The following is a 141,709-nucleotide window of genomic DNA, read 5'->3' as shown; positions in this document are numbered from 1 at the left end:
AATTAAAAAGAGCAATCTCATTATTCCTTCATTAAGTTGATACTTCACTAGCAGATATCCTATCCAGAGGCTAAGGACAGGTTCAGGATGTTTGGGTGTTTGCTGCACACAGCAGGTATGGTGAAAAATTGCAGGAAGGGACAGATTTCCACTATTATTTGCATGAAAAAGCACTCTCTGATTTCACTCCTAAATGGCCTAGCTCTAATTTTATTATAGGAACATAGGAACATGTTCCTATAATAAAATCCTTTTATTATAGGAACATCGTGCCTGCTCCGCCATTTGATCAGATCATGGCTGATCTGTGATCTAACTCCATATACCTGCCTTTGGCCCATATCCCTTAATACCTTTGGTTGCCAAAAAGCTATCTATCTATCTATCTCATGCCCTCTTGTTCTGGATTCCGCCAGCGGAGGAAATAGTTTTTGTATCTACCCTATCGAATCCCTTTATCATTTCAAAGATCTCAATTAATTCAGCCCTCAACCATCTAAACTCAAGGGAATACAAGCCAATTTTATGCAACCTGTTCTTAACCCTTTAAGCCCCGGTATCGTTCTGGTGACTCTACAATGTACCGGCTCTAAAGCCAATATATTTTTCCTGAGGTGTGGTGCCCAAAACTGAAGCCAGTACTCCAGATGGCGTTTGACCAAGGCTCTGTACAACTGAATGACTTCCTCACTGGGACACAAGAAGCCAATGGAGCTTGGCATGGGCAGGGGTAATGGTTGTGTAGGAGATTTTGTGGATGAGGGCTCTGGCCAAAGAGTTGAAGTTTATCAAGGATACAGGTGGCAAGTCCAACAAGAGAGATTTTGAGAAATCAATTGAGGTAGTGGAATCATGGATAAAGGTTTCGGCAGCAGTGGAGCAGTGAGCAGGCAACATTTTGCAGATGGAAGGTGGCAATTTTGGTGATGGTCTTAATACTGGGTTTAAAGGTCAGCTCAGGATCGAACAGAATGCTAAAATTGCAAACCACTCTGTTCACCCTAGGCGGGCAGCTAGGGAGGGTGATTGAGTCAGACCATAAAGGTGCTGCCGAGAACAAAACAAAACGGTTCCAATACTGTCAATGTTGAGCTGCAGGAAACCATGACTCATCAGGATCAGAAAAGCAGTCTGATAGTTGAGCAACATTCCTGGTGGTGGCAGAGGTAGAGCTAGATGTCAGCTGCACACATGCAAGCTGATGATATCACTGAGGGGCAACATGTAGATGATAAGTGGGCACCAAGGGTGGCGCCTGAGACATGGAGAAGACGACCATGGGAGAAGAAACTGTGAGAGACTAGTGATTACAATGGGACAAGACAGAATTAGAAGTGTGCAAGAGTACTTCCCCAAGGTGACAATAGAGGAAAGGTGATTGAAGAAAATGGAGTAATCAGTACTAAAGGTACCACAACGTAACCGGATTTTGTTTTGGTGAGATATGCAGAAAAGCACATCACCATATTTAAGAGTCTTCAAGCTATCTGTGGGTGGGAGTTTGTTTGCCCCATACAGGGGGATCATTTTAACTTTTGGCGATGGCGTAAACAGGAGTTAACATTTTGAAAATTGTGTGGAATGTATAATGAGTGGCCGATTTGTATTTGCCGATTTCACCCCACTGCCAAAAATTAAAATTGCTTCCATGCTCTGAAAGGAGGAGGTGGAGCACCAGTGGGGTTTAAGGAAGGAATTACTGAGCACAAGGCCCAGATTGCTGAAGGCACCACCAATAGTTGGGCAGAGGGTGGGGTTAAACACAAGAGACCAAAGTCGTAGGAACATAGAATTCAGCAGAGGGGTTGCAGGAACTTCCAAAAGTAGGGAGGAGTTAGGCCATGAAGGGATTTAAACACAAGAATGCTAATTTTACATCAGAGGACCAGGAGCCAAAGTGGATCAGCAAGGACAGGAGCAACGGGTGAGCAGACTTGATGCAGGATAGGATACAGGCAGCAGAGTTCTGGATGGGGTAATGCTTATGGAGGATGGGGAAGCTGACCAGTAGAGCATGGAGGTGAGGAAGGCATGGATGAGAGTTTCAGCAGAAGATGGGCTGAGGTAGGAGTGGAAGCACATGTGACAGAGGTCTTTGTGATGGAGAAGATATGGGGTCGAAAGTTCTGTTCAGGGTTGAATAGGTCACCAAGGTTGCAAACTTTGCTGCAGGAGTTCCTCAGGGCAGTGTCCTAGGCCCAACCATCTTCAGCTGCTTCATCAATGACCGTCCCTCCATCATAAGGTCAGAAATGGGGATGTTCGCTGATGATTGCACAGTGTTCAGTTCCATTTGCAACCCTTCAAATAACGAAGCAGTCCGAGCCCGCATGCAGCAAGACCTGGACGACATCCAGACTTGGGCTGATAAGTGGCAAGTAACATTCACACCAGACAAGTGTCAGGCAATGACCATCTCCAACAAGAGAGAGTCTAACCACCTCCCCTTGACATTCAACGACATTACCATCGCCGAATCCCCCACAATCAACATCCTGGGGGTCACCATTGACCAGAAAATTAACTGGACCAGCCATATAAATACTGTGGCTACGAGAGCAGGCCAGAGGCTGGGTATTCTGCAGCGAGTGACTCACCTCCTGACTCCCCAAAGCCTTTCCACCATCTACAAGGCACAAGTCAGGATTGTGATGGAATACTCTCCACTTGCCTGGATGAGTGCAGCTCCAATGACACTCAAGAAGCTCGACACCATCCAAGATAAAACAGCCCGCTTGATTGGCACCCCATCCACCACCCTAAACATTCACTCCCTTCACTACCGGCGCACAGAGGCTGCAGTGTGTACCATCTACAGGATGCACTGCAGCAACTCGCCAAGGCTACTTCGACAGCACCTCCCAAACCCACGACCTCTACCACCTGGAAGGACATGGGCATCAGGTACATGGGAACAACACAATCTGCACCTTCCCCTCCAAGTCACACACCATCCTGACTTGGAAATATATCGCCGTTCCTTCATTGTCGCTGGGTCAAAATCCTGGAACTCCGTTCCTAACAGCACTGTGAGAGAACCTTCACCACACGGACTGCAGCGGTTCAAGAAGGCGGCTCACCACCACCTTCTCAAGGGCAATTAGGGATGGGCAATAAATGCTGGCCTCGCCAGCGACTCCCACATCCCATGAACGAATAAAAAAAAAGTCTGGTTCAAACCGAGCGTGGTCGGGCATGAGTTTATAGTGGGGGCCGAAGACGATGGTTTTGGTGGTTCCCGATGCTTAACTGGAGCAATTTGCGACTTATCGAAGACTAGATGTAAATTAAATTTAAAGTCAGCAATTAAGTTGGATTGAGTTTTTTTTAAAAGTGTGACACACTTTACGTCTCAAAGAACAGCGCGGGAGACCCCCCCCCCCTCCTCCCTCCCCCTCACTCCCTCCCCCCCGTTCTCTCTCCACCCCCTCCCCTCTCCCCCCCCCCCTCTCTCTCTCTCTCCCCCCTCTCTCTCTCTCTCCCTCTCTCTCCCCCCCCCTCCCCTCTCTCTCTCCCCCCCCTCTCCCCCTCCCCTCCCCTCTCTCTCTCTCCCCCCCCCTCCCCTCCCCCCCCCCCCTCTCCCCCCCCCCTCCCCTCCCTCCCCTCCCCCCCCCCCCCCCCTCCCCTCCCCCCCGCTCTCACCTCTCGGAGAACCTCAGGAGCTCTGTTTTCAGCTGCCTCTCGATGCCCGTCCTCTTGCGGCTCAGGTACATGGGGGAGAGGGCGATGTGCCTCTTGTAGGTGTCCACCACCAAGCACGAGTACGGGCTCTTGATGAGGGAACAGGCATCGAGAAAGGAGAGCTGACGGCCGAGCCCCGGAGCAGCGGCCGGCAGCGAGGGTCGGCGGGTCAGAGCGGCGGACTCGGACTCGGACTCTGGGACCGGGTTCGCCATGTTGCAGGGCCTCCCGTAAAGCAGCACGGGCAGAAACGTGTTGTCGCAAACCTGCCGCCGCCCCCTGCCGGTGGAGTGCGGGAGTGAGCCCCCGCCCCCTGCCGGTCGAGTGCGGGAGTGAGCCCCCGCCCCCTGCCGGTCGAGTGCGGGAGTGAGCCCCCGCCCCCTGCCGGTCGAGTGCGGGAGTGAGCCCCCGCCCCCTGCCGGTCGAGTGCGGGAGTGAGCCCCCGCCCCCTGCCGGTCGAGTGCGGGAGTGAGCCCCCGCCCCCTGCCGGTCGAGTGCGGGAGTGAGCCCCCGCCCCCTGCCGGTCGAGTGCGGGAGTGAGCCCCCGCCCCCTGCCGGTCGAGTGCGGGAGTGAGCCCCCGCCCCCTGCCGGTCGAGTGCGGGAGTGAGCCCCCGCCCCCTGCCGGTCGAGTGCGGGAGTGAGCCCCCGCCCCCTGCCGGTCGAGTGCGGGAGTGAGCCCCCGCCCCCTGCCGGTCGAGTGCGGGAGTGAGCCCCCGCCCCCTGCCGGTCGAGTGCGGGAGTGAGCCCCCGCCCCCTGCCGGTCGAGTGCGGGAGTGAGCCCCCGCCCCCTGCCGGTCGAGTGCGGGAGTGAGCCCCCGCCCCCTGCCGGTCGAGTGCGGGAGTGAGCCCCCGCCCCCTGCCGGTCGAGTGCGGGAGTGAGCCCCCGCCCCCTGCCGGTCGAGTGCGGGAGTGAGCCCCCGCCCCCTGCCGGTCGAGTGCGGGAGTGAGCCCCCGCCCCCTGCCGGTCGAGTGGGGGAGTGAGCCCCCGCCCCCTGCCGGTCGAGTGCGGGAGTGAGCCCCCGCCCCCTGCCGGTCGAGTGCGGGAGTGAGCCCCCGCCCCCTGCCGGTCGAGTGCGGGAGTGAGCCCCCGCCCCCTGCCGGTCGTGTGCGGGAGTGAGCCCCCGCCCCCTGCCGGTCGAGTGCGGGAGTGAGCCCCCGCCCCCTGCCGGTCGAGTGCGGGAGTGAGCCCCCGCCCCCTGCCGGTCGAGTGCGGGAGTGAGCCCCCGCCCCCTGCCGGTCGAGTGCGTGAGTGAGCCCCCGCCCCCTGCCGGTCGAGTGCGTGAGTGAGCCCCCGCCCCCTGCCGGTCGAGTGCGGGAGTGAGCCCCCGCCCCCTGCCGGTCGAGTGCGGGAGTGAGCCCCCGCCCCCTGCCGGTCGAGTGCGGGAGTGAGCCCCCGCCCCCTGCCGGTCGAGTGCGGGAGTGAGCCCCCGCCCCCTGCCGGTCGAGTGGGGGAGTGAGCCCCCGCCCCCTGCCGGTCGAGTGGGGGAGTGAGCCCCCGCCCCCTGCCGGTCGAGTGCGGGAGTGAGCCCCCGCCCCCTGCCGGTCGAGTGCGGGAGTGAGCCCCCGCCCCCTGCCGGTCGAGTGCGGGAGTGAGCCCCCGCCCCCTGCCGGTCGAGTGGGGGAGTGAGCCCCCGCCCCCTGCCGGTCGAGTGCGGGAGTGAGCCCCCGCCCCCTGCCGGTCGAGTGCGGGAGTGAGCCCCCGCCCCCTGCCGGTCGAGTGCGGGAGTGAGCCCCCGCCCCCTGCCGGTCGAGTGCGGGAGTGAGCCCCCGCCCCCTGCCGGTCGAGTGCGGGAGTGAGCCCCCGCCCCCTGCCGGTCGAGTGCGGGAGTGAGCCCCCGCCCCCTGCCGGTCGAGTGCGGGCGTGAGCCGCCGCCCCCTGCCGGTCGTGTGCGGGAGTGAGCCCCCGCCCCCTGCCGGTCGAGTGCGGGAGTGAGCCCCCGCCCCCTGCCGGTGGAGGGCGGGAGTGAGCCCCCGCCCCCTGTCGGTCGTGTGCGGGAGTGAGCCCCCGCCGCCTGCCGGTCGTGTGCGGGAGTGAGACCCCGCCCCCTGCCGGTGGAGTGCGGGAGTTAGCCCCGGCCCCCTGCCGGTCGTGTGCGGGAGTGAGCCCCCGCCCCCTGCCGGTGGAGTGCGGGAGTGAGCCCCCGCCCCCTGCCGGTGGAGTGCGGGAGTGAGCCCCCGCCCCCTGCCGGTGGAGTGCGGGAGTGAGCCCCCGCCCCCTGCCGGTGGAGTGCGGGAGTGAGCCCCCGCCCCCTGCCGGTGGAGTGCGGGAGTGAGCCCCCGCCCCCTGCCGGTCGTGTGGGGGAGTGAGCCCCCTGCCGGTGGAGTGCGGGAGTGAGCCCCCGCCCCCTGCCGGTCGTGTGCGGGAGTGAGCCCCCGCCCCCTGCCGGTGGAGTGCGGGAGTGAGCCCCCGCCCCCTGCCGGTCGAGTGCGGGAGTGAGCCCCCGCCCCCTGCCGGTGGAGTGCCGGGGTGAGCCCCCGCCCCCTGCCGGTCGAGTGCGGGAGTGAGCCCCCGCCCCCTGCCGGTGGAGTGCGGGAGTGAGCCCCCGCCCCCTGCCGGTCGTGTGGGGGAGTGAGCCCCCGCCCCCTGCCGGTGGAGTGCGGGAGTGAGCCCCCGCCCCCTGCCGGTCGTGTGGGGGAGTGAGCCCCCACCCCCTGCCGGTGGAGTGCGGGAGTGAGCCCCCGCCCCCTGTCGGTCGTGTGCGGGAGTGAGCCCCCGCCGCATGCCGGTCGTGTGCGGGAGTGAGCCCCCTGCCGGTGGAGTGCGGGAGTGAGCCCCCGCCCCCTGCCGGTCGAGTGCGTGAGTGAGCCCCCGCCCCCTGCCGGTCGTGTGCGGGAGTGAGCCGCCGCCCCCTGCCGGTCGTGTGCGGGAGTGAGCCCCCGCCCCCTGCCGGTCGAGTGCGGGAGTGAGCCCCCGCCCCCTGCCGGTCGAGTGCGGGAGTGAGCCCCCGCCCCCTGTCGGTCGTGTGCGGGAGTGAGCCCCCGCCCCCTGCCGGTCGTGTGCGGGAGTGAGCCCCCGCCCCCTGCCGGTCGAGTGCGGGAGTGAGCCCCCGCCCCCTGCCGGTCGAGTGGGGGAGTGAGCCCCCGCCCCCTGCCGGTCGAGTGGGGGAGTGAGCCCCCGCCCCCTGCCGGTCGAGTGGGGGAGTGAGCCCCCGCCCCCTGCCGGTCGAGTGGGGGAGTGAGCCCCCGCCCCCTGCCGGTCGAGTGGGGGAGTGAGCCCCCGCCCCCTGCCGGTCGTGTGCGGGAGTGAGCCCCCGCCCCCTGCCGGTCGTGTGCGGGAGTGAGCCCCCGCCCGCTGCCGGTGGAGTGCGGGAGTGAGCCCCCGCCCCCTGCCGGTCGAGTGCGTGAGTGAGCCCCCGCCCCCTGCCGGTCGAGTGGGGGAGTGAGCCCCCGCCCCCTGCCGGTCGTGTGCGGGAGTGAGCCCCCGCCCCCTGCCGGTCGAGTGCGGGAGTGAGCCCCCGCCCCCTGCCGGTCGAGTGCGGGAGTGAGCCCCCGCCCCCTGCCGGTCGAGTGCGGGAGTGAGCCCCCGCCCCCTGCCGGTCGTGTGCGGGAGTGAGCCCCCGCCCCCTGCCGGTCGTGTGCGGGAGTGAGCCCCCGCCCCCTGCCGGTGGAGTGCGGGAGTGAGCCCCCGCCCCCTGCCGGTCGAGTGCGGGAGTGAGCCCCCGCCCCCTGTCGGTCGTGTGCGGGAGTGAGCCCCCGCCCCCTGCCGGTCGTGTGCGGGACTGAGCCCCCTGCCGGTGGAGTGCGGGAGTGAGCCCCCGCCCCCTGCCGGTCGAGTGCGGGAGTGAGCCCCCGCCCACTGCCGGTCGCGTGCGGGAGTGAGCCCCCGCCCCCTGCCGGTCGAGTGCGGGAGTGAGCCCCCGCCCCCTGCCGGTCGAGTGCGGGAGTGAGCCCCCGCCCCCTGCCGGTCGAGTGCGGGAGTGAGCCCCCGCCCCCTGCCGGTGGAGTGCGGGAGTGAGCCCCCGCCCCCTGCCGGTCGTGTGCGGGAGTGAGCCCCCGCCCCCTGTCGGTCGTGTGCGGGAGTGAGCCCCAGCCCCCTGCCGGTCGTGTGCGGGAGTGAGCCCCCGCCCCCTGCCGGTGGAGTGCGGGAGTGAGCCCCCGCCCGCTGCCGGTGGAGTGCGGGAGTGAGCCCCCGCCCCCTGCCGGTCGAGTGCGTGAGTGAGCCCCCGCCCCCTGCCGGTCGAGTGGGGGAGTGAGCACCCGCCCCCTGCCGGTCGTGTGCGGGAGTGAGCCCCCGCCCCCTGCCGGTCGAGTGCGGGAGTGAGCCCCCGCCCCCTGCCGGTCGAGTGCGGGAGTGAGCCCCCTCCCCCTGCCGGTCGAGTGCGGGAGTGAGCCCCCGCCCCCTGCCGGTCGTGTGCGGGATTGAGCCCCCGCCCCCTGCCGGTCGTGTGCGGGAGTGAGCCCCCGCCCCCTGCCGGTCGTGTGCGGGAGTGAGCCCCCGCCCCCTGCCGGTCGTGTGCGGGAGTGAGCCCCCTGCCGGTGGAGTGCGGGAGTGAGCCCCCGCCCCCTGCCGGTCGAGTGCGGGAGTGAGCCCCCGCCCCCTGTCGGTCGTGTGCGGGAGTGAGCCCCCGCCCCCTGCCGGTCGTGTGCGGGAGTGAGCCCCCTGCCGGTGGAGTGCGGGAGTGAGCCCCCGCCCCCTGCCGGTCGAGTGCGTGAGTGAGCCCCCGCCCCCTGCCGGTCGTGTGCGGGAGTGAGCCCCCGCCCACTGCCGGTCGAGTGCGGGAGTGAGCCCCCGCCCACTGCCGGTCGAGTGCGGGAGTGAGCCCCCGCCCCCTGCCGGTCGATTGCGGGAGTGAGCCCCCGCCCCCTGCCGGTCGAGTGCGGGAGTGAGCCCCCGCCCCCTGCCGGTGGAGTGCGGGAGTGAGCCCCCGCCCCCTGCCGGTCGTGTGTGGGAGTGAGCCCCCGCCCCCTGTCGGTCGTGTGCGGGAGTGAGCCCCCGCCCCCTGTCGGTCGTGTGCGGGAGTGAGCCCCAGCCCCCTGCCGGTCGTGTGCGGGAGTGAGCCCCCGCCCCCTGCCGGTGGAGTGCGGGAGTGAGCCCCCGCCCCCTGCCGGTGGAGTGCCGGGGTGAGCCCCCGCCCCCTGCCGGTCGAGTGCGGGAGTGAGCCCCCGCCCCCTGCCGGTGGAGTGCCGGGGTGAGCCCCCGCCCCCTGCCGGTCGAGTGCGGGAGTGAGCCCCCGCCCCCTGCCGGTCGAGTGCGGGAGTGAGCCCCCGCCCCCTGCCGGTCGAGTGCGGGAGTGAGCCCCCGCCCCCTGCCGGTCGAGTGCGGGAGTGAGCCCCCGCCCCCTGCCGGTCGAGTGCGGGAGTGAGCCCCCGCCCCCTGCCGGTCGAGTGCGGGAGTGAGCCCCCGCGCCCTGCCGGTCGAGTGCGGGAGTGAACCCCCGCCCCCTGCCGGTCGAGTGCGGGAGTGAGCCCCCGCCCCCTGCCGGTCGAGTGCGGGAGTGAGCCCCCGCCCCCTGCCGGTCGAGTGCGGGAGTGAGCCCCCGCCCCCTGCCGCAGAAGTGCGGGAGTGAGCCCCCGCCCCCTGCCGGTCGAGTGCGGGAGTGAGCCCCCGCCCCCTGCCGGTCGAGTGCGGGAGTGAGCCCCCGCCCCCTGCCGGTCGAGTGCGGGAGTGAGCCCCCGCCCCCTGCCGGTCGTGTGCGGGAGTGAGCCCCCGCCCCCTGCCGGTCGAGTGCGGGAGTGAGCCCCCGCCCCCTGCCGGTCGAGTGGGGGAGTGAGCCCCCGCCCCCTGCCGGTCGAGTGGGGGAGTGAGCCCCCGCCCCCTGCCGGTCGAGTGGGGGAGTGAGCCCCCGCCCCCTGCCGGTCGAGTGCGGGAGTGAGCCCCCGCCCCCTGCCGGTCGAGTGCGGGAGTGAGCCCCCGCCCCCTGCCGGTCGAGTGCGGGAGTGAGCCCCCGCCCCCTGCCGGTCGAGTGGGGGAGTGAGCCCCCGCCCCCTGCCGGTCGAGTGCGGGAGTGAGCCCCCGCCCCCTGCCGGTCGAGTGCGGGAGTGAGCCCCCGCCCCCTGCCGGTCGAGTGCGGGAGTGAGCCCCCGCCCCCTGCCGGTCGAGTGCGGGAGTGAGCCCCCGCCCCCTGCCGGTCGAGTGCGGGAGTGAGCCCCCGCCCCCTGCCGGTCGAGTGCGGGAGTGAGCCCCCGCCCCCTGCCGGTCGAGTGCGGGAGTGAGCCCCCGCCCCCTGCCGGTCGAGTGCGGGAGTGAGCCCCCGCCCCCTGCCGGTCGAGTGCGGGAGTGAGCCCCCGCCCCCTGCCGGTCGAGTGCGGGAGTGAGCCCCCGCCCCCTGCCGGTCGAGTGCGGGAGTGAGCCCCCGCCCCCTGCCGGTCGAGTGCGGGAGTGAGCCCCCGCCCCCTGCCGGTCGAGTGCGGGAGTGAGCCCCCGCCCCCTGCCGGTCGAGTGCGGGAGTGAGCCCCCGCCCCCTGCCGGTCGAGTGCGGGAGTGAGCCCCCGCCCCCTGCCGGTCGAGTGCGGGAGTGAGCCCCCGCAACCCTCCCGGTCGAGTGGGGGAGTGAGCCCCCGCCCCCTGCCGGTCGAGTGCGGGAGTGAGCCCCCGCCCCCTGCCGGTCGAGTGGGGGAGTGAGCCCCCGCCCCCTGCCGGTCGAGTGCGGGAGTGAGCCCCCGCCCCCTGCCGGTCGAGTGCGGGAGTGAGCCCCCGCCCCCTGCCGGTCGAGTGCGGGAGTGAGCCCCCGCCCCCTGCCGGTCGAGTGCGGGAGTGAGCCCCCGCCCCCTGCCGGTCGAGTGCGGGAGTGAGCCCCCGCCCCCTGCCGGTCGTGTGCGGGAGTGAGCCCCCGCCCCCTGCCGGTCGAGTGCGGGAGTGAGCCCCCGCCCCCTGCCGGTCGAGTGCGGGAGTGAGCCCCCGCCCCCTGCCGGTCGAGTGCGGGAGTGAGCCGCCGCCCCCTGCCGGTCGTGTGCGGGAGTGAGCCCCCGCACCCTGCCGGTCGAGTGCGGGAGTGAGCCCCCGCCGCCTGCCGGTCGTGTGCGGGAGTGAGACCCCGCCCCCTGCCGGTGGAGTGCGGGAGTTAGCCCCGGCCCCCTGCCGGTCGTATGCGGGAGTGAGCCCCCGCCCCCTGCCGGTGGAGTGCGGGAGTGAGCCCCGCCCCCTGCCGGTGGAGTGCGGGAGTGAGCCCCCGCCCCCTGCCGGTGGAGTGCGGGAGTGAGCCCCCGCCCCCTGCCGGTCGTGTGGGGGAGTGAGCCCCCTGCCGGTGGAGTGCGGGAGTGAGCCCCCGCCCCCTGCCGGTCGTGTGCGGGAATGAGCCCCCGCCCCCTGCCGGTGGAGTGCGGGAGTGAGCCCCCTGCCGGTGGAGTGCGGGAGTGAGCCCCCGCCCCCTGCCGGTCGAGTGCGTGAGTGAGCCCCCGCCCCCTGCCGGTCGTGTGCGGGAGTGAGCCCCCGCCCCCTGCCGGTCGAGTGCGGGAGTGAGCCCCCGCCCCCTGCCGGTCGAGTGCGGGAGTGAGCCCCCGCCCCCTGCCGGTCGTGTGCGGGAGTGAGCCCCCGCCCCCTGCCGGTCGAGTGCGGGAGTGAGCCCCCGCCCCCTGCCGGTCGAGTGCGGGAGTGAGCCCCCGCCCCCTGCCGGTCGAGTGCGGGAGTGAGCCCCCGCCCTCTGCCGGTCGAGTGCGTGAGTGAGCCCCCGCCCCCTGCCGGTCGAGTGCGGGAGTGAGCCCCCGCCCCCTGCCGGTCGAGTGCGTGAGTGAGCCCCCGCCCCCTGCCGGTCGAGTGCGGGAGTGAGCCCCCGCCCCCTGCCGGTCGAGTGCGGGAGTGAGCCCCCGCCCCCTGCCGGTCGAGTGCGGGAGTGAGCCCCCGCCCCCTGCCGGTCGAGTGCGGGAGTGAGCCCCCGCCCCCTGCCGGTCGAGTGCGGGAGTGAGCCCCCGCCCCCTGCCGGTCGAGTGCGGGAGTGAGCCCCCGCCCCCTGCCGGTCGAGTGCGGGAGTGAGCCCCCGCCCCCTGCCGGTCGAGTGCGGGAGTGAGCCCCCGCCCCCTGCCGGTCGAGTGGGGGAGTGAGCCCCCGCCCCCTGCCGGTCGAGTGCGGGAGTGAGCCCCCGCCCCCTGCCGGTCGAGTGCGGGAGTGAGCCCCCGCCCCCTGCCGGTCGAGTGCGGGAGTGAGCCCCCGCCCCCTGCCGGTCGAGTGCGGGAGTGAGCCCCCGCCCCCTGCCGGTCGAGTGCGGGAGTGAGCCCCCGCCCCCTGCCGGTCGAGTGCGGGAGTGAGCCCCCGCCCCCTGCCGGTCGTGTGCGGGAGTGAGCCCCCGCCCCCTGCCGGTCGTGTGCGGGAGTGAGCCCCCGCCCCCTGCCGGTCGAGTGCGGGAGTGAGCCCCCGCCCCCTGCCGGTCGAGTGGGGGAGTGAGCCCCCGCCCCCTGCCGGTCGAGTGCGGGAGTGAGCCCCCGCCCCCTGCCGGTCGAGTGCGGGAGTGAGCCCCCGCCCCCTGCCGGTCGAGTGCGGGAGTGAGCCCCCGCCCCCTGCCGGTCGAGTGCGGGAGTGAGCCCCCGCCCCCTGCCGGTCGAGTGCGGGAGTGAGCCCCCGCCCCCTGCCGGTCGAGTGCGGGCGTGAGCCGCCGCCCCCTGCCGGTCGTGTGCGGGAGTGAGCCCCCGCCCCCTGCCGGTCGAGTGCGGGAGTGAGCCCCCGCCCCCTGCCGGTGGAGTGCGGGAGTGAGCCCCCGCCCCCTGTCGGTCGTGTGCGGGAGTGAGCCCCCGCCGCCTGCCGGTCGTGTGCGGGAGTGAGACCCCGCCCCCTGCCGGTGGAGTGCGGGAGTTAGCCCCGGCCCCCTGCCGGTCGTATGCGGGAGTGAGCCCCCGCCCCCTGCCGGTGGAGTGCGGGAGTGAGCCCCCGCCCCCTGCCGGTGGAGTGCGGGAGTGAGCCCCCGCCCCCTGCCGGTGGAGTGCGGGAGTGAGCCCCCGCCCCCTGCCGGTGGAGTGCGGGAGTGAGCCCCCGCCCCCTGCCGGTCGTGTGGGGGAGTGAGCCCCCTGCCGGTGGAGTGCGGGAGTGAGCCCCCGCCCCCTGCCGGTCGTGTGCGGGAGTGAGCCCCCGCCCCCTGCCGGTGGAGTGCGGGAGTGAGCCCCCGCCCCCTGCCGGTCGAGTGCGGGAGTGAGCCCCCGCCCCCTGCCGGTGGAGTGCCGGGGTGAGCCCCCGCCCCCTGCCGGTCGAGTGCGGGAGTGAGCCCCCGCCCCCTGCCGGTGGAGTGCGGGAGTGAGCCCCCGCCCCCTGCCGGTCGAGTGCGGGAGTGAGCCCCCGCCCCCTGCCGGTCGAGTGCGGGAGTGAGCCCCCGCCCTCTGCCGGTCGAGTGCGTGAGTGAGCCCCCGCCCCCTGCCGGTCGAGTGCGGGAGTGAGCCCCCGCCCCCTGCCGGTCGAGTGCGTGAGTGAGCCCCCGCCCCCTGCCGGTCGAGTGCGGGAGTGAGCCCCCGCCCCCTGCCGGTCGAGTGCGGGAGTGAGCCCCCGCCCCCTGCCGGTCGAGTGCGGGAGTGAGCCCCCGCCCCCTGCCGGTCGAGTGCGGGAGTGAGCCCCCGCCCCCTGCCGGTCGAGTGCGGGAGTGAGCCCCCGCCCCCTGCCGGTCGAGTGCGGGAGTGAGCCCCCGCCCCCCTGCCGGTCGAGTGCGGGAGTGAGCCCCCGCCCCCTGCCGGTCGAGTGGGGGAGTGAGCCCCCGCCCCCTGCCGGTCGAGTGCGGGAGTGAGCCCCCGCCCCCTGCCGGTCGAGTGCGGGAGTGAGCCCCCGCCCCCTGCCGGTCGAGTGCGGGAGTGAGCCCCCGCCCCCTGCCGGTCGAGTGCGGGAGTGAGCCCCCGCCCCCTGCCGGTCGAGTGCGGGAGTGAGCCCCCGCCCCCTGCCGGTCGAGTGCGGGAGTGAGCCCCCGCCCCCTGCCGGTCGAGTGCGGGAGTGAGCCCCCGCCCCCTGCCGGTCGTGTGCGGGAGTGAGCCCCCGCCCCCTGCCGGTCGAGTGCGGGAGTGAGCCCCCGCCCCCTGCCGGTCGAGTGGGGGAGTGAGCCCCCGCCCCCTGCCGGTCGAGTGCGGGAGTGAGCCCCCGCCCCCTGCCGGTCGAGTGCGGGAGTGAGCCCCCGCCCCCTGCCGGTCGAGTGCGGGAGTGAGCCCCCGCCCCCTGCCGGTCGAGTGCGGGAGTGAGCCCCCGCCCCCTGCCGGTCGAGTGCGGGAGTGAGCCCCCGCCCCCTGCCGGTCGAGTGCGGGAGTGAGCCCCCGCCCCCTGCCGGTCGAGTGCGGGAGTGAGCCCCCGCCCCCTGCCGGTCGAGTGCGGGCGTGAGCCGCCGCCCCCTGCCGGTCGTGTGCGGGAGTGAGCCCCCGCCCCCTGCCGGTCGAGTGCGGGAGTGAGCCCCCGCCCCCTGCCGGTGGAGTGCGGGAGTGAGCCCCCGCCCCCTGTCGGTCGTGTGCGGGAGTGAGCCCCCGCCGCCTGCCGGTCGTGTGCGGGAGTGAGACCCCGCCCCCTGCCGGTGGAGTGCGGGAGTTAGCCCCGGCCCCCTGCCGGTCGTATGCGGGAGTGAGCCCCCGCCCCCTGCCGGTGGAGTGCGGGAGTGAGCCCCCGCCCCCTGCCGGTGGAGTGCGGGAGTGAGCCCCCGCCCCCTGCCGGTGGAGTGCGGGAGTGAGCCCCCGCCCCCTGCCGGTGGAGTGCGGGAGTGAGCCCCCGCCCCCTGCCGGTCGTGTGGGGGAGTGAGCCCCCTGCCGGTGGAGTGCGGGAGTGAGCCCCCGCCCCCTGCCGGTCGTGTGCGGGAGTGAGCCCCCGCCCCCTGCCGGTGGAGTGCGGGAGTGAGCCCCCGCCCCCTGCCGGTCGAGTGCGGGAGTGAGCCCCCGCCCCCTGCCGGTGGAATGCCGGGGTGAGCCCCCGCCCCCTGCCGGTCGAGTGCGGGAGTGAGCCCCCGCCCCCTGCCGGTGGAGTGCGGGAGTGAGCCCCCGCCCTCTGCCGGTCGTGTGGGGGAGTGAGCCCCCGCCCCCTGCCGGTGGAGTGCGGGAGTGAGCCCCCGCCCCCTGCCGGTCGTGTGGGGGAGTGAGCCCCCACCCCCTGCCGGTGGAGTGCGGGAGTGAGCCCCCGCCCCCTGTCGGTCGTGTGCGGGAGTGAGCCCCCGCCGCCTGCCGGTCGTGTGCGGGAGTGAGCCCCCTGCCGGTGGAGTGCGGGAGTGAGCCCCCGCCCCCTGCCGGTCGAGTGCGTGAGTGAGCCCCCGCCCCCTGCCGGTCGTGTGCGGGAGTGAGCCGCCGCCCCCTGCCGGTCGTGTGCGGGAGTGAGCCCCCGCCCCCTGCCGGTCGAGTGCGGGAGTGAGCCCCCGCCCCCTGCCGGTCGAGTGCGGGAGTGAGCCCCCGCCCCCTGTCGGTCGTGTGCGGGAGTGAGCCCCCGCCCCCTGCCGGTCGTGTGCGGGAGTGAGCCCCCGCCCCCTGCCGGTCGAGTGCGGGAGTGAGCCCCCGCCCCCTGCCGGTCGAGTGGGGGAGTGAGCCCCCGCCCCCTGCCGGTCGAGTGGGGGAGTGAGCCCCCGCCCCCTGCCGGTCGAGTGGGGGAGTGAGCCCCCGCCCCCTGCCGGTCGAGTGGGGGAGTGAGCCCCCGCCCCCTGCCGGTCGAGTGGGGGAGTGAGCCCCCGCCCCCTGCCGGTCGTGTGCGGGAGTGAGCCCCCGCCCCCTGCCGGTCGTGTGCGGGAGTGAGCCCCCGCCCGCTGCCGGTGGAGTGCGGGAGTGAGCCCCCGCCCCCTGCCGGTCGAGTGCGTGAGTGAGCCCCCGCCCCCTGCCGGTCGAGTGGGGGAGTGAGCCCCCGCCCCCTGCCGGTCGTGTGCGGGAGTGAGCCCCCGCCCCCTGCCGGTCGAGTGCGGGAGTGAGCCCCCGCCCCCTGCCGGTCGAGTGCGGGAGTGAGCCCCCGCCCCCTGCCGGTCGTGTGCGGGAGTGAGCCCCTGCCCCCTGCCGGTCGTGTGCGGGAGTGAGCCCCCGCCCCCTGCCGGTGGAGTGCGGGAGTGAGCCCCCGCCCCCTGCCGGTCGAGTGCGGGAGTGAGCCCCCGCCCCTGTCGGTCGTGTGCGGGAGTGAGCCCCCGCCCCCTGCCGGTCGTGTGCGGGACTGAGCCCCCTGCCGGTGGAGTGCGGGAGTGAGCCCCCGCCCCCTGCCGGTCGAGTGCGGGAGTGAGCCCCCGCCCACTGCCGGTCGCGTGCGGGAGTGAGCCCCCGCCCCCTGCCGGTCGAGTGCGGGAGTGAGCCCCCGCCCCCTGCCGGTCGAGTGCGGGAGTGAGCCCCCGCCCCCTGCCGGTCGAGTGCGGGAGTGAGCCCCCGCCCCCTGCCGGTGGAGTGCGGGAGTGAGCCCCCGCCCCCTGCCGGTCGTGTGCGGGAGTGAGCCCCCGCCCCCTGTCGGTCGTGTGCGGGAGTGAGCCCCAGCCCCCTGCCGGTCGTGTGCGGGAGTGAGCCCCCGCCCCCTGCCGGTGGAGTGCGGGAGTGAGCCCCCGCCCGCTGCCGGTGGAGTGCGGGAGTGAGCCCCCGCCCCCTGCCGGTCGAGTGCGTGAGTGAGCCCCCGCCCCCTGCCGGTCGAGTGGGGGAGTTGGGAGTGAGCCCCCGCCCCCTGCCGGTCGTGTGCGGGAGTGAGCCCCCGCCCCTGCCGGTCGAGTGCGGGAGTGAGCCCCCGCCCCCTGCCGGTCGAGTGCGGGAGTGAGCCCCCTCCCCTGCCGGTCGAGTGCGGGAGTGAGCCCCCGCCCCCTGCCGGTCGTGTGCGGGAGTGAGCCCCCGCCCCCTGCCGGTCGTGTGCGGGAGTGAGCCCCCGCCCCTGCCGGTCGTGTGCGGGAGTGAGCCCCCGCCCCTGCCGGTCGTGTGCGGGAGTGAGCCCCCTAGTGAGCCCCCGCCCCCTGCCGGTCGAGTGCGGGAGTGAGCCCCCGCCCCCTGTCGGTCGTGTGCGGGAGTGAGCCCCCGCCCCCTGCCGGTCGTGTGCGGGAGTGAGCCCCCTGCCGGTGGAGTGCGGGAGTGAGCCCCCGCCCCCTGCCGGTCGAGTGCGTGAGTGAGCCCCCGCCCCCTGCCGGTCGTGTGCGGGAGTGAGCCCCCGCCCACTGTCGGTCGAGTGCGGGAGTGAGCCCCCGCCCACTGCCGGTCGAGTGCGGGAGTGAGCCCCCGCCCCCTGCCGGTCGAGTGCGGGAGTGAGCCCCCGCCCCCTGCCGGTCGAGTGCGGGAGTGAGCCCCCGCCCCCTGCCGGTGGAGTGCGGGAGTGAGCCCCCGCCCCCTGCGGTCGTGTGTGGGAGTGAGCCCCCGCCCCCTGTCGGTCGTGTGCGGGAGTGAGCCCCCGCCCCCTGTCGGTCGTGTGCGGGAGTGAGCCCCAGCCCCCTGCCGGTCGTGTGCGGGAGTGAGCCCCCGCCCCCTGCCGGTGGAGTGCGGGAGTGAGCCCCCGCCCCCTGCCGGTGGAGTGCCGGGGTGAGCCCCCGCCCCCTGCCGGTCGAGTGCGGGAGTGAGCCCCCGCCCCCTGCCGGTGGAGTGCCGGGGTGAGCCCCCGCCCCCTGCCGGTCGAGTGCGGGAGTGAGCCCCCGCCCCCTGCCGGTCGAGTGCGGGAGTGAGCCCCCGCCCCCTGCCGGTCGAGTGCGGGAGTGAGCCCCCGCCCCCTGCCGGTCGAGTGCGGGAGTGAGCCCCCGCCCCCTGCCGGTCGAGTGCGGGAGTGAGCCCCCGCCCCCTGCCGGTCGAGTGCGGGAGTGAGCCCCCGCGCCCTGCCGGTCGAGTGCGGGAGTGAGCCCCCGCCCCCTGCCGGTCGAGTGCGGGAGTGAGCCCCCGCCCCCTGCCGGTCGAGTGCGGGAGTGAGCCCCCGCCCCCTGCCGCTGGAGTGCGGGAGTGAGCCCCCGCCCCCTGCCGGTCGAGTGCGGGAGTGAGCCCCCGCCCCCTGTCGGTCGTGTGCGGGAGTGAGCCCCCGCCCCCTGCCGGTCGTGTGCGGGAGTGAGCCCCCTGCCGGTGGAGTGCGGGAGTGAGCCCCCGCCCCCTGCCGGTCGAGTGCGTGAGTGAGCCCCCGCCCCCTGCCGGTCGTGTGCGGGAGTGAGCCCCCGCCCACTGCCGGTCGAGTGCGGGAGTGAGCCCCCGCCCACTGCCGGTCGAGTGCGGGAGTGAGCCCCCGTCCCCTGCCGGTCGAGTGCGGGAGTGAGCCCCCGCCCCCTGCCGGTCGAGTGCGGGAGTGAGCCCCCGCCCCCTGCCGGTGGAGTGCGGGAGTGAGCCCCCGCCCCCTGCCGGTCGTGTGTGGGAGTGAGCCCCCGCCCCCTGTCGGTCGTGTGCGGGAGTGAGCCCCCGCCCCCTGTCGGTCGTGTGCGGGAGTGAGCCCCAGCCCCCTGCCGGTCGTGTGCGGGAGTGAGCCCCCGCCCCCTGCCGGTGGAGTGCGGGAGTGAGCCCCCGCCCCCTGCCGGTGGAGTGCCGGGGTGAGCCCCCGCCCCCTGCCGGTCGAGTGCGGGAGTGAGCCCCCGCCCCCTGCCGGTGGAGTGCCGGGGTGAGCCCCCGCCCCCTGCCGGTCGAGTGCGGGAGTGAGCCCCCGCCCCCTGCCGGTCGAGTGCGGGAGTGAGCCCCCGCCCCCTGCCGGTCGAGTGCGGGAGTGAGCCCCCGCCCCCTGCCGGTCGAGTGCGGGAGTGAGCCCCCGCCCCCTGCCGGTCGATGTGCGGGAGTGAGCCCCGCCCCCTGCCGGTCGAGTGCGGGAGTGAGCCCCCGCGCCCTGCCGGTCGAGTGCGGGAGTGAGCCCCCGCCCCCTGCCGGTCGAGTGCGGGAGTGAGCCCCCGCCCCCTGCCGGTCGAGTGCGGGAGTGAGCCCCCGCCCCCTGCCGCTGGAGTGCGGGAGTGAGCCCCCGCCCCCTGCCGGTCGAGTGCGGGAGTGAGGCCCCGCCCCCTGCCGGTCGAGTGCGGGAGTGAGCCCCCGCCCCCTGCCGGTCGAGTGCGGGAATGAGCCCCCGCCCCCTGCCGGTCGTGTGCGGGAGTGAGCCCCCGCCCCCTGCCGGTCGAGTGCGGGAGTGAGCCCCCGCCCCCTGCCGGTCGAGTGCGGGAGTGAGCCCCCGCCCCCTGCCGGTCGAGTGGGGGAGTGAGCCCCCGCCCCCTGCGGTCGAGTGGGGGAGTGAGCCCCCGCCCCCTGCCGGTCGAGTGGGGGAGTGAGCCCCCGCCCCCTGCCGGTCGAGTGCGGGAGTGAGCCCCCGCCCCCTGCCGGTCGAGTGCGGGAGTGAGCCCCCGCCCCCTGCCGGTCGAGTGGGGGAGTGAGCCCCCGCCCCCTGCCGGTCGAGTGCGGGAGTGAGCCCCCGCCCCCTGCCGGTCGAGTGCGGGAGTGAGCCCCCGCCCCCTGCCGGTCGAGTGCGGGAGTGAGCCCCGCCCCCTGCCGGTCGAGTGCGGGAGTGAGCCCCCGCCCCCTGCCGGTCGAGTGCGGGAGTGAGCCCCCGCCCCCTGCCGGTCGAGTGCGGGAGTGAGCCCCCGCCCCCTGCCGGTCGAGTGCGGGAGTGAGCCCCCCGCCCCCTGCCGGTCGAGTGCGGGAGTGAGCCCCCGCCCCCTGCCGGTCGAGTGGGGGAGTGAGCCCCCGCCCCCTGCCGGTCGAGTGCGGGAGTGAGCCCCCGCCCCCTGCCGGTCGAGTGCGGGAGTGAGCCCCCGCCCCCTGCCGGTCGAGTGCGGGAGTGAGCCCCCGCCCCCTGCCGGTCGAGTGCGGGAGTGAGCCCCCGCCCCCTGCCGGTCGAGTGCGGGAGTGAGCCCCCGCCCCCTGCCGGTCGAGTGCGGGAGTGAGCCCCCGCCCCCTGCCGGTCGAGTGCGGGAGTGAGCCCCCGCAACCCTGCCGGTCGAGTGGGGGAGTGAGCCCCCGCCCCCTGCCGGTCGAGTGCGGGAGTGAGCCCCCGCCCCCTGCCGGTCGAGTGGGGGAGTGAGCCCCCGCCCCCTGCCGGTCGAGTGCGGGAGTGAGCCCCCGCCCCCTGCCGGTCGAGTGCGGGAGTGAGCCCCCGCCCCCTGCCGGTCGAGTGCGGGAGTGAGCCCCCGCCCCCTGCCGGTCGAGTGCGGGAGTGAGCCCCCGCCCCCTGCCGGTCGTGTGCGGGAGTGAGCCCCCGCCCCCTGCCGGTCGAGTGCGGGAGTGAGCCCCCGCCCCCTGCCGGTCGAGTGCGGGAGTGAGCCCCCGCCCCCTGCCGGTCGAGTGCGGGAGTGAGCCGCCGCCCCCTGCCGGTCGTGTGCGGGAGTGAGCCCCCGCACCCTGCCGGTCGAGTGCGGGAGTGAGCCCCCGCCCCCTGCCGGTCGAGTGCGGGAGTGAGCCCCCGCCCCTGCCGGTCGAGTGCGGGAGTGAGCCCCCGCGCCCTGCCGGTCGAGTGCGGGAGTGAGCCCCCGCCCCCTGCCGGTCGAGTGCGGGAGTGAGCCCCCGCCCCCTGCCGGTCGAGTGCGGGAGTGAGCCCCCGCCCCCTGCCGCTGGAGTGCGGGAGTGAGCCCCCGCCCCCTGCCGGTCGAGTGCGGGAGTGAGCCCCCGCCCCCTGCCGGTCGAGTGCGGGAGTGAGCCCCCGCCCCCCTGCCGGTCGAGTGCGGGAATGAGCCCCCGCCCCCTGCCGGTCGTGTGCGGGAGTGAGCCCCCGCCCCCTGCCGGTCGAGTGCGGGAGTGAGCCCCCGCCCCCTGCCGGTCGAGTGCGGGAGTGAGCCCCCGCCCCCTGCCGGTCGAGTGGGGGAGTGAGCCCCCGCCCCCCTGCCGGTCGAGTGGGGGAGTGAGCCCCCGCCCCCTGCCGGTCGAGTGGGGGAGTGAGCCCCCGCCCCCTGCCGGTCGAGTGCGGGAGTGAGCCCCCGCCCCCTGCCGGTCGAGTGCGGGAGTGAGCCCCCGCCCCCTGCCGGTCGAGTGGGGGAGTGAGCCCCCGCCCCCTGCCGGTCGAGTGCGGGAGTGAGCCCCCGCCCCCTGCCGGTCGAGTGCGGGAGTGAGCCCCCGCCCCCTGCCGGTCGAGTGCGGGAGTGAGCCCCCGCCCCCTGCCGGTCGAGTGCGGGAGTGAGCCCCCGCCCCCTGCCGGTCGAGTGCGGGAGTGAGCCCCCGCCCCCTGCCGGTCGAGTGCGGGAGTGAGCCCCCGCCCCCTGCCGGTCGAGTGCGGGAGTGAGCCCCCGCCCCCTGCCGGTCGAGTGCGGGAGTGAGCCCCCGCCCCCTGCCGGTCGAGTGGGGGGAGTGAGCCCCCGCCCCTGCCGGTCGAGTGCGGGAGTGAGCCCCCGCCCCCTGCCGGTCGAGTGCGGGAGTGAGCCCCCGCCCCCTGCCGGTCGAGTGCGGGAGTGAGCCCCCGCCCCCTGCCGGTCGAGTGCGGGAGTGAGCCCCCGCCCCCTGCCGGTCGAGTGCGGGAGTGAGCCCCCGCCCCCTGCCGGTCGAGTGCGGGAGTGAGCCCCCGCCCCCTGCCGGTCGAGTGCGGGAGTGAGCCCCCGCAACCCTGCCGGTCGAGTGGGGGAGTGAGCCCCCGCCCCCTGCCGGTCGAGTGCGGGAGTGAGCCCCCGCCCCCTGCCGGTCGAGTGGGGGAGTGAGCCCCCGCCCCCTGCCGGTCGAGTGCGGGAGTGAGCCCCCGCCCCCTGCCGGTCGAGTGCGGGAGTGAGCCCCCGCCCCCTGCCGGTCGAGTGCGGGAGTGAGCCCCCGCCCCCTGCCGGTCGAGTGCGGGAGTGAGCCCCCGCCCCCTGCCGGTCGTGTGCGGGAGTGAGCCCCCGCCCCCTGCCGGTCGAGTGCGGGGAGTGAGCCCCCGCCCCCTGCCGGTCGAGTGCGGGAGTGAGCCCCCGCCCCCTGCCGGTCGAGTGCGGGAGTGAGCCGCCGCCCCTGCCGGTCGTGTGCGGGAGTGAGCCCCCGCACCCTGCCGGTCGAGTGCGGGAGTGAGCCCCCGCCGCCTGCCGGTCGTGTGCTGGGAGTGAGACCCCGCCCCCTGCCGGTGGAGTGCGGGAGTTAGCCCCGGCCCCCTGCCGGTCGTATGCGGGAGTGAGCCCCCGCCCCCTGCCGGTGGAGTGCAGCCCCCGCCCCCTGCCGGTGGAGTGCGGGAGTGAGCCCCTGCCCCCTGCCGGTCGTGTGGGGGAGTGAGCCCCCTGCCGGTGGAGTGCGGGAGTGAGCCCCCGCCCCCTGCCGGTCGTGTGCGGGAGTGAGCCCCCGCCCCCTGCCGGTGGAGTGCGGGAGTGAGCCCCCTGCCGGTGGAGTGCGGGAGTGAGCCCCCGCCCCCTGCCGGTCGAGTGCGTGAGTGAGCCCCCGCCCCCTGCCGGTCGTGTGTGGGAGTGAGCCCCCGCCCCCTGCCGGTCGAGTGCGGGAGTGAGCCCCCGCCCCCTGCCGGTCGAGTGCGGGAGTGAGCCCCCGCCCCCTGCCGGTCGAGTGCGGGAGTGAGCCCCCGCCCCCTGCCGGTCGAGTGCGGGAGTGAGCACCCGCCCCCTGCCGGTGGAGTGCGGGAGTGAGCCCCCGCCCCCTGTCGGTCGTGTGCGGGAGTGAGCCCCCGCCCCCTGCCGGTCGTGTGCGGGAGTGAGCCCCCGCCCCCTGCCGGTCGAGTGCGGGAGTGAGCCCCCGCCCCCTGCCGGTCGTGTGCGGGAGTGAGCCCCCGCCCCCTGCCGGTCGAGTGCGTGAGTGAGCCCCCGCCCCCTGCCGGTCGTGTGCGGGAGTGAGCCCCCGCCCCCTGCCGGTCGAGTGCGGGAGTGAGCCCCCGCCCCCTGCCGGTCGAGTGCGGGAGTGAGCCCCCGCCCCCTGCCGGTCGAGTGCGGGAGTGAGCCCCCGCCCCCTGCCGGTCGAGTGGGGGAGTGAGCCCCCGCCCCCTGCCGGTCGAGTGGTGGAAGTGAGCCCCCGCCCCCTGCCGGTCCAGTGCGGGAGTGAGCCCCCGCCCCCTGCCGGTCGAGTGCGTGAGTGAGCCCCCGCCCCCTGCCGGTCGAGTGGGGGAGTGAGCCCCCGCCCCCTGCCGGTCGTGTGCGGGAGTGAGCCCCCGCCCCCTGCCGGTCGAGTGCGGGAGTGAGCCCCCGCCCCCTGCCGGTCGAGTGCGGGAGTGAGCCCCCGCCCCCTGCCGGTCGAGTGCGGGAGTGAGCCCCCGCCCCCTGCCGGTCGTGTGCGGGAGTGAGCCCCCGCCCCCTGCCGGTCGTGTGCGGGAGTGAGATCCCGCCCCCTGCCGGTCGTGTGCGGGAGTGAGCCCCCGCCCCCTGCCGGTCGTGTGCGGGAGTGAGCCCCCTGCCGGTGGAGTGCGGGAGTGAGCCCCCGCCCCCTGCCGGTCGAGTGCGGGAGTGAGCCCCCGCCCCCTGTCGGTCGTGTGCGGGAGTGAGCCCCCGCCCCCTGCCGGTCGTGTGCGGGAGTGAGCCCCCTGCCGGTGGAGTGCAGGACTGAGCCCCCGCCCCCTGCCGGTCGAGTGCGTGAGTGAGCCCCCGCCCCCTGCCGGTCGTGTGCGGGAGTGAGCCCCCGCCCACTGCCGGTCGAGTGCGGGAGTGAGCCCCCGCCCACTGCCGGTCGAGTGCGGGAGTGAGCCCCCGCCCCCTGCCGGTCGAGTGCGGGAGTGAGCCCCCGCCCCCTGCCGGTCGAGTGCGGGAGTGAGCCCCCGCCCCCTGCCGGTCGAGTGCGGGAGTGAGCCCCCGCCCCCTGCCGGTGGAGTGCGGGAGTGAGCCCCCGCCCCCTGCCGGTCGAGTGCGGGAGTGAGCCCCCGCCCCCTGCCGGTCGTGTGCGGGAGTGAGCCCCCGCCCCCTGTCGGTCGTGTGCGGGAGTGAGCCCCAGCCCCCTGCCGGTCGTGTGCGGGAGTGAGCCCCCGCCCCCTGCCGGTGGAGTGCGGGAGTGAGCCCCCGCCCGCTGCCGGTGGAGTGCGGGAGTGAGCCCCCGCCCCCTGCCGGTCGAGTGCGTGAGTGAGCCCCCGCCCCCTGCCGGTCGAGTGGGGGAGTGAGCCCCCGCCCCCTGCCGGTCGTGTGCGGGAGTGAGCCCCCGCCCCCTGCCGGTCGAGTGCGGGAGTGAGCCCCCGCCCCCTGCCGGTCGAGTGCGGGAGTGAGCCCCCTCCCCCTGCCGGTCGAGTGCGGGAGTGAGCCCCCGCCCCCTGCCGGTCGTGTGCGGGAGTGAGCCCCCGCCCCCTGCCGGTCGTGTGCGGGAGTGAGCCCCCGCCCCCTGCCGGTCGTGTGCGGGAGTGAGCCCCCTGCCGGTGGAGTGCGGGAGTGAGCCCCCGCCCCCTGCCGGTCGTGTGCGGGAGTGAGCCCCCGCCCCCTGCCGGTCGAGTGCGTGAGTGAGCCCCCGCCCCCTGCCGGTCGTGTGCGGGAGTGAGCCCCCGCCCCCTGCCGGTCGAGTGCGGGAGTGAGCCCCCGCCCCCTGCCGGTCGAGTGCGGGAGTGAGCCCCCGCCCCCTGCCGGTCGAGTGCGGGAGTGAGCCCCCGCCCCCTGCCGGTCGAGTGGGGGAGTGAGCCCCCGCCCCCTGCCGGTCGAGTGGGGGAGTGAGCCCCCGCCCCCTGCCGGTCGAGTGCGGGAGTGAGCCCCCGCCCCCTGCCGGTCGAGTGCGTGAGTGAGCCCCCGCCCCCTGCCGGTCGAGTGGGGGAGTGAGCCCCCGCCCCCTGCCGGTCGTGTGCGGGAGTGAGCCCCCGCCCCCTGCCGGTCGAGTGCGGGAGTGAGCCCCCGCCCCCTGCCGGTCGAGTGCGGGAGTGAGCCCCCGCCCCCTGCCGGTCGAGTGCGGGAGTGAGCCCCCGCCCCCTGCCGGTCGTGTGCGGGAGTGAGCCCCCGCCCCCTGCCGGTCGTGTGCGGGAGTGAGCCCCCGCCCCCTGCCGGTCGTGTGCGGGAGTGAGCCCCCGCCCCCTGCCGGTCGTGTGCGGGAGTGAGCCCCCTGCCGGTGGAGTGCGGGAGTGAGCCCCCGCCCCCTGCCGGTCGAGTGAGGGAGTGAGCCCCCGCCCCCTGTCGGTCGTGTGCGGGAGTGAGCCCCCGCCCCCTGCCGGTCGTGTGCGGGAGTGAGCCCCCTGCCGGTGGAGTGCGGGAGTGAGCCCCCGCCCCCTGCCGGTCGAGTGCGTGAGTGAGCCCCCGCCCCCTGCCGGTCGTGTGCGGGAGTGAGCCCCCGCCCACTGCCGGTCGAGTGCGGGAGTGAGCCCCCGCCCCCTGCCGGTCGAGTGCGGGAGTGAGCCCCCGCCCCCTGCCGGTCGAGTGCGGGAGTGAGCCCCCGCCCCCTGCCGGTGGAGTGCGGGAGTGAGCCCCCGCCCCCTGCCGGTCGTGTGCGGGAGTGAGCCCCCGCCCCCTGTCGGTCGTGTGCGGGAGTGAGCCCCAGCCCCCTGCCGGTCGTGTGCGGGAGTGAGCCCCCGCCCCCTGCCGGTGGAGTGCGGGAGTGAGCCCCCGCCCCCTGCCGGTGGAGTGCGGGAGTGAGCCCCCGCCCGCTGCCGGTCGAGTGCGTGAGTGAGCCCCCGCCCCCTGCCGGTCGAGTGCGTGAGTGAGCCCCCGCCCCCTGCCGGTCGAGTGGGGGAGTGAGCCCCCGCCCCCTGCCGGTCGTGTGCGGGAGTGAGCCCCCGCCCCCTGCCGGTCGAGTGCGGGAGTGAGCCCCCGCCCCCTGCCGGTCGAGTGCGGGAGTGAGCCCCCTCCCCCTGCCGGTCGAGTGCGGGAGTGAGCCCCCGCCCCCTGCCGGTCGTGTGCGGGAGTGAGCCCCCGCCCCCTGCCGGTCGTGTGCGGGAGTGAGCCCCCGCCCCCTGCCGGTCGTGTGCGGGAGTGAGCCCCCTGCCGGTGGAGTGCGGGGGTGAGCCCCCGCCCCCTGCCGGTCGAGTGCGGGAGTGAGCCCCCGCCCCCTGTCGGTCGTGTGCGGGAGTGAGCCCCCGCCCCCTGCCGGTCGTGTGCGGGAGTGAGCCCCCTGCCGGTGGAGTGCGGGAGTGAGCCCCCCGCCCCCTGCCGGTCGAGTGCGTGAGTGAGCCCCCGCCCCCTGCCGGTCGTGTGCGGGAGTGAGCCCCCGCCCACTGCCGGTCGTGTGCGGGAGTGAGCCCCCGCCCCCTGCCGGTCGAGGTGCGGGAGTGAGCCCCCGCCCCCTGCCGGTCGAGTGCGGGAGTGAGCCCCCGGCCCTGCCGGTCGAGTGCGGGGAGTGAGCCCCCGCCCCCTGCCGGTGGAGTGCGGGAGTGAGCCCCCGCCCCCTGCCGGTCGTGTGCGGGAGTGAGCCCCCGCCCCCTGTCGGTCGTGTGCGGGAGTGAGCCCCAGCCCCCTGCCGGTCGTGTGCGGGAGTGAGCCCCCGCCCCCTGCCGGTCGAGTGTGCGTGAGTGAGCCCCCGCCCCCTGCCGGTCGAGTGGGGGAGTGAGCCCCCGCCCCCTGCCGGTCGTGTGCGGGAGTGAGCCCCCGCCCCCTGCCGGTCGAGTGCGGGAGTGAGCCCCCGCCCCCTGCCGGTCGAGTGCGGGAGTGAGCCCCCGCCCCCTGCCGGTCGAGTGCGGGAGTGAGCCCCCTCCCCCTGCCGGTCGAGTGCGGGAGTGAGCCCCCGCCCCCTGCCGGTCGTGTGCGGGAGTGAGCCCCCGCCCCCTGCCGGTCGTGTGCGGGAGTGAGCCCCTGCCCCCTGCCGGTCGTGTGCGGGAGTGAGCCCCCTGCCGGTGGAGTGCGGGAGTGAGCCCCCGCCCCCTGCCGGTCGAAGTGCGGGAGTGAGCCCCCGCCCCTGTCGTCGGTCGTGTGCGGGAGTGAGCCCCCGCCCCCTGCCGGTCGTGTGCGGGAGTGAGCCCCCTGCCGGTGGAGTGCGGGAGTGAGCCCCCGCCCCCTGCCGGTCGAGTGCGTGAATGAGCCCCCGCCCCCTGCCGGTCGTGTGCGGGAGTGAGCCCCCGCCCACTGCCGGTCGAGTGCGGGAGTGAGCCCCCGCCCCCTGCCGGTCGAAGTGCGGGAGTGAGCCCCCGCCCCCTGCCGGTCGAGTGCGGGAGTGAGCCCCCGCCCCCTGCCGGTCGAGTGCGGGAGTGAGCCCCCGCCCCCTGCCGGTCGTGTGCGGGAGTGAGCCCCCGCCCCCTGCCGGTCGTGTGCGGGAGTGAGCCCCCGCCCCCCTGTCGGTCGTGTGCGGGAGTGAGCCCCAGCCCCCTGCCGGTCGTGTGCGGGAGTGAGCCCCCGCCCCCTGCCGGTGGAGTGCGGGAGTGAGCCCCCGCCCCCTGCCGGTGGAGTGCCGGGGTGAGCCCCCGCCCCCTGCCGGTCGAGTGCGGGAGTGAGCCCCCGCCCCCTGCCGGTCGAGGTGCGGGAGTGAGCCCCCGCCCCTGCCGGTCGAGTGCGGGAGTGAGCCCCCGCCCCCTGCCGGTCGAGTGCGGGAGTGAGCCCCCGCCCCCTGCCGGTCGAGTGCGGGAGTGAGCCCCCGCCCCCTGCCGGTCGAGTGCGGGAGTGAGCCCCCGCGCCCTGCCGGTGGAGTGCGGGAGTGAGCCCCCGCCCCCTGCCGGTCGAGTGCGGGAGTGAGCCCCCGCCCCCTGCCGGTCGAGTGCGGGAGTGAGCCCCCGCCCCCTGCCGGTCGAGTGCGGGAGTGAGCCCCCGCCCCCTGCCGCTGGAGTGCGGGAGTGAGCCCCCGCCCCCTGCCGGTCGAGTGCGGGAGTGAGCCCCCGCCCCCTGCCGGTCGAGTGCGGGAGTGAGCCCCCGCCCCCTGCCGGTCGAGTGCGGGAGTGAGCCCCCGCCCCCTGCCGGTCGTGTGCGGGAGTGAGCCCCCGCCCCCTGCCGGTCGAGTGCGGGAGTGAGCCCCCGCCCCCTGCCGGTCGAGTGGGGGAGTGAGCCCCCGCCCCCTGCCGGTCGAGTGGGGGAGTGAGCCCCCGCCCCCTGCCGGTCGAGTGGGGGAGTGAGCCCCCGCCCCCTGCCGGTCGAGTGGGGGAGTGAGCCCCCGCCCCCTGCCGGTCGAGTGGGGGAGTGAGCCCCCGCCCCCTGCCGGTCGAGTGGGGGAGTGAGCCCCCGCCCCCTGCCGGTCGTGTGCGGGAGTGAGCCCCCGCCCCCTGCCGGTGGAGTGCGGGAGTGAGCCCCCGCCCCCTGCCGGTCGAGTGCGGGAGTGAGCCCCCGGCCCCTGCCGGTCGAGTGGGGGAGTGAGCCCCCGCCCCCTGCCGGTCGAGTGGGGGAGTGAGCCCCCGCCCCCTGCCGGTCGAGTGGGGGAGTGAGCCCCCGCCCCGCTGCCGGTCGTGTGCGGGAGCGAGCCCCCGCCCGCTGCCGGTGGAGTGCGGGAGTGAGCCCCCGGCCCTGCCGGTCGAGTGCGTGAGTGAGCCCCCGCCCCCTGCCGGTCGAGTGGGGGAGTGAGCCCCCGACCCTGCCGGTCGTGTGCGGGAGTGAGCCCCCGCCCCCTGCCGGTCGAGTGCGGGAGTAGGCCCCCGCCCCCTGCCGGTCGAGTGCGGGAGTGAGCCCCCGCCCCCTGCCAGTCGAGTGCGGGAGTGAGCCCCCGCCCCCTGCCGGTGGAGTGCGGGAGTGAGCCCCCGCCCCCTGCCGGTGGAGTGCGGGAGTGAGCCCCCGCCCCCTGCCGGTCGTGTGCGGGAGTGAGCCCCCGCCCCCTGCCGGTCGTGTGCGGGAGTGAGCCCCCGCCCCCTGTCGGTCGTGTGCGGGAGTGAGCCCCCGCCCCCTGCCGGTCGTGTGCGGGAGTGAGCCCCCTGCCGGTGGAGTGCGGGAGTGAGCCCCCGCCCCCTGCCGGACGAGTGCGTGAGTGAGCCCCGCCCCCGGCCGGTCGTGTGCGGGAGTGAGCCCCCGCCCACTGCCGGTCGAGTGCGGGAGTGAGCCCCCGCCCCCTGCCGGTCGAGTGCGGGAGTGAGCCCCCGCCCCCTGCCGGTCGAGTGCGGGAGTGAGCCCCCGCCCCCTGCCGGTCGAGTGCGGGAGTGAGCCCCCGCCCCCTGCCGGTGGAGTGCGGGAGTGAGCCCCCGCCCCCTGCCGGTCGTGTGCGGGAGTGAGCCCCCGCCCCCTGTCGGTCGTGTGCGGGTGTGAGCCCCAGCCCCCTGCCGGTCGTGTGCGGGAGTGAGCCCCCGCCCCCTGCCGGTCGAGTGCGTGAGTGAGCCCCCGCCCCCTGCCGGTCGAGTGGGGGAGTGAGCCCCCGCCCCCTGCCGGTCGAGTGGGGGAGTGAGCCCCCGCCCCCTGCCGGTCGAGTGCGGGAGTGAGCCCCCGCCCCCTGCCGGTCGAGTGCGGGAGTGAGCCCCCTCCCCCTGCCGGTCGAGTGCGGGAGTGAGCCCCCGCCCCCTGCCGGTCGTGTGCGGGAGTGAGCCCCCGCCCCCTGCCGGTCGTGTGCGGGAGTGAGCCCCTGCCCCCTGCCGGTCGTGTGCGGGAGTGAGCCCCCTGCCGGTGGAGTGCGGGAATGAGCCCCCGCCCCCTGACGGTCGAGTGCGGGAGTGAGCCCCCGCCCCCTGTCGGTCGTGTGCGGGAGTGAGCCCCCGCCCCCTGCCGGTCGTGTGCGGGAGTGAGCCCCCTGCCGGTGGAGTGCAGGAGTGAGCCCCCGCCCCCTGCCGGTCGAGTGCGTGAATGAGCCCCCGCCCCCTGCCGGTCGTGTGCGGGAGTGAGCCCCCGCCCACTGCCGGTCGAGTGCGGGAGTGAGCCCCCGCCCCCTGCCGGTCGAGTGCGGGAGTGAGCCCCCGCCCCCTGCCGGTCGAGTGCGGGAGTGAGCCCCCGCCCCCTGCCGGTCGAGTGCGGGAGTGAGCCCCCGCCCCCTGCCGGTCGTGTGCGGGAGTGAGCCCCCGCCCCCTGCCGGTCGTGTGCGGGAGTGAGCCCCCGCCCCCTGTCGGTCGTGTGCGGGAGTGAGCCCCAGCCCCCTGCCGGTCGTGTGCGGGAGTGAGCCCCCGCCCCCTGCCGGTGGAGTGCGGGAGTGAGCCCCCGCCCCCTGCCGGTGGAGTGCCGGGGTGAGCCCCCGCCCCCTGCCGGTCGATTGCGGGAGTGAGCCCCCGCCCCCTGCCGGTCGAGTGCGGGAGTGAGCCCCCGCCCCCTGCCGGTCGAGTGCGGGAGTGAGCCCCCGCCCCCTGCCGGTCGAGTGCGGGAGTGAGCCCCCGCCCCCTGCCGGTCGAGTGCGGGAGTGAGCCCCCGCCCCCTGCCGGTCGAGTGCGGGAGTGAGCCCCCGCGCCCTGCCGGTGGAGTGCGGGAGTGAGCCCCCGCCCCCTGCCGGTCGAGTGCGGGAGTGAGCCCCCGCCCCCTGCCGGTCGAGTGCGGGAGTGAGCCCCCGCCCCCTGCCGGTCGAGTGCGGGAGTGAGCCCCCGCCCCCTGCCGCTGGAGTGCGGGAGTGAGCCCCCGCCCCCTGCCGGTCGAGTGCGGGAGTGAGCCCCCGCCCCCTGCCGGTCGAGTGCGGGAGTGAGCCCCCGCCCCCTGCCGGTCGAGTGCGGGAGTGAGCCCCCGACCCCTGCCGGTCGTGTGCGGGAGTGAGCCCCCTGCCGGTGGAGTGCGGGAGTGAGCCCCCGCCCCCTGCCGGTCGAGTGCGGGAGTGAGCCCCCGCCCCCTGTCGGTCGTGTGCGGGAGTGAGCCCCCGCCCCCTGCCGGTCGTGTGCGGGAGTGAGCCCCCTGCCGGTGGAGTGCGGGAGTGAGCCCCCGCCCCCTGCCGGTCGAGTGCGTGAGTGAGCCCCCGCCCCCTGCCGGTCGTGTGCGGGAGTGAGCCCCCGCCCACTGCCGGTCGTGTGCGGGAGTGAGCCCCCGCCCCCTGCCGGTCGAGTGCGGGAGTGAGCCCCCGCCCCCTGCCGGTCGAGTGCGGGAGTGAGCCCCCGCCCCCTGCCGGTCGAGTGCGGGAGTGAGCCCCCGCCCCCTGCCGGTGGAGTGCGGGAGTGAGCCCCCGCCCCCTGCCGGTCGTGTGCGGGAGTGAGCCCCCGCCCCCTGCCGGTCGTGTGCGGGAGTGAGCCCCCTGCCGGTGGAGTGCGGGAGTGAGCCCCCGCCCCCTGCCGGTCGAGTGCGTGAGTGAGCCCCCGCCCCCTGCCGGTCGTGTGCGGGAGTGAGCCCCCGCCCACTGCCGGTCGTGTGCGGGAGTGAGCCCCCGCCCCCTGCCGGTCGAGTGCGGGAGTGAGCCCCCGCCCCCTGCCGGTCGAGTGCGGGAGTGAGCCCCCGCCCCCTGCCGGTCGAGTGCGGGAGTGAGCCCCCGCCCCCTGCCGGTGGAGTGCGGGAGTGAGCCCCCGCCCCCTGCCGGTCGTGTGCGGGAGTGAGCCCCCGCCCCCTGTCGGTCGTGTGCGGGAGTGAGCCCCAGCCCCCTGCCGGTCGTGTGCGGGAGTGAGCCCCCGCCCCCTGCCGGTCGAGTGCGTGAGTGAGCCCCCGCCCCCTGCCGGTCGAGTGGGGGAGTGAGCCCCCGCCCCCTGCCGGTCGTGTGCGGGAGTGAGCCCCCGCCCCCTGCCGGTCGAGTGCGGGAGTGAGCCCCCGCCCCCTGCCGGTCGAGTGCGGGAGTGAGCCCCCGCCCCCTGCCGGTCGAGTGCGGGAGTGAGCCCCCTCCCCCTGCCGGTCGAGTGCGGGAGTGAGCCCCCGCCCCCTGCCGGTCGTGTGCGGGAGTGAGCCCCCGCCCCCTGCCGGTCGTGTGCGGGAGTGAGCCCCTGCCCCCTGCCGGTCGTGTGCGGGAGTGAGCCCCCTGCCGGTGGAGTGCGGGAGTGAGCCCCCGCCCCCTGCCGGTCGAGTGCGGGAGTGAGCCCCCGCCCCCTGTCGGTCGTGTGCGGGAGTGAGCCCCCGCCCCCTGCCGGTCGTGTGCGGGAGTGAGCCCCCTGCCGGTGGAGTGCGGGAGTGAGCCCCCGCCCCCTGCCGGTCGAGTGCGTGAATGAGCCCCCGCCCCCTACCGGTCGTGTGCGGGAGTGAGCCCCCGCCCACTGCCGGTCGAGTGCGGGAGTGAGCACCCGCCCCCTGCCGGTCGAGTGCGGGAGTGAGCCCCCGCCCCCTGCCGGTCGAGTGCGGGAGTGAGCCCCCTCCCCCTGCCGGTCGAGTGCGGGAGTGAGCCCCCGCCCCCTGCCGGTCGTGTGCGGGAGTGAGCCCCCGCCCCCTGCCGGTCGTGTGCGGGAGTGAGCCCCCGCCCCCTGTCGGTCGTGTGCGGGAGTGTGCCCCAGCCCCCTGCCGGTCGTGTGCGGGAGTGAGCCCCCGCCCCCTGCCGGTGGAGTGCGGGAGTGAGCCCCCGCCCCCTGCCGGTGGAGTGCCGGGGTGAGCCCCCGCCCCCTGCCGGTCGAGTGCGGGCGTGAGCCCCCGCCCCCTGCCGGTCGAGTGCGGGAGTGAGCCCCCGCCCCCTGCCGGTCGAGTGCGGGAGTGAGCCCCCGCCCCTGCCGGTCGAGTGCGGGAGTGAGCCCCGCCCCCTGCCGGTCGAGTGCGGGAGTGAGCCCCCGCCCCCTGCCGGTCGAGTGCGGGAGTGAGCCCCCGCGCCCTGCCGGTCGAGTGCGGGAGTGAGCCCCCGCCCCCTGCCGGTCGAGTGCGGGAGTGAGCCCCCGCCCCCTGCCGGTCGAGTGCGGGAGTGAGCCCCCGCCCCCTGCCGGTCGAGTGCGGGAGTGAGCCCCCGCCCCCTGCCGCTGGAGTGCGGGAGTGAGCCCCCGCCCCCTGCCGGTCGAGTGCGGGAGTGAGCCCCCGCCCCCTGCCGGTCGAGTGCGGGAGTGAGCCCCCGCCCCCTGCCGGTCGAGTGCGGGAGTGAGCCCCCACCCCCTGCCGGTCGTGTGCGGGAGTGAGCCCCCGCCCCCTGCCGGTCGAGTGCGGGAGTGAGCCCCCGCCCCCTGCCGGTCGAGTGGGGGAGTGAGCCCCCGCCCCCTGCCGGTCGAGTGGGGGAGTGAGCCCCCGCCCCCTGCCGGTCGAGTGGGGGAGTGAGCCCCCGCCCCCTGCCGGTCGAGTGGGGGAGTGAGCCCCCGCCCCCTGCCGGTCGAGTGGGGGAGTGAGCCCCCGCCCCCTGCCGGTCGAGTGGGGGAGTGAGCCCCCGCCCCCTGCCGGTCGTGTGCGGGAGTGAGCCCCCGCCCCCTGCCGGTGGAGTGCGGGAGTGAGCCCCCGCCCCCTGCCGGTCGAGTGCGGGAGTGAGCCCCCGGCCCCTGCCGGTCGAGTGGGGGAGTGAGCCCCCGCCCCCTGCCGGTCGAGTGGGGGAGTGAGCCCCCGCCCCCTGCCGGTCGAGTGGGGGAGTGAGCCCCCGCCCCCTGCCGGTCGTGTGCGGGAGCGAGCCCCCGCCCGCTGCCGGTGGAGTGCGGGAGTGAGCCCCCGGCCCTGCCGGTCGAGTGCGTGAGTGAGCCCCCGCCCCCTGCCGGTCGAGTGGGGGAGTGAGCCCCCGACCCTGCCGGTCGTGTGCGGGAGTGAGCCCCCGCCCCCTGCCGGTCGAGTGCGGGAGTAAGCCCCCGCCCCCTGCCGGTCGAGTGCGGGAGTGAGCCCCCGCCCCCTGCCAGTCGAGTGCGGGAGTGAGCCCCCGCCCCCTGCCGGTGGAGTGCGGGAGTGAGCCCCCGCCCCCTGCCGGTGGAGTGCGGGAGTGAGCCCCCGCCCCCTGCCGGTCGTGTGCGGGAGTGAGCCCCCGCCCCCTGCCGGTCGTGTGCGGGAGTGAGCCCCCGCCCCCTGTCGGTCGTGTGCGGGAGTGAGCCCCCGCCCCCTGCCGGTCGTGTGCGGGAGTGAGCCCCCTGCCGGTGGAGTGCGGGAGTGAGCCCCCGCCCCCTGCCGGTCGAGTGCGTGAGTGAGCCCCGCCCCCGGCCGGTCGTGTGCGGGAGTGAGCCCCCGCCCACTGCCGGTCGAGTGCGGGAGTGAGCCCCCGCCCCCTGCCGGTCGAGTGCGGGAGTGAGCCCCCGCCCCCTGCCGGTCGAGTGCGGGAGTGAGCCCCCGCCCCCTGCCGGTCGAGTGCGGGAGTGAGCCCCCGCCCCCTGCCGGTGGAGTGCGGGAGTGAGCCCCCGCCCCCTGCCGGTCGTGTGCGGGAGTGAGCCCCCGCCCCCTGTCGGTCGTGTGCGGGAGTGAGCCCCAGCCCCCTGCCGGTCGTGTGCGGGAGTGAGCCCCCGCCCCCTGCCGGTCGAGTGCGTGAGTGAGCCCCCGCCCCCTGCCGGTCGAGTGGGGGAGTGAGCCCCCGCCCCCTGCCGGTCGAGTGGGGGAGTGAGCCCCCGCCCCCTGCCGGTCGAGTGCGGGAGTGAGCCCCCGCCCCCTGCCGGTCGAGTGCGGGAGTGAGCCCCCTCCCCCTGCCGGTCGAGTGCGGGAGTGAGCCCCCGCCCCCTGCCGGTCGTGTGCGGGAGTGAGCCCCCGCCCCCTGCCGGTCGTGTGCGGGAGTGAGCCCCTGCCCCCTGCCGGTCGTGTGCGGGAGTGAGCCCCCTGCCGGTGGAGTGCGGGAGTGAGCCCCCGCCCCCTGCCGGTCGTGTGCGGGAGTGAGCCCCCGCCCCCTGTCGGTCGTGTGCGGGAGTGAGCCCCCGCCCCCTGCCGGTCGTGTGCGGGAGTGAGCCCCCTGCCGGTGGAGTGCGGGAGTGAGCCCCCGCCCCTTGCCGGTCGAGTGCGGGAGTGAGCCCCCGCCCCCTGTCGGTCGTGTGCGGGAGTGAGCCCCCGCCCCCTGCCGGTCGTGTGCGGGAGTGAGCCCCCTGCCGGTGGAGTGCGGGAGTGAGCCCCCGCCCCCTGCCGGTCGAGTGCGTGAGTGAGCCCCCGCCCCCTGCCGGTCGTGTGCGGGAGTGAGCCCCCGTCCCCTGTCGGTCGTGCGCGGGAGTGAGCCCCCGCCCCCTGCCGGTCGTGTGCGGGAGTGAGCCCCCGCCCCCTGCCGGTGGAGTGCGGGAGTGAGCCCCCGCCCCCTGCCGGTGGAGTGCCGGGGTGAGCCCCCGCCCCCTGCCGGTCGAGTGCGGGAGTGAGCCCCCGCCCCCTGCCGGTCGATTGCGGGAGTGAGCCCCCGCCCCCTGCCGGTCGAGTGCGGGAGTGAGCCCCCGCCCCCTGCCGGTCGAGTGCGGGAGTGAGCCCCCGCCCCCTGCCGGTCGAGTGCGGGAGTGAGCCCCCGCCCCCTGCCGGTCGAGTGCGGTAGTGAGCCCCTGCGCCCTTCCGGTCGAGTGCGGGAGTGAGCCCCCGCCCCCTGCCGGTCGAGTGCGGGAGTGAGCCCCCGCCCCCTGCCGGTCGTGTGCGGGAGTGAGCCCCCGCCCCCTGCCGGTGGAGTGCGGGGGTGAGCCCCCCCCCCCTGCCGGTCGAGTGCGGGAGTGAGCCCCCGCCCCCTGCCGGTCGAGTGCGGGAGTGAGCCCCCGCCCCCTGCCGCTGGAGTGCGGGAGTGAGCCCCCGCCCCCTGCCGGTCGAGTGCGGGAGTGAGCCCCCGCCCCCTGCCGGTCGAGTGCGGGAGTGAGCCCCCGCCCCCTGCCGGTCGAGTGCGGGAGTGAGCCCCCGCTACCTGCCGGTCGTGTGCGGGAGTGAGCCCCCGCCCCCTGCCGGTCGAGTGCGGGAGTGAGCCCCCGCCCCCTGTCGGTCGAGTGCGGGAGTGAGCCCCCGCCCCCTGCCGGTCGTGTGCGGGAGTGAGCCCCCGCCCCCTGCCGGTCGTGTGCGGGAGTGAGCCCCCTGCCGGTGGAGTGCGGGAGTGAGCCCCCGCCCCCTGCCGGTCGAGTGCGTGAGTGAGCCCCCGCCCCCTGCCGGTCGTGTGCGGGAGTGAGCCCCCGCCCCCTGCCGGTCGAGTGCGGGAGTGAGCCCCCGCCCCCTGCCGGTCGAGTGCGGGAGTGAGCCTCCGCCCCCTGCCGGTCGAGTGCGGGAGTGAGCCCCCGCCCCCTGCCGGTCGAGTGCGGGAGTGAGCCCCCGCCCCGTGCCGGTCGAGTGCGGGAGTGAGCCCCCGCCCCCTGCCGGTCGTGTGCGGGAGTGAGACCCCGCCCCCTGTCGGTCGTGTGCGGGAGTGAGCCCCCGCCCCCTGCCGGTCGTGTGCGGTAGTGAGCCCCCGCCCCCTGCCGGTCGTGTGCGGGAGTGAGCCCCCGCCCGCTGCCGGTGGAGTGCGGGAGTGAGCCCCCGCCCCCTGCCGGTCGAGTGCGTGAGTGAGCCCCCGCCCCCTGCCGGTCGAGTGGGGGAGTGAGCCCCCGCCCCCTGCCGGTCGTGTGCGGGAGTGAGCCCCCGCCCCCTGCCGGTCGAGTGCGGGAGTGAGCCCCCGCCCCCTGCCGGTCGAGTGCGGGAGTGAGCCCCCTCCCCTGCCGGTCGAGTGCGGGAGTGAGCCCCCGCCCCCTGCCGGTCGTGTGCGGGAGTGAGCCCCCGCCCCCTGCCGGTCGTGTGCGGGAGTGAGCCCCCGCCCCCTGCCTGTCGTGTGCGGGAGTGAGCCCCCTGCCGGTGGAGTGCGGGAGTGAGCCCCCGCCCCCTGCCGGTCGAGTGCGGGAGTGAGCCCCCGCCCCCTGTCGGTCGTGTGCGGGAGTGAGCCCCGCCCCCTGCCGGTCGTGTGCGGGAGTGAGCCCCCTGCCGGTGGAGTGCGGGAGTGAGCCCCCGCCCCTGCCGGTCGAGTGCGTGAGTGAGCCCCCGCCCCCTGCCGGTCGTGTGCGGGAGTGAGCCCCCGCCCACTCGGTCGAGTGCGGGAGTGAGCCCCCGCCCCCTGCCGGTCGAGTGCGGGAGTGAGCCCCCGCCCCCTGCCGGTCGAGTGCGGGAGTGAGCCCCCGCCCCCTGCCGGTGGAGTGCGGGAGTGAGCCCCCGCCCCCTGCCGGTCGTGTGCGGGAGTGAGCCCCCGCCCCCTGTCGGTCGTGTGCGGGAGTGAGCCCCAGCCCCCTGCCGGTCGTGTGCGGGAGTGAGCCCCCGCCCCCTGCCGGTGGAGTGCGGGAGTGAGCCCCCGCCCCCTGCCGGTGGAGTGCCGGGGTGAGCCCCCGCCCCCTGCCGGTCGAGTGCGGGAGTGAGCCCCCGCCCCCTGCCGGTCGAGTGCGGGAGTGAGCCCCCGCCCCCTGCCGGTCGAGTGCGGGAGTGAGCCCCCGCCATCTGCCGGTCGAGTGCGGGAGTGAGCCCCCGCCCCTGCCGGTCGAGTGCGGGAGTGAGCCCCGCCCCCTGCCGGTCGAGTGCGGGAGTGAGCCCCCGCGCCCTGCCGGTCGAGTGCGGGAGTGAGCCCCCGCGCCCTGCCGGTCGAGTGCGGGAGTGAGCCCCCGCCCCCTGCCGGTCGAGTGCGGGAGTGAGCCCCCGCCCCCTGCCGGTCGAGTGCGGGAGTGAGCCCCCGCCCCCTGCCGGTCGAGTGCGGGAGTGAGCCCCCGCCCCCTGCCGCTGGAGTGCGGGAGTGAGCCCCCGCCCCCTGCCGGTCGAGTGCGGGAGTGAGCCCCCGCCCCCTGCCGGTCGAGTGCGGGAGTGAGCCCCCGCCCCCTGCCGGTCGAGTGCGGGAGTGAGCCCCCGCCCCCTGCCGGTCGTGTGCGGGAGTGAGCCCCCGCCCCCTGCCGGTCGAGTGCGGGAGTGAGCCCCCGCCCCCTGCCGGTCGAGTGGGGGAGTGAGCCCCCGCCCCCTTGCCGGTCGAGTGGGGGAGTGAGCCCGCGCCCCCTGCCGGTCGAGTGGGGGAGTGAGCCCCCGCCCCCTGCCGGTCGAGTGGGGGAGTGAGCCCCCGCCCCCTGCCGGTCGAGTGGGGGAGTGAGCCCCCGCCCCCTGCCGGTCGAGTGGGGGAGTGAGCCCCCGCCCCCTGCCGGTCGTGTGCGGGAGTGAGCCCCCGCCCCCTGCCGGTGGAGTGCGGGAGTGAGCCCCCGCCCCCTGCCGGTCGAGTGGGGGAGTGAGCCCCCGCCCCCTGCCGGTCGAGTGGGGGAGTGAGCCCCCGCCCCCTGCCGGTCGAGTGGGGGAGTGAGCCCCCGCCCCCTGCTGGTCGTGTGCGGGAGCGAGCCCCCGCCCGCTGCCGGTGGAGTGCGGCAGTGAGCCCCCGCCCCCTGCCGGTGGAGTGCGGGAGTGAGCCCCCCGCCCCCTGCCGGTCGTGTGCGGGAGTGAGCCCGCGCCCCCTGCCGGTCGTGTGCAGGAGTGAGCCCCCGCCCCCTGTCGGTCGTGTGCGGGAGTGAGCCCCCGCCCCCTGCCGGTCGTGTGCGGGAGTGAGCCCCCTGCCGGTCGAGTGCGGGAGTGAGCCCCCGCCCCCTGTCGGTCGTGTGCGGGAGTGAGCCCCCGCCCCCTGCCGGTCGTGTGCGGGAGTGAGCCCCCTGCCGGTGGAGTGCGGGAGTGAGCCCCCGCCCCCTGCCGGTCGAGTGCGTGAGTGAGCCCCCGCCCCCTGCCGGTCGTCGTGCGGGAGTGAGCCCCCGCCCCCTGTCCGGTCGAGTGCGGGAGTGAGCCCCCGCCCCCTGCCGGTCGAGTGCGGGAGTGAGCCCCCGCCCCCTGCCGGTGGAGTGCGGGAGTGAGCCCCCGCCCCCTGCCGGTCGTGTGCGGGAGTGAGCCCCCGTCCCCTGTCGGTCGTGTGCGGGAGTGAGCCCCCGCCCCCTGCCGGTCGTGTGCGGGAGTGAGCCCCCGCCCCCTGCCGGTGGAGTGCGGGAGTGAGCCCCCGCCCCCTGCCGGTGGAGTGCCGGGGTGAGCCCCCGCCCCCTGCCGGTCGAGTGCGGGAGTGAGCCCCCGCCCCCTGCCGGTCGATTGCGGGAGTGAGCCCCCGCCCCCTGCCGGTCGAGTGCGGGAGTGAGCCCCCGCCCCCTGCCGGTCGAGTGCGGGAGTGAGCCCCCGCCCCCTGCCGGTCGAGTGCGGGAGTGAGCCCCCGCCCCCTGCCGGTCGAGTGCGGGAGTGAGCCCCCGCGCCCTGCCGGTCGAGTGCGGGAGTGAGCCCCCGCCCCCTGCCGGTCGAGTGCGGGAGTGAGCCCCCGCCCCCTGCCGGTCGAGTGCGGGAGTGAGCCCCCGCCCCCTGCCGGTCGAGTGCTGGAGTGAGCCCCCGCCCCCTGCCGGTCGAGTGCGGGAGTGAGCCCCCGCCCCCTGCCGGTCGTGTGCGGGAGTGAGCCCCCGCCCCCTGTCGGTCGAGTGCGGGAGTGAGCCCCCGCCCCCTGCCGGTCGTGTGCGGGAGTGAGCCCCCGCCCCCTGCCGGTCGTGTGCGGGAGTGAGCCCCCTGCCGGTGGAGTGCGGGAGTGAGCCCCCGCCCCCTGCCGGTCGAGTGCGTGAGTGAGCCCCCGCCCCCTGCCGGTCGTGTGCGGGAGTGAGCCCCCGCCCCCTGCCGGTCGAGTGCGGGAGTGAGCCCCCGCCCCCTGCCGGTCGAGTGCGGGAGTGAGCCCTCGCCCCCTGCCGGTCGAGTGCGGGAGTGAGCCCCCGCCCCGTGCCGGTCGAGTGCGGGAGTGAGCCCCCGCCCCCTGCCGGTCGTGTGCGGGAGTGAGACCCCGCCCCCTGTCGGTCGTGTGCGGGAGTGAGCCCCCGCCCCCTGCCGGTCGTGTGCGGTAGTGAGCCCCCGCCCCCTGCCGGTCGAGTGCGGGAGTTAGCCCCCGCCCCCTGCCGGTGGAGTGCGGGAGTGAGCCCCCGCCCCCTGCCGGTGGAGTGCCGGGGTGAGCCCCCGCCTCCTGCCGGTCGAGTGCGGGAGTGAGCCCCCGCCCCCTGCCGGTCGAGTGCGGGAGTGAGCCCTCGCCCCCTGCCGGTCGAGTGCGTGAGTGAGCCACCGCCCCCTGCCGGTCGAATGCGGGAGTGAGCCCCCGCCCCCTGCCGGTCGAGTGCGGGAGTGCGCCCCCGCCCCGTGCCGGTCGAGTGCGGGAGTGAGCCCCCGCCCCCTGCCGGTCGAGTGCGGGAGTGAGCCCCCGCCCCCTGCCGGTCGAGTGCGGGAGTGAGCCCCCGCCCCCTGCCGGTCGTGTGCGGGAGTGAGCCCCCGCCCCCTGCCGGTCGTGTGCGGGAGTGAGCCCCCGCCCCCTGCCGGTCGTGTGCGGGAATGAGCCCCCGCCCCTTGACGGTGGAGTGCGGGAGTGAGCCCCCGCCCCCTGCCGGTCGAGTGCGGGAGTGAGCCCCCTCCCCCTGCCGGTCGAGGGCGGGAGTGAGCCCCCGCCCCCTGCCGCTGGAGTGCGGGAGTGAGCCCCCGCCCCCTGCCGGTCGAGTGCGGGAGTGAGCCCCCGCACCCTGCCGGTCGAGTGCGGGATTGAGCCCCCGCCCCCTGCCGGTCGAGTGCTGGTGTGAGCCCCCGCCCCCTGCCGGTCGAGTGCGGGAGTGTGCCCCCGCGCCCTGCCGGTCGAGTGCGGGAGTGAGCCCCCGCCCGCTGCCGGTCGAGTGGGGGAGTGAGCCCCCGCCCCCTGCCGGTCGAGTGCGTGAGTGAGCCCCCGGCCCCTGCCGGTCGAGTGCGGGAGTGAGGCCCCGCCCCCTGCCGGTCGAGTGCGGGAGTGAGCCCCCGCCCCCTGCCGGTCGAGTGCGGGAGTGAGCCCCCGCCCCCTGCCGGTCGAGTGCGGGAGTGAGCCCCCGCCCCCTGCCGGTCGAGTGCGGGAGTGAGCCCCCGCCCCCTGCCGGTCGTGTGCGGGAGTGAGCCTCCGCCCCCTGCCGGTCGTGTGCGGGAGTGAGCCCCCGCCCCCTGCCGGTCGATTGCGGGAGTGAGCCCCCGCCCCCTGCCGGTCGAATGCGGGAGTGAGCCCCCGCCCCCTGCCGGTCGATTGCGGGAGTGAGCCCCCGCCCCCTGCCGGTCGAATGCGGGAGTGAGCCCCCGCCCCCTGCCGGTCGAGTGCGGGATTGAGCCCCCGCCCCCTGCCGCTGGAGTGCGGGAGTGAGCCCCTGCCCCCTGCCGGTCGAGTGCGGGAGTGAGCCCCCGCCCCCTGCCGGTCGAGTGCGGGAGTGAGCCCCCGCCCCCTGCCGGTCGAGTGCGGGAGTGAGCCCCCTCGCCCTGCCGGTCGAGTGGGGGAGTGAGCCCCCGCCCGCTGCCGATCGAGTGCGGGAGTGAGCCCCCGCCCCCTGCCGGTCGAGTGCGGGAGTGAGCCCCCGGCCCCTGCCGGTCGAGTGCGGGAGTGAGCCCCCGCCCCCTGCCGGTCGAATGCGGGAGTGAGCCCCCGCCCCCGCCCCCTGCCGGTCGAGTGCGGGAGTGAGCCCCCGCCCCCTGCCGCTGGAGTGCGGGAGTGAGCCCCCGCCCCCTGCCGGTCCAGTGCGGGAGTGAGCCCCCGCCCCCTGCCGGTCGAGTGCGGGAGTGAGCCCCCGCCCCCTGCCGGTCGAGTGCGGGAGTGAGCCCCCGCCCCCGCCCCCTGCCGGTCGAGTGCGGGAGTGAGCCCCCGCCCCCTGCCGGTCGAGTGCGGGAGTGAGCCCCCGGCCCCTGCCGGTCGAGTGCGGGAGTGAGCCCCCGCCCCCTGCCGGTCGAGTGCGGGAGTGAGCCCCCTGCCGGTGGAGTGCGGGAGTGAGCCCCCGCCCCCTGCCGGTCGTGTGCGTGAGTGAGCCCCCGCCCCCTGCCGGTCGAGTGCGGGAGTGAGCCCCCGCCCCCTGCCGGTCGAGTGCGGGAGTGAGCCCCTGCCGGTCGAGTGCGGGAGTGAGCCCCCGCCCCCGCCCCCTGCCGGTCGAGTGCGGGAGTGAGCCCCCGCCCCCTGCCGGTCGAGTGCGGGAGTGAGCCCCCTGCCGGTGGAGTGCGGGAGTGAGCCCCCGCCCCCTGCCGGTCGTGTGCGTGAGTGAGCCCCCGCCCCCTGCCGGTCGAGTGCAGGAGTGAGCCCCCGCCCCCTGCCGGTTGAGTGCGGGAGTGAGCCCCCGCCCCCTGCCGGTCGAGTGCGGGAGTGAGCCCCCGCCCCCTGCCGGTCGAGTGCGGGAGTGAGCCCCCGCCCCCTGCCGGTGGAGTGCGGGAGTGAGCCCCCGCCCCCTGTCGGTCGTGTGCGGGAGTGAGCCCCCGCCCCCTGTCGGTCGTGTGCGGGAGTGAGCCCCCGCCCCCTGTCGGTCGTGTGCGGGAGTGAGCCCCCGCCCCCTGTCGGTCGTGTGCGGGAGTGAGCCCCCGCCCCCTGCCGGTCGTGGGCGGGAGTGAGCCCCCGCCCCCTGCCGGTGGAGTGCCGGGGTGAGCCCCCGCCCCCTGCCGGTCGAGTGCGGGAGTGAGCCCCCGCCCCCTGCCGGTCGAGTGCGGGAGTGAGCACCCGCCCCCTGCCGGTCGAGTGCGGGAGTGAGCCCCCGCCCCCTGCCGGTCGAATGCGGGAGTGAGCCCCCGCCCCCTGCCGGCCGAGTGCGGGAGTGAGCCCCCGCCCCCTGCCGGTCGAGTGCGGGAGTGAGCCCCCGCCCCTTGCCGGTGGAGTGCGGGAGTGAGCCCCCGCCCCCTGCCGGTCGTGTGCGGGAGTGAGCCCCCGCCCCCTGCCGGTCTTGTGCGGGAGTGAGCCCCCGCCCCTTGCCGGTGGAGTGCGGGAGTGAGCCCCCGCCCCCTGCCGGTGGAGTGCGGGGGTGAGCCCCCGCCCCCTGCCGGTCGAGTGCGGGAGTGAGCCCCCTCCCCCTGCCGGTCGAGTGCGGGAGTGAGCCCCCGCCCCCTGCCGCTGGAGTGCGGGAGTGAGCCCCCGCCCCCTGCCGGTCGAGTGCGGGAGTGAGCCCCCGCCCCCTGCCGGTCGAGTGCAGGAGTGAGCCCCCGCGCCCTGCCGGTCGAGTGCGGGAGTGAGCCCCCGCCCCCTGCCGGTCGAGTTGGGGAGTGAGCCCCCGCCCCCTGCCGGTCGAGTGCGGGAGTGAGCCCCCGCCCCCTGCCTGTGGAGTGCGGGAGTGAGCCCCCGCCCCCTTCCGGTCGAGTGCGGGAGTGAGCCCCCGGCCCCTGCCGGTCGAGTGCGGGAGTGAGCCCCCGCCCCCTGCCGGTCGAGTGCGGGAGTGAGCCCCCTTCCGGTGGAGTGCGGGAGTGAGCCCCCGCCCCCTGCCGGTCGTGTGCGTGAGTGAGCCCCCGCCCCCTGCCGGTCGAGTGCGGGAGTGAGCCCCCGCCCCCTGCCGGTCGAGTGCGGGAGTGAGCCCCCGCCCCCTGCCGGTCGAGTGCGGGAGTGAGCCCCCGCCCCCTGCCGGTGGAGTGCGGGAGTGAGCCCCCGCCACCTGCCGGTCGAGTGCCGGAGTGAGCCCCCGCCCCCTGCCGGTCGAATGCGGGAGTGAGCCCCCGCCCCCTGCCGGTCGAGTGCGGAAGTGAGCCCCCGCCCCCGCCCCCTGCCGGTGGAGTGCGGGAGTGAGCCCCCGCCCCCTGCCGGTCGAGTGCGGGAGTGAGCCCCCGCCCCCTGCCGGTCGTGTGCGGGAGTGAGCCCCCGCCCCCTGCCGGTGGAGTGCGGGAGTGAGCCCCCGCCCCCTGCCGGTCGAGTGCGGGTGTGAGCCCCCGCCCCCTGCCGGTCGTGTGCGGGAGTGAGCCCCCGCCCCCTGCCGGTCGTGTGCGGGAGTGAGCCCCCGCCCCCTGCCGGTCATGAGCGGGAGTGAGCCCCGCCCCCTGCCGGTCGAGTGCGGGAGTGAGCCCCCGCCCCCTGCCGGTCGTGTGCGGGAGTGAGCCCCCGCCCCCTGCCGGACGTGTGCGGGAGTGAGCCCCCGCCCCCTGCCGGTCGTGTGTGGGAGTGAGCCCCCGCCCCCTGCCGGTCATGTGCGGGAGTGAGCCCCCGCCCCCTGCCGGTCGAGTGCGGGAGTGAGCCCCCGCCCCCTGCCGGTCGTGTGCGGGAGTGAGCCCCCGCCCCCTGCCGGTCATGTGCGGGAGTGAGCCCCCGCCCCCTGCCGGTCGTGTGCGGGAGTGAGCCCCCGCCCCCTGCCCGTCGAGTGCGGGAGTGAGTGCCCGCCCCCTGCCGGTCATGTGCGGACGGTGCGGGAGTGAGCCCCCGCCCCCTGCCGGTCATGTGCGGGAGTGAGCCCCCGCCCCCTGCCGGTCATGTGCGGGAGTGAGCCCCCGCCCCCTGCCGGTCATGTGCGGGCGGTGCGGGAGTGAGCCCCCGCCCCCTGCCGGTCATGTGCGGGAGTGAGCCCCCGCCCCCTGCCCGTCGTGTGCGGGAGTGAGCCCCCGCCCCCTGCCCGTCGAGTGCGGGAGTGAGTGCCCGCCCCCTGCCGGTCATGTGCGGACGGTGCGGGAGTGAGCCCCCGCCCCCTGCCGGTCATGTGCGGGAGTGAGCCCCCGCCCCCTGCCGGTCATGTGCGGGCGGTGCGGGAGTGAGCCCCCGCCCCCTGCCGGTCATGTGCGGGCGGTGCGGGAGTGAGCCCCTGATTGACAGCTGATTCTGTGCGTGTGGAGCAGAGCGGAAATTTTTTTCGCAACTATGGCGTGCAATTTTCTGTCTTTTCCTCAAACCCTTGTCTTTAGTTAAAGACTCATTGGCGTACATTGCACAACTGTCAGAATTTTTAAGAGGCTTTTAAAAGATATCCATATCAATAACAGATTAATGTAAGGAATCTTACAACACCATGTTATGGTCCAATTGTTTTATTTGAAAATCACAAGCTTTCGGAGGCTTTCTCCTTCGTCAGGTGAGTGTGGGATAATCCTTACATTTGTAAGATTCCTTACATTTAAATGTAAGATTCCTTACATTTGTCAACCCCAGTCCATCACCGGCATCTCCACATAATAACAGATTAAAAAGTATTTCCTTCGTGCATACTTTCTGTCTGCAAAGCCTTACTTTTTTGTTACGTTTTTGTCACACTTTTGTGTTAACTTTTCCATTGTAAATTCCTATGCCCACATTTATAATAAGTTCTACTGAAGGGTTCACAGCCAAAACGTCACACGATGCCATGGGAGATCAACAAATGATAACATTTTAATCAGTGGGATGCTTTGGAGATTTTACTTCTGCAGAACTTATTTCTTCTCACAAGATGGAGTAGCTAGAGATGTCTACATTGTGGAAAAAATAGACTTTAGAGTTAATAAACTTTTGAGACACAATAATCTGGGTCAAAATTAATTGGCATTTGGAATAGTATGGAGTAATAAATGAAAGTCAGCACAGGTTTGTTAAAGGAAAATCATGTTTGACTAACTTGATTGAGTTCTTTGAAGTAATGGAGAGGGTTGATGAGGGCAGTGTGGTTGATGTTGTGCATATGGACTTTTAAAAAGGCATTTGGTAAAGTTCCTCATGATAGACTTGATAGAAAAATTAAAGCCCATGGGATTAAAGAGACAGTGGCAGCGTGGATACAAAATTGACTAAGGTTGTTTTTCAAACTGAGGAGAAGTATACAATGGTGTTTCCCAGGGATCGATATTAGAACCACTGCTTTTTTTGATATATATTATTGACCTGGACTTGGTTTTACAGGGTATAATTTCAAAGTTTGCAGATGACACGAAACTCGGAAATGTAGTAAACAATGTGGAGGATAGAAACAGACTTCAGGAGGACATAGACAGACTGGTGAAATGGGCACACATGGCAGATGAAATTTAACGCAGAGATGTGTGAAGTGATACGTTTTGGTAGGAAGAATGAGGAGAGGCAATATAAACTAAATGGTACAATTTTAAAGGGAGTGTAGGAACAGAGATATCTGGGGTGCATGTACACAAATCTTTGAAGGTGGCAGGACAAGTTGAGAAGGCTGTTTAAAAAGCATATGGGATCCTTGGCTTTATTAATAGAGGCATAGAGTACAAAAGCAAAGAAGTTATGCTAAACTTTTATAAAACACTGGTTAGGCCTCAGCTGAAATATTGTGTTCAATTCTGGGCACCACATTTTAGGAAAGATATCAAGGCCTTAGAGAGGGTGCAGAAGAGACTTACTAGAATGGTACCAGGGATGATATAGAAATCACTAAAGAAGAATGTGAGTACTGAATGTGGGAAATTTATTTTCATAGGGATCTGATGGTATGCCTCTGCTCAGAAAGTTTACAGTTTTGACATTTTATTTTGTGCATGTTCCAGCATTTTAGAGTCTATTTTTCAAGCTTAAACTAGTTTCTGCTGGAAGGGTTAGAGATATTTAAAGTATTAAAATAAAAATTGTTGTATGAACTTCTCTAAATGAATTAATATCCTCCCATTAAAATAACACATAGCGCAGTGCCAAAAGAACACATTAAGCTTTGGTCCAGTATTATCACCTACAGTAATCTTTGTGTTAAGGATTTGACTAATCCAAAGCTCCCTAGGCCAGCCACCCATTCTCCACCCTTCATAAACATCAGCTTTTCCAAAACTCTGCTGACCATATCGTATTCTACACCAAGTTCTGATCACCCATTACCCCTGTCCTTGCTGACCTACATTGGCTCATGCCTCAAATGTAAAAAAAAACTCTTCCTCATGGTGAAATCCCTTTTGACCTTGCCTTTCCATATCTCTATCTCTATCTCTGTAACCAGCCTACAACCCCCCCACCCCAAACTCTCTATCCTTTGACACCAGACTCTTGTACCCTTTGCCTCTCCACCTCCCTTGCCTCCTTGAAAGCCCTCCATAAAACTCACCTCTTTCACCAAGCATTTAGTCAACTCTCCTAATATCTCCTTTTTTGAGCCAGCATCCATTTTTGTGATTACACCAGTGATGTACCTTGGGCCATTTTTCTATTTTAAAGGCATTATATCATTACAAGTTGTTTATTTTCCTCTACAGGAAATAAAAATTACACAACTCAATCATTTAAAGTAAAATAAAATAAAATGTGATTTCCAGGAACAGGCATGTGGAGCCGAACTTTGTGGTCTCAGATGCACCTGATCATTTATTACCAAGAGATTGGAGTTTGCAATCTCTTATACTCTTAATGATTATCAATATCACTTCTCATGTTTCCCCACGGATGTCGGTTCCTCTAATATAAAGGAGGAGACTTGTATTTATATGGCGCTTTTCATGACCTCAGGTTGGCGCAATGCACTTTACAGCCAATAAAATACTTTTTTGAAGGGACTGCAGTGGAGAAGAAAATTGGGTAGGGTATAAATGGGGCTGCTTATTTATTATCCCCCATTTCACGCTACCACCCAAGACTAATACGCACCCACTGGGGGTGAAATTGGAGGAGTTACATCAGGGCTCGGTGTTGGGACCATTACAATGAGTTCCGTCTCCTTTATTTCCAAACCCTGTCAATTCCACCAGTACAGTAACAGGAAAGCTCAATGAAGCCAATTAATGCACTCACACCTATGTATCTCAAAAAACAGCTGCAACTAGTCTTGATGAAAATAATCCTTCATAAAGGACATCAGGAGGACATATCCCAGGAAGTTTTGAAGGTTAAGGGGTGATCTTATCGAAGTTTATAAGATATTAAGGGGAACAGATAGGGTGGATAGAGAGAAACTATTTCCGCTGGTTGGGGATTTTAGGAGTAGGGGGCACAGTCTAAAAATTAAAGCCAGACCTTTCAGGAGTGAGATTAGAAAACATTTCTACACACAAAGGGTTGTAGAAGATTGGAACTCTCTTCCGCAAATGGCAATTGATACTAGCTCAATTGCTAAATTTAAATCTGAGATAGATAGCTTTTTGGCAGCCAAAGGTATTAAGGGATATGGGCCAAAGGCAGGTATATGGAGTTAGATCACAGATCAGCCATGATCTTATCAAATGGCTGAGCAGGCACGAGGGGCTGAATGGCCTACTCCTGTTCCTATAAGTTCTTTTGAGGAATGTTAAAAGTTTTCAAAAGCTGTAACTTAACAGCTTATTTGTATTTTTGTTATGGTTCAGAATTCTTTATCTATAGGCAGAAGCAATTTTAAAATGTTAGCTTCTCAGGACAACTCTACACTGGGGTGTGGATCCATAGTCAGACAAGAGCAAATTTATATGCAAAATGGGAAGTTGACAGTTAACAATGGGTGATCCTGTAGCATAATCTGGGTATTCAGAAAGACCCCTCACACCGCAGTGCGTGGAAAACCCTTTTGATCTTGGTTGGTCTGTGAGAGAGACTTTTTAAAAAAAAACAGAACCCAAACACCAAAAAGGCAGTCAGGCAGGGAAGAGCTGCAGGAATGTTGGAACAACCAGGAGTCTACAGAGAGGCAGGATGGATTTCCACCGAGTTCATAGGACAGACTGCAGAGAGGTTATTCTGTTTAAGTTAACTAAGATGGCCCAGCAAAGTGGGATAGTAACACTTATTCTTCATTTTTGCAACATTGTGAACACAAATTTTACCAACTAAGTGACTCTGGTCATACCTGTTTACTCTGTACATTTTACCTTCCAGTGGAATAAAGCAGCTTAAGGAATTGAATCAAACGTCACCTCATTTACTGTTAATTCAGTTCACCTTCAGGGAGGTTGAAGGAGTGCTCATGCACAAGACACAGATCTGGTACAAATACAAGTATATAAGGTAGTGGGAGTCAACCTCCCTAAAAGTTAGGTGCTCAGACCAATTGTAGGAGTGACTGACACCACTGAATTTTCAAGGGTGTCTACAGCCAACCCAAATTCATGGGAACAAACACTAAATAAAAGCATCTATATCTGTGACTCTTACAATCCATACCATCTCAAAACTTTTGCAACTCAAGTTTCTCCACAATCAACGTGGAAGAACAAATTGGTTCTAACAGCCTTTAGTTCTGCAGTTCTACCCTCCAACTGATCTGATTGATTCTGATAATCTCCAGCTGTGTCTTCCAACTGATTGAATTGGCTCCTATTGGCAATTTCTAATGCGAGTGAAAACATGATTATTCTTGTGAAACATTGGCAAACTGACACATGGGTTGACAAGCCCACTCTCAGCTTAAAAAGCTGATGGTTGGTACACATTATGCTTATAAGAGTACACTGATATACTTGGCTTTCTTGGCATGATTGCAAAGTTAAAACTTAATAGTAAAAAGGGAAGTCAAACTGAATTTTGGAATAAATTACCAGGGAAGGACAGTGAAGTGGAATGTATAAATTGGTTCAAGAGATAATTGGGCACAATTATAGAAACAGGGGTTGGTCGTTCAGCCCCTCAAACCTGTTCTACCATTCAATCAGATTATGGCTGATCTGTACCTCAACTCCTTTTACCCACATTTGTTCTATATCCGTTGATACCCTTATCTAACAAAAATCTATCAATCTCATTCTTAATAATTTCAATTAACCCAGCATCTACAGCCTTTTGGAGGATCAAGTTCTAGATTTCCACTGCTCTGGCATAGATTTTGACTTTGTGCAATAATGTAAAATGGTGATTGCAAATCGGCACTCCATTTTACATCTCTCCTGATCTCTATTTCCATTGATATCATGAGATTTATGGTAATTATAGGCTGCATTTGTATCTGTAGTACCCACCATTGATCTAACTGTTTCAAAATAGTGATCACATAAAAGCAGCTTCAAAGTTAACATTTTGAGCACATGCTTGAATGCCTCATTTACCTGTGCAAGTTAATTATGATTGGATAGAATTGTCTCTTGATTTTTCGCAATTAACTAAATCTCAGGATTCAATTGTGGCCTTGTCTTGCAGTGCCATCTAGAGTCTCTGGGCTGTATGATACCAGGTGGCACAAAAACCACCAGGTGGAAGGATGTGACTGCACTAGAGAGGGTACAGAGGAGATTTACGAGGATGTTGCCATGACTGGAGAATTTTATCAATGAGGAAAGATTGGATAGGTTGGGGTTGTTTTCTTTGGATCGGAGAGGAGGCTGAGGTGTATCCCAGGAAGATCCGAGCAACGTTCGAAGTTTTCAAAAGCTGCAATTTAACAGCTTATTTGTATTTTTGTCATGGTTCAGAATTCTTTATCTATTTTTCCACAGAAAGGGCCTAGCCAGAAGCTATTGTAAAACGTTAGCTTCTCAGGACAACTCTATACTGGGGTGTGGATCCATAGTCAGGCAAGAGCAAGACAGGTCAATAACCAGGGGGGATAGATTTAAAGTGATTGGTCGAAGGATTGGAGGGGAGCTGAGGAGAAATGTTTTCACCCAGAGGGTGATGGGGGTCTGGAGCTCACTGCCTGAAAGGGTGGTAGAGACAGAAACCCTCATCACGTTTAAAAACGACCTGGATATGCACCTGAAGTGCCATAACCTACGAGGCTACGGACCAAGTGCTGGAAAGTGGGATTAGGCTGGGTGGCTCATTTTCGACTGGCGAGGACACAATGGGCCGAATGGCCTCCTTCTGTGCCGTAAATTTTCTATGATTCTATGAAAAACAGCAGGCAGCTTTTGAACCCTAGGGTTACATTGGAAAGAATAATAGTAAAATGTTCCTATTATTGAACTTCCCACCTGTTTTTTTTCTCTGATCCTGCTCTCTTCCCTCGTCCCATTCTACTGTCTCCAGCTTCACTTTCCCTACCCACTGGCCTCTAGTTCCCCTCACCAACACAATGCCTATAATGCCCTATTTCTATAGTTCTCACTGATGCCTCTCTTTAGTCAAATAAAGTATTTGATATTTTAAATGCATTTTCTGCATGCCTTCAGATTAAACGTTAACTAAAAGCAAATATTTTTATTTAAAGCCACATTTTTACTTTTTTTCAGATATATATATATTACTTGTTCACATATGATGAAGTCTGCTATAAATCAAATCATGGTTAATGTCAATTTTCAATGATCCCATTGGAGCTATCATAATCTCTTTTAAGATTGAAATTTTCTTCAGTAATAGGAAGTTGATAATTTTATGGCCTATTGATAATATCATGTCTTACATGAGTGGTATCATTTCCTAGTACAATATTATAGCACTACAGTGCTATTTTTATCTCTGTTCTCTGTTTACCTGTTGTAATGTTGAAACCCAACTTAGATGCAGTCCAGAATTTCCACGAGGTTCTCCTGATCTTCCACCCAAGTTATGGCCCTAGATTGGAAGAACTCCTGTGGAAATTAAAGGTGTTTTGAGTATAAAATTAGCAAGTCACAATTAATTTGAATAATTAGTTAATAAAAGTATGAATTTGAATAATTTGTTAATAATTTGTTTTCTCTGTAGAGTTGTGGTATCTGCTTCAGATTGGGATTGAGAGTTATAAAGAAAAGTACAGCGGCTGATTTATATTACGTAAGAATGTAGTTACTCACAAAGTAGCTACATGCATCATTCAATAAATTTTGTCTCAGCATTACTGCTTGACTATACCTGCCAAGATCCACATGCAAATTGGCCACATGGGTGTGATACTGGCTGGCATCTGGCTTTGGTGGAACTGCATCCCAACCTCCCTTTCCTCTCCAAAGTCCTTGAAAGTCCTCCCAGATCTGTGTCCATTATTCCTATAACTCCATGTTTGAATCCCTCCAATCAGTTTCCGCGCCTGCCACAGTACGGAAATGGCCCTTATCAAAGTCACAAATGACATCCTATGTGACTGTGACCATGGTAAACTATCCCTGATCTGCAGCCTTTGACCACACCATCCTTCTTCAACACCTCTCCTCCGTCGTCTAGCTGAGTGGGACTGCGCTTGCCTGGTGCCATTCATATCTATCCAGTAGTAGCCAGGGAATCACCTGCATTGGCTTCTCTTCCCGCTCCCACACCGTTACCTCTGGAGTCCCCCAAGGATCTATCCTTAGTCCCCTCCTCTTTCTCATCTACATGCTGCCCCTCGGCTACATCATCCAAAACACGTCAGGTTCCACACGTGTGCTGACGACTCCCAGCTCTACCTCACCACAACCTCCGTCGGCCCCTCCACTGTCTCTGATTTGACACACTGCTTGTCCGACATCCAGTACTGGATGAGCAAAAATTTTCTCCAACTAATTATTGGGAAGACCAAAGCCATTATCTTCATTCCCCGCCACTAACTCTGTTCCCTAGCCATCAACTCCATCACTCTCCCTGGCCATTGTCTGAGGCCGAACCAGACTGTTTGCAATCGCGGCATCCTATTCGACCCTGAGATGAGCTTCCGACCACATATCCGCTCCATCACCAAGACCGCCTACATCTACCTCCATATCATCACCTGTCTCCGCCCCTGCCTCAGCTCATCTGCTGTTGAAACCCTCATCTATGTCATTGTTACCTCTGGACTTGACTATTCCAATGTTCTGCTGGCCGGCCTCCCATCTTGCACCCTCCATAAACTTGATCTCATCCAAAACTCTGCTGCCCGTATCCTAACTCGCACCAAGTCCCGTTCACCCATCACCCCTGTGCCCGGTCAAGGAATGCCCCGATTTTAAAATTCTCATCCTTGTTTTCAAATCCCTCCATGGCCTTGCTCCTTCCTATCTCTGTAACCTCCTCCAGCCCTACAATCCTCCAAGATCTCTGCGCTCCTTCAATTCTTGCCACTTGCGCATCCCCGATTTTAATCGCTCCACCATTGGTGCCTTCAGCAGCCTAGGCCCTAAGCTCTGGAATTCCCTCCGTAAACCTCCCTGCCTCTCTACCTCTCACTCCTCCTTTAAGATGCTCCTTAAAACCTACTTCTTTGACCAAACTTTTGGTCAACTGCCGTAATATCTCCTTATGTGGTTCGGTGGCAAATTTTGTTTGATAATCACTTCTGTGAAGCACCTTGGGTCGTTTTACTGCATTTAAAAAAAAAAATTATTATCCGTTCATGGGATGTGGGCGTCACTGGTGAGGCCGGCATTTATTGCCCATCCCTAATTGCCCTTGAGAAGGTGGTGGTGAGTCGCCTTCTTGAACCGCTGCAGTCCGTGTGGTGAAGGTTCTCCCACAGTGCTGTTAGGAAGGGAATTCCAGGATTTTGACCCAGCGACGATGAAGGAATGGCAATATATTTCCAAGTCGGGATGGCGTGTGACTTGGAGGGGAACGTGCAGGTTGTGTTGTTCCCATGTACCTGCTGCTCTTGTCCTTCTAGGTGGTAGAGGTCACGGGTTTGGGAGGTGCTGTCGAAGAAGCCTTGGCGAGTTGCTGCAGTGCATCCTGTGGATGGTTCACACTGCAGCCACTGTGCGCCGGTGGTGAAGGGAGTGAATGTTTAGGGTGGTGGATGGGGTGCCAATCAATCGGCTGCTTTGTCCTGGATGGTGTTGAGCTTCTTGAGTGTTGTTGGAGCTGCTCTCATCCAGGCAAGTGGAGAATAGTCCATCACACTCCTGACTTGTGCCTTGTAGATGGTAGAAAGGCTTTGGGGAGTCAGGAGGTGAGTCACTCGCCGCAGAATACCCAGCCTCTGACCTGCTCTTGTAGCCACAGTATTTATATGGCTGGTCCAGTTAAGTTTCTGGTTAATGGTAACCCCAGGATGTTGATGGTGGGGGATTCGGCGGTGGTAATGCCGTTGAATGTCAAGGGGAGGTGGTTAGACTCTCTCTTGTTGGAGATGGTCATTGCTTGGCACTTGTCTGGCGCGAATGTTACTTGCCACTTATCAGCCCAAGCCTGGATGTTGTCCAGGTCTTGCTGCATGCGGGCTCGGACTGCTTCACTATTTGAGGGGTTGCGAATGGAACTGAACACTGTGCAATCATCAGCGAACATCCCCATTTCTGACCTTATGATGGAGGGAAGGTCATTGATGAAGCAGCTGAAGATGGTTAGGCCTAGGACACTGCCCTGAGGAACTCCTGCAGCAATGCCCTGAGGCTGAGATGATTGGCCTCCAACAATCACTACCATCTTCCTTTGTGCTAGGTATGACTCCAGCCTCTGGAGAGTTTTCCCCCGGATTCCCATTGACTTCAATTTTACGAGGGCTCCTTGGTGCCACACTCAGTCAAATGCTGCCTTGCTGTCAAGGGCAGTCACTCTCACCTCACCTCTGGAATTCAGCTCTTTTGTCCATGTTTGGACCAAGGCTGTAATGAGGTCTGGAGCTGACTGGTCCTGGTGGAACCCAAACTGAGCATCGGTGAGCAAGTTATTGGTGAGTAAGTGCCGATTGATAGCACTGTCGACGACACCTTCCATCACTTTGCTGATGATTGAGAGTAGACTGATGGGGCGGTAATTGGCCGGATTGGATTTGTCCTGCTTTTTGTGGACAGGACATACTTGGGCAATTTTCCACATTGTGGGGTAGATGCCAGTGTTGCAGCTGTCCTTGTACAGTTTGGCTAGAGGAGCAGCTAGTTCTGGAGCACAAGTCTTCAGCACTACAGCCGGGATGTTTTCGGGGCCCATAGCCTTTGCTGTATCCAGTGCACTCAGCTGTTTCTAGATATCACGTGGAGTGAATCGAATTGGCTGAAGACTGGCTTCTGTGATGGTGGGGATACCGGGAGGAGGCCGAGTTGGATCATCCACTCGGCACTTCTGGCTGAAGATGGTTGCAAATGCTTCGGCCTTATCTTTTGCACTCATGTGCTGGACTCCACCATCATTGAGGATGGAGATGTTTGCAGAGCCTCCTCCTCCCGTTAGTTGTTTAATTGTCCATCACCATTCACGACTGGATGTGGCAGGACTGCAGAGCTTTGATCTGATCTGTTGGTTGTGGAATCGCTTAGCTCTGTTTATAGCATGTTGCTTCTGCTGTTTAGCATGCATGTAATCCTGAGTTGTAGCTTCACCAGGTTGGCACACCATTTTTAGGTACGCCTGGTGCTGCTCCTGGCATGCTCTTCTACACTCCTCATTGAACCAGGGTTGATCCCCTGGCTTGTTGGTAATGGTAGAGTGAGGAATATGCTGGGCCATGAGGTTACAGATTGTGCTGGAATACAATTCAGCTGCTGCTGATGGCCTACAGCGCCTCATGGATGCCCAGTTTTGAGCTGCTAGATCTGTTCTGAATCTATCCCATTTAGCACGGTGGTAGTGCCACACAACACGTTGGATGGTGTCCTCAGTGCCAGGGGGGACTTTGTCTCCACGAGGACTGTGCGGTGGTCACTCCTACCAATACTGTCATGGACAGATACATTTGCGACAGGTAGATTGGTGAGGACGAGGTCAAGTAAGTTTTTCCCTCGTGTTGGTTCGCTCACCACCTGCCGCAGGCCCAGTCTGGCTGCTATGTCCTTCAGGACGCGGCCAGCACGGTCAGTAGTGATGCTACCGAGCCACTCTTGGTGATGGGCATTGAAGTCCCCCACCCAGATTACATTTTGTGCCCTTGCTACCCTCAGTGCTTCCTCCAAGTGGTGTTCAACATGGAGGAGGACTGATTCATCAGCTGAAGGAGGGTGGTTGGTGGTAATCAACAGGAGGTTTCCTTGCCCATGTTTGACCTGATGCCATGAGATTTCAGGGGTCCAGAGTCAATGTTGAGGACTCCCAGGGCCACTCCCTCCTGACTGTATATCACTGTACCGCCACCTCTGGTCGGTCTGTCCTGCCGCTGGGACAGGACATACCCAGGTATGGTGATGGCGCTATATCAATGCAAGTTGTTGTTATTGTTGTTGAGAAAATTGGCAAAGAATATTTTTTGTTAATTCATCACAAAACTTCCACCAGATGGCATGATTGAGGCATTTACATAGTAAATATTGTCAAAAAGCTTAGAAGGCATGTTAGGTTAATTTTCATTCTTTTTTATTCTCAACAATGAATTCTGCTATCATGAAGCCTTTTAAAAATTATTCGCTTAACAATACAAAATGCTGGCATAGACTTCACTGTTGTGCGATCTACAAAGTATACATACTCTACCAACATTGTTAATATCAAATAATTAAACAAGAGAACCTTTAGTTCTTCATAGATATTATTACATAATATGTACAGCACAAAAACAGGCCATTCAGCCCAACAGATCTATGCTGGTGTTTATGCTCCACACAAGTCTCCTCCCACCTTACTTCACTTCATCCTATCAATATATCCTTCTATTCCTTTCTCCCTCGTGTACTTATCTAGCTTCCCCTTAAATGAATCTATGCTATTCACTTGAACACTCCATGTGGTAGCATGTTCCACATTCTAACCATAGGTTAGAATTGTTGCATAGTTGGAATTTACAACAAATGACAACCAATGAAGTACTGTTGAAGAGTAGTCACTGTTATAATGTAGGAAACGCAGTAGCCAATTTGCACACAGCAAGGTCCCACAAATAGCAATAAGATAATGACCAGATAATCTGTTTTAGTGTTCTTGGTTGAGGGATAAATATTGTCCAGGACACCGGGAAGAACTCCCCTGTTCTTCTTCGAAATAGTGTCAAGGGATCTTTTATGTCCACCTGAGAGGGCTGACAGGGCCTCGGTTTAACGTCACATCCGAAAGACAAATGTTAACAGTAATCTTAATTTTTTTATGATTTCATTCTTGAAAGAAGCATTGATTGCTAGATTCTCCCCTTGACAAACAACATTGGTAACCCATTTGTTGCCTGTTGTGATGATTTGGTTTGACTTATAGATAGCCTTGGAGGGTCAGAACCCATCAACATTTTCTGATAATGAAGAATATGCAACTATGGACTGAAATTATCTTTTAAATTATACATCTGTATAAGCTTTTTAAAAACATAAGGCCCTTGGGCAGGCTTTGCAGATGGGTCATGATGAACTAGTTACAGTAATAGCTCTGTTTATTTCAGTTGCATTTGTTGGGAATTATTTACTCGTGGAGTCAGATTCATGAGATGCAAGAGGCTACAGTAAATGTTGTGTAACATACCACATTGATGAGGTCATTAGATTTACAAGGAGTCAAGTTACCCAGTCATCACTTTATTTTAGTGCTTTAAACCACTCAGTTATAGTCCTCATTGGCGCGAACAGCAAACAGCCTGTGCACCGTAGAAATTTCTATGGGTGCATTTTATGGTCTAACTATAGTGATGCAACAAAGTGGTCTGTGCTTTGCTGCAATTCTAAAGGTAAATGTAGAGTCAAATCAGTGCATTTGGGACCCAAAACTGCAACCCTCAGGAACTGGTGGTTTCATAGCCAAAGCGCAAATCCCTTACTGCAGTGTAAATATAGGGGTTGAAAATCTAGGGCCTTTCTATGCAATCCAGCTGCCCTATGGGAGTGCCAGGGAATAAGCATAAAATGGGCTGGGACCCAGATATGTCTCCTCCGCCAGTTTTCATGAGGGCTTGTTTGTTCTTCTCTGTGATGAACTGCAATTGCATCACTTCAACTATTGCTGTGCTCACTTTGTACACAAGTACACATTCAGTAGACAGTACAACAATGAACAAATGTGCAAGTGTGCAGAACTCACAATATGTTCCCAGTCTTCACAAAGTCATAGCCACCTGGACCTCCTCTGGAAGTTGTACCTGCATAAGATACATGGGTACATAGTTTATTGACAGTCAAGAATGTTTCCTTACCCATCCAGAAATTCTGTTTCTATTTCATAGGTGAAAATGATAATGCTTTCCTCCTGAAATAAGTTTTATGTGGCCTGCCCCAAAGTGAACAGTGACACAAGTGTAGCAAGCTAATAACATATTGCATTATCATGTTGGTTTTCCACCCTGGTTCCCAGATATGAGTGAAGTGTATTTGACACAAACTTATTGACATGCTGCATTGAAGACTTAGCATCATCCGGTCATGTCAGTATTTCTCTTGATTATTTAAACAAAATGCAGAATTTAATCCATCTTACTTCACCTACTTATGCCGATTATTATTAAAAGAAATTAAATTTCAAAGCCTTCACAGTTTTGTCTCTGTTAAAAATGGCTCAATACCGCTGACATGGCAAAAAAATTGGAAAAGCTCCTTCCAAGCTGCTACAAATTTAGGTCTGCTGTAAGTACCTTCTTAGGTTCATTAGTGTCAGACACCCATAAATACTACCCAATATCTACTTATATGATAGCACAACCCATGGGTGTAACTATAGTACCCCGTTGTGATCTGAAGCAGATATTCATGTCTTTCTCACGTGTCCCACGCACCTTTCAAATCTTTTCACACCGAGAAAACATGTGGTAAGATGCGGCCAGGTACAATTCATTTAGTTGCTTTATTTCATAGCAAGTAAACATACAAAGCAACAATTATGATCAAATGTACTTATTCCAATCAATATAACTTGTCTTTGAATAATAATATAAAAATAATGAGATGTTACACTTCCTACATCAGTGGGTCACTTTGTTTGACGTAAATAGAGGTAAAAAAGGATTTGCATTTATATAGAGCCTCTCACAAGAGTGTCACAGCTAATCAAGAAGTTTCAAATGCTGTCTCTGTTGTAGTATAGGAAAACAAAGCAGCTAATTTGCACGGAGCAAGGTCCCACAACCATCAATGAGATAAATGACCAGATCTTCTGGGAGTGATTTTAACCTACCCTGCCTGGTGGGAACTGGGCAGCCACATAGTTAAAATTGCCTCTGAAAACTTATTGCCACACTCCTGCTTCATTCCTGCCTGCCACCACTTTAACTGAGCCCTTTTTTAGGCAGAGCCTCATTAATACATGCAAATCAGGGTCCCGCAATATCGCTCGAACCCTGATGGCATTTTACCGCCAACTGAGCGAGGCACCTGCCACAGCTGCCCCACTCATTAAAACCTGTCGGGGAAGAAGCAGGGGCCCTCAAAGGTCAGTTTAAACTTATCTTTGTGGGGCCAGGAGAAGCAGAAGTGCTCCTCTTGGCCTAACAAGGAAAGTCTGGGCCTTTGCTGCCCTTGGCTCCCTCCGTTCCCACCTGTGAGACTGTGTCGAACCCTCCCGCCCTGACTTATCTTTGCCTGCTGGCAGGTGGCCAGCTGCCTCTTTCCACCTGTTTCAGGCATTTATAATGCCACTGGAGTTCAACTCTCACCCTGCCCCCTGCCCAAAACCTACTTTCGGTTAAAATCCCCTCCATTTCAGTGAAATTGGTTAAGGAATAAATTTTGGCTAGGGCACCGGGAGAGCTCTCCGGTACATCTTTAAATAGTTCAGTGAGATTTTTTATATTCACTTATCTCACCTGAAAGACGGTACCTACTCACTCTCTCCCTGCTGCACTGGAGTGTCAGTCTAGATTATGTGCTCAATTTTCTGAAGTGGGGCTTGAACACACAATCCTCTGACTTAGAGGTGTAAAGAATCTTACAACACCAGGTTATAGTCCAACAATTTTATTTGAAAATCACAAGCTTTCGGAGGCTTTCTCCTTTGTCAGGTGAATGTGGGAATCCTTGAACGTTTCGCATTTATATTCAGAGAACAATACCTGGTGATTACAGATAATCTTTCCAACTGCCCGTTGTCAAGGCAATCAAAGTGTTCAGACAGAGAGGTGTTACCTACAGGACCACCGAATATACAAACGGCCAGAACACAAGACAGAGAGAGAGAGGGAGAAACATCCGAAAGGAAGAAAAAGACAGAGAATGACCCGTTGTATTAAAAACAGATAACTTTTATTCGCTGGTGAGGTTGCTGTGGCAGGGTTGTGTGGTGTCGTGGACGCTGTTCTCCTGAAAGCTGGGTAATTTGCTGTGAACTATGGTCTGTTTGAGGTTGGGTGGCCAAACAGACGAGGCAACGGAATTACGCTGCCTACATGAAAACCAAGAGCAGGAAGCCACGGCAACTTCTGCAAGACATGCCAGACCATCGACACAGATACCACCATCACACGAGAGGACACCACCCACCAGGTACATGGTTCATACTCCTGTGACTCGGCCAACATCCGAAAGGAAGAGAAAGACAGAGAATGACCCGTTGTATTAAAAACAGATAACTTTTATTCGCTGGTGGGGTTATGTGTAGCGTGACATGAACCAAAGATCCCGGTTGAGGCTGTCCTCATGGGTGCGGAACTTGGCTGTCAATTTCTGCTCGACGATTTTGCGTTGTTGTGTGTCTCGAAGGCCGCCTTGGAGAACGCTTACCCGAAGATCGGTGGCTGAATGTCCTTGACTGCGGAAGTGTTCCCGACTGGGAGGGAACCCTCCTGTCTGGCGATTGTTGCGCGGTGTCCGTTCATCCGTTGTCGCAGTGTCTGCATGGTCTCGCCAATGTACCATGCTCCGGGGCATCCTTTCCTGCAACGTATGAGGTAGACAACGTTGGCTGAGTCGCAGGAGTATGAACCATGTACCTGGTGGGTGGTGTCCTCTCGTGTGATGGTGGTATCTGTGTCGATGATCTGGCATGTCTTGCAGAGGTTGCCGTGGCTTCCTGCTCTTGGTTTTCATGTAGGCAGCGTAGTTCCGTTGCCTCGTCTGTTTGGCCTCCCAAACTCAAACAGACCATCGTTCGCAGCAAATTACCCAGCTTTCAGGAGAACAGCGTCCACGACACCACACAACCCTGCCACAGCAACCTCACCAGCGAATAAAAGTTATCTGTTTTTAATACAATGGGTCATTCTCTGTCTTTCTCTTCCTTTCGGATGATTCTCCCTCTCTCTCTCTGTCTTGTGTTCTGGCCGTTTGTATATTCGGTGGTCCTGTAGGTAACACCTCTCTGTCTGAACACTTTGATTGCCTTGACAACGGGCAGTTGGAAAGATTATCTGTAATCACCAGGTATTGTTCTCTGAATATAAATGCGAAACGTTCAAGGATTCCCACATTCACCTGACGAAGGAGAAAGCCTCCGAAAGCTTGTGATTTTCAAATAAAATTGTTGGACTATAACCTGGTGTTGTAAGATTCTTTACATTTGTCAACCCCAGTCCATCACTGGCATCTCCACATCATGACTTAGAGGTGACAATGCTACCACTGAGCCAAGGCTGACACCTGGAATGAAATTACTCCTAACTGCCCTCCCATATTCTTCTGAGGATGCCGAAAGCTAATCCTGGCAATTTCCTGTTTAAAAATCTGACTTTCTGTGGAAAAATGGTAAACAAAATTCCAAAGTGTGCCACAAGCAGATTCATCACTGAAGTGGTGAATTACAGGATTACACATTAAGTGCCTCAGGATTGGAATACGAGAAAGAGTGTGGAAAGCCATTATAAATTGTCTTCCGCAATGAACTCGAGCAATTCATTCAGTTCACTTTTGTGATGTAACTTCAATTAAAGTTGAATCTGCACAAAATTTCATGTTCCTTTAAAAAGAATTGCTGACAATTTATATATCACACAAATAATTAGCAAGCTAACTAGAACTGATCTGGCAGACATTAACATCAGATCTTGAACCAAACCACAGCTTTGAGTATATTATGCTTACTTTTAATAAAATTCAATCAGTAAGAGAAGATATAGTGATTGTGGGTTGACATTTTAATGGCTATTATTGTAAAATAAAGCTAATAATATTTTAGATTTGACAGCTTTTAAAAAAATTGCATGTATCAAATTGCCCTGCTGTGTGATGCAGGAAAACTAAGATGGTAGTGCAGACAGCACTATTGATTTCACAACCATGAGATTATTCAATTCAATTATCTTCAACTTAATTTAGTGACCTATGAAATACAGGTACACCATTCTGCTGATCAAGCTGCATTGATATCTGGGGATATTGATTATTGGTGTTACCCCTTTCTAATTTATTTTCTCCTTTTTTAATGTTAAAGAATACGTGTACGAGAGTCTTCTTAAATGCCAGAAATAATTGTTTGTCAAAGAAAGAGTGAGTTCATCTTTTGGCTAACACTCCTTTATTAAATTCGGCATGGAGAGCAGTTGAAACAAAAATACAATCAAACGTAGATATGCGTTCTTTAATTCCATTCTGTCTCTGGGTACAGTAGAGACATCACCTTCAGTGTTGTACTACAAACTAACAGCAAAGCGTGGTCTTTTTATGTTATCTTTCCTTATACTTGGACACGCCTACTGAAATCTATTTAATATACATAGACTGAGTGTCTCTGTTCATCAACCGAAAGGGATATCAGTCCATCAACGCTCAGCTGGTTTATGATCACTGAAGGAAGTTTCTGCAGGTGTGGGCCAAATTCCCCTGGCAGCTGCCATGACTCCTTCATTTTGCGCGAATCCAACATCCCAGCCATCTTCCATACACAAGACAGACTTAAGGGCTGGCTCCTTGGAGACAAGGGATACCCCCTGCAGACGTGGTTCATTACACCTGTGAGAAACCCCACCAACGAGGCACAGCAGCGGTACAACGACAGTCACATCATGACCAGGTCTGTCATTGAACAAGCCATTGGAATGCTGAAGATGTGCTTCAGGTGCCTGGATCAGTCTGGGGGATCCCTTCAGTACTCACCGGCAAGGATGTGTAGAATAATAATCGGGTGTTGCGTCCTGCCAACATCGCTCAACAGAGAGGGTTACTGCTGGATGAGGTCCCATGCGCTCATGAAGCAGCCGCACCTGCCATCAACATTGAAGAAGATGGGGAGGAGGAGGAGGACGAAGGGCAACCCATCGGCAGAGCAGCGGCTCACCTGCTGCTTGTGATGCCAGGGTGTCACTCATATTTGATAGATTTTCATAGGAAGATCTGCATAGTGAAGATAGTCAAGTGCTCAGACCATCTGGAATGACCAGCCCCCGCACCCCCCCCCCACCAAGGTTGCACAAAGCAGTCCTACAACCACATACACCAATTGTAAACGCACCCAATGGGTGGCATCACGTCTTAGCATTCATGCTGAAGCACATGAAAGGACGCTTTCACAAAAGGGACTCAAAAATGGGCAAGATGCGGCAGCGATGGTGAGAATTATAACATTTAATGTGCATTTAACAAAAAACAATCATAAATGTCAAACACCCTTGTGCACACCCTTGGTTATTACAAAACCTTAGACTCCCTCTTCTTATTGCTTCTAAGTGGTGCATCTCCTGTGGCTGCAGCAGAGGTAGTGGCAGGTTGCTCAGATCCTTGGCCTGTCTGATGAGATGCTTTCAGCCTATGACCTCTAGGCTTTGGAGCCCATGAGGGTCCCGCCAAGGACTGCTCCACCTGCACCTGTGCAGGGGCAGACTCGGCCATCTGGCGAGGAGGCAGTATTGCGGGTACCAGTTGAGGGGGGGCACCCGGTGAAATGTGGGGGTGCTTTGAGTGGAGTCCCCACTTCCATGTCCCCTCTCGTCATCATCCCTCTCCTGAAGGAGGGCCATATCACTCCTACCACTCTGCTGGACAACAGTTTGGCGGACATGTGCGATGCCTTGTAAGGCGAGCGCTAATGTTTCTGACTACCTATTTAAGGCAGCAGAATGTTGTTCACCCTGAGTCCGCATGGCTGGTACAGTGGGGCTGCTATTTCACTAAACCCTTCTATAAATTCCCTGCAGAATCCAACAATTCCCAAAAAGGACCGCAGTGCCGTTACCGTGTGGAGCTGTGGCAGATCGGCTATAAGCTTAACCTTAGTGGCGCCAGGCGTCTTACCGCCCTCCTTGATTTTTACCCCTAGAAATATAAAGGTCTTGTGTGCTAATGCCATCTTTCGAGGGTTGATTTTAAATCCAGCTCCTTGTAGAAGACCCAAAACCTCTTCCAGGATATAATGTTCCTCCATGGATTCCGACTGAAGTAATAGATCATCTACATACTGAATCATATCAATTGGTTGTAAACAGGATCGCAACATATCTGCCACACACTAAAACTAGGGGGCATGGTCTCAGGAATAAGGGGTCGCCTTAAGATGGAAATGAGGAGGAATTTCTTCTCCCAGAGGGTCGCGATTCTTTGGAATTCTTTACCCCAAAAAGCTGTGGAGGCTGAGTCATTGAATACATTCAAGGCTGAGTTAGACAAATTTTTGATCAGCAAGGGAGTCAAAGGATATGGGGAAAAGGTGAGAAAGTGGAGTTGAGGTAAAAATCAGATCAGCCACGATCTCATTAAATGGGGGAGCAGGCTCGAGGGGCTGAATGGTCTACTCCTGCTCCTATCTCTTATGGTCTTATGAAACAGTGTAGGTGAATTGTGCAATCCCTGAGGCAATCCCACCCAGGTGTACTGCTGTCCTCCGAAAGTGAATGCAAATTTATACTGGCTATCTGGGCGCACCGGAATATTCCAGAAACCATTAGAGATATCTAATGTGGAATATACCATGGCAGTTCCCCTTAGTTTGGACATCATATCGGGTGGCTAGCCACCAGCGGAGTCGCTGGGGGAGTAGACTTAGTTAGCTGATGATAATTGATAGTCAGTCGCCATGAGCCATCCGGCTTTCGTAATGGCCAAAATAGGAGCATTGTTCTGGGACGCACAGGTTCACAAACTCTCCATTTCAGCAATGATTCGATGACTTCCCCTGTCATTTGCTCTGCGTCCTTGGGATAGGTGTATTGTTTCTGGAGGTGGGGGATCATCCCCATTTACTGCTACCTCTATATTAGCTGCTCTGCCACAGTCATTCTTATGTTGTGCCCAGACAGCCTGATGCCTCCAGAGGATTTCTGAAAGGCGATCATCAGATGTTCGTAATAACTAGTGCACATCATAATCCCCCTTTTTTTTTAACCAAATACATGGAATGTACGTCAGAGATTATAGTGGGTACATGGGTATCATGGGGTGGATCGGGTCCCTGCCAAATGACATGGTTGGCTACATCTATAATCAATCTCCCTTTCCTAATTCCGTCAGCTCCCAATATTGACCCCTCATGAGTAGAAACCATACATAGCGGTAACTCAAATGCTGCCTCTCCGATTGTTAACGGGAGAGGTACAGTCACCTTAGCCGAGATGCTGCTTCCTCCGACCCCCGTAAGGTGGAGGCGCTGCCCACCAGATGGAAGGTCTTTGTGGTGAGTAATGGAGCAACCAGCACCCGTGTCTACTAAAAGGTGTCCTGGCGGTCTTGGCCCAAGAGAGGGACACAGGATCTGACCTCTTCATCAAAATTGGGCTAACTCACCGCGGTTACCGAGGCCTCGCTCTGTGATTGGGGTTTGAAGGGGTTAAGGGAAATGTCAGAGCCATCATCCCACATCTTCTGGTAGGACTCGCTGTCCTCCACAGGTTTGGCTGAGGAGGTGGCGAACTTCTGTTGCTTGGGTCCCTGCTCATAGGCCCCACCTCCCTTAGCCCAGCACTGTCCCTTTAAGTGGCCTGGTTTACCACAATTATCACGCATCTTTTGCTGCCGGCAATCCTCGGAGAAATGCTCAAATTTACCACAATTGCAGAAATTACTTTGGTGCTCCTTCGCTGGGAACAATTGGGGCTGCCTTTTTTGTGGCACCTCCTTTCAATGGCGGGAGGTCCTGCTTGGCCTCATACCAGGCCAAAGGGGAGGCTTGAATGTCCTGGTGTATGTCAGGCCGAGGTTGGGTGGCGGTCAAGTCTATTGCATATTGTCGAAGCGAATGGCCACAGGCGTCACTAACCTTCTGCTTATATTTACTTATAATCAAACCCCAGAATGTGGGTTCATTTTTATTAAGGGCAGCCCATGGGTTGTCTCCTCTATTACGATTATATACCTCCAAGAAGGTCCTGAGATAATGAGTGGGATGCTCGTCTTTTGGCTTATGATCTATTATTTTGCTCATGTCGGCCACCACACGATGGCTCACTGCTTCACAGACTAATCACATTTGTACGTCATGATCCAGCCAATGTGGACCGACCGTTAATTGATCCGGTAAGGTGACACTTGGAGGTAAAGTCGCCTGAGTCAACCAGCATGCATCATATTAGTCAATGCATGGGACCGTTGCAGTGCCCGTACTTTAATAAGCATCTGGGTCAGATCTCCTATACCCTCATACCTAGCTACTTGCTCCCCTAGTGCACATAGCTCAGTAAGGGTCGAGTTCCTATCGACCTGCTGATCATAATAGTATGTCATTCGTCCTGTGGACGTATCCGTGTCCCCTCTAACTCAAGCTCACTTAGTTACAATAGGAGGAATCCACACACCCCCGCTGTTTGAGACTGGGTGTGGCCAGACACATGATTTACATTTCTTGCACCAGTACTACTAATGCTACTACTGTACGGAGAGCTTGCCCCTTGACTACTACCATTCTCCTCCTCCCGTTCCAATCTGATGGTTTCCCTTTGATCCCCTTCCTCCCATCTCTAGATGGGGCTGTCCTCACTGGACTCGGCTTCTTCCCCATGTTCGAGAGATGTGGTCATCCCCACTGGAATCTGAACTGGACTCCGCTTCTTCCCCGTGTTCAAGGGAGGGGGTCGTCCCCACTAGAATCTGAACTGGACTCCGCTTCTTCCCTGTGTTCAAGGGATGCTGTCGTCCCCACTGGAATCTGAACTGGACTCCGCTTCTACCCCGTGTTCAAGGGAGGGGGTCGTCCCCACTGGAATCTGAACTGGACTCCGCTTCTACCCCGTGTTCAAGGGAGGGGGTCGTCCCCACTGGAATCTGAACTGGACTCCGCTTCTACCCCATGTTCGAGGGATGCTGTCGTCCCCACTGGAATCTGAACTGGACTCCGCTTCTACCCCGTGTTCGAGGGATGGGGTTGTCCCCACTGGAATCTGAACTGGACTCCACTTCTACCCCGTGTTCGAGGGATGGGGTCGTCCCCCCTGGAATCTGAACTGGACTCCGCTTCTACCCCGTGTTCGAGGGATGGGGTCGTCCCCACTGGAATCTGAACTGGACTCCGCTCCTACCCCGTGTTCGAGGGATGGGGTCGTCCCCACTGGAATCTGAACTGGACTCCGCTCCTACCCCATGTTCGAGGGATGGGGTCGTCCCCACTGGAATCTGAACTGGACTCCGCTCCTACCCCGTGTTCGAGGGACAAAGCGGCGACCCGTATTCCTGCTCACTTTTCCTTGCAGTCCTTTCCTCCCCTAGTTTGTGCATTACTTCCCTGTCCTTGTTATCGGGGTGGATCCCCCACAATTCTTTATAGGCTGTTTTAATATTGACAACAAAACAAACAACCCTCATTACGAATCTGCAGCAAAGTGCCAGGAAAGAAACAAAACAGAAAAGAAAGACAAGGCCAGACAAGCCAATTGCATCACAATGCTTCTGAGCCCATTCCATCGCCCATGGCATCCAGCCATCATTATTTCCTATTTCTCTTTCTGCCATCCTAGCAGAATAGCCTTTTCCTTCTTGGATTTAGCTTATTTGGAGGTGATCAGTCTCCTTTCAAAGTTTTGCATACAACAACCTCCCCTTCCGTGATATCTATATGCCGGTGATGGACTGGGGTTGACAATTGTAAACAATTTTACAACACCAAGTTATAGTCCAGCAATTTTATTTTAAATTCACAAGCTTTCGGAGGCTTCCTCCTTCCTCAGGTAAATGTTTACCTGAGGAAGGAGGAAGCCTCCGAAAGCTTGTGAATTTAAAATAAAATTGCTGGACTATAACTTGATGATATCTATAGAGGTTGAGGACTGTATAACTAGTATAGTAGTATCCCGGCCACTATCACGTTATAACACTATACAACTTTACGTTTGTTACGCTCTTATTTAAGTACTGCTCACACGTAAAATATGTTCTCTTTCCTAAGTCCTGTGGTTTCACGAAGCTGTCCCACGTTTATTGACTGTAGGTATTGTAGGCCGTTTCTCCCCCAGAGCTCGTCTAGCTTGAGTCCGTGGTGATGTAGGTCTTCACTATCTGTCTGGTGTCAACCGCCCAAGGTGTTTTCGAAAAGCACACAAGAAAAGGCCAGGGCTGGCTCGCCAAAGTTAAAGAATATGTGTACGAGAGTCTCCTTAAATGGTGAAAATAATTGTTTGTCAAAGAAAGAGTGAATTCGACTTTTGGCTTACACTCCTTTTATTAAACAGAATACAATCAAATGTAGATATGCGTTCTTTAATTCCAGTCTGTCTCTGGGTACAGTAGAGACATCATCTTCAGTATTGTACTACAAACTAACAGCAAAGCATGGTCTTTTTATGTTACCTTTCCTTATACTTGGACACGCCTACCGAAATCTATTTAATATACATAGACTGAAAGTCTCTGTTCGCCACTCAAACACTATTTTAAAAACAACTGACTTTGAAAGATTGCTGTATCTTTGTTTACTTAAATTATGTCTGATATTCCTCCCATCAAACTTGATCTTACACAGATTACAGTGTCCTTGTTTACTTCCCCTTTACTTGATTGCTCTGATTGTCTTTGCAAGTAACAAGGTCAGATCTAATTTAACAGTCAACGGGACTATCTTCTTCTTATGTATATTTTTTCTGGGCTTGAGTGATACCCAATTTGCATCTACACAATACCAGTCAATTGACATGTTTCGACTTCTTTGCTCCAAGGAACTCCCAATAATTTATACCAGTATTGACCATCCGTCTCACTTCCCTTTTTATTTGGGCGGCTATTCAACCCTATCAGTCTCATACTGTTTCCCTTCCCCTCATCCTTGTTTCAACATTTAGTATGATTTTTTAAAAAATTATTTATTTTTCCCCAGCCTTAATTATCCTCCATTAGTTTAGAGTGCTTCATGGCATGCACCATAGATTTCTTTGAGCACCCTGTCAGTACTTGTCTTTCTGTTGGTCAATAGGTGACATACTTTGTAAGAGACAAGAGCCTAGATTTACTGTTTGTCCTTATTTTAATGCTGATTGTAACCTCTTTATCTTAAATAAGTTACTGCGGGGGCCAAAATAGCGCTGATCAGAAGAATCTAGGCTAACTGGTCTCCCAATTGATTTTTTTCCCCTTATGGGTGATGTGTTCTACCACCATGAAGTGGCCCATATTTTAGTCTGTCTAATAATTGCAGTTACGGCAATCAATTTATCGTATGTATTACAGTGAGTTATTACTTAGTATGGTGATTTTACTTCTATAGAAATGACAAGCAATTTGATACAGAGTGGTTGGTAACCTGGCTGAAAGAACAGCTGCTGATTAACATAGGATTGACCAGCCTACCATTACTCTCTGTTGCAGGTGAAGAATAGTCTCCTGAATTGATGTTTTTACACTTCTGCTCATTTAGTTTGGATCTCAGGAGACTAGAATCAGTGAGCCACCTCCCCAAGTTTATACTACCTAATCTGGGGCAGAATCACAGACAGATGGAGACAATGGCAAAAACAACAACAACTTGCATTTATTTAACATCTTTAACGCAGAAAAAAAGTCCCAAAGCATTTTACAGAGGCATAATCAGACAAAAATAGATACTGAGCCAAAGTAGGAAATATGAGCAGATCCAACCCAAAAGCTTGCTCAAAGAGCTTGATTAAAGAGGATCTTAAAGGAGAAGAAGAAGGTAAAAAGGCAGAGGAGCCTAGATTGGTGAAGACACAGCCACCAATGGTGGGGCGAAAAAAAGGGGATGGACAAAAGGCCAGAATCAGAGGAAAAGAGAGCTCCAAGAGGGGCTGGAGGCAAAACAGAGATGAGGAGGGGCAAGGCCAAGCACAAGAAAAACAAGAATGAGAATGTTAAGCTTGAGGCATTGGGGGACTAGTAGCCAATATAGGTCAACATTTTTTTTTGATATATATTAATGACTTGGACTTAGGTGTACAGGGCACAATTTCAAAATTTGCAGATGACACAAAACTTTGAAGTGTAGTAAACAGTGAGGAGGATAGTAATAGTCTTCACAAGGATAGAGACAGGCTGGTGGAATGGGCGGACACATGGCAGATGAAATTCAACACAAGCAGTGTGAAGTGATACATTTTGGCAGGAAGAATGAGAAGAGGCAATATAAATTAAATGGTACAATTCTAACGGGGGTGCAAGTACAGAGAGACCTGGGGGTATATGCGCACAAATCTTTGAAGGTGGTAGGACAGGTTGAGAAAGCGGTTAAAAGAGCATACAGGATCCTGGGCTTTATAAATAGAGGCATAGAGTACAAAAGCAAGGAAGTTATGTTGAACCTTTATAAAACACTGGTTTGGCCACAGCTGGAGTACTGTGTCCAATTCCGTTCACCGCACTTTAGGAAGGATGTGAAGGCCTTAGAGGGGGTGCAGAAAAGATTTACTAGAATGGTTCCAGGGATGAGGGACTTCAGTTACGTGGATAGACTGGAGAAGCTGGGGTTGTTCTCCTTAGAGCAGAGAAGGTTAAGAGGAAATTTGATAGAAGTGTTCAAAATCATGAAGGTTTTAGATAAAGTAAATAAAGAGAAATTGTTCCTTTTGACGGAAGGGTTGAGAACCAGACGATACAGATTTAAGGTGATTGTTAAAAGAACCAAAGGCGACATGAGGAAAAACTTTTTTACGCAGCGAGTTGTTATGATCTGGAATGCGCTGCCTGAAAGGGTGGAAGAAGCAGATTCAATCATGGCTTTCTCTGCCTTCCGGATGTTTCTGCCTCTCTCTGTGTTTTTTTTCTCTGTTTTTTTTCCCTGTTTGTTTTTTTGTTGAATGTGTATTCGGGGGTTCTGCAGGTGACACCTCTCTGTCTGAACACGGTGATTGCCTTGGCAACGGGCAGTTGCAGGGGCAGTCTGTAAACACCATGTATTGTTCTATATGTATAAATGCGTAGGCTTCAAGGAGCTCTTGAAACATTTGCCTGAGGAAGGAGAAAATCTCCGAAAGCTTGTGAATTTAAAATAAAATTGCTGGACTATAACTTGGTGTTGTAAAATTGTTTACAATTGTCAACCCCAGTCCATCACCGGCATCTCCACATCATGGCTTTCAAAAAGGAATTGAATAAATACTTGAAGGGAAAAAATTTGCAGGGCTACGGGGAAAGAGCAGAGGAATGGAACTAACTGGATTGCTCTTACAAAGAGCAGGCATGGGCTCGATAAGTCAAACAGCCTCCTCCTGTGCTATAACCATTCTATGATTCTGTAAGGATAGGCATGATAGGTGAGCGGGACTTGGTAGGATACATGCAACAGAGTTTTGGATGAGCTGAAGTTAACAGTCCATGGAGGATGTGTGGCAAAATAGGAGAGCAATGGAATAATCGACTCTGGAGGTGACAAAGATGAAGAAGAGAGTTTCAGCAGCAGAAGGGCTGGGGCAGGGGTGGAAGCCGGCAATATTACAGTTGTGGAAGTCTTTGTAATGGAGAGGATATGTGGTTGGAAGGTCAGCTTACAGTCAAATAGGATGCTGAGGTTGCAAACAATCTGCTTCAACCTGAGATAGTGGCCAGTGAGGGGGAAGGAATTGGTGATATGGGTGTGGAGTTAGTGGCAGGTGGCCGAAGACAATGGCTTCGGTTTTTCCAATGTTTAACTAGTGGAAATTGTGGCTCATCCAAGACTGGATGTTGAACAAGGAGTCTGACAACACAGAAGTAGTGAAGGGGCCAAGAGAGATAGTAAAGGTAGAGCTGTGTGTTATCATCATACATTTGGAAGCTGACCCTATGACTGCACTTGATGTCGCCAAAGAACTACATGTAGATGAGGAAGAGGAGAGGGCCAAGCATAGATCTTTGGGGGACTCCAGAGGTAACAGTGTGGGCAAGAAGAGAAGCCATTGCTGGAGATGCTCTGGCTATGATTATTATACATACAAATGGAACCAATCAAGGGCAGTCCCACTGAACTGGATAATGGAGGAGAGATGTTGAAGGAGGATAGTGTGGTTGAGTGTGTCAAAGTCTGCAGAGAGGTTGAGGAGGGATATTGCACCATGGTCACAATCACAGGCGATGACATGTGTGACTTTGATTAGAGCCGTTTCAGTGCTGTGGCAGGGGCAGAAAACCGATTGTGGAAATTCAAACAAGGAAGTGGTCGGAGATGGATTTGTCTGTGATCGAGACCATGGAAGTAGAGAGGCCATGTGAGATGGCAAGGTCAACGGGGTAACCTTGAGTAGGGCTGGAGAGTTTATATGGAGGGAGCTGTTTAGGGAGGACAGGATGGCTGGAGAGAGGGAAAGGTGAGTTGAGAAGGAGATTTAAATTACCGAGGATGAATAGTTGCTCTTTGCCTCATCTGGTGTTAACTCGGTGCACCTTTGGAAACATTAAAGAGACGTACGTGTGAAAGACGTGAATATATGATCCAGATCACAAGGGGATGCTATTGTTACATCCCTGGGCTATGCTATCTTACAAGCAGATATAGGACATGTGAGTCAACTTCCATAAAAGACACTCAGACTGTTTACAGGAGCGAATGACTCCATTGAACCGGAGAAGGTATCTACGACAGACTTGAATTCGTAACCGGGATATAGATCTGTTGTACATCTGGGCAGACATAAGGCAAGCGGAATTTAATATGGATAAATATAAATGTGAAAAAATTAGTGGATTTAAATTGGCACAGGAAGACTTAGAAAGAGATCTAAAAACCTAGAGGTTCAAATCCCACCATGGCAAGTTGTGAAACTGAATTCAATAAATCTGGTTATTTTTGGGCTGGTACCAGAAAAAACAACCATGAAAGCTGCTGGATTGTAGTAAAAATCCAACTGGTTCAGTTATGTCCTTTAGGGAAGGGAACCTGCCACCCTTACCTGGGCTGCTCTACTTGTGATTCTAGTCGCGCACTATATGGTTGATTCTTAATGCCCTCTGAAGTGGCCTAGCAAACCACTCAGTTATATAAAAAAAGCAATTGCTAGTGTCACCCTCATCCTGAGAACATTTTTAAAAATATACTAGAGGGACAAGCTTCAATGGGCGAATGGTATGTTCTCATTCTGATCTTTTATATTTTTAATATAGTTAATATGTACAACTGCATATTCAATTTATAATAGTGATTAGCTCTCTGTATGTAAACTCCCATTGGCTATTTATTCAGGAGTTTCCTATTTGATAGCTTTTTCAATATTGAAGTAGCAAAGATAATCTAACATTTGACACATGTGCAAAGTTCATCTGTATCTTTGTTGAGATTGTAAAACACATTTTTGAACTATTTATAAACATAAATTAAATGTTTTTAAGAGCATCACCTTTTTATTAAAAAAAGTTTATGGTTATTTTTAATGTGCTATGTTTTTTCTTCTATTCATTTCTACTACAGATTTTCATTTAAACTCAATCCTGATAATATATGGGGGAGGGTGGGATGGGGGGAGAGAGAAGGGGAAATTGGTTCGTAGGAGTTACTGAGGTAGCTGAATTAACAAATTGTTTTCCAAGGTTACTTCAACAAATTTGATCACTTCAATTGTTAAGCAGCTCTCTCACTATCATACTTCTTGGTAATTCCACCAGGTCAGTCCTCTCGCACTGATTTTTTAAAATGTGGCAGTTGTAGTGCAGCTCCCTGCTAAACAATCCATTTCTGCAATTTCTTTACTCTTAAAAGGTATGTATTTGTTTACATTTTTAGCTGGAAGAATTGAATTATTGTACGCATTAAAGCAAGGAATATCAGCACAAGGAAACCATACTCTTCCTCTATCTTTGTCACCCAGTGGAAGCATCAAACACTTTGGAAAACTAAGTACAAAGTAAAGTTCCCTCTTATCTGCCTCAACAACATGCTTTAACCTTAATATTTACTTTTGCAGATCCACAGTTGCTAGTGGCCCTTGAGTACTTTGACCATGTGACTACACTTCTATGTTTGAGGGTAGACGGTAAGTGTTGACAGATGATTGCAGACTATTTGGCCATAAAAAGGATATCACAGCCCAGCTTGATCACGTCCTCACCTTACATTCACAAATGCACACTACCCAGCTATAGTCACTGAATAAACAGCAGCAGGAATCGTGACTGATTTTTATTCCTTCCTAGTCCAGGGATTTGGAGGCCAATTGTAGCACCCCTACCTCAGTCTTGGCTGAAATCAGCTGACACAGCTCAATCCAGATATGGAACCGGAAAAATTCTTGGGCCGGAAATTTTCTCAGAGGTGCTCCCGCTCTGCTGCCATATCTTCGGAGGTGTGGCAGAAACCTCGTTTACACAGGTAAACAATTTACATTGCACTTCCGGTGAAGTTACGGCGACAGAGCAGGAGCAGCTCCAAGGAAATTCCTGGCCCTGGTCTGTGTGGCACAGTAGCAAAGCACGCAACTGGAACCACAACAAGCATATTTGAATAAATTTACTAATATTTATTAATGTTGATCAGAAGGTTAATGAATGGTATTTAGAATCAGGTACCAATATTTGTCATACTATTTAGCAAACAGTTATTTTGCAGTAAATTACAGTATTTATAAATTTATACCACCAAATTTGATGTGGCCCCCTCACAGAAACAGAAATCACACCTCCTTTTTGCAGATTGTAGTGGGAGCAGAAGACTTCATTCTCAGACTAGCCGGGCTGGTTCACAGTTATTTCCTGTGCCAATAGTAAATATTTCATTCTACAAGATTTGTAAATCGGCATTCTTCTTCTGATTTTTGCTGTAATCTGAAATCATTTTTCAGTCTCATCTGCATCAAATGCACGTATCAATGTGCACCAGCAGAAAGAAGCAACTACACAACAGCAAAATGAGTGCACAATTGGAGATAATATGGATAAACAAACCCTTACTCAAATGAGTATATGAAAAAACCCTATCATTATCTTATTAATTCCCCACAAACAAGGCAGGACTAATTTTACATTGTAAGAGAGAGAAAAACAAGTTTAAGAAACCAAATTGTAGGCTGATGGCACAATGTTTATTTACCATGTTATTTGTTATGAAGACGTAACAACATTTATAGAAAAATAGTGATTCATAATTTTTAAATATAGAATTAAACAACAAATAGTTGTTATATTGTCCATCTCTTACTCATTTTGTACATATTTTTAGTGCATTCAACATAAATAAAGTAACTTGGAGAGTGTTTTGTTTTAGTATTGTTAGCATTCCATAAAAATTACTTTTGAATATCAATGATCTTTCAAGTTAAGTGCTTTCTTTGAAAGCTAAGGATAATTGCTTCTTGCATGCTTCTTGGAAAGTCTGTTGAGTGATGTTTCTTAAAGATTTTGATTTCTCACAAAACGTTTCTTAACAGAGACACACCTGGCTCTTTGAATCTCCTAAACATCTTCCTGAAAACTCAGTGCTTAGTATTCCATAGTAGTGTCCTTGAGAATGCAGTGCCACTCTGATGGTTCCAGCAACAGGTAGTGGTCAGTGTTCATCAGATGGTCTTGTTAAAACCTGAACTCCAGACTTTGGCATTAATAATTGCAGGGTATGTAAAAGTATCACATTCGTCATGCAGAGTTAAATTGCTGTAAAAGTCTTTCTCTGTGAAGGATTCTTTTTATCATGTTGGTCTTCCGTTCTGCAGAATTTGTGGCATTCCATTGCTTAGGTTATCTGGGATGTCCTGTACATGAAAATAATAAAACAAAATGTTAGTTTGGTGTTACTACAGAATTAAAATGTATCTTTTTATACTCACAGGAATTGGTGAATCTAAAACACTAATAATGGTATGTGGCTGGTATTAAACTCAACTGGAGGATGGGCATGAAGAGTATGTTAGGGAAGTGATATAGTGGAAAATGAGGCCAGCAGAGCAGACAGAGATTGGGTTATAGTAGGAAGAGGAGATAAGAAAGGCAAGAAGAACACTAGAGTAACAGAGGAAATAAGGGTATCAAATAGATTTCAGGCACTGCAAAGCACTAGGAGTGTTACTGAAAAAGAAGAAAGGGAAAATTGTATTGATGATATGGAAGGTAGGATAGTCTAAGGGATAATTTGTGAATGGTAACTTCTATTGTAAAAATAAAGTTAACAGGGTACTGATTTGTCTATCAGGAGCTGAGATTGAAACAACTAAGGAGACAATAGATGGGTTAGTGCAGAGAGTGGGAGGAGTTTCTTTTTGCGTGGAGGAATAACTAGTTTGATGCACAGGATTTCGCCAAAAGATCGCGGGATTCTTTGAGATTCTCACGGGAAAAAGTGGTCGCTGTTAATACTGCGTTGTGGAATCATTCATGGAGGACTTGGGAAATCCCTCAATTTCTCATATGGCCAGTCCGCCCATGTTATGGAAGTGGTAACAGGGCACCTAGAAAATCATAATATAATTAGGCAGAATCAACATGGTTTTATGAAAGGGAAATCGTGTTTGACAAATTTATTAGAGTTTTTTTGAGGGTGTAACTAGCAGGGTAGATAAAGGGGAACCTGTGGATGTAGTATATTTGGATTTTCAAAAGGCATTCGATAAGATGCCACATAAAAGGCTGTTATGCAAGGACTCATGGGGTTGGGGGTAATATATTAGCATCGTTAGAGGATTGGTTAACGGATAGAAAAGAGAGTAGGGATAAGCGGGTCATTTTCAGGTTGGCAGGCTGTAACTAGTGGAGTGCCACAAGAATCAGTGCTGGGGCCTCAGCTATTTACAATCTATATTAATGACTTAGATCAAGGGACCGAGTGTAATGTATCCAAGTTTGCTGACAAAGCTAGGTGGGAAAGTAAGCTGTGAGGAGAACACCAAGAGTCTGCAAAGGGATATAGACAGGTTAAGTGAATGGGCAAGAAGGTGGCAGATGGCGTATAATGTGGGGAAATGTGAGCTTACTCACTTTGGTAGGAAGAATAGAAAAACAGAATATTTTTTGAATGGTGAGAAACCACTAAATGATGGTATTCAGAGAGATTTGGATGTCCTCGTACAAGAAACACAAGAAGTTAGCGTGCAGGTACAGCAGGCAATTATGAAGGCAAATGGCATTTTGGCCTTTATTGCAAGGGGGTTGGAGTCTAAGAGTAAGGAAGTCTTACTACAACTGTACAGGGTAAGACCTCACCTGGAGTACTGTGTACAGTTTTGGTCTACTTATATAAGGAAGGATAAACTTGCCTTGGAGGTGATGGAATGAAGGTTCACTAGATTGATTCCTGGGATGTGGGGGTTGTCCTATGAAGAGATGTTGAGTAGAATGGGCCTCTACTTTCTGGAGTTTGGAAGAATGAGAGGTGATCTCATTGCAACATATAAGATTCTGAGAGGGCATGACAAGGTAGATGCTGAGAGGCTGCTTCCCCTGGCTGGAGAGTCTAGAACTAGGGGGCATAGTCTCAGGATAAGGGGTCAGCCATATAAGACTGAGATGAAGAGAAATTTCTTCCCTCAGAGGGTTGTGAATTTTTGGAATTCTCTATTCCAGAGGGCTGTGGATGCTGAGTCATTGAGTATATTCAAAGCTGAGATTGATAGATTTTTGGACTCTAGGGAAATCAAGGGATATGGGGATTGGGCAGAAAGTGGAGTTGAGGTTGAAGATCAGCCATGATCTTATTGAATGGCGGAGCAGGATCGAGGGGCCATATGGCCTACTCCTGCTTCTATTTCTTATGTTCTTAATGCATCTAAACAGCAGGATCTGAGAGATTAGATATTAATGTAGAAGGAATTATGATTAATTTAAATTAGTTATGGAGGGGAGAGGACCCAACACTTGTTTTAGGCGGCTGCTAGGAACTCCTGAAAATGGCCCGACCTAATTTCAGGTTGGACATTTTCAGGCGTCCTTAGGCGCAGGACGTTGGTCTCCGTACTTGGGCCTTATTGTACCCATTTTATGCCCGCAGAGCAGGCGCAACAAGATCCAATTTTACCCCATAGTCCTTTAAATGGATGAATATGGCAATTAAATTGGGAGTAAGAAAGAAAAACAAACTATACGAAGTTTACAAAGAAAAACAAAGTGGAAAATTTTAGCAGGGTTATAGGAATTTGCAAAGCAAGTTAAGAGACTAAAATGAGACCTGCAAAAAATGCCCCAGAGATGAGTATAGCAAAAGATGTTAAGCACACTACTGAAACACTTTTTCAGTATTATAACTGAAAGCAGTTAGACAGAAAGTTAGTATTCTAAAAGATAAAATAGCAACAAAACTGTAAATGTAAAACAGTTAGAATATATGAAATGAATATTTACTAGATGTATTCATCAAAGGCAGCAACACTACCTTATTATCCCATTTTTCTAAATCATGTAATTTCCTAGAAGATTTTCAAGTCAGTATGGCAGAAATACTGGCCCTGATTTTCAAATCAAATTGCGGGTGCATTGGGGGCGGGAGGGGCTGCACAAATCGGGAAAATCCCAAGCGGGTGAGGAAGCCGGCCCCAACCCGCCGACTTCCGGGTTTCCCACAGACGGACTTGTGTGCGCGCGGCAATTAAAGCCGGCGGGATGATAAAGAACCAAATGTACCTCATTGAGATATTAAAGGCACTTTATTTCTGACATAGTAGATAGCTAAAACGATTTTAAACTTATCTGGGTGGCTTTCCCGCCTGAAGGGCTGGATCAGGCAAAAATAAATGAAATAAATTAAATAAAAAACCATTGCACAAAATTAACAAAATAAACCTACCTTTCCACCGATGTCACCTGCACCCCCCTGCTCTGATGTCCGATGTTCCCCTCTCAGCCCCTGATGTCTCCCTCTCCAATGTCCCTTTCCGGCCCCGATGTCTCCCTCTCCCCCCCGCCACGATCTCCCCCCCCCCCCCCACGATCTCCTCCTCTCCCACCCCCGCCGATCTTCAACGCCCTCCACTCTCTGTTCCAGCACCGGATGACGTCTCTCTCTCTCTCTCTCTTTCTCTCCCCCCCGCCCCCGCCTTGACATTACAGCTCCTGTCAGCAGTCAGCCTGACAATCAGGCTGGCTGCTAGTCGTGAGACCCGAAAACAACATTAATCACCATAAATTACATCGCGGTCGTGTCGGAAAAGGTAAGTTTTTTTAAAAATTCAGGTTTGCCACGCACACCTTTACACCCTCCCGCTGCCATTCCACCACCATTTCAAAATTGAGCACTCTGTGTAAGTTAAAAGAATTCATAGCTCACAAATTCCTTGGGCCAGATAACCTGTATGCCAGGGTGCTGAAGGAGACTAGAGAGGCAATCAGTGGGTAACTGCTATTGTTCTGAAGGAATCAGTCTGGCACCCTAGCTATCATCCTGAAGGAATTGATATGGGGCACTAGCTATCCTTCTGATAGAATCATTGGGCACTGGTAAAATTCCACAGAATTGGAAGCAAGCAAACAAATTACCTGTAACACTTAGAAAGGTGAGAAATCTGACCCAGGCGACTATAGCTCATTAGCCTAATATCAACAGCAGGTAAAATAATGAAATAAGCTAGAGGAATGCCTTTTTAACAACAGTAGACTCATGACTAAGATCAGAGCATGTGGAGTCAGGGGACAAGTAGCAGAATGGATAGCAAGCTGGCTACAAAACAGAAAACAGAGAATAGGGGTTAAAGATAGTTACTCAGACTGGCAAAAGATGGGAAGTGGTGTTCCACAAGGATCGGTGCTGGGACCACTGTTGTTCACCATATACATAAACTCGGAAAATCGGAAGTACAATTTCAAAATTTGCGGACGACACCAAATTGGGGAGTATAGTTAATACCGAGGAGGACTGCGACAAAATATAGGAAGAAATTAATAAACTTGCAGAGTGAGCGTGTAATTGGCAAATGAAATTCAATATAGATAAGTGTGAGGTGGTACATTTTTGGTAGGAATAATAAGGAGGCCACATACTCTTTGGAAAATAAGGGTCTAAATGGGGTTGAGGAGCAGAGGGATTTAGGGGTACAGATACACAAATCACTAAAAGTAGCAATGCAGGTTAATACGACCATAAAAAAGCAAACCAAGCACTGGGGTTCATTTCTAGAGGGATAGAATTGAAAAGCAGAGAAGTTATGCTAAACTTGTACAGAACCTTGGTTAGACCACACAGAGTACTGCAAACAGTTCTGGTCTCCACACTATAAAAAGGATAGAGGGGCACTGGAGAAGGTGCAAAAAAGATTTACTAGGATGATACCAGAAATGAGAGGTTATACCTATCAGGAAAGATTGAATAGGGTGAGGCTCTTTTCTCTAGAAAAAACACTGACGGGTGACCTGATAGAGGTTTTTAAGATTATGAAAGGATTTGATAGGGTAGACGTGGAGAAGATGTTTCCACTTGCGGGGGAGACCAGAACTAGGGGCCATAAATATAAGATAGTCACTAACAAATCCAATAGGGAATTCAGGATAAACTTCTTCACTCAGAGAGTGGTAAGATTGTAGAACTCGCTACCACAAGAAGTAGTTGAGGCAACTAGTATAAATGAATCTAAGGGGAAGCTAGATAAATACATGAGGGAGAAGGGAATAGAAGGATATGCTGATAGGGTTAGATGAAGAAGGGTGGGAGGAGATGCATGTGGAGCATAAACACCGGCATGGACCTGTTGGGCCGAATGGCCTGTTTCTGTGCTATACATTCTTTGTAACTTAATAAATAACAGCCAGTGTGGCTTTAGAAGGGGAAGATCCTGCCTGATTTTTTGAGGACATTGCAAATAGATATGGAACTTCCTAAGATATAGTATAGTTTGTCTGGTCTTTCAGAAAGACCTTAACGAGGCTCCATATAAAGTGTTCTAACTGGAAGCCACAGGAATTCAGAATAGCAGCTGGAACTGGATACGAAGTTGTTTAAAAGGTAGAAACCCAGAGAGTATGCATGAGATGCAATACAGAGATGCTGAATGGAGTCCCACTGGGTCAGTTCTTGGGCCACTGTTGTTTCTAATCTACAGTAATGACCTTGGTACTGAAACCAATGTAAGCTTTTCAATTTGCTGACAACGCTAAAATAGGAACAGCAGTTAAAACAAAGTGGGCAGCAGATTGGTTTTGTAATCTGCCATCAGATGCCAATTAAAATTTAACAATAATAATGCTAAGTATTGCACATTGATTCAACAAAAAATAATTCATCATAAGTATACAACAAATAGAATTGAATAAACATTGAGACAAAGAAAAGAACCTGGAAGTATTTTCAAAATCTAGACAATATAACAAAGGAATTCTAAAACCTAAGAAAATGCTGATACATAGGCCCAGATAATTACTCGGGGTCATGAAGAGAGCGGGAGGGAGGATTTCCAGACAGGGAACCCGGAAGTATGGGTTTCCAGGATGTTCTGATGATTTTGACATTAGGATGTCTTTTAAACTTTTTCAGCAGGTTTCCTGCCCAACAACCAGCCAGATTGACAGGCTGGCTGCCTGTTTGGACAGGAAAGCAGTCAGGGAGCGGATGACAGGTCAGTGGGACAACAGTGTGTGTGTGGGGGGGGGGTGGTTGGGGCTGGACATTGGGACGGGTGGTCGGACATCGTGGTGAGAGGGGTCGGAGATCCTGGGGGGTTCTGCGTCGGAGATCATTGGGGGGGGGGCGCATCGGAGATCATTGGGGGGGGGCAGGTCGGACATCATGGAGGATGGTTGGAGATTGTGGGGGGGGTGGTTGGACATGGTGGAGGGGGGGGGGCGCGGGAGGGGGGGGCGTCAGCCAATCGCGTATGTTGGATTGTGCCAGGTAAGCTTGTTGAGCCTGAAGAAAACATTCCTGCTCCTCCTGGCCCACAAGCAGTGCAATAAAGGCACTTACCTGTTGATCCGGCCCTTCTTGCCTCCTCTTACGTGGTGTGAAGCGAAAGGCCCGGGAATCCCGGCCCCCAGGAGTTTAAAATAAAAAAACTGTTAAAATGGAGGCCCGCAGGCTCCTTAAAAGATTTTACTGACTGACATGCCTCCTGAGAGTGGATTGGTCGCCTGCCCCCTGACCCGCCTCCGTTAAAACCAGAAGTGGGCGGGTTGGGGTCGGGTTTTACATTTTTACATTTCCACCCGCCCCCAACCAACATAGTGCAGGTTATCAAAGGTTATGCTAAGGCCTTACAATGTGCTGGCCAGATCACACGGAATACTGCACGCCACAAAAACACACACACATTATAATATATATATATATATATATATATGCAGGGAAGAGCGTCAAGACTGAGTCCAAATGTACATGGGATAGATGAGAAAAGTTCTAGCTCTGTAGCCTAAAAGCAATGTGTTGTGGAGGAGGAGAGGGGGGGGGGGGGCGTGCGTCTTTTTTAAAAATTCGTTCATGGGATTGGGTGTCGCTGGCAAGGCCAGCATTTATTGCCCATCCCTAATCCCTAATTGCCCTTGAGAAGGTGGTGGTGAGCAGTCCATGTGGTGAAGGTTCTCCCACAGTGCTGTTAGGCAGGTACATAAAAGATTAAATAGTTTAAATGGTTTAAAGTAGGAAAAGCCAGGAAAGAAGAACCAAAGGATGTAAATGTAAGTGAACAAAAAGGGCATTTAAAACAGATATTCAGAGAGAATATATTATTCAAAAAATGTTAACTTATTGGATGGAATAAGCTGCTGGGTAAGATAGTAGAGACAACAACATTGGGTGGAAAAATCAAAATGCAGCTATTAATTCAATCAAAAGATAGTAAATGTGTATGGATAAAGTAATAATAGGTTGTTAACACATTTAGTAACAGCAGTATCTCATGGTTTAGCATGTGGGATTCTATGTATGCAGTGACTTTGTTGCTATTTTGAATTGTGATTTGAAAAATGTGCAATTCTTTCAAAAAGAAAAGCACTAGTCACATTGGTTACTTTTGGGAAGGGGAGGAAGAGGAGAGGATAGCTTTCCACAATAAGTCAGACCAATATATCCATTATAGAAAAACTATTACTAATACTGAGAAAATATAGCAAACCCCTGTTGGACATAACGTTCAGTAGGACCAACTCAATGAGACAGCAGTGAATTTATGGCTTGCATGTCTACATCAGGTTCATGAGTTTTAGAAAAATGATTCAAGCAGAGATTCATGCCATTTTCTGTTTATATTCTAATTCTGGTTGGGTAAGTGTGCATTTCATTTATATAATCTTTCATTTTTTTTTGTCACTTTTTATTTAATTGTAAAACCCACTGGAACCCACTTAACAATATAGAATATATAAGGCTTTTGTAGTGTTTCCCTGACCACAAATAGAAGCTAAGTAACAAAAAATAGAACACTGCAGATACTGGAAATCTGAAATAAAAACAGAAAATGCTGGAAAAATCTCAGCAGGTCAGGCAACATCTGTGGAGAAAGTAACATAGGGTTAACATTTCAGGTTTAACCCTAACTTTCTCCACAGATGCTTCCATTCACGCTGAGAGTTTCCAATATTTTCTGCTTTTATTTTGGAGCTAAGTAAACCTGCCTGCTGACCTCAACTCTTTTCCCATAGATTTTGGCTCTGGGAGAGGGAGGAATTCAGGTGCCAATAGCAGAGATCAGCAATATAAGTAAAGAAGCCATGCTATTTTGAAATGACCTGCAAATTCTTTTCACTTTACTCGCTTCATAATGGATAGCACTTTCAAGAGCTCTCTTTAAAAAAGCTTGATTACTTTAATTCCTGCTTGTAATAAAGTAGAAAAATGGAGCTATGGTCCACTGCAGTTTTCAGATAAATTCTTGAACAATAAATCCAATTTGATGTAAATATGCAGAATATACTTTTAGTTCACAGGGTTTTACAGCAACTTCTCTCCCTTTCTTTGTTTAACTAAAATCCTCTGTTAATAAAATCTTTGTACAAAGTGGCTTTTATGGGTATTAATCAAGTCTTTAATCAGCAGAACACTTGTTTTGTGAATGATTAGGTCAGTGGAGCGTTCCAAGGCCTATAACAGAATTTTAAAGTCATCAACACTCTAGGAAGGAAGGGTAGCAGGGAAAATAAAAGCAATTGGGGACAGCAAATACAGAAGGTAGAAATAGATTTTTTTTTATTCGTTCATGGGATGTGGTTATTGCTGGCAAAGCCAGCATTTATTGCCCATCCCTAATGAGGTTAATGTACAAATAAAAAAAAGATTAGCAAAAGCGATAGCATGCAGAAGGAAGAAGGGAGTGTATGAGTAAAATCAAATTGACCAGTTATAAATAGGGAAAAGGCTGAGATAAAGGAATGGGGTGTTAGCTTGGACAAAAAAAATCAAGGGGAAAGGAATAACGTTAAACATATGAGCACAGAAATGGTAAAGTGCATGTATAGTAATGCTCAGAGTGTGGGAAATAAACTGGGGAATTAGAAGCCATTATGTCACAGGAAGATATAGATTGTGCAGGAATGGAGAATAAACATATTGAGTTATAATATTTTGAGGAGCAACTGAACATGTAGGAAAGGAGGAGTGACATTATTGCCATAAAAGGCTAATGTGCACAAAAAGAGATTGTTACATTAGTGGGGTTGTACTACAGACCCAATAATTGTTGAAGGGAGATGGAAGAGGAAATCTGTACACAGATCATGGAGATGAGTAGGATTTTAAAAAAAATATATTGTTCTCGGAGGATTTGGATTATCTCCTCATTGTTTAGGACAGGGAGTAAATGGAGAAAAGGGAGTGTAATTCCTAAAATATGTGCAGGGCTCCTTCCTCACGCAGTTTGTTGGTATGCCTATAAGAGGAGTTGCTAGATCTAGTTATGAGTAACAAGATAAATCAGGTGGATGAAATAAATATGGGTGAACATCTTGGTGTAGTGACCACAAGATAATAAGGTTTAAGGTCCAAATAGAAAGGGAAAGGGTTAGTACAGGAACTGATGCACCAGACTGGAACAGGCCAAATTTTAAACAGATGAATGATCTAGCTGAGGTGAGGTGGGAAGAGAAATTGGCACAGGAGATTGTAGATCAACAATGTGATATTTATATAAAGATTATTGCAAAGTTGCACAATAAATATTTAGCATTAGAAAAGGAGACAACTTCATGTTTCAGGATACAGTGGATAAAGTGGTTAGAAAAAACTAATATTGAACGAGAGGGTATATGGAGCCTATAAGTATGATACAAATCATGAAAATAAGAGCAAATGCAAGAAATTAAGGAATGAGGTTAAGAAGGGGATAAGGAAAGCAAGGAAGGACTATGAGGACAGGCTTACAAACAATTTCAAGAACTTTGCATCAGTGTTTACAAAAGAAGAATATTGGGGAGGAAGTAAATCCTGAGTAAAGTGAGATGAGAGATATTATAATAGATAAAAGGATAAAATGAGAGTAGTTAGTTAAGCTAAAGAAGAACAGAGTGCTGGGACCTGATTCACTAGGATCCTGGTAAGGAGTAATAAAAATGCAAAGAAAGACTTGAAAGACTGGAACTGTTTCCATTAGAAAAGAAATTACAGATGATTTGATAGATAAGTTTAAAATTATAACAAGATGAGACAGATTAGATAAAAGCAAACTATTTCAAGTGATTGAGGGGTCTAGAATGAGGGGACATAAATATAAGAGAAAATATAAGAGATTTAGGATAGAGAGCAGGATAAACGTTTTACACAGAGGGTTGAGGCTATGGAATGCACTACCGGAAATAGTGAGTGAAGCAAAGATCATGCCAACTTTTAAGAATAGGTTAAATAGATGATTGAAGGAATGGGGCAGGCATACTGCTCCTGTGGAGAATAAACACCAATATGGACTGGTGGATCGAATGACCTATTTCAATGTTGTAATTTCCATGTCATTCTGTGTAACATCCTCTTCACCCATTGATTTGATTGGATTTTATTTGGTGTAGTGCTCTTTAACTGCCATACATTGCAACAGAGTATAACTTAAAACAACTAGCAACAACTTGTGGCAATAATTAATTTCTGCAGTTATCCTTTCATAACTTTTGTTGTTCTAGGGCGAACCATTAAAAGATCCATTAAAAATCAAATCTTACTTAAAGGAAGAGTCTTAAGATTAAATATAAAGAAAAATGCAATAAAAATTGCATGATGTTCTCTATTTATTGGGCTTTGTAAAAAATGTTAGTACATCCTATTTTAATAACAGTTTGCAAACATAACATTTTACAAATCCTTCCTCAAGTCTTGATGCAGAAAGTAAAAGAGTACTTAAAATGTCAGACTTAATGAAAGTCAAGAACTCCTCAATTCTACTTTAAATTTTGTAACAATTGTAGTAGCTACCACAGGAAAAGATTTTATTTTCTCTATGATTTTCATCCAAATATCAGCTAAGAACAAAATGTAATTGAACCTGATTTCCCACAATTTGGACTTTCCTTTTGTTTGTTATTTTTAATCCAGTTCTTATATGGGTCAGATCCATATTGGACCCTTGTGTGATAGCATTGATAGCACTACAGCACGTAGCAGCAGTAGATATAGAAACATGACCTATATTGAGCAACAGTGCTACACAACCCAACAATTATTCCAAGCACAAAATACAGATATTTAATGTTCCTTCTCCAATGGAACCTCAGGTGAATAGTTATTTATATAATGTTCATTTATGCATTTACACAGGAAAATCTGTTAGGTGATAGACCAGATCAGTTGAAAGGTTTAAAATCTCACTATAGTACAGAACCACAAACACTGTACTCATGCTCATTTTAAAAAAATCTTGATTAAATACCCACGAGTTATAAAAATGACTATGGATAGTACATTTTACATGTCCAAAAAGCATATTAAGGTTTGTTTCAATGGGCTCGATTTTCACACCCCCAAGCGGGTGCGTTCGTGGCGTGGGGGCTGCGAAAATCGGGGATTCCCGGGGCGGGTCTGGAGCCCGCGCAGCCCCCGCATGTGGGTCTCCCGCCGGCAATTAAAGCCGGCGGGACGCCACTTAAAGTAATCATTAAGGTATTTCAGGTCGTTTAGAGACCTGATTAACATGACATTTTAGGAGGGGGGGATTTTGCAAACAACTGGGACTGTTTCCCGTACTGGGGCAAACACTTCCAGTTCAAATGGACGTGTTGCAGCCATCAGCTTGTGGCAGCTGCAAAGGTCCATTTGACAGGTTGGGGAGGGGGAGACCCTCACTCATTGCAGGAAGCCACTCTGTCACTTTGGACAAAGTTTGGCCTCCACCACCCTCCTCCTAACACTACAATTCATCAACTTGGAACCTCAAACCTGGTGTGCGGACCCCCTCAAATGTACATCTAACGGATGGGGGCCGCCGTAGTTGCAGTAATGACCTCCTCAGAGGACGAACAGCATCACCAGCCTTGCTGATCACGCCGTCCACCTCTGACATGTGGAGCTCCACAACACATTGCTGTGACACATTCACCTGCACAGCATGAGGGAGGGCATCCGCAGAGAGAGATGCGTCGCAGAAGGCACTACCCTCGCCACAGGGTCCACAGACCGAGGCTCAGCTTCCTGGACCTCTCTGAGGAGCAGTGCATATGGAGGCTCAGAGTCAGTCGCCAAGTAGTCGCGGACATCTGCAGCCTCCTTAATGACGAGCTGCTCCCGGATGGACCGAGCAGCATCTTCTTACCTATCGCTGTCAAAGTCACCACTGCCCTCAACTTCTTCGACTCCGGATCCTTCCAGGGTGCCACCGAGGACATCACCGGGGTCTCTCAGTCATCTGCACACAAGTGCATAAGGCAGGTCACTGACAGCTTGTTTCATAGGGCCTTGCACTATATCAACTTCCCCATGGATGACCTCAGCCAGATGGAGAGGGCAGTGGGATTCCACGCTGTGGCTGGCTTACCACAGGTGCAGGGTGTAATCGATTGCACCCATATAGCAATACGAGCATCTCCACATGAGCCAGGACTGTTCGTCAACAGGAAGGGCTATCACTCCATCAACACTCAGCTCATCTGTGACCACCGCAAGAGATTCCTTCACGTGTGTGCCAGGTACCCTGGCAGCTGGCACGAGTCCTTCATCCTCAGGGAGTCCACCATGCCGCCCCTCTTGCACTCACCCAACACCACAAGGGCTGGCTTCTCAGGGACAAGGGATACCCCCTGCGCACGTGGCTTATGACACCTCTGAAGAACCCCACCACCGAGCCAAAGCGTCGATATAATGGCAGCCACATCGCCACCAGGTCTACAATTGAGCAGGCTATAGGGCTGCTCAAGATGCGCTTCAGGTGCCTTGATCATTCTGGGGGAGCACTGCAATACACGTCACACAGAGTGGGACGCATTATAGTCGTCTGTTGTGCCTTACACAACATGGCACAACAGAGAGGGGTGCCGCTGGAAGAGGCCCCATCCACATCTGCCACCCATATTGAGGAGGGCGAGGAGGAACAACCCATGGGCAGAACAGCGACTCACCTGGCTGCTTGTGAGGCCAGGGAGTCACTGATACGTGAACAGTTCTCCTAACATCAGACTGTCTGAAGAGTCCAGTCCTCATCACCTGGACAGAGGAGCGGCCACACCAGCCCCCTCCCCCGCCCCCTGCAGAAAACAATGGTGCAACTACACAAACACCCACTGTAGAATGACCCAATGGGTGGCATCAATTGTGCGTGTTAATGGTGAACCTCATGAAAGGGACCTATTCCACAAGCCAGTCAAGAATGGGCAAGACGTGGCAGTAGTGGTGATAATAATAAGATTTATTGTGAATGTGGCAGAAAACAAATATAAATAAAAAACATGACAAATTGTCAAGCAACCTTGTGCATTCCCTTTGTACTCACAAAACCTTTGCCTTGCGTTTACGGGAACCCCTACGTGGTGCTACCCCTGTGGCTTCAGCAGAGGTAGTGGCAGGTTGCTCTTGTCCTTGCCCTGACCGATGAGATGCTTTGCGCGGACGCCCTCTGGGTTTCGGTGCCCGTGAGGGCCCCTCCAAAAACTACTCCACCTGCACCTGTGCAGGGGCAAACTCGGCCACCTGGAGAGGGGGCAGCATTGCAGGTACTGGTTGAGAGGGGGGCAATGGGTGAGACATGGGAGCGCTTTGAGTGGCATCCCCACTTCCATGTCCCCTTTCACCATCATCCCTCTCGTGGCCCAGGCCCACATCACTCCTTCCACCCTGCTGGACGACAGTTTGGAGGACTTGTATGAAGCCTTGGCAGGCCAGTTGTAAAGTATCTGTCAGCCTATTTAAGGCGGCAGAATGTTGCTCACCCTGAATCCGAACGGCCGTTGTCAGAGCCTGAATGGACTCATTGTTGAGCCGTGCTTGACGCTCGATGGAGGCTAGCCTTTCCTCCATCGCAGACATTCCTGCACCTACCCGCGACATTATCTCAGAGATGCCTTCACGTCCCTGCGATACTATCTCGGAGGTACCCTCCTGTACCTGTGCCAATATTCCATGCATGCAGGAGTTGGACTCCTCTATCCTCTGCGCGATTGTCGAGAGTACGCGTGGCACCTGTTCCAGTACCTCGGCAATGTGCTGCTGGCCCTCGATGATTCTCCTTTTCACGGCTGGCCCCCAGGGTTCAGCATCTGGGTCCAGCTGAGCAGAGCCTGGAGAAGAGTGCTCCCACCGACGCGGACTCTCCACGGCTGCCCCTGCCACCAGGGTCTGCTCGTGCTCACATGTGCGTGGTGACTCACCATGTACAAGCCCAACTAAGTGAGGAAGGGGACCCACCGAGGTGTGTGTATCTGCACTGGTGGATGGCTGGCTCAGATGTGACGATGGACCCTCAGAGGCCGGCAGGTCCTCTGAGGAATCACCCTCCACGGTCACGGCGCTCGCAGATGGGCCTGCAAGAGAACAGAAAGCAATATTAAGCATGTGGACAGATGTTGAGGTGCTGCAGATGCCAAGTGATGCTAAGTTCATTCGCTATCATGAGTGCTGAGTGTTAGCTTTCTGTCACCAGCTGCTTGTGCAATCCCAGCCTTGGCATCCTCCACGGACAGGCACTCCAACGTGCGGCTTATCTCCAGTGCCTGTTGCTCCGCATCTGTTAATGCCATCTGGTGTGGCGGGCCCCCTCCGGTCCTTGCCCTCTCCCGGGCATTCTGGCATCTCATCTCCTATCAAGGCAAAACACAGAGGCGTGATTGAGTGATGGTTGCACGGTGACCTGCTGCATGCATTGGTGTGGGTGGGGTTGAGCGTGAGGGAGATGCATGGGAGGGTGCGTTTGAGATACAGCCATGAGATTGTATGAGGATTGAGTTGCGTGGTAGTGTTCGAATGGGAACCAGGGCGGTGAGTAAGTGCAGGCAAGGTAGGATGATAGTTGAGTGGATGTAAGGAGTGATGCAAGAGCGTTGTGGTGGCAGTGCAGAAGGGGTTGTGTGGTGGTGGAGGTGATGTAGAAGACGGAGTGTGGGAGAATGCGTAAGTATACTCACTTTGGCTGACCTGGTTAGGTCATTAAATCTCTTCCTGCACTGCACCCAGGTTCGTGGCACATTGCTGCTGCTGGTGACCTCCTTGGCCACCTCCAGCCAGGCCTTCTTGGTGGTGGAGGGAGGGTACTTCCTCCCATCAGATGGGAAAAGGATTTCCCTCCTCCTCCTCACCCCATCGAGCAGAACCTGGAGTGAGGAGTCCGAAAACCTTGGGGCAGCCTTTCCTCTGGCCTGCTCCATGGTTCAAAATTGGTTGTTTGCTGCAGGAGGAGCATTGGTGGCCTGCTCCTTTAAATAGGGCTCCTCCAGCTGACAGCCTATGCTACGCATGCGCAGCCTGCCCGCTGCGCAGCTTTCCAGCGCGAAACCCGGAAGCAAAGGTAAGTACCTTCAATCAAGCTGCGATTGCGTGCAGAGCACCCCGATTTCACTGGGCTTACCCACGCGCCCAGTTGACCCCCCCGCTGTGAACCCGCCGCCCTCCTAATATTGGGCCCAATATGTCAGTATTGCTATCACTCAGGTCCAGATCCATTAACTGAATTGAAATCCATCAAACTAATCAAAATCTTCTCAAAGGTGATGGACTGCCCTAACTTCCCTCCATTGACCTATAAGATAAAAATTCTATGGAAACCCTCCACAAGAAAGGTGATGTAATCAAAAGCTTCTCTTCAATAATGTTCCTTCTACTTCTATCACTTTTCCAATTAATTATTTTCTAACATTTTAATTTAGATCCAGTAAGCTGTATCTGGACAAGGCTTCTAGTTATGATGAGTTGCGTTTTAATATAAATCTCCTTAAGTATATTTTTTTGGAATTTCATTTTTTCTCCATGAAACCTTGAGCTCATGAATATTAATATTCAAAAATGAAACACTTTTCTACTTTTGGCGTTCAGTGTTACAATTAAGCCATCCTAAGTGGCCAGCTGTTGTATAGAACTCCCTGTACTCCATGCCATCGTCACACCAGTCATCCTGTAAATGAGATTAGCAATTTATAGCCAATTTATACTGAATTACAAGCAGGATGTGCTTTTGATAACAATGATCGTGAATTTGGTTAGGACTGTCCAAACTCCATTCATGTAGGACCCTTATATTATCGCCAGCAGAGAGAAATCCATCCCATCATTCTGGGCTGAGTTGAAGCTGAAGTACTAAGGGGTAAATTTTAACCCCCAAAAATGGGTGAGTTAGGGGCGGGTGGGTAGTAAAAATACTCCATTTTCAGAGCTGGACCGCATTCCGGCTCCAATCCGCCCACTTCCAGGATTGACCCAGATGTGTTTGGATGCGCGCGCGCTTCTGACACCCGGAAATCCCACTGACACTTAAAGCCGGTGGAACGATATTTAAAGGCAAATTTAGGTCTTTAAAGTACTTAATCCTGTTAACTTTTAGTGTATTGACACACACAAACATTTTAACTTCTGAACATGTCTCCCGTGGCCTCTGAATCATGCCATGGAAACGGAGGCGAGTTGCAGTCTGCCCTCATTTGAACCTTTAAGCCAGTGATTGACACATCTGAATAAAAGGACAGTTTTTACAGCAGGGTAATCAGTTTTCTCAGACAAACATTTGGCTGGGAGTTCTTTGCGTTTAGACTGAGATTTCTTGGTTCACACTCAGAATTCTCGTGTTCAGACATATTTATCTACATTTTGGACTCCCTCAAACTGACAACTTCAGAATGGGAGTGGGGGGGGGCGCAATGGATTTATTCTACAGTGCCCCTGAGGAGGAGGCACATCACCATCCGCGGCAGGCACGGCGGGCAGTTCTGGGAGTTGCAGCTCCACAAGATAGAGGTGTGCCACAACGACCTGCAGAATAGCAGAGAGGGGACCGACGGAGGGACCATAAGACCATAAGAGATAGGAGCAGGAGTAGGCCATTCAGCCCTTCAAGCCTGCTCCGCCATTCAACGAGATCATGGCTGATCTGATTTTTACCTCAACTCCACTTTCCCACCTTTTCCCTATATCCTGGGACCAAGGATGCAGGAGGCACTACCGACGTGAGAGGGTCCACAGGCAAAGGCTGAGCTTCCTGGACCTCTCTGAGCAGCAGTATCTACACAGGCTCAGATTGAGTCACCAGGTGGTCGCAGACATCTGCACGCTCCTTCATGCAGAGCTGCTCCCAGCTGAGCCTGGTGGCCACACATTGCCCGTCGCAGTTAAAGTCACCACTGCCCTCAATTTCTTCGCCTCCGGATCCTTTCAGAGCACCACCGGTGACATCTCCAGGGTCTCTCAGTCGTCTGCACATAAGTGTATACTACAGGTGACAGATGGCTTGTTTGCCCGGGTATCTATCTACATAACCTCCCCTGCGACGACATCAGCCAGACTGAGAGGGCAGTATGTTTCAACTCTCTCGATGTGCAACATTGAAGAAGCCGAGGAGGAGGAAGAGGATGAAGATGGGCAACCCATCACCAGAGCAGTGGTGCACGTGGCTGCTCGAGATGCCAGGGGTTCACTCATATCTAACAGGTTCTCATAAGGAGATCTACAAACTGAAGATAATGAACTACTGAGATCGCCTGGAACAACCACCATCACCAACACCAGCCAAACCCCCCCCCCACCTTTTCCCTGGCTTGCAAAAAACAGTCCTTCAACCACACATACATCCATTGTAAACGCACCCAATGGGTGCCATCAAGTCTTGGCGTTCATGATGAAGCACATGAAAAGGCGCTTTCAAAGGGACTCGAGAATGGACAAGATGTGGCAGTGGAGGTGATAATTATAGCATTTAATGTGCATTTAACAAGAAGAAATATAAATGAAAAACATGACATTCCGTCAGACACCCTTATTCATTCCCTTGGTGATTACAAAATGGTTGACCTCCTCTTCCTACTGCTTCTATGTGATGCATCCCTGTGGCTTCAGCAGAGGTAGTGGCAGGTTGCTCAGATCCCAGCCCTTACTGCTGAGATGCTCTCGGCCTAAGACCTCTGGGTTTTGGAGCCCGTGAGGGCCCCGCCAAAGACTGCTCGACCTGCACCTGTGCAGGGGCAGACTCGGCCATCGGGAGAGGAGGCAGTACTGGTTGAGGGGGGGCAACGGGTGAGATGTGGGAGTGCTTTGAGTGCAGTCCCCACTTCCATGTCCCCTTTCTACATCATCCCTCTCCTGGGCCACATCACTCCTATCATTCTGCTGGACAACAGCTTGGAGCAGATCTGTGATGCATTCTAAGGCCAGGCTAAAGTATCTATCTGCCTGCCATCCAGAGTCTGCATGGCTGTTGTCATGGCCTGCATGAACACATTAGAGAGCAGTGCTTGAAGCTTAATGGAGACTGCCATTCTCTCTCTCCATCGCAGACATTCCCGCACTTACCTGTGCCACCGTTTCACTAATGCTGGAGTTGGACTCCTCCATCTTCTACACTATTATGGAGAGTGTGCGTGGCACGTATTCCAGTACCTCGCAAAGGTGCAGCTGTACCTCAATCATTCTCATACTCAACGATGGCGTCCGGGGTTCAGCATCTGTGTCCAGCTGAGCAGAGCCTGGAGACATGTGTCCCCCCGACGCGGACTCTCCACAGCTGCCCCTGCCACAAGTGTCTGCTCGTGTTCACCTGTGAGTGGTGAATCACCAGGTGACAACCCAACTATCTGCCTAACAGGACCCACTGAAGTGCCAGTATCTGCGCTGGTGCATGGCTGGATATGATGTGATGCTGCGCCCTCAGAGGAATGGAGCTCCTCTGAAGAATCGCCTTCTTCCATGGTGTGTGTCTCCTCATCAATCCTTGAACTCCCTGGAAGAAAACATAAAGCAATATTGACAAGCATCGCAGAAGTCAGTTTGCAATGAGCATACTGAGGTGTGCAACGGGTCAATCACTGATAACATCAATTCATGATGTGTGTGAAGGATGTTAAAGTCCTGTCACCAACCATTTGCGGGTTGCCAGTCTCAGCATCTCCAACGACCAGGCATTCGACCATGCAGCTGAGCTCCAAGGCCTCCTCCTCCGCTTCTGTCGGGGTACTATTTGTGGTGGCCCCCCTCCAGTCCTACTCTTCTCCCGGGCATTTTGCGCTCTTTTCCACAAGGGGAGAAAGTACAGATGTGTGACTGAGTGAAAGTGATGTGGTCACCCAATGGATGCATTGCTTTGGGTGAGACTGCCAATGAAAGTGATGCATCAGAGGGCGAGTATCAGACAGATTCATCACATTGCATCAGGATTGGGGTGAGTGGGAGTGGTGGGTTCACAAATGGGGAGGTGAGGAACTGCACAGAAAGTGAATACTTTCCTTTATTGGCCGAGGCATAGAATATAAGAGCAGGGAGGTTATGCTAGAACTGTATAAAATACTAGTGAGGCCACAGCTTGAGTATTGTGTACAGTTCTGGTCACCACATTACAGGAAAGATGTGACTGCACTAGAGAGGGTACAGAGGAGATTTACGAGGATGTTGCCAGGACTGAAGAATATTAGCCACGAGGAAGGATTGGAGAGGCTGGGGTTGTTCTCTTTGGAACAGAGAAGGCTGAGGGGTGATTTAATTGAGGTGTACAAAATTATGAGGGGCTTAGATAGAGTAGATAGGAAGGACCTATTTCCCTTAGCAGAGAGGTCAATAACCAGGGGGCATAGATTTAAAGTGATTGGTAGAAGGATTAGAGGGGAGCTGAGGAAATTTTTTTTCACCGAGAGGGTGGTAGGGGTCTGGAACTCACTGCCTGAAGGGGTGGTAGAGACCGAAACCCTCAACTCATTAAAAAGAACCTGGAAAAACAAATAGGGCCATAGTGCAAAATAAAACTAAGATGACTAGCAACCTTAAAAAGACAAGTCTAAAGGCATTGTGTCTTAATGCGCGGAGCATTCGCAATAAGGTAGATGAATTAACAGCACAGATAGATATTAACGGTTATGATATAGCTGCAATTACAGAGACATGGCTGCAGTGTGACCAAGGATGGGAACTGAACATCCAGGGGTATTCAATATTTAGGAATGACAGGCAAAAAGGGAAAGGAGGTGGGGTAGCATTGTTAGTAAAAGAGGAAATCAATGCAATAGTGAGGAAGGATATTGGCTCGGAAAATCACGATGTAGAATCTGTATGGGTGGAGATAAGAAACACCAAGGGGCAGAAAACGTTGGTGGGGGTTGTCTATAGGCCCCCAAACAGTAGTGGAGATGTAGGGGAGGGCATTAAACAGGAAATTAGAGATGCATGCAAGAAGGGTACAACTATAATCATGGGTGACTTTAATCTACATATAGATTGGTCAAACCAAATTAGCAATAATACTGTGGGGGAGGAATTTCTAGAGTGTGTGCATGATGGCTTTCTAGACCAATACGTTGAGGAACCAACTAGAGAACAGGCAATTCTAGACTGGGTATTGTGCAATGAGAAAGGATTAATTAACAATCTTGTTGCGTGGGGTCCCTTAGGGAAGAGTGACCATAACATGATAGAATTCCTCATTAAGATGGAGAGTGAAGTAGTTGAATCCGAAACTAGGGTCCTGAATCTAAATAAAGATAATTACGAAAGTATGAGGTGCGAGTTGGCTATGATAGATTGGGGAACTTTACTAAAAGGGATGACAGTGGATAGGCAATGGCTAATATTTAAAGAACATGTGCAGGAATTACAACAATTATTCATTCCTGTCTGACACAAAAATAAAACAAGAAAGGTGGCTCAACCGTGGCTTACAAAAGAAATTAGGGATAGTATTAGATCCAAAGAGGAGACATATAAAATTGCCAGAAAAAGCGGCAAGGCTGAGGATTGGGAACAGTTCAGAATTCAATAAAGGAGGACAGAGAGATTGATTAAGAGGGGAAAAATAGAGTATGAGAGTAAACTAGCAGGAAACGTAAAAACTGACTGTGAAAGCTTCTATAAATATGTCAAGAGAAAAAGATTAGTGAAGACAAATGTAGGTCCCTTACAGTCAGAAATGGGGGAAATTATAATGGTGAACAAAGAAATGGCAGAACAATTAAACACATACTTTGGTTCTGCCTTCACAAAGGAGGACACAAATAACCTGCCAGAAATGTTGGAGAACCAAGGGTCTAGTGAGAGGGAGGAACTGAAGGAAATCAGTATTAGTAAAAAAAACAGTGCTAGGGAAATTAATGGGGCTAAAGGCTAACAAATCCCCAGGGCCTGATAATCTATATCCCACAGTACTAAAGGAAGTGGCCCTGGAAATAATGGATGCATTGGTGATCATCTTCCAAATTTCTATAGACTCTGGAACAGTTCCTACAGATTGGAGGGTGGCAAATGTAACCCCACTATTTAAAAAAGGAGGCAGAGAAAAAACAGGAAATTACAGACCAGCCTAACATCAGTAGTGGGGAAAATGCTAGAGTCTATTATAAAAGATGTGATAACAGAACACTTGGAAGGCATTCATGGGATTGGACAAAGTCAGCATGGGATTATGAAAGGGAAATCATGCTTAACAAATCTACTGGAATTTTTTGAGGATGTAACTAGTAGAATAGATAGGGGAGAACCAGTGGATGTGGTGTACTTGGATTTTCAGAAGGCTTTTGATAAGGTCCCACACAAGAGGTTAGTGTGCAAAATTAAAGCACATGGGATTGGCATGGATTGAGAGTTGGTTGACAGACAGGAAAGAGAGTAGGAATAAATGGGTCTTTTTCCGGTGGCAGGCAGTGACTAGTGGGGTACCGCAGGGATCAGTGCTTGGGCCCCAGCTATTCACAATATTTATCAATGATTTGGATGAGGGAACTAAATGTAACATTTCCAAGTTTGCAGATGACACAGAGCTGGGGTGGAAAGTGAGCTGTGAGGAGGATGCAAAGAGGCTCCAATGTGATTTAGACAAGTTGGGTGAGTGGGCAAGAACATGGCAGATGCAGTATAACGTGGATAAATGTGAGGTTATCCACTTTGATTGTAAAAACAGAAAGGCAGAGTATTATCTGAATGGTGATAGGTTGGGAAAAGGGGAGGTGCAACGAGACCTGGGTGTCCTTGTACACCTGTCGCTGAAAGCGAGCATTCAGGTGCAGCAAGCAGTTAGGAAGACGAATGGTATGTTGGCCTTCATTGCAAAAGGATTTGAGTACAGGAGCAGGGATGTCTTACTGCAGTTGTACAGGGCCTTGGTGAGATCACATCTGGAGTATTGTGTGCAGTTTTGATCTTATCTGAGGAAGGATGTCCATGCCATGGAGGGAGTGCAACAAAGGTTTGCCAGACTGATTCCTGGGATGGCAGGACTGACGTATGAGGGGAGATTGGGTCAACTAGGCCTATATTCCCTAGAGTTTAGAAGAATGAGAGGTGATCTCATTGAAACATATAAAATTCTAACAGGACTAGACAGACTAGATGCAGGAAGGATGTTCCCGAATGGCTGGGGAGTCCAGAGCCAGGGGTCACAGTCTCAGGATACGGGGTATGCCATTTAGAACCGAGATGAGGAGAAATGTTTTCATTCAGAGGGTGGTGAACCTGTGGAATTCTCTACAACAGAAGGTAGTGGAGGCCAAGTCATTAGATGTATTCAAGAAGGAGATAGATATATTTCTTAATGCTAAAGGGATCAAGGGATATGGGGAAAAGTGGGAACAGGATACTGAGTTAGACGAATAGCCAGGATCATTTTGAATGGCGGAGCAGGCCCGAAGGGCCGAATGGCCTACTCTTGCTCCTATTTTCTATGTTTTTATGTTTTGAACTCGATTATGAAGAAATGAGGCATTATTTTTATTTTCAAACCAATTAAGAAGAACTTCAGAGCACTCCATATTAAGAACATGTCCTGGCTCTGGAACAGGAGCTAGCAGTTGGGCTGCCTCTTTCTGACTACTCAGCATATCAAAGTCAGTGTCAGTATGTTATTTTTCAGCCCAAAATTTTAATATGATTTTGGTCCTGTCCTCAACCAGAAACTGCTCAATAGGTTTCTTCTTGTACCAAACCCAAGATAATTAATGCAATGATTTCCAGAGGGAACTATCAGCTCAAAATACAGCTAATCAGTGTTGCCATCCATCCAGACTGGTCGACATTTGTGGGCTTTCATTGTAAATACTATATTCTGCATTGGGAAATTATGATTGTTGTTCTCACAAACACCTTAAAGAACTTCACCATACACCTCTTGTATGCTGTCACTTCTCAGAAATCTGGATAATCATTTTACCAACCTGGCAACCACTTCTGCTGACCTTCTCAGTCCTCAACTAGCAAAGATTTGTTACTTCCAATTAATACTGGTTTCTTGATCAACAAAAGTATATCGGTCATTACCCTGATTTATTCTCTGGAGATCTTTGAAATCATGACAGACCTAGATGACTGGTCAGGTGTCTCATGCCATGAAACCCTCATCCATGCCTTTTGTTACCTCTAGACTCGACTATTCCAATGCTTTCCTGGCCAGCCTCCTACCTTGCACCCTCCGTAAACTTGAGCTCATCCAAAACTCATATCTTAACTCGCACCAAGTCCCGTTCACCCATCACCCCTGTGCTTGCTGACCTATATTTGCTCCCAGTCCGGCAATGCCTCGATTTTAAAATTCTCATCCTTGTTTTCAAATCCCTCCATGGCCTTGCCCTTCCCTATCTCTGTAACCTTCTCCAGACCTACAACCCTCCGAGATCTCTGCACTCCTCCAATTCTAGCTCATCCCCGATTTTAATCGCTCCACCATTGGCGGCCGTGCCTTCAGATGCCTAGGCCCTAAGCTCTGGAATTCCCTCCCTAAACCTCTCCGCTCTCTACCTCTCTCTCCTCCTTTAAGATGCTCCTTAAAACCGACCTCTTTGATCAAGCTTTTGATCACCTTTCCTAATATCTCCTTATGTGCCTCAGTGTCAAATTTTGTTTGATAACGCTCCCATGAAGCGCTTTGGGATGTTTTACTATGTTAAAGGCGCAAGTTGTTGTTGAATAATCTTCCACGACTCATGAAATAGTTTTTCCCTCTAATTTTGATCGTTTAATTTGTGCCAAATTTGAGAATGCCTTCTTATCAAAAACCATTCTAATCAATTGTCTTTGTGCCGATCATGTCATTCATGTGAGATAGTATTCACCTTTCTGGGAAATGCACTGAAAATAAATGGGTTAATGCCCCACTTAAAATATGGCACAAAGGAATTTCATGTGAATGTGCTAAACATTTAAATGTACAAACACAATGTAATTTCAAGGGATATAGCACAAATCTTTTGTTCTCTCAATTTATTTTGAGTTTAATAATAACTGTCAATCATGAAGTAAGTAATTTTAGTCAAAACAGTTTTGCAAAAAGAAATCAGAGTGTGCTGGACAAATTGTCCATCATGTTGGGATTTATTCAGCCAATTGGAGTTTCAGTTTCTTCCAAAGTGATATTTTTCCTTTTTTTTTTAGTCTAATTTCTTCCAATTTCCCGTACTCACTCTTACTTCAATCATCATTTCGGTGCTAGAAATATAACTAGAAAACATCCCTGTTGTTGAAATAATTCCTATTATGGGACTACAGTACTGTTTTGAGAGAAAGTTACAAGATTCACCTGAAGCTCTAAATTTGGGGAAAAAAGTCTTAAAATAAATGCCTTAAACAAAGATTCGGGAACAAGGAACACAAAAAAAATTAAAGATGATTCAGGGCTGGAATACAGAGCTGTAAATAGTCACAAATTAATCTCAGCTGCATTTAAACCTCAAAACTACTGAGTGGCCACTTTATATAAATATATATTTGGCTGTTTTTTTTTGTGAAAAATGTTATTAAATCCAGATGAGGTATCTGCCTACATGAGGAGCAAATTACTAGTATTGAAAAGCAATGAGTGTACGACACCACTGATGCAATAAGACAAATTCTCTTGTAAGGTCAAAGGTGGAAAGTTCGGAAGAAATAACAGTGTTGCCAGCAATCTCAATTCTGAAAGGGAGTCCTTATGTGACATTCAAGTGGGAAGTCTTAAATTGGAGCTAAAGCAGAGCCAAAGTGATTCCTTCAAGTTAGTTTCTGAGCTACCTTGAAACTCCTGATTGGGAGTAGTATCAGGACTCTCTGGGAATTGGGAATGTTTGCAACTTGAAAATAATTTGCACTTTTTGTCATAACATGGATTAAGTACTGTTGTGACTCTTTGCTCATCACTTGCCTTAACAATTTGTTCCATACAGTGATGACTCTGCAAAAAGAAATATTTCCTCGCATCTAACCCAACCTTTGCCTATGGATTAAGAACATAAGATATAGAAGCAGGAGTACATAAGAAATAGGAGCAGGAGTAGGCCAATCGGCCCCTCGAGCCTGCTCCGCCATTCAATAAGATCATGGCTGATCTGATCCTAACCTCAAATCTAAATTCATGTCCAATTTCCTGCCCGCTCCCCGTAAACCCTAATTCCCTTTACTTCTAGGAAACTGTCTATTTCTGTTTTAAATTTATTTAATGATGTAGCTTCCACAGCTTCCTGGGGCAGCAAATTCCACAGACCTACTACCCTCTGAGTGAAGAAGTTTCTCCTCATCTCAGTTTTGAAAGAGCACCCCTTATTCTAAGATTATGCCCCCTAGTTCTAGTTTCACACATCCTTGGTAACATCCTTACCACATCCACCCGATGAAGCCCCTTCACAATCTTATATATTTCAATAAGATCGCCTCTCATTCTTCTGAATGCCAATGAGTAGAGTCCCAATCTACTCAACCTCTCCTCATATGTCCACCCCCTCATCCCCGGGATTAACCGAGTGAACCTTCTTTGTACTGCCTCGAGAGCAATAATGTCTTTTCTTAAGTATGGAGACCAAAACTGTATGCAGTATTCCAGGTGCGGTCTCACCAATACCTTATATAACTGCAGCAATACCTCCCTGTTTTTATATTCTATCCCCCTAGCAATAAAAGCCAACATTCCATTGGCCTTCTTGATCACCTGCTGCACCTGCATACTAACTTTTTGATTTTCTTGCACTAGGACCCCCAGATCTCTTTGTACTGCAGTACTTTCCAGTTTCTCACCATTAAGATAATAACTTGGTCTCTGATTTTTCCTGCCAAAGTGCATAACCTCACATTTTCCAATATTGTATTGCATCTGCCAAATCTCCGCCCACTCACCCAGCCTGTCTATATCCCCTTGTAGGTTTTTTAAGTCCTCCTCACTCTCTACTTTCCCTCCCATCTTTGTATCATCTGCAAACTTTGATATGTTACACTCAGTCCCCTCCTCCAAATCGTTAATATAGATTGTAAAGAGTTGGGGACCCAGCACCGACCCCTGCGGAACACCATTGGCTACTGGTTGCCAGTCCGAGAATGAACCATTTATCCCAACTCTCTGCTTCCTGTTAGATAACCAATCCTCCACCCATGCCAGAATATTACCCCCAATCCAGTGATTCTTTATCTTGAGCAATAATCTTTTATGTGGCACCTTGTTGAATGCCTTCTGGAAGTCTAAATACACTACGTCCATTGGTTCCCCTTTATCCATCCTGTACGTTAAGTCCTCAAAGAACTCAAACAAATTTGTCAGACATGACTTCCCCTTCGTAAAGCCATGCTGACTTTGTTCTATTAAATTATGTTTATCCAAATGTTCCGCTACTGTCTCCTTAATAATAGACTCCAAAATTTTACCCACCACAGATGTTAGGCTAACTGGTCTATAATTTCCAGCCTTCTGCCTACTACCCTTTTTAAATAAGGGTGTTACATTAGCAGTTTTCCAATCTGCCGGGACCTTTGCTGAGTCCAGAGAATTTTGGAAAATTATTACCAAAGCATCCACAATCCCTACTGCCACTTCCCTCAAGACCCTAGGATGTAAGCCATCAGGTCCAGGGGATTTATCCGCCTTGAGTCCCATTAATTTACTGAGTACCAATTCCTTAGTGATTTTAATCGTATTTAGCTCCTCCCCCCCTAAAAGGGAACCAGTGGACCTAGAGCCCCCTGTTTGTCCAGTGTTGGGATATTCTTAGTGTCCTCTACCGTAAAGACTGAAACAAAATATTTGTTCAGCATTTTTGCCATCTCCATGTTTCCCACCATTAATTTCCCGGTCTCATCCTCTAAGGGACCTACGTTTGCCTTAGCCACCCTTTTTCTTTTTATATAACTGTAGAAACTCTTGCTATCTGTTTTTATATTTTTTGCTAATTTATTTTCATAATCTATCTTCCCTTTCTTAATCAATCCTTTAGTCACTTTTTGCTGTCTTTTGAAGACTTCCCAATCTTCTATCCTCCCACTAAGTTTGGCTACCTTATATGTCCTTGTTTTTAGTCGGATACTATCCTTAATTTCTTTACTTAACCACGGATGGCTGTCATTTCTTTTGCACCCTTTTTTCCTCAGTCGAATATATATTTTTTGAAAGTTGTAAAATAACTCCTTAAATGAACACCACTGTTCATGTACCGTCTTACCGTTTAATCTATTTTCCCAGTCCACTTTAATCAATTCCGCTCTCATACCATCATAGTCTCCTTTATTCAAGCTCAGTACGCTTGTTTGAGAACCAACCTTCTCACCCTCTAATTGGATATGGAATGTAACCATGTTATGGTCACTCATTCCAAGGGGATCCTTAACTAGGACATTATTAATTAATCCTGGCTCATTACACAGGACCAGGTCCAAGGTTGCTTGCCCCCTTGTAGGATCAGTTACATACTGCTCAAGAAATCCATCCCTAATACACTCAATAAACTCTTCCTCAAGGCTGCCCTGCCCAATTTGATTTGTCCAGTTAATATGATAGTTAAAATCCCTCATAATTATAGCTGTTCCCTTATTACATGCCCTGACTATTTCCTGATTAATACTTCTTCCAGCAGAGTTGCAACTATTAGGAGGCCTATATACTACGCCCACTCGTGTTTTTTTCCCCTTATTATTCCTTACCTCTACCCAAACTGTTTCATTATCCTGATCCTTTGTCCCAATATCTTTTCTCTGTATTACAGTGATTCCTTCCCTTATTAACATAGCCACCCCACCTCCTCTTCCTTCCTGCCTGTCCTTCCTGATTGTTAAATACCCTGGCATATTTAATTCCCAGTCGTTGTCACCCTGCAGCCATGTTTCTGTAATGGCCACAAGATCATACCCATACGTAGTTATTTGTGCCGTTAACTCGTCCATTTTGTCACGAATGCTACGTACATTCAGATAAAGAACTTTCAAATATGTTTTGTGACACTTAGTTCCTGCTTTTTCCTTTTTTAACACTTTACCTTTTACTCCATACCTTCTGATCCTTCCTGACATGCTTTCCTCTGTCTCCCTGCTCAGGTTCCCAACCCCCTGCCACAGCTTTGATGGATGTAGGCCATTCGAGCCTGCTCCGCCATTCAATCAGATCATGGCTGATCTTCAACCTCAATTCCACTTTCCCGCTCAATCCCCATATCCCTTGATTCCCTTAGTATCCAAAAATATAATGATTTCAGCCTTGAATATACTCAATGACTGAGCATCCACAGCCCTCTGGGGTAGAGAATTCCAAAGGTTCACAACCATCTGAGTGAAGAAATTTCTTCTCATCTCAGTCCTAAATGTCCGATCCCTTATCCTGAAACTATGCCCCCTAATTCTAAACTCTCCAGCCAGGGGAAACAACCTCCCAGCATCTACTCTGTCAAGCCCCCTCAGAATCTTACATGTTTCAATGAGATCACCTCTCATTCTTCTAAACTCCTGAGAGCATAGGCCCATTCTACTCAATCTCTCCTCATAGGACAACCCTGTCATCCCAGGAATCAATCTAGTGAACATTTGACACACCGCCTCTTAGGCAAGTATATCATTCTTTAGGTAAGAAGATCAAAACTGTACACAGTACTCCAGGTGTGGTCTCACCAAAGCCCTGTACAATTGCAGCAAGACTTCCTTACTCTTGTACTCCAACCCCCTTGCAATAAAGGCCAACATATCATTTGCCTGCCTAATTGCTTGCTGTATCTGCATGCTAACTTTGTGTGTTTCATGTACAAGGATACCCAAATCCCTCTGAACACCAACATTTAATAGTTTCTCACCATTTAAAATATATTCAGTTTTTCTATTCTTCCTTCCAAAGTGAATAATCTCACATTTCCCCACATTATACTCCGTCTGCTACCTTCTTGCCTACTCACTTAACCTGTCTATATCCCTTTGCAGACTCTTTGTATCCTCCTCACAGCTTACTTTCCCACCTCACTTTGTATCATCAGCAAACTTGGATACAATACACTCCCTTGATCTAAGTCATTAATATATATTGTAAATAGCTGAGGCCCAAGCACTGATTGTTGCGGCACCCCATTAGTCACAGCCTGCCAACCTGAGAATGTCCCGTTTATTCCTACTCTCTTTTCTGTCCGTTAACCAATCCTCTATCCATGCTAATATATTACCTCCAACTCCATGAGCCCTTATCTTGTGTAACACCCTTTTGTATTTTTGTGTGACACCTTATCAAATGACTTTTGAAAATCCGAATATACTACCTCCACTTTATCTACCTTGCTAGTTACATCCTCAAAAACTTCCAGTAGATTTGTCAAACACTATTTTCTTTTCATAAAACCATGTTGATTCTGCCTAATCATATTATGATTTCCTAAGTGCCCCCTTACCGCGTCCTTAATAATAGATTCCAGCATTTTCCCGACTACTGATGTCAGGCTAACTGGCCTGTAGTTCCCTGTTTTCTCTCTCCCTCCTTTCTCGATTAGTGATGTTGCTTTTGCTACCTACCAATCCAATGGGACCATTCTAGAATCTAGGGAATTTGGAAGATCACAACCAATGCATCCGCTATCTCTGCACCCACCTCTTTTAAAACCATAGGATGTAGGCCATCAGGTCCAGGGGATTTGTTGGCTTTTAGTCCCATTAATTTCTCTTTACTAATATTAACTACATTAAGTTCCTCACTCTCATTAGACCCTTGGTTCCCCACTATTTCTGAAATGTTTTTTGTGTCCTCTTCTGTGAAGGTAGATACAAAATATTTGTTTAATGTCTCTGCCAATTCCTTATTCCCCATTATGATTTCTCCTGTCTTAGAGGTTTTAGAGGTATGACTTCTATTCTGACCATCTCTATACATTTCAAATAGCCTATCCAAACTGACTGTGTCCAATCCCTTTATCGTTTTAAAATCTTCAATATTACCCTCTCTAAACCTGTGTTTCTCCAAAATAAAAGCCCTAACTCTTGGAGTCTATCCTCATATCCAAAAACTCTGCTTTGGTATAATTCTAGTCACCCTCCTCTCTACATTCTCGAGAGCATTGATATCCTGAAGGGACCAAAGCTGGACATGATACTTCAAGTACAGACATATCAAAGCCTTATATAGTCCAAGTATAGTTCACTTAGTTTCGTACTTGATGGCCTCTAGTAATATAATCTAAAACCAATGCTTTTCTTATAGGCACCTCACATTGCTTATCTACCACTAACAGGTGATCAACTGTTACTCCCAGGTTTTTCTCTTGATCCATTACCTTTAACGAGAACTGCTACATGGTATATAGAGGCATGGAGTTTTCCTGACCCCAATTACATGACACTTCACTTGTCCACTTAAGTGATATCTATCACACAGGGGCGCATTTATCTAAATTGTTCTAGAACCTATTGGTATGGTCTGAATTGCTAAACATCATACATGCTTTTGTATCATCTGCAAATGTAAGAATGGTTCTATTCAAATCCTCCTCTAGATTATTAATGAAAACAGTGAATAGCAATGGTCCTAAATCACAGTCTTCTGGAACTCCACTTGTAATCAGGCTCCACTTCCATCAACAATCCTTTACTTATGTGATTTCAACCAGCAACCTACCTAATGTAATAGCTGTATCGTGTGATCTCATTTTTTCTAATAGTTCAAAAAGGCTTCAGTAAAGAACCATATAGATAACTATCTTCACCACCATCCTGGTGACTTCTTCAAAGGACTCAATCAGATAGAACCACAGAAGTTTACAGCACCGAAGACGAACATTCGGCCCCTTGTGTCTGTGCAGGCTCTTTGCTGGAACAATCCAAAATGAATGCCCTGCCCCACTCTCTCCCCATATCTTTGTATTTTTCCCTTCTTCAAATATTTATCCAATGTTCCTTTAAGAGATGCAAAGGTCTCTGCCTCAACCACTCCTTATGGCAAAGCATTCCAGGCTCCAAAAATCCTTTGTGTAAACAAATTTCTCCTAACTTCTCTCCTCATCTCAATGACAATTTTAAATTGACATCCCAACCAGAGGCAATAGTTTTCCTTTTTAACTCTACCAAAACTTTCATAATTTTAAGAAACTTTATTAAATCTCCTCTTAGCCTTCTCTGAGTGGAAATAGATCCATCGGGGGAAAAATTCGATAAGGCCGCTTTTCGGGTGCAGGTAGCGGATCCACTAACACCCCGCGGCCGACAGCCCCTACATGTTGCCTGCTAATTATCACGATAGCTCCGTGCAGCCAGCACTACCCGTCACAGTCTCCCAATGCCTGCGGAGCTGGGGTCTGGAGGGTCTCCTGCCACACTGCGGGTACATGTTGGCCCTCCTTTCATCCACCCCCTCCACCAGGGCCTCCAGTGCATCATCGGAGAAGCATGGGGCCCTCTCTCGCGCCGGTCCTGCCATCCTTGCAGCCATCTTTCCCTCCTCTCAGTGGACTGTACATGTCCCATTTAAAATGTGCACCTGCATCTTTAAGAGGTGCAGGCTGCCGATGACGTGCGCTGAGCACGCCCCATTTCCGGCTTCCTCATTCTCCGTGCAGCCTCTCAGCAGCGTCTGATGGCTGATGTTGTGGCTTCCATTGCAGCACAAACCGGTGTGATCAAAGGTCTGCAAGCTACGGTTGCTGCTCAGACTGCTGCAATGGAAGCTCAGACTGCTGCTATCGTGGCTCTGGGGACCACTGTAGAACAGGGCTTCCAGGGCGTCACAGCGCTCCAGCAATCCATTCTCCAGCTGATCACTAGGATTGCTGAGGCGCCGTCCCAGGAGAGTGGCAGTGGCGCTATGGCAGTGGGACCTGCTGTCCTCTCTCAGGACAACAGCATTCCTGCTCCCACCCCTGCCACTCCGCCAGTGCCCCTGTTGTTGCCTATCAGCCAACCAGGCCAGGCTGCTGCAACCCATGCTGAGATGGTGCAGTCTGAAGCCGGGCTCTCCCGAACCAAAGCTGCTCGAGGTCATCCTCCAAGGCCATCTGCACGCTCCTCCATTGAAGGTCAGCAGCCTCCCACCACCCATGCTCCAGCCACAGGGAAAGCACCTCGTAGGAGCACTCGGATGGTAAAGGTACACAAACAACAGGCACTAAGGCAATGCACAAGGGTGAATAGTTCTGTTCCGTTACCATCATTTTATTTGTTAATCAATAAATGTAACTTTGAATTTGCATTTGGTGGTGGTTTTTATTTGTGCGATGAGCTGAGGGGGAAACCAATCTGTAATCAGATGGAGGGTGATTTGATGGTATTGTAGGTGCGGAAAGGTGGGGAGTGTAGGACTGTTGGTGAGTTGGGGGATGTAGTTGACATTATTGATAGTGGGCACGGATCAGGCAAGGATGCAGAGCCCTTGCAGACAAGATGTATGGTCCCTGTTGCACCCTTGCGTCTTCCTCCACTTCCTCCTACGGCTCCTCCCCCTCTTCCTCCTCCGCCTCTGCCTCAGGGTCTTCTCCGATCATCAGTGGCAAAGGCTGGTCCCTCATGATGGCGAGGTTGTGGTGGTATGCTGCATGCTTTTTTTTTATTCGTTCATAGGATGTGGGCTTCGCTGGCAAGGCCAGCATTTATTGCCCATCCCTAATTGCCCTTGAGAAGGTGGTGGTGATCAGCCTTCTTGAACCGCTGCAGTCCGTGTGGTGACGGTTCTCCCACAGTGCTGTTAGGAAGGGAGTTTCAGTATTTTGACCCAGCGACGATGAAGGAACGGCGATATATTTCCAAGTCGGGATGGTGTGTGACTTGGAGGGGAACATGCAGGTCATGTTGTTCCCATGTGCCTGCTGCCCTTGTCCTTCTAGGTGGTAGAAGTCGTGGGTTTGGGAGGTGCTGTCAAAGAAGCCTTGGCGAGTTGCTGCAGTGCATCCTGTGGATAGTACACACTGCAGCCACTGTGCGCCGGTGGTGAAGGGAGTGAATGTTTAGGGTGGTGGATGGGGTGCCAATCAATCGGGCTGCTTTTTCCTGGATGGTGTTGAGCTTCTTGAGTGTTGTTGGAGCTGCACTCATCCAGGCAAGTGGAGAGTATTCCATCACACTCCTGACTTATGCCTTGTAGATGGTGGAAAGGCTTTGGGGAGTCAGGAGGTGAGTCACTCGCTGCAGAATACCCAGCCTCTGAACTGCTCTTGTAGCCACAGTATTTATATAGCTGGTCCAATTAAATTTCTGGTCAATGGTGACCCCCAGGATGTTGATGGTGGGGGATTCAGCGATGGTAATGCAGTTGAATGTCTAGGGGAGGTGGTTAGACTCTCTCTTGTTGGAGATGGTCATTGCCTGGCACTTGTCTGGCGTGAATGTTACTTGCCACTTATCAGCACAAGCCTGGATGTCGTCCATGTCTTGCTGCATGCAGGCTCGGACTGCTTCATTATCTGAGGGGTTGCGTATGGAACTGAACACTGTGGAATCATCAGCGAACATCCCTATTTCTGACCTTATGATGGAGGGAAGGTCATTGATGAAGCAGCTGAAGATGGTTGGTCCAAGGACACTGCCCTGAGGAACTCCTGCAGCAATGTCCTGGGGCTGAGATAATTGGCCTCCAACAACCACTACCATCTTCCTTTGTGCTAGGTATGACTCCAGCCACTGGAGAGTTTTCCCCCGGATTCCCATTGACTTCAATTTTACTAGGGCTCCTTGGTGCCACACTTGGTCAAATGCTGCCTTGATGTCAAGGAAAGTCACTCTCACCTCACCTCTGGAATTCAGCTCTTTTGTCCATGTTTGGACCAAGGCTGTAATGAGGTCTGGAGCCGAGTGGTCCTGGCGGAACCCAAACTGAGCATCAGTGAGCAGGTTATTGGTGAGTAAGTGCCGCTTGATAGAACTGTCGACGACACCTTCCATCACTTTGCTGATGATTGAGAGTAGACTGATGGGGCGGTAATTGGCCGGATTGGATTTGCCATGCTTTTTGTGGACAGGACATACCTGGGCAATTTTCCACATTGTCAGGTGTCCTCCAGGCACTCTAAGGCATGTTCAGGTGTGCGTGGTTAAGACTGTGCGTTGAGTTGAGCGTTAAGGTCCAAAATGGTGTCTATCACTTTAAATCAGCTTTGCACACTGATTGTACGCATTTTCTCCTTAATTTACATGCTGCCGGCGTTCGGGATTTGCACATGCGCTAATACCTATATCACGCTGGAAATGTGCATGCGCAGCCAAGAAGCCATCTTGGCACTTCAAGAGGCCGTGTAGCACCGAAACAATGGGCACTACATGGCCCAATTTCTAGCACATTATCTCAAGTCTCTTCTTATATCTATAGTTTTCCATCCCTGGTAAATCTACATTGGATCCTCTCCATGGTCTCAATTTTCTTTTCCACAAAGGGTTACCCAAAACTCCAAAACTGCACACAGTACTCTAACTGTGGTCTAACTAATGTTTTGTACAAATGAGTGATGCAGGACCTGCATTTCTTAAAGCCATGATGGATATCACTAATAACTTCCAAACTCTTAACATGATCATATATCACATTCTGTATAATGCTTTCCAACAGTTTCCTCATTACCGAAGTTAAACAGAAGTCTACAATTTCCAGGATCTGATTTGTTCCCTTTCTTAAATAATAGGACCCCATGAGCCATCATCCAATCCATGGGATTAATCCATACCTCAATGAGCTACTGACTACCTGAACTGGTGGTTCACGTATCACATCCCCCATTTACCCCTGGAATAAAGGGCAGTAGGTCCTGCAGCATTATCAGCCTAAGCATATTAATCTTAGCCAAAGCATTTCAGCAGTCACTTCCAACGAAGACATTTTAGTTACACAACTACTCTGTAATATTATCATCATGTGGTATCATCTTAAGAAGTGAAAACAAATGCAAAATATGTATTAAGCTCATCAGCCATATATTTATTTTCATACATAACTACTCCGGCAAATCCCAAAAAAGAATGAATGCTATCCTTAATTGTTTTCTGATTTCTAACATAACTGAGAAAAGCCTTCTCTTGCCATGTGTACTTTGATGCTGATCTTGAAACACAGCCAAAATTGGTTAGCCAGCCATTCCTAGGCCATTCTGAATGACCACTGCTCAAGTGATATACACTGGAGACTTGACAGTGCGAGAAACCTTCCAGGGCAGTGCTACACCAATGACAAATCCACCACTGGAAGGGGAGAAAATCTTATGACTATTTTATAATCACATAAATAACTGAGAAAAAGGAAAAAAGAACTGAGGTGGGAAGAGTAAACAAATAAAGCATTTAAAATATTTTACAATGTAGCTAACTGTGAATAAAGGGATTTGGGGAGAGGAAAACAAACAGAAGTTAATTGTATCTTATGTAACTTTTCTAAAGCGGTAGGTAAACATCATTACAAATGTGGCGTAGAATTTTCCGAGGCCTCATGCTACCAGCGGGGCCTAGTGCACTGCTCATTAGAAAATCACGAGTGCATTACCAGTGATTTTCCATCTATTAATGTCAATGGTGGGAAAATCCTGGGCAATGCACCACTGGTTTTCCGACAAGACCTCTGCTGCATGTAGGACCCTGCACCTGGTGTGGAGACTTGGGGAGTTCCACCCATGAAGCTTATATCATTCATGGTATGTAAATATTTTTTTACCTTGAGTCAATCATGTCTATTGTGTTACTTTGCTCGATTGCAATATGGGCAAACCACTATTCCTTGTAGGTTATGACAAAACTGCAGTGATCCTTTCCACTTTGCAGCTACACTAAATCCTGAATCAGGATCTGACCAGATTCTGTTCAGAAGCAATGAGCGATTCCCTGAAGCAGACAGTCTCACACCACTTGCAATTCCAGTGCAGTATCAAAATAGGTACAAAATGTGCCCAGCGGACCATGGATCTCCCAGCACTTCTGAAACCTACTGGAATTAATGTAAATGTTTAAACAGTACTGTCACTGTTAATCATGTTCTATGAACATTTACATTTTAACTTCTGGGAGAGGAGTTCTGTGCATGCAAGGACATTTTCTCACTAGACATTCTAAGCTGTTGGCTTCTAACTCCACAACAATTCTTGTTATTATTTTCTATTAGACAAATTTATAAGTTATGAATTACTATTTGCTTCACCTTTTTACTTCTTGCAGAGAGCTGCATGTGTTCTGTTCAGTTTACTTTTGGACAACTGGTGCTTTCTTTTCTGCACAATAAAGGAATAACAGACTCCAAAGTATAGTGAAGGTGAATAAATTTTATTCAATTTTGCTGTATGTGTTTCATTTGTTTTGCTGATGCATTTGTCTCTTGTGCTTCATCTTGTTTGTATATATACCTTTGGCTACATGCTCTCCAAGATGAAGGAGTAGCACTGGTGGCTGATTTTATAGCTCACTGACCTGCTCCAAAGGATACAGAAGGCAGCAGTTGTCTGCACTGCAATTTCATGTCAGTGCAATCAACCTTGATGCAGCAGAGCTAGGGATCTCCTTTGCGAGAGTTGGGTGTTGGTTCATTCCTTTTTGAAGTGGCAGCTACCATCTCGTGCAGAACTATGCATCAGCACAGAACTGCCACTCACGTGTACACCAACCAGCTGTTATTGCGCTATTCCATAAATGCCACTGCTAGAGGGCACCTCCTCATCATGCCTAATGATCAGTTTGAGTATAGAACAGTAGGCATCTATGTGGTCTTGGAATCCATCCCTCATGGTTGCTTATAACTGTTCAAGAGAGTTAAAGCTGGTTATGACTGCTTCTTGGAGTTTGGACCCCAAAGCCTCCATAGCAGCAGTGGGGCATACATAAGAGATGTACCTACTGGGTCTATGACCTTCTTAACTAAGGCCTCCACTGCAGATGCTCAATGGCAGATGGCAGTGCAGACAACTGCTGCTCCATAACGTCATTCATGTGAGAGGTGGCATTGCATATCCAAATGTTAGACTTCTCCACATTACTCCGACCTCCTTTCACTGCCTTCAAAGCAGCACAATAAGATCTGTGATTCCAAATGACTCAGGAGGGACATTCAGTATGCTGAACTTCTGCCCTGCATCAATCAGCCCCTCATCAACCACAACCACTGCTGCACTTCATCACCAGTGCTAGTTGCCATCACTCTATCAATGTTCCTCCTTAACATCTACTTACCATGAGGTCTGTGCTGGTGACTGATTCAAATGTAGACAGTGATGCAAGATGTTCTCATGAGTGTTCCTCTCTAGTTCAGCTCGAGTGCAACTGGATTGTTCTTGCTCTATGAAGAAAGTAAAGTGCTTTATGAGTAAATAAGCAGATGTTTCCATTTGGGTATTGTATTGTTTTCAGATGCTGTATGATATGCTTAGGTACAACCAGTGTGTATGGACATGTTCATATAACTGTGCAAATCATAGAATATTTGATTATAGGACGTACCATTATTTATACGCGGCCTCCAAGCTCCACAGACCTTATGCCTTTCAAGCTTTCCCTCCTGAATAGCTTGACAGTGGCCTCCTCATATAGGGTTAGTTTGTTATGTTCTGGAGTCCATCACCTGTTGCAGTTACTGCCCTCCTATTATGTGCTGGGTTTGCCTTCAAACATAAAAATAATTAGGATTGAGACATGGTGAATTGGCCCATGGAAAGTGCTTTCTCCTTTAATGGCTTGTATAATGTAATTTGCATAACTCTGTAATTTGCAGTTCTAATAATTACTTGTTAATATTGCTCTGTTATTACAGCTCTTTTAGCATTTATCTTTTATGATTATAAATTTCCATTATGTGCATATATGTCAAATGTTCAAATACTATAGCAATATTCACACCGTACTTTTGTGTTTTTGAAGTAGTTGAAACAAAGTTCACAACCGCCCTTGTATATTTGGGTGCTGTCCTTCCCTGCCAGAAATATCTTCACAACATTCCATTGCAAAATTCAAGAGAGCTTGCAGAACATCATCGTTAAACCAAGATTTTCTTTGTTGAGGCCAAGCCAAACTCTAGTGCAATTGTTAGGAATTTAGTTGTAGTACTCTCTGGAGCTGGATAAACAAACTGTCAATATTTACACCAGTTCATTGATTCATTAGCTGCCTGCAAAGCATTAAAATATTATTGCAGGTGTGTCATAATTAGCTGATTTTTTTTGTCCTTACTGTTAATGATCACTTTCAGGACCCACGTGTTTCAAAACCATGCATTCCTGTGATTTTGTTGTTGATTAGTTAACTCTGACCAAATACAGCCTTTATAATCTTCTAATGTTTAGTACAATCCCACCATATGTACATCTAAGCAACTCTAACTGACCACTTAATATATATTTCACTTACAACAAAATAGAACATTTGTTTATAGTTTAAACAAAAAGTTACACTAAAATTAAAGTTGATCAATCATAAAATTACTTCAATCTTGACACATTGGTTCATACAGGTTTCTCCAAATTTTCCTCATAACCCAAGACTCCTGATGATGGGGATTAATCCTGTGGGCCTTCTTTACACCGCCTCCAGGGTTTGATTGTTTTGGCTAGAACTGGGCTAGGCTGGGATAGGGTAGTCATAGTGTGGTCTGACCAGAGCACAGTACAGCTTACACATAAGATGAAAGGAAATTAAACTCAAAACATGATGGCACCCTTGTGACTTGGAAGGTCTGTATCATGGTCAGCATTTATAATGGCTAGATTATCAACTGATTGGTTGGTTAGTTCTTTGGATGATACAAAGGAAGCTAAGCAATGTGCCATGCCATGCAGTGGTGGGATTAGGAGTCTCACCTGCGATTCCTCACATGGTGAATTACCAATCTCACCCGGACTGTCAGTAGGAGGCACTGAACAAAGTGTGGTGATTCTGCACAAGGAAAGAGGAAACAATCAGAGGGCAAGCCAACCTGTGCCACTCTTACAAAATTCCTATTTTTTGTTTAAATTGAGAAACCTAGGTCAAAGACCAAGATCTGTAGGGCAGAACACCACAAGGTTGCAAACAGTAGGAGAAGTCAACATAAATCAAGACAAAGTAATGGTTAGGTGACACAAAGTTTGAGTGTAAAGAGCCTATAAATTTTAAAAGAAAAGGAAAGCTGAGGGAGGCCAGGAATACCACAGTTTTTAAATCCTGGTAAAGGATGATATTGAGTAGAAGGTCGGAAGGAGTCATAATGGTGAAGTTCTCCTGTTGGCCCTCTCAATGGAAGAATAAATGCTGAAGGGAACCCAAAAAACTGAGGAAAGAAAACTAAAAAATGGGGATGACAGGAAAAAAATGATTCCTATACATTAACAGTTATTTGATTTAAGTATAATACACTCGCAATTAAAGGATAAGGAAATGGGATTAAGTAGCTGCACAAGCCTTTTTCTATGCTGTAAAATTCTATGACTGGTTTCCTGTAATGATACTGATTTTCTTTAACCACAATATGCACAGACTTTAGCTGGATTTAATGGATTTTTCTGACGAGACCTTATATATGCAGTTACTGGATTCAAAGATCAGCCAGCTTATACCATTGCTATAGTAATATAAAGTGGACTTTGTAAAATAACTTAAATTTCCTAAAAATACTATTGAACAGCAATTCCTAGGGAACTAAGCATTTCAAAGTTAAATATAAATTTCTAATAGTAAATCCTTATTACTTTGTTTTGAACCTACTACCTTACTGTAGTGTTGAGAAAATAAAAATAACATTTATAAAATCCACGTATATCAAACATTCTCAGTTGCAAAATGTTACATACTTTGTCTGTCATTTCGTGGGAGTGGTGCAGTGAATGGTCTCTTTCCAGGAACATCCTCTGCTGCTCGTTGCTGGCTAGGCGACAGGTGAGCCAGGCAGACAGTGTGCAGCCCACGATGCCCAGGCATGCCATTGACATGGAAGCAACATGTATGGGGTAAGTGAATGATGTCCCTTTTGCTACTGCCCGCAGAAACTGAAAATTTAATATTCCTCCGATCAGTCCACAGATACAACAGGCAGAAAATAATATCATCTGGCAGGAGACAGGAAGGATTAAAATCAATCTCCAACATCAGCAAACTAGAAATAAAATTAGAAGGCAAAATAGATATTCTACTGTTTGATATGATGATAAAAAAAGTATTTAAAGCAGGTTTATAAATGAAGCAGAATGATCCTTTATTAAATAGTTACAACAGTTCTTTTGCCCATAATTCCCTTCCGATTTTTAGCAACATTTGCTGCTAAAGAGGAATATCTTCCAATAAACTATCAGAAACCTCCCATTGGGACAAATGCCAGCCCCAAAAGAAAAGCTTCATTCTCATCAACAGGTAATCTCCAATGTCTATGAGACAGAATTCTGATTCAAGGAATGCTTATGAAAAAATACACGAAATAAACACTCTCCATAATAATGAGGTTCACTGATGCATTGAAGTTGCATTTTGGGAAATGTAACTACTTTTGAAAAGATTTTGACCAAAATATCTGACCAGTTCATAAAAGACAAAATTATATTTGTTTATCTTCCCTGTTTATATGGACATGGAGAATTTATCCCTGTGGATACAGTTTAGTTATTTCTCATCACAATATATGTTATTTATTTTAAAAGTCAGTATTTTTCAGTGCCGTTTTTATTGTACTAAAAATCCATTTGCTTTATATGAATCTACCCAGAGAGCGCAGAGTTATGTCAGGTAAGCAGTTACATCATTCAAAGAAATGTACCTTTGAGGCTTTTACAAGCAATTACTTTAGAAAATTAATATATCAAATGCCAAATATTTGTATTATAACAGTTTTTCAAAAAAAGCACAACTATTACTTTTATATATATCAGGAATCTGGCACTGTTGCCGACATTACTTAGGTAAAATAATCTCGTTTTGCTTTTATATAGCTATCTAGAAATTGCATTATTATTATAATAATTTCCAATTCACTATCAAAGGCCCGTGCTATATAATCGGTATTTACCTAAAAATCTCGAAATATTACAGATCTACTTGCTAGATGGTTTGTATCGGCTGCAAACCTAGCTTTGCTGCAGCGTCAAGCAAGCATAAACATGAATCAGAATACGGCAGAAAAATTGTAACATCTGTTTTTGCCTTCTATTCACTTTTTAATGAAATAAGCCACAGCAGAATGTTTGTTTTATTATAAAATCTAAATTCCATACCAAAGGTGAAACTAATCAATTTCAAATTAGTACAACTACTCAATACAAAAGCATTTTCCACAGAATAATTCAATGTGTGGAAAGTGAATGAAGAAAAATAATGAACGCTTGTTAGTCACTTCGCATTTACATTGGAATCAGCGGTGACGGCGAAATAATGTCGTGTTGGCTGTTGACAGTAACACTGTATTACTGATGCTGAATATTTTAAAAAATAAAATCACTCACTATGAGACCAGATTTCTTTTTGGCGCAGACAATTCCACATATTCCACAGATTAAAAACTGTAAAGAGGAAAAGACATATTAGATTTTTAAAAACTTGATACCAGAAAATAGGAATAGATTTTGTACTGTCGACGTTAATAAAACTTCATACAATGTAACTATTTTGTTCTGAATATTATTTTTCATTATTGTATTCCCTATTGTGATTGTGAGACTACATCGCAGTAATTATCCCCTATTGAATATTTTACCTTATAGTGCGTAAATGTAAGTTTTGTATTAGTGATATAAGGATCATTTCACTAAAATAAATTCTACCTGTTCGATATGACCCGCGAGTGAAAAAGATCTTTCGCACAAAATATAATTCAAAGCAATTTCAATACTCTAATCTACGATTTCATTGTGTTTAAAGAATCTAACAAGTGTAGAGAGGTAGTTGTGTTTTCAACATGCTGTTGTATACCAAGTCTGCGCTTGATACAGGCATATAACTATTCACCTCTGCCACTTCTCACCAGCCAAGTGGCTGTTTTAGGGCGCAGTTTCCAAGGGTACAAAGGTGACAATATAACTCTGGAATCGGGTCTCAGTCTGGAGCGCAGGGTTGTGAGAGGCCCTTGGGAAAGCTGTGTCACCTTGGAATTGACATATGAAAGATGCCAGGTTTAAAAAGTGGCGGGGGAATTTGCTGGAATTCCTGGGCACATTGTAAACTTGACCAGGGTATTTTTTTTCAAAAATGGGAGAAACCAGATGCTGTGGGTTGGTCTGAAAAGGTTAAATATGTGTTGAGTTGTTCACGTGTAAGCGCATGGGAGTGTAATTTCAACCAGGCGTTACAAATCAGATATTGCTCGCTGCCAATAGTAACCAATCCAAGAGTGGTGCCATAGGATAACTGCAGCCCTTCACAGCAGACAATGATTGCGGTCCTTAGAATAAACATTATAAGCCCATTAAAGAACCTTTAAATATTTCAGCCTTTTGTGTCTTGAAACTATCCTTCCCCTTCCCCCATGATAATTTAACAGGATAACTTATAGAGCCTTGAAAACTTTTCCATCACCCGCTCCCCAAGTGAAAACCCAGCCCCCCTCCCCTCGCCAAAAAATTGTTTCGTAGCACTTCATATTTAAACATCAATTGAAACAAAATTGTTCCAAAAATAATTTACCAAATATATGAAATAATTCACATTCTGTTCAATAGATGGAAAGGAGTAGCACAGTTCAGACCGAATAACATCCGATTCTGTGTAGCACAGAACAGAGAATAATGCAATAATCGTTAAAGCTTGCTCCCTGTTTGCACACCAATTTGCTCAGCTATTCAATGAAGACGTCAAGCGAGGGCTCTGTTGAGCACAGATGAGAAATCACATACCCACCCCCGTTGCAACACGACTTAGACCAGTAGCGATGTTGTTTCTGCTTTGATTGAATAACCCATGTCAATTCGGTTAGAGTTTTTTTTAAAAAACAGTTCGTATCTGGGCTAATAGTTATTATCCTGTCTTTTTCCAGATGTTTAAACTTCAAAAAAAAATAAAGCGGAAAGTGGTCATTCATGTCAATCAAATTATGCTCGGAGCAAAAGTTCACAAGACGCCGATTTATCCATAAACAGCAGTTTTCAAATGAGACGTACAATCCAAGATATTCCCAGCAAATATTACGGATGTATTATATTGTTTTTCTGGTTAGATGGAAGAGGATAGACTGACAATCAGGGCTGTTTTAGCTTGGTTTCAGGTGCTGTCCCAGGCAGGACCTACGTTTGTTATTATTTCTTTGTGATATTACTCAAACACTACAAATAAAATCCGTATTTTAGTGTGCACCAATTTCTACCCACGCTTATCTGGCTTGTCTCTGTGTGAGACTGCGGGAGAGCATTGCCCCGCTTTTAAGTTTGAACTACACAAGGTGCGTGAGACTTGTAGTAGCCACTTTTAAAATTATACAATGCCATCTACTTTTACATGAAAAATAAATGTAAAACTCCCAAATTGTTTAAATTCAATAAATAAAATTGTAATGTAATTGAAACGCATGGTTGACAATACTTGTTCCTTCCGCAGACTCGGTTACAGCACTTCCCTTTCCAAATTAATATTTATTTTAAATTTTTATAAGCGTAAGTTAAAATAGAACAGACCCAACCGGGCTTTAAATGCCCCCCATATCTACCTGACTACCCTTGTGCAAGTCCATGTACGAAATACAAACCGAGACTAAACGCGGTACAAGAAATCCAGGAGAAACAGTTTGCAACGTACACAAACACCGCTCCATACCGGTGAAGAGTCTCCGAGCTGGGCTTGGAGAGCCCGGCTCCTCCCGATGCTGACAGCGCCCAAAGCCACGCTGGTGATGCCGAAGCCTATTTCCATAGCAGAAAGCACGAAGAGACTGGCAATGATCTGACTCCTGGTGCACATGGTGCTCCCACCAGCATTCTCCCGAGAAATACTAACCAACACGCCTGACCAACAATTGAAAATAAACAACAACTGTAAAATTATATATATATAATATCTTTAAAAAACCTCCATTGGTTTCAATCAACCTTCCAATCTGATGGAAAGAAAACACGTACAGCCAGATCAGGTAATATCATCCTCTCATTGCTGAGTGCAAGGAGTCTTATTACTGTGGAGGCTGTCCAAAGTGTTATTTACTGTGCGCGGGCAAATCAGATGTCACCTTTCTTCCAGGAGAAACGTACGGCGCTCGTCTCTCGCTTTGTATCTGTGACCTCACAGCTGCTTAAACATAGTCAGGCTTTCGATCGGCTGCTCACCGAAGATATCTGCATCACATAAAGCGACCTGATAGCTTTATTGGTTGGATGGATGCAAAGTTTATGAGTAGCAATAGCAGAACTCCGGTAAAACGTTAACCTGCACGTTATTCAAATCAATGAACATATTTCCACAAGTTTTTTTTAAAAACCCTTTCTCAGGTTGAACAAGATTGTTGCCCACCTCCCGGTCCTAATCCACCCGACCTGAACTTCTGAACCCACTTCCTCTCCATCACCTCTGTAACATTGCCTGCCTCAATAACAACACTCACCTCCGACAAACTCTCATCCATGCCTTTCTCACCTCCAGACTCGACAATTCCATTGCTCTCCTGGCCAGCCTCCCTTCCTCCGCCCTCCATAAAATTCAGCTCATCAAAAACTCTGCTGCCCATATCCTAACCTGCACCAAGTCCTGCTCACTCATCACCCCTGTCCTTGCTGACCTACATAGGCTCCTGGTTCCCCCAAAGCCTCAAATTTAAAATTCTCATCCTGGTGTTAAATCCCTTTGTGGCCTTGTTCCTCCCTATCGCCATAACCTCCACCAGCCCTTCCACCCCAAACTCCCTGTTTCTCCAACTCTGGGCTCTTGTGCATCAACCCTCCCTTTGTCCCACCATTGGTGGCCGTGTCTTCAGCCATGCTCTGGAATTCCCTCCTGGAATTCCCTCCCTAATCCTCTCTGCCTCTACACCTCTTCTCCTTTAAGACGCTCCTTAAAACCTACCTCTTTGACCAAGCTTTTGGTCACCTGTCCTAATAGCTCCTTACGTGGCTCGGTGGCAAATTTTGTTTGATTATGCTCCTGTGAAGTGCCTTGGGATGTTTTACTACATTAAAGGCGCTATATAAATGCAAGTTATTGTTGTTGTAAACCTCTCTGCCTCTCCATCTCTCTCTTCTTTAATGCCTATTTTAAAACTCTTAAAATCCACCTCTTTAACAAAGCTTTTAGTCACCTCTCCTAATATCTCCTTCTCTGGCTTTGTATCAATTTTAGTCTGATTACGCCTCTGTCAAGCACCTTGGAATGTTTATTCTACATTAAAGATGCTGTATAAATACAAGTGTTATAGTTGTTTTAATGGGACATTATTAACTTGCCAATATCGACCCTCAGCAAAAAAATTAAGGAGCCAACTTTTTCCCTTTGCTGTACCAGCATTAACACTATTTGTGCGAGTGCTAAAGGTTATCCGTTTCTCGCCCTGTTACAAACATATTGAGGGTGTACGTAGGTTTGTGTTAGTTAACAAGGAGGGAGGGATTGCTTTGTTTACTACAGCCTAACAATTGCTGTTTGAACACTATTCAAGAATTAATTGACCACTGCTTATACTTTTCAAACTTTACTAAAAATGCACCTTAGCCTGCGATTTTGCTGTTTCAGGAGCAATGCTATAACATCTACAGAATGAGTCATCCAGTGGAGTGAAAGGATCAATTAGCATGGCCATCACCTGTTAACAGTGCAAAGCAACCATTTAAACCTCTGAAATAATGGACGGTAGGCGAGGGAAACTGTTTACTATGCAATTTTATTGTCTCATTGAGTGTGCAAGGCAAAGACAATGATGACCAGGAGTTGGAAGTGCATCATAGGGGAAAGGAAGGAAATGCTCCATCCCCAGAAACATCTGGTGTAGAAGGCCTGGGAGGGAATAGAAAAAATGGTCAAAACTGTTTCCAAACCTGCAGGATCTGGATAGATATAAGGAAGGTGCTACCAAACTAGAAGAAATCTGTTAAGGTATACCAAAAGTGTGAGCATAATAAGGATCTGCTACAATATACATGAAAGAAAGTCTGTCCTGATGAACTATCAATCCTTGTCTGCTGAACCATAATAACCAGGATATTAACCAGTGTAGCAGTGGCATGGTATGGGACAATGAACGCTTAACAGGAATATGGATACTTTTGTTTGGGGAAAGTAGCAGTGATGAGTGCATGCACCAAAAATTCTTAAAAGGAGTTTAGACAAAGAATGTTTCTAAGTCAACCTGGCTGGATGATGAAACATGCAGTATGTCTGGGAAGCTGAGCAGCTGTGTGACATTGTCACCACTCTATGTACTTGCAATATCCCAATACAATGGTTGCAATATAAAATGGTCTTTATCAGTGGGAGTGGAACCATACAGACAGGAATCCAAATAAATTTAAACTTTGACTCCATTCAAGGAGCCCCTTAGATATATTTAGGCAAGAGAGCAATGAGAGAGTGGGAGACTGAGAAACTGGAGACTTCCCCTCAACTTGTGGTTAGTACCATAGAAATTGTGTCATGTTGTTGAACTGACTGACTGTCACACAGCCACACACAGATATTGTCAATTGTAGTTTCTTTGATTTACTGAACTCCTTCATAGATTGCAATTCTCCACCTTACTCTGTCCTTAGTATGCATTGGAGTCAGTGCTTTTGCTGACCACCACAGGAATTTATTCTGACATTCTCATCACGTACATAACCCTTCTCATTTGTGCCTTCACCAGCATAGCCTCAATCCTAGTTATTTCTGCTCTGGGCAAGATGTCATTGTGAGGGATCTTGTCTTGCAATTTGATGTTAAGAATGACATAGAAGCACCTCACATAGAACTTATCTTGTTTTTTTTGATGTGCTTACAAAAACATTGTCCACATTTCACAGCTATAGATCAGAACATTAGCATGACCACAAAATAGAATTTGATTTTAGTTTGCCGTCTAATACCATTTTGACTCCTTAGTCTTTTTCTAAGTCTGCTGAAGGCAACACTAATCTTCCTTATATAGAGACTTCCGAGTCTATTATTCTATCATTGGGTAATGTGGTACCCATTTAGATAAATTTTACTATTGAATTCAGTATACTGTATATTTTCTGTGTGGGTGAAGAAGTGCACAATCAGCATAATGAGGAGTTCCTTTCTTTCACCTTGGTCTCAGACTGGAATCTCCATATATTGAATAGTTTCTCTTCATCACAGAAATTGATATATACCCCTTGTCTTTAGTGGCTCCATTAAGCATAGTCACAATGAAGGCTGAGATGAAAGGCAGAGCTCCATCATGGCTCAAGCATTTCGGTTCTTTTTTGTGGACATGACTCAGAAACAGAGATCAATGTAATTTAAAGATTAACTTTAGTTAGTTAGTTTTTTAAGGGGGGCAAACAACATATTAAGCTGTTTAGAGACATCTGCATCTCTATTTGACGGGGAGAGGGAGGTCTAGGCTATTTGGTTTCCTTCAGTATCATTATTGTTAGTATTCTAAGATAATTGTCTCAGAAACAACTTCGCATCTTTGAAATGATAAAGTATACCAGGTGGAGGAATTTAACAGTGGTACCTTTCCACTATGTTACATGGCCAGCCATTCTGGTCAAAGAAGACTCAAAAAAAGAAAAAGAAATGAAAGAAATTCTCAGTTTCTACTTTTCAAATGGCAATGAATTACTCGGAGATTTCTTCAAGTTACGGGCTCCCCTTCCACCAGGATCTGGTCCTGGTGCACAAGTACACCTGCATCATGTGGGTGAACTTAACATTGGAGGTGAGATGAGATTTGTGGGATTTCTGATGGATGATGTCATCCTACCAGTTCCACTTCTTCCAGTGCCACCTGCACGGGGTGGGGATTGGGTTGCGGGAGGTGGGGGTTGGCAATGGAAGAAGAGCCCATCCCCACTTCTGGTGGTATCTGATGACATCAAAAAGTCGAGCCCGCCCACCTTGTTTGCATTGCTGCTGTGCTCCAAACCCATCCTATGCAGGTGTCACTGGAAGAACTGAAAGTCTTTGTCCATGTAACATATCAGAAATCCAGCTTAAATGTTCTGGTTAGAACCACAATGATTTTGGAACCTATTTTTTTGGAACATTGTAAGTGTAAGTCAGATATTATGCTCTTGATTCACTTTTGCCTGCTGCTCGGTGGGGGGGGGCGGGGGAGGGGGGAAATCTACCCCAACATCTCCAAACATTAAAGCAGCAATCAATAAAGCAAATTGAATGCTGAACTATATAGCCAACACAGTACAGTGCAAGTCAGAAAAGTGACGTTAAAGTTGCAAATTTTACAAATAGGTATACTGACATTCCATTTTGCTCATTTTGTATTGTATTCTTTAGTGGCAATTTTAGAAGTGAGCATATTAACAAATGCACCAAATGAAGTGTCAAGAATGAAAATTTTGGGGATCAAGCTGTACATCTAGGCAAGTCCCCCAGAAAATAGTGACCTTAGACATTTTAATTCATGCACTTTACAGCACTTAGCAGCAGAATTTATTATACAATTGTTTATACAAGGTAATAGAAACCACTGAACTGAAGAAATAACTGCAATGGTGACTCTTGTAAGTTGAGGTAATTATCTGTTAGTTTCTTGACTTCTTTCAAATTATACTTTGCTAGAGCAATAAAATCTTTTTTTAAAATTTCAGAATGAATCATTGAACAACTGCCCCTTCAGCTATTTTGTGAAACAAATTAGAGATCGAAACAAATTTACCGTGTTTTTTCTTAAAATAACTATTTTCTATTCACTTATCTTCCAAATCAGTTCAGACAAGAAATTATGCATGACATTCTTTTTATTACAACTGCCACAGTGCCTTACAGTCTTCATCATAAGATGGCTGCCTACATCACCTTGACCTTGTGTCATTTGCTTCCTTGTGCTTATTTCCTTGAGACCCTACAGGAAAGAGGTGGCCTACTTCAAGTTTATAAACATAAGACTTGCAGTGCTTAAGACTAACTGCTGATCTGAGGTCTGCTCCAATATTGTTCATTAGGCTGAATAGTCTCTCACACTCAGTTGTGCTGTATGCAAGGGTTTTGACACATGCCAGGAGAGGTTTGAGATCACTGGCCTCACTCTGTGGTTTCTACAGAAAGCCCCTCATGTCACTGATGGCCTGCTGTGCATCTAACTGAAAGTGGTGACAAAGGTGGCATGCTTCCTTCTCACCATGACTGATGCCTGGAACACAAATGCTTCTTTTAGTTCACACTGGTTCTTGCTGGACTGACAGTAGAGGCTGTGGATGCTTACCATAAAGGTTTTGAAATGGTTAATGTTGCAAACGTCATGCATCCGCTCAAGATGATGGTTCTGGCAATGCCATGTGAAAAGAAGTCATTTCTAATTCACAAAGCCCTTTTGCCACTCCTGACTTTCTCCCGAGCATTACACTTTCCCCGTCACTGATGAATGACACCCAGTTTTCTTCTAGATAGTGCTCATGGAAAACAGCTAATTTGAAGCAGTTTGAGACGCTGATTCAGTGGCTTCAGCAGTTTATGCCTCAAGCTCAGTGAGGTTCAGGAATGTATAAATAGAGTTCCTTGTCTCCCATTTCAGCCTTTATGCGTAGTAGCTCTGCCTTCTTACTTAGAATCGCTGATTTATCGATCGGCACTGACGGCTTTGATGAAGATATCACAAGCTTGTAAGTGATTTTCTTTGCCATTTACAACAGATATTGCATCATGTCGTGTTTGCAGGATGATTCCCAGGTTAATATTATTTGGCTGCTGCAGCTCCATCTAGTTCTTGTAGTCAATGACAATCAGTTGCGATGCATCCTTTTTGCAAGCTTGTAAACAATCCTGAAAACTGCCTCAGTGGCTACATCTGTGGCCTCTGTTTATTTCCTTTATCCTGTTCTACATCATCTTTGCCCTCCTTTATTCTGCAATTTCACATGTTCCGAAGTGTGCTCTGGAATCGTAGTGCTTCTTGATTTTTACATGAAATCAGCTATGTCTCTTTCTTCATCTTTTTGCTGGCTTTCAGTATGATATATTTGCAGTTACTTCCAACAGTGGGTGCAAGAGGCTGCTTGTGCCCCTGGCATCCACCATTGCCATGTGCAGCAAGGGGGTGGGGGGGCAGGGGGGTGGTTTAAACTTTAAATTCCCCGAAAGGAGTTGAATTGATCATGGGACAATTGATTAAACTCCCCAGCTTGACAATCGTTTAAAAATTCTGCCTCTCTTGAACTTCCCAAGCCTGCCAACCACGTTATGCCATGTCACTCCTTTGAGGCCTGTTGCAACCATTCTCAGGCCACTTTATTTAAACATCCCTGATCCTGGAAACTCAGTCAGGGTCAGGAATGCATCCTTGCAGTTGGCTGAAGTCCCACCACACCACACTTCTGCCGGCATTATGACCGAGTGAAAGATCCAGGCTTCCATGTCTCGATCACTTTCTGCCTTCACATGAATCATAAAACTCAGATACATTTCAATTTTTCTTAACCCACATTTAAAGCTGGCTTGCTTGTTGATGTTTCATTTTCCTTTGTGGAAAACAACATTTAAGTGATTATTTTGAAGTTAGTGGAGAGCTTAAAAGCTGAAGGAGAGCTCTGGATCTGGAGGAGAGCTCTGGATCTGGAGGAGAGCTCTGGATCTGAAGGAAAGCTCCAGATCTGGAGGAGAGCTCTGGATCTGGAGGAGAGCTCTGGATCTGTAGGAGAGCTCTGGATCTGGAGGAGAGCTCTGGATCTGTAGGAGAGCTCTGGATCTGTAGGAGAGCTCTGGATCTGGAGGAGAGCTCTGGTTCTGGAGGAGAGCTCTGGTTCTGGAGGAGAGCGCTGGATGGGAGCTCAAGACCTAGACGATGTCTGGAGGAAAACTTAAAGATGGGAGCTGTAGTAGGCCTGAAGGAAAAGAGTAAACACTTTCTGCTGTTTAACATAAATCTCCCTACTAAACGCCAGATGTAGTTCTGCTTTTCATAAAGACTAAATGAATGCTATCTGCAGGGCCTCTCTGACAGCTGTGTGCAGCACCACCATGAAGTTTTGAAAACAAGGGTGCAAGGGACAGGAAACTGCTGTACTGCACTGCTCGCTTTAGCACCTCCCTATTTTGATATCTGAAATTGTTCTCACAGTGTATGCCTCCGTTTTAAGCAGCTTAAAAGTGAATATAGATGTAGTTCAGAAAGTGGCTATGGTGTATATCCCTGACAACACCCCTGGCGAGGCTTAACTGCACAATGTTCTGGTTAGAACACATCTTGAATACTGTGTCCACTTCTGGTCATCAAGACACAGGGAAGACATTCACGTTTTGGAGGCAGTTCAGAGAAGAGTCACAAGCCTGATCCCTAGCCCCAGAGGACTGAGTTATAAGCAAAGATTGGAGAGCCTTAGGTTTTTCAGCCTTGAAGGCAGGCTAGGCTACTGACATTATATGTTTTTTTTTCGTTCATGGAATGTGGGCATCGCTAGCGAGGCCAGCATTTATTGCCCATCCTTAATTGCTCTTGAGAAGGTGGTGGTGAGCCGCCTTCTTGAACCTCTGCAGTCCGTGTGGTGAAGGTTCTCCCACAATGCTGTTAGGTAGGGAGTTCCAAGATTATGACCCAGCGACGATGAAGGATCAGCAATATATTTCCAAGTTGGGATGGTGTGTGACTTGGAGTGGAACGTGCAGGTGGAGACTGTTCCAATGCGCCTGCTGCCCTTGTCCTTCTAGATGGTAGAGGACGCGGGTTTGGGATGTGCTGTCGAAGTAGCCTTGGCGAGTTGCTGCAGTGCATCCTGTGGATGATACACACTGCAGCCTCAGTGCACCAGTGGTGAAGAGATTGAATGTTTGGGCTGGTGGATGGGGTGCCAATCAAATGGGCTGCTTTGTATTGGTGTCGAGCTTCTTGAGTGTTGTTGGAGCTGCACTCATCCAGGCATGTGGAGTGTATTCCATCACACTCCTGACTTGTGCCTTGTAAATGGTGGAAAGGCTTTGGGGAGTCAGGAGGTGAGTCACTCGCCGCAGAATACCCAGCCTCTGACCTGCTTTTGTAGCTACAGTATTTATATGGCTGGTCCAGTTAAGTTTCTGGTCAATGGTGACCCCCAGGATGTTGATGGTGGGGGATTCGGCGATGGTAATGCCGGTGAATGTCAAGGGGAGGTGGTTAGACCCTCTCTTGTTGGAGATGGTCATTGCCTGGCATTTGTCTGGTGCGAATGTTACTTGCCACTTATCAGCCCCAATAAATGGTGTGAGATAGGTAAATCCTTAAAATTACTTCAAATTAACCCATCACAGTAGGGCAAGGGAGTCCGGGTTCAAACTAATGAAACATTTAGGATGCCCCTCACCAAAAGAATGATTAACAGATGGATAGCATTTCTGGGTAGGGTACTGGAGGCAAAAAATATGGAATCATTTAACAAACTGTTGAATACTTTTGTAAATTTACTGTATTACAAGGATAGCAAACTGTTACATACTTAGGGTGCCTTGGGGCTGCAATAAGCATTATGAACTGTGCTATAGGCCCAGAATACACATAAGCAATGCTGTGGTAAATCTATTTATAATAATAGAACAAAATACTTTCATGTTTAACGGAAGGTAAAATTGAGGATTAGAACAGGAAAACACACCTTGGACTAGGACAGGGAGAGTGGTCATAGTGGAGATAAAGGAATACCAAGCACAACTGATTTGAAAGTTTTAACTTCAGAAGGGTAAGACAGAACATCAAAATAAAAACATCATACTTGTTATTGATGTTTGTGACTTCCTAATAGCATTTCCTGAAATAGTTTCTTTTCTTAAGATTAGTACTCTTAAGAATAGAGTACCAGTCTTGACAAAATTCTATTTGTTCAGTGTTCGACCTGTTTGTGACCGCAGACAACAAATCATGCCCAGTTTCCTGGCAATTGTCATGATGCTTTCATACTGCGCCAATCCTCAATACACTCTCTGTTTCACCCAGACGATCGGATGGCAGACTGGCTGCTGAGAGACAATGGGTATTCCCTCACCAACTGGCTCATGACTCCTGTCGGGAACCTGGGCACAGACGCGGAACACCAATATAATCAGAACCATGCAATAACAAGGGTTCTGATTGAGCAAACCATTGACGTCCTGATACAACAGTTCCATAGAGACAATTCACCTAGGGGATTAGATAGTGGTAGTGAAGATGTGGCACTGGGTGATACACAGAGCATGAGGGAACCGGAGGAATGCGGAATAGTTGATGATGTGCCACCTTCCCAGACTTGGGATTTCCCCATCCCCTCCAGTGCTGTCAGAAAAACGCCTTCCCCTCATTGTTGATAATCACCAGGAATCTATCAGTGAGCCAAACCCTACATTCCACCCCCTTTTTCCAAAACTCAGGATCCACCTCCACTGTCCTACCAAACCCCAGGTTGTCCCTCGACAGTGATTCCAGGCAAAAGGATCCCATCCCCCACCCAATGCAGTTTTTGCCACAGTCCAAGACCATTCTTCGGTGCTACCAAAGCCCAAGACCATACACAGTACTACCAAAGTGGAGGACCACCCTCAATGTAGCCAAACCCTACAATGCTACTAAATATCTAGGTCAGAACATCTTGAAGACCTGTGCCACCAGTGAGACCTCACAGTGGGCAGGAGATCAGAAAACTGCAGGTTCATTGGCCACAATCTTCTGCCCACTAATGTTAAAGGCAAGCAAATCGCAGGCAAAGTACCTGTAGTTATACAATATGTCACCAGCTACATGTGAGACCTCATGGGTTGCTAGGGGCCTCAAAAAATTCTGTCCCAAATATCTAACCCTAACTAGTACATCTTGCATTCCATCCTACTGTGCATTCTTAGTTTTAAAATTGGTAAAGGATAAAAATTAAATATATGATAAAGACTGCTCATTTACAGCCTTCATTGCATGGACAGAGTTGTGGAATTCAATCCAAAACACAAGTAAAAGTCCAAGAAATCCATTTAGTAAAAATGGAATTTGATTTATTGAGTCACTGTAAATCAGTTGTCATATGTTATTCCCTACAAGGCATAAACAGCTCTATTGTTATAAAACACCATATCCTCCAGCTTACAACCATCTTTAAAATGTCACTATTTCTTCTTGTTAAGTTGTTAAGCAATGCATGCCCTAAACAATTATTGATTACTTATGTACAATAATGTGTATGAATGGGTGAAACACAGTGGAAAGAAAAATAATTTCAAATGCACTTCAATACAAAAGCATCATCTTTAGGAAGAGGAAAAGACCAGTTGGCCCAATATCCCCATGGTTTATAATGGTCCCTCTGCTGTTCCTGAGATCATGCCAGGTTAAACTTGTGAAAGTTTTTGTTTTAAGAATTTCCAATCTGAAATACATAAATAAGCATCTTCCATCGAATTTACAATGCTAATTAAGCAGCCCTATAATACCAAGTCAGTTTTTTTCCTCAAATATTTTGTGCCCCAATAACTGAGAAACTGTTCTGACAACTGTTCTATGATACAATTCTGAGCTTTAGGTTCTGTGTATTTCATGTTGATGGACTCCAGAGTGTAATCGCACATTATATAATTCTGCATTTACTGAAACTAACTTTAGAATCACTGAAAATGTTCAACCTATGAGCGATAGTATAACTTAGGTCTGTGCCACCACTGCACACTCTAGGTCGGACCAGGCTCCCATCAGCCTGTACAATACAACTGCTTTTTTCTCATTGCACGTGGGCAATTGCCTGTAATTCCAGCCCTCACTATTATATGTTGTGCTATTTCCGCAGCATTTTACTAGATTTTGCTACGGCAAACATTTAACTTTCAGAGCAATACTTCCATTCCCTGCAAATTTATTTGCAATTATTTCTCGGAATCAATTCACTTCAAACTCCCATTATAAGTTGTCTTTCTGAGGAGAAATTTTGTACCAATTTCTTAGTATTCAGCTGTTTCCAAGAACATCAGTATAATCCAGCTGATTGTCACATGAGCAGAGTTTACGGTGAATTAATAGAGAAAGTGACCCAATTTCTCTGAGCATCTAGTGGAAAATTAATAACAATTTCATACAGTGATTGCTGAAAACACAAACCAGCAGATTTGCGCAGTGGCTCATCACTAAGGGCCCTTAACATTGCACCAAGTGAACATACTACACTTTATTTACCCATACTCCCCTTAAAATATATTCTAAAAAATGATATTTTCTCCTGTATGTATTTTTGTCATCATAGTTTGTTGTTTCTCCGATTCTTCACTCCCTCTTAAACTAAGTTATGCCTATTTCTGTCATGTAAATTCTGTCATTCTTGATCTCCCTGTTCTTTTTTGCCCAATGTCCTTCCACATCCTTACCCTTCTTGACTCAGGCCTATTATCTTCCTATATTCACTATTTCTGTTTTTTATCATGAGACCTCAAGCCGGAGGGAATGGAAAACAATATTGACTTCCCTCTGTGGACAGGTCTTCACAAAGCTAGGAAGACTTTAGTGGGGGGAAAGGTGCCTTTTAAATTACTATTGGTTGGCAACTACGGTAATCTTTATTTTAATGATGGCAATTCCACCCTCACCTACTTCCAAAATTCGAGTTTTGGACAAGTGTTTAGATGAAACTCAAACCTACACTATTGATTTGAAAGTTGTGCTACATTTTTTTCTGTCTTGACATTCAACAGGAGTGCCTTACTCAAATTTGACTCAATTGTTTCTTCTGCTACTCCTCTTAAATCAGAGATCCTTTTGTTTCCAATGAAGGTGACCATACGGAATAAACATTAAACTGAATTTGAGCATAAGGAGTAAAAATAGGAAATGTTCCAAATGCGCTACAGATTAGTCAGCATCAGTGTGGTGTTCTCCAACAAGGACAATGAAGGAGGTTCCAAAAACATTTGGGGACATGAAAAACGTGACAAAAGTAAGTGATTGTACTGCAAACACCTACAAGAGTTCTGAGCAAATGTCCACTTTGCACTGCTCTGCATCAACAGGGATCGGTGCTGGGATCACTGTTGTTCGCAATTTACATTAACTATTTGGACTCGGGCATCAGAAATACAATTTCAAAATTTGCGGACGACACCAAATTGGAGAGTGTAGTTAATACAAAGGAAGAATCCATCAAAATGCAAGAGGACATTAATAAACTTGCAGAATGGGCGTGTAGTTGGCAAATGAATTTCAATATAGATAAGTGCATTTTGTAGTACATTTTGGTAGGAAGAATATGGAGGCCACATATTGCTTGGGTAATAAGAGTCTACATGGGATAGAGGAGCAGAGGCATCTGGGGGTACAGATACACAAATCATTAAAAGTAGCGACGCAGGTTGATAAGGCCATAAAAAAGGCAAACCAAGCACTGGGGTTCATTTCTAGAGGGATAAAATTGAAAAACAGAGAAGTTATGGTTAAACTTGTATAGAATCTTGGTTAGATCACAAAAAGGCAAACCAAGCACTGGGGTTCATTTCTAGAGGGATAAAATTGAAAAACAGAGAAGTTATGGTTAAACTTGTATAGAATCTTGGTTAGATCACACTTGAAGTATTGTGCACATTTCTGGTCTCCATATTATAAAAAGGAAATAGAGGCATTGGAGAAGGTGCAAAAAAATTCACAGGGATGATACTAGAATTGAGATGGTATACTCATCAGGAAAGGCTGAACAGGCAGGGGCTCTTTTCTCTAGAAAAGTGAAGGATGAGGGGTGACCTGATAGAGGCCTTTAAGATAATGAAAGGGTATGATAGAGTAGACATAGAAAAAATGTTTCCACTTGTGGGGGAGTCCAAAACTAGAGGTCATAAATATAAGATAGTCACTAATAAATCCAATAGGGAATTCAGAAGAAACTTCTTTACCCTTACAGTGGTAAGAATGTGGAACTCGCTATCACAAAGAGTAGTTGAGGCAAATAGCATAGATGCATTTAAGGGGAAGCTAGATAAACACAAGAGGGAGAAAGGGCTTGAAGGGTATGCTGTTAGCGTTAGATGAAGTAGGGAGGGAGAAGGCGCGTGTGGAGCATAAACATCGGCACAGACCAGTTGGGCCGAATGGTCTGTTTCTATGCTGTAGACTCGATGTGGCTCGATGTAACAACATTCAGTCTCGGAGCAGGGCCGTCAGGATTGTTTGCACACAGACATACCACCTATTTCTTCATCTGGTAGATGGCTGTGTGTGAAGTTTGGGCTAGGAAGCACTTATAGATAGAGCTAGACGAACACTTGTAAGACAGAATACATGCCACATAATGCGAGCATATGGAGACCTGTCACATTAAAACAATCATACTTTAAGCATCTGATGCCTCCCCCCTTAACATACACCAGCGTCGGCACTTCCTTTACAGTCACCATGTATATTAAACCGCATCTGGATTCTTGGATGTGATAGATAGACACATATTAACTCTCAGAGACAGCAAGATGGCTAGCTCTTTACCAGCAACCAGGAGCAATGAGATGAGTGCCATCCCAAGGGAATGTTGGCTTTGATTGGTGGGTAACACTTGGCAGCCATCAACTCCAGTAAAGGACCATAACTTTTCAGTAAGTTGCAGGGCATTATTAGGAGTGCAAAGGACATGCAGAAGGGACATTCAACGTTGCCACCATGACATTTCAACCTTGATATTGTTGAAGTTCCAGTAAAGAATGTGGCAGCCACATCTTCAAGTCCCTGTTCACCCCACTTATAATCTGTAGCCCATCGCTATTTTCCATGCTAATGACTCTCTCAAGTGTGACATTATAAGACTCCAAAGCATTGCACAATAAGCACCCTTGTATATGCATGGGTTTCTCAGTAGTGCTTCTTAACCCTGTTGTATGCCATGTAGGGTTGCCAACTGCCCAGATTGTCCACGAAATTGATGATTGATCTCCTGGGAGCTGCTGCTGGCAACCTGGGAGAAAATGCAGAAGTAGAGTTCATGGTTTGCAAGAGCAGGACTTCGCACGCGACAGCTTCAAATCCTGGCACCAAATCCTTCCTGACCCAGCTTCAGGAAGGAGAACTCATGAAAGGCTCCAATCAGTGGTGCGGAGTGGTCAACATTAGAGAAACGGCATGGATGGCATGAGTGGGGTTGCCAAGTTTAGATCAAGTTCAAAACCGGACAAGAGGTGAGATGAATTCACAAAATTTGTTAAGCCACAAATAAAGGACTGGTTTAAACAAGTTTTCAAAACAGAATTAACATCAAACTATATTTCTTAACAAAGATGTGTTGTACAAATAGATTTTTTTAAAAACACATGCACAACTACTGGTCTGTACTACTCTGGTTTTAATTTCCATTTAAAGCACTGATGAAACTAGGAATCTTCAACAAGTATTTGTTTGACATAAATAAGCTTTATTTGAAATGAAGTTCAGTCGATAGGAAACCTTTGCACTTCAATAACTGTATAAATATCAAATATTAAAAATACTGTTATGCACAAGCAAAGGCACTCAACTATAGGGGATTGAACCTTGCCAAAATTTACAACAGCCTCAAAAAACTGTCAACTCAAAGTGCAACTAAGAACTCAAATCAGCCATAAATCTAAGCCTGTGACCAGGGCTATTGTTTTAAGGTGAGTGAATTAGTTAAATTCCATTTTTATTACGTGGGATTCCAGGACCTGTATCAGTGTTATGAGAATCACATTCTGCAATTTGGTCCATTTTTCTGTGAAAACCAAAATTCAATGATCTTGCCCATGACATTTGAAAACAAGTAGTTATACGAAGAATTCACTGGGACATGAGCTTGTCATTAATTAAGTTGCAGGCATATCTAATATTTCAATGCTTGTATGAATTATTTCATAGTGAGGCAATATAGCTATCAAAGGGCTACAGCTAGCTAGTAAAGGAAAAGTTGTGGTGGGAAGAGAAAAGTGAAGTGATTGATCACGATAAAACACATAGGCATCACTGCCCAATTTGATGCTGAAGAGTTGGAGATCCTGCTGCAGGAATTGCACAAATGGAAGGTATTTGGACTGAAAAGTACAGTTGCAAGCTGCACCTAAAGAGGTTGCTGACTGAGTCCAATAACTTGCCCAGGTCCCTGGAAAGTAAAATTGAGCATGGTGTAAAATGGGCAGCCGATTTTATCCCATCAGATTCCTACCAGGCGGGTTAGATTAAAATAATCCCCATGATCAAAAGAGCTTAGTCTGTGGCAACAGCCGACAAATCTGCAAACCAATTATCAAAACAAAGGTAATGAAAACGCTCGAAAGGGTTGAAAAACAAAATATTATTTATAACAAACTTAAACTCTCAATTGTATCATATTGTGTATTCACTGAAAGCTTAAATATGTTTCAGTTCACTATATCAGACAGAGAGAAATAGTTGTACATAAAGCACACTTTGTGAATTATGTGTCTATTTTGTCAGGGGGTACTGTGACTGAAAAGTTCACCAGTTTTCTGCATTAGAACTATCGGGCTGACATTTTGATCATGGCATTTCACTATTGGAAGCCTGCCATTATGTCATGGTATTGACTCCACCGTAAATTGTGGGGTCAGATCATTTAAATACTGAGAGATGTGCAGGCTCTGTAAAACTAGCCATAAATGCCCGGATACTCCAGAGAGAGAGAGGGAAGAGGCATTGAAAAAATGCGGGAATTAAGCCCAAAGTGTACCCTGAATGGCTGCTGGATGGAGGCTAGAGCCAGGAAATAGCTGGAGAGGCAAAGACAGGATGGAAAAAAACTACTGCTATTTAAAGAGGCAATGGCAAAACTGAAGGAAGCAGGCAACCTGATTGAGAAGGAAAAGCATCAAACTTCAGGGAGTCTGACCTGGATGTGCTCCTATTGGAGATAGTGTACAGGCGGGGCAGGTTGTTTGAAGCTGGGGGGCTGAAGTCCCGCCAAGTGTGCGATGTGCACTTTGTGGAGGTAGGTGTTTGTGAATGCCAGCTCTCTGACCCCCCCCTCCCCACCCCCCCGCCACACACAAAACCTCTTCGCAATGCAGGAAGAATTATAATGACCACACCAGAGCAGGCATGTTAGGAACATAGGAATGTAGGAACAGAAGTAGGCCGTTTAGCCCTTTGAGCATGTTACACCACCCAATTAGATCATGGCTGATCTGCACCTCAACTCCACTACTCGCCTTTGATCCATATCCCTTGATACCCTTATCTAACAAAAATCTATCGATCACAGTCTTGAATATTTCAATTGACCCAGCATCCAAAGCATTTTGGAGGAGTGAGTTCCAGATTTCCACTACCCTCGTTATCCTGTCGTTTTCATAAATGCATCAATTTGGTGGTGGGCACATCTTCTGCCAACACCCACTTCCACTGGAATTTAGCATTTATTTTAGAGTGGGTGTAACCCTGGTTTATCTCAAATTCCTGCCCTGACGCTGGAACTATAATGTTTTTGCCCCAGAAACCTAGTTTCCATGTTTGTCTACATTCCAACAGTTAAATACACTTCAATAAGCATTTCATTGACTGTGGAGCTCGTTAGGACATCCAGGAAATTCCTGGGTCCTTGCTTCGCCAGCAGAAGTGAGAAGTAAGACCTCCAGATGCTGACCCTTCAGAACTTTGACCTCATTTCAAATTGGGGGAAGGGTGCTGGATGGGGTGCCAATAAAGCGGGCTGCTTTATCTTGGATGGTGTCGAGCTTCTTGAGTGTTGTTGGAGCTGCACTCATCCAGGCAAGTGGAGAGTATTCCATCACACTCCTGACCTGTGCCTTGTAGATGGTGGAAAGGCTTTGGGGAGTCAGGAGGTGAGTCACTCGCCGCAGAATACCCAGCCTCTGACCTGCTCTCGTAGCCACAGTATTTATATGGCTGGTCCAGTTTCTGGTCAATGGTGACCCCTAGGATGTTGATGGTGGGGGATTCGGTGATGGTAATGCCGTTGAATGTCAAGGGGAGGTGGTTAGACTCTCTCTTGTTGGAGATGGTCATTGCCTGGCACTTATCTGGCGCGAATGTTACTTGCCACTTATGAGCCCAAGCCTGGATGTTGTCCAGGTCTTGCTGCATGCAGGCTCGGACTGCTTCATTATCTGAGGGGTTGCGAATGGAACTGAACACTGTGCAGTCATCAGCGAACATCCCCATTTCTGACCTTATGATGGAGGGAAGGTCATTGATGAAGCAGCTGAAGATGGTTGGGCCTAGGACACTGCCCTGAGGAACTCCTGCAGCAATGCCCTGGGGCTGAGATGATTGGCCTCCAACAACCACTACCATTTGGGGTGGGCAGCCCATTCCTATAGAGGCACAACAGAGCTGCCCACCTTGCCACTTAACAAGGGTACACCAAGACCCAGGAAGGGCTAAAGTAAGAAAGACCTATAATTTTTCAAATGATCCTAAGACTGCAAAGAGCCATCATTTAAAGGGTAACTGATGCAACCTTGGGGCTTTCTTAAGGCTCAATGTGGGACCTAGGCCAGTTCTCAGTGATGTATATCTCATTGGGCCTATTGAGTGGCGCATTGGGCGGAATTGCTGAGGTAGCTTTCGAACACTCCTAAACATGCAATAAAGTCTCTGCCCTCTTCCCATTGGAACTTAGGATGGAGCGAATCCAGGTTCTGCCCCAAGTTCCTGGCACCCCATAGGAGATCTGCCTATGATGGACCCCCTCCCACCACAGGAGTTTTGGCCCCTTGCTATATAAACACAATGTTCTTTCAGAAATTGAGCTATTTTTAAAAAAAAATTGGAGTTTTGAATAGTTTTAAAGGTGTGACCTGAACCATATCTTTCATTGTATTCAGAATGATAATTGTGTCATTTTTTTCTGACTCCATGTACATAGTGGCGGTATCCTGAATTAACCTGGGGCATGATTTTAGCCTGGAAAAACGAGTGGGTTGGCGGGGGAGGGGGGGAGGGTGTGGGGGGTGTAGTAACAATTACAAAAATCTAAAACCCACCCCCAACCCGTCTCCAACCTGCCCATTTCCTAATTAATATTAATTGAGGTGGGACGAGGGGCGGGCAACGAACCCGCTCTTTGGAGGCGGGTCGGTCAGTAAAAGCTTTTAAGGAGGCTGCAAGCCTCCATTTTCAAAGCTTTTTTGATTTTAGCCCCTGGGGGCTGGGATTCCTGGGCCTTCTCCTTCATGCCACGAGTGGAGGCGAGAAGGCCTGAAACTGCAGGTAAGTACCTTTATAGCACAGGTTGTGGGCCCGGAGGAGCAGGAGTGCTTCCCCCAGGCCCAACAAGCCTAACTGCAGCAACCCCCCACGATCTCTGAACCCCTGCACGATCTCCGACCTCCACCGCGATCTCTGAACCCCCTACCCCCCCCACAATCTCCGGCCCCCCCCTACGATCTCCGACCCCACGATGAGCCCCAACCCCCCCCAATGACTGACCCGCCCCAATTACTGACCCCACCACTCCAATGACTGACAGCCCCCTGATGACTGACACAACCCCCCAGGTGACCCCCAAACGCCCCCCCTGATGATTAACTCTCCCGATGACTGACCCCCTCCCAATGGCTGACCCTCCCCCCACCTTGACTCCCGACCCCCCCCTCCAGTAACCCCTCCCCCCCCACCTACCTAACATTTATCTGATCACATCCTCTTCCTGGTCACTTACCTGATCACATCTTCTCCTGTCTGACTGAGAGCCAGCTTGTTAATCAGGCTGGCCGGCAGGCGGGAAACTGGCAAAAAAGATAAAATTAATGTCCTTACATCAAAATCGGGAATTCCGGGTTTCCTGTTAGGAATTCCACCCTGCTCCTGGGCTAAAATCATGCCCTTGGTGGTTACAACCATTGTCTTGTCAGGCAGTATTTAAAAAATGACAACCTTTTAAATGCAACTTCAGACAAATGAGGCTTGGCTTCATTTCAAATAATATTTTTCTCATGCTGACCATGGATTGTCTGAAGCAGCAGTTAACATTCCATTGGTTTACTTGTTTGGTTTTGGAGTCAGTTCTTCTCTTGATCTTGATGAGGACAGTATTTTTCTTGTCTGATTTAGATAATTGACCCAAAAAAAACCTGAAAATAGCTCAGGTACAGAATGTCATTAAACAGTTTACTCTGTGCACATTCCTGCAAAATGTGAATACGAGTTATTGTTTTTTTTAAATGTCTATATATTGGTTATCATTTTGGGTAAATTTTAAGAGTTAAAAAATTTCTTGGGGCACACTGGTCACCAGGTCCGAATTCCCGATATGTGGCCCCAGGAGTGCAAATTCCAAATATCTTTCCTGTATTTTTACTTTACACGTATGTGTTGAGGCGGCAAACTAACAATTTATGTTGGAGCATCCACCTATGGCACCACCAAATGGAGGAATGAATGATTGATTCTTGCTCAACTGAATTCTCAGCTGAACCATGTGGACAGGTAGTGAAGAGTTAATTTTAACTGTCAGCAGTGGTGGAAAACCGGCAGTGGAAAGAAAAATCAGGTGGGGTGTTTAACGAGCAGCCGATCCATTACCAGCCGGTTTCAACCACCGCCAAAAGTTAAAATTATCCCTTGAATGGATGCCAGGCATCTCCTCAAGAACTAGTAAATTTAAAGGGGCCCCTGAAAATTCTTAAGCCTGCTGCGCTGCCATAAATGCAGCAGACCACCCGGCATCGGACCACTAGGCACCGGACACGACAACGGCAAACCAAGCCCAGTCGACCCTGCAAAGTCCTCCTCACTAACATCTGGGGACTTGTGCCAAAATTGGGAGAGCTGTCCCACAGACTAGTCAAGCAACAGCCTGACATAGCCATACTCACAGAATCATACCTTTCAGCCAACGTCCCAGACTCTTCCATCACCATCCCTGGGTATGTCCTGTCCCACCGGCAGGACAGACCCACCAGAGGTGGCGGTACAGTGATATACAGTCAGGAGGGAGGGCCCTGGGAGTCCTCAACGTTGACTCTGGACCCCATGAAATCTCATGGCATCAGGTCAAACATGGGCAAGGAAACCTCCTGCTGATTACCACCTACCGTCCTCCCTCAGCTGATGAATCAGTCCTCCTCCATGTTGAGCACCACTTGGAGGAAGCACTGAGGGTAGCAAGGGCACAAAATGTACTCTGGGTGGGGGACTTCAATGTCCATCACCAAGAGTGGCTCGGTAGCACCACTACTGACCGAGCTGGCCGAGTCCTGAAGGACATAGCAGCCAGACTGGGCCTGCGGCAGGTGGTGAGCGAACCAACACGAGGGAGAAACTTACTTGACCTCGTCCTCACCAATCTACCTGTCGCAAATGCATCTGTCCATGACAGTATTGGTAGGAGTGATCACCGCACAGTCCTCGTGGAGATGAAATCCCGTCTTCGCACTGAGGACACCATCCAACGTGTTGTGTGGCACTACCACCGTGCTAAATGGGATAGATTCAGAACAGATCTAGCAGCTCAAAACTGGTCATCCATGAGGCGCTGTGGGCCATCAGCAGCAGCAGAATTGTATTCCAGCACAATCTGTAACCTCATGGCCCGGCATATTCCTCACGCTACCATTACCAACAAGCCAGGGGATCAACCCTGGTTCAATGAGGAGTATAGAAGAGCATGCCAGGAGCAGCACCAGGCGTACCTAAAAATGAGGTGCCAACCTGCTGAAGCTACAACTCAGGACTGCATGCATGCTAAACAGTGGAAGCAACATGCTATAGACAGAGCTAAGCGATTCCACAACCAACGGATCAGATCAAAGCTCTGCAGTCCTACCACATCCAGTCGTGAATGGTGGTGGACAATTAAACAACTAACGGGAGGAGGAGGCTCTGCAAACATCCCCATCCTCAATGATGGCGGAGTCCAGCACGTGAGTGCAAAAGACAAGGCTGAAGCGTTTGCAACCATCTTCAGCCAGAGGTGCCGAGTGGATGATCCATCTCGGCCTCCTCCCGATATTCCCACCATCACAGAAGCCAGTCTTCAGCCAATTCAATTCACTCCAAGTGATATCAAGAAACGGCTGAGTGCACTGGATACAGCAAAGGCTATGGGCCCTGACAACATCTCAGCTGTAGTGCTGAAGACTTGTGCTCCAGAACTAGCTGCGCCTCTAGCCAAGCTGTTCCAGTACAGCTACAACACTGGCATCTACCCAACAATGTGGAAAATTGCCCAGGTATGTCCTGTCCACAAAAAGCAGGGCAAATCCAATCCGGCCAATTACCGCCCCATCAGTCTACTCTCAATCATCAGCAAAGTGATGGAAGGTGTCGTCGACAGTGCTATCAAGCGGCACTTACTCACCAATAACCTGCTCACCGATGCTCAGTTGGGTTCCGCCAGGACCACTCGGCTCCAGACCTCATTACAGCCTTGGTCCAAACATGGACAAAAGAGCTGAATTCCAGAGAGTGACTGCCCTTGACATCAAGGCAGCATTTGACCAAGTGTGGCACCAAGGAGCCCTAGTAAAATTGAAGTCAATGGGAATCAGGGGGAAAACTCTCCAGTGGCTGGAGTCATACCTAGTACAAAGGAAGATGGTAGTGGTTGTTGGAGGCCAATCATCTCAGCCCCAGGACATTGCTGCAGGAGTTCCTCAGGGCAGTGTCCTAGGCCCAACCATCTTCAGCTGCTTCATCAATGACCTTCCCTCCATCATAAAGTCAGAAATCGGGATGTTCGCTGATGATTGCACAGCGTTCAGTTCCATTCGCAACCCCTCAAATAATGAAGCAGTCCGAGCCTGCATGCAACAAGATCTGGACAACATCCAGGCTTGGGCTCATAAGTGGCAAGTAACATTCGCGCCAGATAAGTGCCAGGCAATGACCATCTCCAACAAGAGAGAGTCTAACCACCTCCCCTTGACATTCAACGGCATTACCATCACCAAATCCCCCACCATCAACATCCTGGGGGTCACCATTGATCAGAAACTTAACTGGACCAGCCATATAAATACTGTGGCTACGAGAGCAGTTCAGAGGCTGGGTATTCTGCGGTGAGTGACTCACCTCCTGACTCCCCAAAGCCTTTCCACCATCCACAAGGCACAAGTCAGGAGTGTGATGGAATACTATCCACTTGCTTGGATGAGTGCAGCTCCAACAACACTCAAGAAGCTCGACACCATCCAAGATAAAGCAGCCCACTTGATTGGCACCCCATCCACCACCTTAAACATTCACTCCCTTCACTACCGGCGCACAGAGGCTGCAGTGTGTACCATCCTCAGGATGCACTGCAGCAACTCACCAAGGCTTCTTCGATAGCACCTCCCAAACCCGCGACCTCTACCACCTGGAAGGACAAGAGCAGCAGGCACATGGGAACAACACCACCTGCACGTTCCCCTCCAAGTCACACACCATCCCGACTTGGAAATATATTGCCGTTCCTTCATCGTCGCTGGGTCAAAATCCTGGAACTCCCTTCCTAACAGCACCGTGGGAAAAACTTCACCACACGGACTGCAGCGGTTCAAGAAGGCGGCTCACCACCACCTTCTCAAGGGCAATTAGTGATGGGCAATAAATTCCGGCCTCGCCAGCGACGCCCACATCCCATGAACGAATATAAAAAAAAAGACCGGGCACCACTGACCTCCGCTCCTGACCCTACCATAGTATCCAGGGTCAGTATGGAGTCAACTAATTATCATAATGTTAACAGGCATCCATGCTAGTATGGGTGTGTCTGGGGCACTTACTATGGGGAGCTTGGAAGATGTGGTGCTGGAAAGCTACATGGCGATACCTGCCAAAATGTTTGTCACTGCAAATCATTGGCCCTTTGTAAATTGGTACAGACAATTCCAAGGTTTTCTCGCAATGACCCCACTTCTGAACCTGCAATGACATGGATACCCAGTTCTTCCTGGTGGTCATATCATTTGTAAACAATTTTACAACACCAAGTTATAGTCCAGCAATTTTATTTTAAATTCACAAGCTTTCGGAGGCTTCCTCCTTCGTCAGGTGAACGATTTTTTTTTCATTTTCACATCGTTCACCTGAGGAAGGAGGAAGCCTCCGAAAGCTTGTGAATTTAAAATAAAATTGCTGGACTATAACTTGGTGTTGTAAAATTGTTTACAATTGTCAACCCCAGTCCATCACCGGCATCTCCACGTCATATCATTTGGTAGATAGGAGGCGGGAGCTACAAATTCTGGCAGTGACTGTGAGTGAAGACACATATATCATTCATTGAAGAAAACTGGCGAACCTTTCCAGGGCTCTGATATAATGCTAAAGGAGTATTGTTGCCCTGAAAAGTAGTTGGCAATGTTTTTCATAAGAACATAAGAAATAAGAGCAGGAGCAGGCCAATCGGCCCCTCGAGCCTGCTCCGCCATTCAATAAGATCATGGCTGATCTGATCTTAACCTCAAATCTAAATTCATGTCCAATTTCCTGCCCACTCCCCGTAACCCCTAATTCCCTTTACTTCTAGGAAACTGTCTATTTCTGTTTTAAATTTATTTAATGATGTAGCTTCCACAGCTTCCTGGGGCAGCAAATTCCACAGATCTACTACCCTCTGAGTGAAGAAGTTTCTCCTCATCTCAATTTTGAAAGAGCAGCCCCTTATTCTAAGATTATGCCCCCTAGTTCTAGTTTCACCCATCCTTGGGAACATCCTTACCGCATCCACCCGATCAAGCCCCTTCACAATCTTATATGTTTCAATAAGATCGCCTCTCATTCTTCTGAACGCCAATGAGTAGAGTCCCAATCTACTCAACCTCTCCTCATATGTCCGCCCCCTCATCCCCGGGATTAACCGAGTGAACCTTCTTTGTACTGCCTCGAGAGCAAGTATGTCTTTTCTGAAGTATGGAGACCAAAACTGTATGCAGTATTCCAGGTGCGGTCTCACCAATACCTTATATAACTGCAGCAATACTTCCCTGTTTTTATATTCTATCCCCCGAGCAATAAAAGCCAACATTCCATTGGCCTTCTTGATCACCTGCTGCACCTGCATACTAACT

The 141,709-nt window shown here is 53.1% G+C and overlaps 2 protein-coding genes across 3 annotated transcripts in view; both read right to left on the bottom strand.

Annotated features, from left to right (window-relative positions):
• The window catches only part of polr1f (RNA polymerase I subunit F), a 15,161-nt gene extending 11,197 nt beyond the window's left edge, over window positions 1-3,964 (bottom strand). Inside the window, exon 1 of one of the 2 annotated variants that reach the window (XM_067998302.1) lies at window positions 3,643-3,964. In XM_067998302.1, the coding sequence (XP_067854403.1) occupies window positions 3,643-3,896 (254 nt within the window). In that variant the 5' untranslated portion in view covers window positions 3,897-3,964. The remainder of the gene's footprint in view (window positions 1-3,642) is intronic. The other variant, XM_067998311.1, reaches the window with a different exon arrangement.
• A 69,895-nt stretch (window positions 3,965-73,859) lies between these two features.
• On the bottom strand, window positions 73,860-117,628 carry LOC137333936 (transmembrane protein 196). Its single transcript, XM_067998292.1, has 5 exons — window positions 117,467-117,628; window positions 115,186-115,242; window positions 113,548-113,802; window positions 91,626-91,631; window positions 73,860-73,922 (listed from the first exon to the last, which is right to left on the bottom strand). The coding sequence occupies exons 1-5, from the start codon at window positions 117,626-117,628 to the stop codon at window positions 73,860-73,862; spliced, it is 543 nt and encodes a 180-aa protein (XP_067854393.1).
• Between the last annotated feature and the right edge of the window lie 24,081 nt (window positions 117,629-141,709).

Source organism: Heptranchias perlo, chromosome 2 (genome assembly GCF_035084215.1).
Source record: "Heptranchias perlo isolate sHepPer1 chromosome 2, sHepPer1.hap1, whole genome shotgun sequence".
Classification (NCBI taxonomy): domain Eukaryota; kingdom Metazoa; phylum Chordata; class Chondrichthyes; order Hexanchiformes; family Hexanchidae; genus Heptranchias; species Heptranchias perlo.
This window is presented reverse-complemented; position numbering and strand designations above follow the sequence as displayed.

Excerpts from the sequence above, each read along its gene's own strand:
- LOC137333936 (XM_067998292.1), bottom strand. The coding sequence starts at position 117,628 with ATGTGCACCAGGAGTCAGATCATTGCCAGTCTCTTCGTGCTTTCTGCT. Across the intron at positions 115,243-117,466 it reads CGGTATGGAGCGGTGTTTGT|TTTTTAATCTGTGGAATATG; the intron begins GTACGTTGCAAA and ends TCCTCTTTACAG. Across the intron at positions 113,803-115,185 it reads AAAAGAAATCTGGTCTCATA|ATGATATTATTTTCTGCCTG; the intron begins GTGAGTGATTTT and ends GTCTCCTGCCAG.